The 144,179-nt window shown below is 44.8% G+C and overlaps 2 protein-coding genes across 2 annotated transcripts; one reads left to right on the top strand and one right to left on the bottom strand.

Annotated features, from left to right (window-relative positions):
* Nucleotides 1-66,255: 66,255 nt before the first annotated feature.
* Nucleotides 66,256-80,329, bottom strand: ZNF367 (zinc finger protein 367). The gene is made up of 5 exons (XM_063457183.1): nt 79,785-80,329; nt 72,836-72,986; nt 70,309-70,428; nt 70,085-70,223; nt 66,256-67,432 (listed from the first exon to the last, which is right to left on the bottom strand). The coding sequence occupies exons 1-5, from the start codon at nt 80,163-80,165 to the stop codon at nt 67,210-67,212; spliced, it is 1,014 nt and encodes a 337-aa protein (XP_063313253.1). The 5' UTR covers nt 80,166-80,329; the 3' UTR covers nt 66,256-67,209.
* Nucleotides 80,330-101,188: 20,859 nt separating this feature from the next.
* On the top strand, nt 101,189-138,090 carry HABP4 (hyaluronan binding protein 4). The gene is made up of 9 exons (XM_063457182.1): nt 101,189-101,248; nt 112,284-112,541; nt 126,809-126,944; nt 129,796-129,957; nt 130,309-130,380; nt 131,269-131,346; nt 134,361-134,526; nt 134,737-134,907; nt 137,612-138,090. The coding sequence occupies exons 1-9, from the start codon at nt 101,239-101,241 to the stop codon at nt 137,666-137,668; spliced, it is 1,110 nt and encodes a 369-aa protein (XP_063313252.1). The 5' UTR covers nt 101,189-101,238; the 3' UTR covers nt 137,669-138,090.
* The last annotated feature ends 6,089 nt before the right edge of the window (nt 138,091-144,179 follow it).

The raw sequence follows: 144,179 nt of genomic DNA, 5'->3' as shown, positions 1-144,179 counted from the left end.
TTGATATTCATTTGGTGATGAATCCTCGTTCCTACCCCACTGATAGAACCAAAATTGCTTTTTTAATTAACCACTTGTCTGGGAAAGCTTTAGCATGGGCTAATCCCATGTGGGAGAATACATCCCCAATGTCCTTTGCAGACTTTTTGACGGCTTTCAAACGCACATTTGATCAACCAGGTAGGGTTGCTTCTGCTGGCAAAGCTCTGCTTAGAGTACAACAAGGTAATAGATCAGTAGCGGATTATACTATTGAATTCCGCACTCTAGCAGCTGAAGTGGTTTGGAATAAAGATGCCCTCGTAACAGCCTTTCAGGAGGGTTTGGTCGCTTACATACTGGACGAGAAAGCATCCAGGGAATTGCCTGTTCTTCTGGATGATGTAATAGATTATATCATTCTTATCGACAACCGTATTAGAGAGAGGCGTAGTCAAAGACGGATGAATACACAGGGGCTACCTGCTTTACCCAGTACAGCATTATTAGCATTACCTCCTCCTAGCCAACCATCTCCCGAACCCATGCAGTTGGGTGCTATAGGGCCTTTATTGTGGGAGAGGCCTTTATTGTGGGAAGAGGGGGCATCTCCGAAGAACCTGCCCTAATCTGCATGGAAACTTCAGCACCTAAGGCCTTAGAGAGGCGTCGGCCTCGGGTGTTATGACCTTTTCCCCTCATGTGTCCATCTCTAGACCGTTTATTACGGTTACTCTTTTGGTCAATCAAACCACTATAACAACCAAAGCCTTGATCGATTCAGGTGCTGCAGACAACCTTATGGATGAGAATTTTGCTTAACCGCTTTCTGTTTCTGTCCCTTCTGTGTATGCAGACCTCGCATTGGTTTTTGAAAAAAGGGAGGCTGATCAGCTACCTCCACACCGTGATTATGATTGTGCCATAAACCTGTTACCAGGTACTATGCCCCCTAGGGGTAAGGTCTACCCGCTTTCTGAGAAAGAAAATCAGGTTATGGAGGAGTACATACGGGAATCCTTAAGTAAAGGTTTTATCAGAAGGTCCTCCTCTCCTGCTGGTGCTGGTTTCTTTTTCATTGCCAAGAAAGACGGCGATTTGAGGCCATGTATAGACTACAGGGGTCTGAACAATATAACGGTTAAAAACGCTTATCCTATCCCTCTCATCACTGAGTTGTTTGATCGTGTTAAAGGTTCAAGATATTATACTAAACTAGACCTCAGGGGGGCTTATAACCTGGTTCGTAAAAAAGAGAATGATGAATGGAACACAGCATTCAATACACGCAGTGGACATTACAAGTATTTAGTCATGCCTTTTGGACTGTGTAATGCTCCTGCTGTGTTTCAAGACCTCATAAATTATGTCCTTAGAGATCTACTGCATATCTGTGCCGTAGTCTATCTTGATGACATACTCGTATATTCCCCTGATTTGGAGTCACACCATAATCATGTGAGGATGGTGCTTAAGAGATTGTTGCAGAACGGTCTTTATTGCAAGTTAGAAAAATGTTTATTCGACCAAAAATCTGTACAGGGTATGTCATTTCTGAACAGGGATTCAGCATGGATCCTTCTAAGTTACAAGCAATACTGTCTTGGCCTCTTCCCCAAGGACTTAAGGCAATCCAACGGTTTATAGGGTTTGCCAATTACTATCGGAGGTTAATTAAAGAATTTTCATCAGTTATTTCTCCGATCACGAAACTGATAGGTTCTCTAAAATGACGCACTTTATTCCACTTAAAAAACTACCTTCTGGGGGCATGGCCAAGCGACGGATGAGAGAGGTCGCCTGAACCCGGAGCTCTCCCGCCAGCAAGTGCACACAGCGTGATTTTCAGCGATTTTCCTACCCTCAAGCCCGGTTGAAACGATATTTAAAAGCAGAACAGCGATGTCCACCAAGCAGCTTAAGAAATACAAGCAGAAAACGCTCCAGATGCAGCTAACATCGACGCTGAACAACGGAGCAGAAATCCAAGATGGCACCGACAGGCCGGAGTCCCCAGCCTCATGTGCTGACGCAGGTGAGCTTACCCTCACCACAGGCAATATGCAAACGCCTGTCACTAATGACACTCTGCACAATCTGCTTATACACCTCAAAAGCACATTCAAATCTGACCTTAAACAGATTGCCAATGATATCAGATCTGATATTAAAGCTTTGGGAGAAAGAACATCCCGTTTAGAAGAAAAAACAGACAAACTCACAGACTCCCACAATAGCATACTGGAGGCTCACTCAGCCCTACTTACAAGGCTGCAATCCTTAGAGGCAAAAATAGCAGAACACGAAGACCGTGACAGACGCAACAATATTAGGCCCCGGGGGATCCCGGAGTCGGTTGGTCCACAAGATCTGACCAGATGCGTCCAGGATATCCTTAAAGCCTATATCCCAACCCTGACAGAGGCCGAATTGCTTCTAGACCGCACACACCGTCTCCCGAAACCCAAGCACCTACCAGCGTCCATACCAAGAGACGTGATTACTCGGGTGCACTACTTCACAATAAAAGACCGAGTCATGCAGGCCTCGAGGAGCCAAGGTCAACTCACAGGCCAATTCTCACAAGTCAAATTATTTATAGACTTATCCTCTACTACAATGCTCAAACGGCGCACGTTTGCTCGCATAACAACAGCGCTAAGAGCAGCAGAAGTCCCATACAAGTGGGGCTTCCCAACCAAACTTGTGGTCAAACGCAATGGTGTGGACAACCAGATCTCTGACCCCAAAACTGGCAAGAGACTCCTGACAGAATGGAACATCCCGATACCAGAGGAAGCATTGCGGGACACTGGCAGCAATCCTCCCAGACCCCTGCAGAAAGATTGGGGAAAACAAACTCGCACCGCCATCGCGCAAGGGCGCACTTGAAACATTCAAGGACCTGACAACCCAAGTCTACAACACAATCCCATATAGGGACAGGTCGTATACATTGCATGTGCCTTATTTTTCACAACTATTCTATGCTCCCAGTTTCCACCCTACACGATGAACTACCGGACTCATAGCCTATTTGCACTGTGCTAAGGCGATACTGTGACCCTCTCCACTACATCTGGTAGTTAAATTGTTTACCTTGCTAATTGGCATCTATGCCTACCCCCAGAGTGGCTACTCCATCGAAGCCACGAATGAAACCATTATGCTCATCACTGCACTGAGAAATCGCGGTGAACGGAATGTTGTACATAGTTATTTACTGTTTTAGTTACTTTATTATTTCTTTATCCTTTGACAAGCAGGACTGTAACGGATCGCCTGGCACCCTGACCGGGTACCTCCGTTAATGGATGCTCCTAGTGCTTCCTGAGGACTCCAAGCACTCTGGCAGACACCACAATCACCGAATCCGAGAAACCTCTAAATTCTCCCAAGCATATGAATGCTGTAGACCATTGAATAGGAACCATACGAATAGGCTTGTACTCCTAGCAGTCAACTGGAACAGCATACAATAAATCCTTCCCCCAATAATGAGACGACACATCACTTTGAGGGTAAAACAGGAACTCTGGACTGGCTCATCCAGCCTGGCTTTTATTTCCAACTCACACATACAGGCCACACCCAGGGGGAGGCATAAAAGAACCAATGACATAGATGTTACCTCCCACACATCCCCTCCCCTTAGTGTGACACATAATCCCATTATTCATACAGTTTAAAATATACTTTTTACACAATATTTATAACTTCAAAACCATACATCACATTCACATAAAAATACATATTCACAATCAATCCATTCAGGGGAACAACATACTCAAAAATCATACGAATTGGACCAGGGGTTCAAAAGTTAGTACAAATGTGCATTTGACCTTCTGGAAGCATGGTTTTACAGGGCCCTCTATCCTGGAGACAATGGGGGGAAGTAATCCAATTATCTAGGACTAGAGGCAGACTCCATTAACCACATGGTTGCAAAACGACATAAAACACTTTAAAATACATAAAGTCACATTTTACACATAACACACAGACATTTCACCTATCCCCAGATAGCTGGGATCTGAGCGCACAAAACTACCGAATAGCACGCAGATCCTATTCACACAGTACAATTGCCATGGAGCTAAAGTCTTTCCCATAGTCTTTCATTATATGAATAGGCTCCATGGTATAGCTATCTGGGTTAACACATTCACACAAAGTCTGGTCCATAGTCCAAAGGCAAGAGGCGGGCAAGCAGCCCCCTCCAAGGACACGTGGCGAGGTCGGTTTCGCCACAAGTACATACATAACCTAAGTCCAATACTCATATTGCTCCACTATAACCCTAAGAAGCCTATGCTCTTCCCTCCCACTGAGAGTACGAGCAGTGGCATGTCATCACTGACCTCTAGCGGTCCTTTAGGTGTACCCAAACTTGCCCACAATCTCACCCAATACCGGGATGGCACTTAAAATTTGCTCGTTGAATGCCAAGGGACTAAACTCCCCAAACAAACACCGCTTGGCTTTACGTGAAGCGAAATCCCCACGTAATGTTTTTTCAAGAGACGCACTTCCAATGGGGCCATAAGCCTAAATTTAACTCCCCAGTTTTCCCCGTAGACTATCACTCCTGCTACTCCACTAAGAAAAGGGGAGTATCCACTCTGATCAGTAAGGACGTAGCATTTTCCCTGATACGGAAAATAGGGGATAAAAAAGGACGGTATCTCATATTACAATGCTACTTGAATAATAACGCATATACCCTGATCAATGTATATGGTCCTAACACTAATCAAGGTGAATTTGTTGATGTATTGTTGGGATTGCTGTCTGTGCATGCACTGGGGGAGGTAATTATTGGAGGAGATACAAATTTTCTTTTAGACAGTGACATAGATTCCTCTGGAGGCCCACATCTGAGGAACCAAACACTAAAGGCCAGGTCCAAATTAACCTCACGCATATGCGACAAACTAGCAGCACACAACCTTGTAGATCCCTGGCGCGTTACACATCCCACAGAAAGAGACTACACATATCACACTGCAGTACATAACAGCTACTCTAGAATAGACATATTCCTGATTCGCACCTCCTCTCTAGTAAAAATAGACCACACCGACATTGGCCTGATCTCGTGGTCAGACCACGCCCCTATCTCAATTTCAATTCGAGAACAATTCCCCAACAAAGGGAGAGGTAGCTGGAAACTTAATGAACAACTCCTATCTGACCCAGAAGTGACCAAACAGATAGAACAGGAATTGCACCACTACTTTAGAGAGAACAGGACCCCGGACTCACCCCTAAATCAAATATGGCTAGCACACAAAGCCTTCATACGAGGTTGCTTTATCAAACACGCTAGTTACGCAAAAAAGCAACGCCTACAGAAATACACCTCCGTACTATCGGAGTTAGCCTCATTAACTCATGCCAACAAACACACACCAACAGCATCAACTCATGCCAAATTGTTACACTTACAGTCTCAGTTAAGGGATATGGAACTAGCCAAAACCACATTCCTCACGCGCAGGCTTAATCATAAATACTTCGCTGCCGGTAACAGATGGGGAGCTTGTCTAGCTACACAATTAAAACAGAGAACAACTACCTCCAGAATTGCCTCCCTCAGGGGAGATAGGGGTAACAAGATACTTGACCCACAAGGGATTGTGGATGAGTTCGCACAATACTACGAAAAGCTATACAATCTTAAAGATGACTCACAAACAATATGCCCTACAGAGTCCGATATAGATGCTTTCCTCTCAGAGGTCAACCTTCCAACACTATCGCTAACCGATATAGATTACCTACGCAGCCCCATCATGGCAGAGGAGGTCATTTCAGTGATCTCATCACTCCCACAGCATAAATCCCCAGGTCCAGACGGGCTACCCAATAAATATTATCGCACATACTCTAACCTTTTGTCACAACCCCTCACGGACCTGTTTAACCATTGCATGAAAGAGGGTTCCCTACCAGCAGAAATGCTACTAGCTCATGTCTCCACCCTTCCTAAGCCAGGCAAATCTAAAGACCAATGTAAGAATTTCAGGCCCATTTCACTGCTAAATTGTGATGCAAAAATTTACGCAAAGCTTTTCAGTGAACGATTGGCCCCGCTCCTGCAAAAATTGGTGCATAATGATCAATCTGGGTTTGTGAGGGGCCGACAGGGCTCCGATAACTCTAGGAAAGTACTAAACATAATAGCGGGGATGGAGAGGGGGAAACTCGGAGGCCTTTTCCTGGCGCTGGACGCCGAAAAGGCCTTCGACAGGTTGAATTGGCGGTATATGACAAGGGTGCTTCACAAATTTAACTTCCCCGAGGAAACAATCAGGGGCATGCTGGCACTCTACGCACAACCCAGTGCTAAGGTATCCCATGGCGGGTTCCTCTCTAGACCCTTCCACATTACAAACGGCACACGTCAGGGTTGCCCGCTGTCCCCCCTGCTTTATATCCTTTCCCTAGAACCCCTACCCTGGAAGATACGAGAACACTCAGACATAACAGGCATCACCTTGAGAGAGACAGAGTACTGTTTAGCCTTATTCGCAGATGATATCTTTGTGGCATTATCGAACCCAGAGAGTTCATTACCCACCTTGCCAACACTACTAGCAGACTTTGGCAAAGTCTCATACTATCGCTTGAATAAAGAAAAAACACAAGCCCTACCCATAAATTTACCCAAGCTAACTGTGGCAACCCTAAAGGATACATTTGAGCTAGATTGGCGGACAAAATTTTTAACATATTTAGGTGTGAAGATCACCACCACTATTGACAACATAGTACAGCTTAACTATCAACCCCTTATTCACATGTGCAAAAATGAGACGCTTAAATGGAAGTCTGCACATCTTTCCTGGCTAGGACGTGTGAACGCGTACAAAATGATGCTACTACCGAGACTGCTGTACAAGTTCAGAATGCTTACTATAGCAGTACCGGCGTCAATTCATAGAGCGCTGCAAACCATATGCAGCACCTATATATGGGGGGGGGCAAAAAACCTAGGTTACCTCTACACCTCCTACAAAAAACGTACCAGACGGGTGGCATTGGATTACCCAACATTGGCCTATATTACAAGGCCTCCTTACTAGCCACAGGCATACTATTACACGCCCCAAGGGGTACAACACAGTGGGTAGATATGGAACATAAGCAACTTGCTTGCCCAACCCTGACAAACCATTTATGGACACCAAAGGCCCTGAGAGGACCTAACACACAACTTTATCCCACTACAACTGCGACAATCAAAGTATGGGACGAATTTATGGCATCCCTAGGCTGAAAGAAACACTTCCATCCTGAAGCCCCTCTTAAAGCACTACACGCAGTAAACCCCACAATTCCCCTCGCCAGGTGGACAAGACTGGGAATATCCCAGATCAAACAGATATGCAAAGACCAAACGATAATGGACTTTCCGGACATGAAGAGCAGATGGGGAGTACCAGAGAGAGACATCTTCCCATATTTACAACTAAAAAACACAATTAACTCACACGTAAAAACCTCTCACACCCCACCGATAACACAAACCATAGCTGCGAGACTAATACCCAGCAGATGCTGGACAGCCCCGCAGAAATCTAAAGCCCTCTCCATCTGTTACAGAGCCTGGTTAGAATTAGCCCCCCACAAAACAACACCAAGCAGACATCATTGGGAGACAGAAGGGGGGATAGAACTCACTGACGAAGTTTGGCTATCAGCATTAAATGGCCTCAGAAAGTGGACAAAATGCCATTCCCATATAGAGGCACACCGTAAGCTGCTCTATAGGTGGTACATGACCCCCGACAGGCTCCATAAGATTTACCCGGCGGTGCCGGCCACATGCTGGAGGTGTGCAACCGAAGTTGGCACGCTTTCACACATCTGGTGGCACTGCAGTGGCATTCAACCGCTATGGGGAGACATTAAACACATATTAGAGGCTTTGGGTATCAGAGGCTTCCCCCTGAATATCCAGACCTGCCTCCTCCTCCGGTTCCCCAAAGGGACTCACGAGAGCCATAAACAACTACTCTTGCTGATTTTTATGGCTGCACGTAACCTAATTGCGCTCAACTGGAAAAAGCACAGCTGTCCATCCACACAACAACTGAAGGACAAAATTCAGCAGTTTTACATTTACGAGAAAATGTCTGTAGACACTTCCACAGATACTGCAAAATTTAGGGACACCTGGAAAAATTGGGAAAACTGGCAGGGGAAAGGAGAGGTTAAGGATAACTAACATCATGGGGAGATTCGTTATAGCCCAGTGTTAGGCGAAAGAAAATATGTCGATTCAACAGAGAATGAGAGTTAAGAGTATTGTCAACTAATGTCACTAGACATGTATGACTACCTGTTGTCTTGTTTCTTTTTGTATATACCTTTGTTATGTTTTATACTGATATACTGATATGACACATGCATAGGGTGTACTCTCGGATGTTATCGGGGGACTTCATCTATACCACAGAACTGAGCTTGCTAAGTTGTAACTATGTACGGAATATGTAACTGTAAAACTTCAATAAAATACAATTGAAAAAAAAAAAAAAAAACTACCTTCTGTGGTTCAGTTGGTTCAGGTGTTTGCCAAAGAGGTGTTCCTGGTTGCTTATGGGTTCCAACCCTCTTTCCTTCCCGGTGTGCTCTCTGACAAAGGAATGCCCGCTCTGGACGAGCACCTCACCTCCTTACGGAGGATGTGGGATCAGGTCCATGCTGCTCTCTCTTGTGCGGCTGCTGCTCAGAAGAGATTTGCTGATCGTCGTAGATGTGCGGCTCCTTCTTATGCTCAGGGTTTGGTTGTCCTCTAAGAATCTCCGCCTCAGGGTTCCCTCGATGAAGTTCGCGTCCAGGTTCCTTGGCCCCTATAAGGTATTGCGTAGGGTAAATCCCATGTCCTACTCCCTGGCCTTGCCTCCTTCCATGCGTATACCTAACACCTTTCACACCTCCCTTTTGAAGCCCTTGCTCTGTAATCAGTTCTCTGGTCCTCTCAGGCGTCCCGTTTCCCTCCACGCGGTCTCCAGTGACGTGTACGAAGTAGCTGCTCTCCTTGATTCTCGTTTCTCTCGAGGTCGGTTGCAGTATCTGGTGGATTGGAAGGGTTAGGGCCCTGAGGAGCGGTCTTGGGTTTCTGTCTTTGATTTGAACGCGCCCTCTTTGATCCGCTCCTTTCATGTGCGGTTTTCTTTGAAGCCTTCGGCTTCCCGCCCTCTGGGCGGTCCTCGAGGGGGGATTATGTCAGGGCACCCCTTAACCTACCTGTCGGCGAGCGGCGTCCTGTCAGCTCCAGGTGCCGCTTGCATCCTTCTCCTCGCCTCCCAGCGGCAGCATGTATAACGCTGCACGCTGGGAGCCCTCACGTTTTTACGAACGCCAGGGTCAGTCACGTGACCCGGCGTTAAAGTCACAGTACCATAATCACAGTGGGAGGTGTAAATATCTCCCACGTGTGATTGTTAATTCTGATTGGAAGTTATCCAATCAGAATTAACCATAGGATTTATATACTTACCTTTCCTGTCTCTCAGTGCCCTGTTGTGGTCTTGTGATACCTGTATTGCAGTCTGCTCGTGCGTCTCTCTGGTCACTGATTATTTGGCTTGTTATTCTGATTCTCCTGTATTCTCTATTCCTTTGACCTCGGCTTGTTTCTCGTTCTCCTGTTTTCTGGCTTGTCTCCTGACTATTCTTAGTATGCTTAACCCGGCCATTCTAAGGACCGGTATTGCACCCTTTACTTTCTGTGACCTGTTAGCGTGTTAGGTTCCCGAATCATGACAACCCTGACATTTGAACAGGGGCGGGCTGGGCCGGGGGGCAGGGAGGCAATTGCCCCCCAGGCCGCCCTAAATCCCATTAAGACCGGCCGCGGCGGGCCGGCCCTTTAAATGCTGCAGCCGCCTGAGCGCTCTGTAAAGGCTGCATAACAGATTCTCCCCTCCCTCCCCTCCCCTGTAGCGTGGCCGAGCCGGTCCGCGGTCCCGGCCGGAGTGATGGGAAGGTGCACGCTCAGTGTGCACCTTCCTTTCAGTCCGGCCGGTTACAGGAAACAGAAACTCCTGTTCCGCGTGGAGTTTCTGTTTCCTGTAACCGGACGGACTGACAGGAAGTGCACACTGAGCGTGCACCTTCCCATCACTCCGGCCGGGACCGGAGAGCAGCTCGGCCACGCTACAGGGGAGGGGGTAAGAAGAAGAGGGGAGGGAGGGGGGAAGTAATAAGAGGGGAGGGAGGGGGGAAGTAATAAGAAGGGAGGGAGGGGGGAAGTAAGAAGAGGGGAGGGAGGGGGGGAAGTAAGAAGAGGGGAGGGAGGGGGGAAGTAAGAAGAGGGGAGGGAGGGGGGATGTAATAAGAGGGGAGGGAGGGGGGATGTAATAAGAGGGGAGGGAGGGGGGGATGTAATAAGAGGGGAGGGAGGGGGGATATAATAAGAGGGGAGGGAGGGGGGAAGTAAGAAGAGGGGAGGGAGGGGGGAAGTAAGAAGAGGGGAGGGGGGAAGTAAGAAGAGGGGAGGGGGGGAGTAAGAAGAGGGGAGGGGGGGAGTAAGAAGAGGGGAGGGGGGAGAGTAAGAAGAGGGGGGAGAGTAAGAAAAGGGGGGAGTAAGGGGAGGGGGGGAGTAAAAAGAGGGGAGGGGGGAGTAAGAAGAGGGGAGTGGGGGAGTAAGAAGAGGGGAGGGGGGGTAAGAAGAGGGGAGGGGGGAGTTAGAAGAGGGGAGGGGGGAGTAAGAAGAGGGGAGGGGGAGAGAGTAAGAAGAGGGGGGGAGAGAGTAAGGGGAGGGGGGAGTAAGAGGGGGGAGTGTAAGAGGAGGGGAGGGGGGGAGTAAGAAGCGGGGAGGGGGAGAGAGTAAGAAGAGGGGAGGGGGGGAGAGAGTAAGGGGAGGGGGGAGTAAGAGGGGGCGGGAGAGTAAGAGGAGGGGAGGGGGGAGTAAGAGGAGGGGAGGGGGGAGAGTAAGAAGAGGGGAGGGGGGAGTAGGAAGAAGGGAGGGTGGTATGAAGAGGGGAGGGGGAGTAAGAGGGGAGAGGGGAGTAAGAATAGGGGGGGGAGTAAGAGGGGAGAGGGGAGTAAGAAGAGGGGAGAGGGGAGTAAGAAGAGGAGGGGAGTAAGAAGAGGGTGGGAGTAAGAGGGGAGAGGGGAGTAAGAAGAGGGGGGAGTAAGAGGGGAGAGGGGAGTAAGAAGAGGGGGGAGTAAGAAGAGGGGGGAGTAAGAAGAGGGGGGAGTAAGAAGAGGGGAGGGGGGAGTAAGAAGAGGGGGGGAGTAAGAAGAGGGGAGGGGGGAGTAAGACGAGGGGAGGGGGGGAGTAAGACGAGGGGAGGGAGAGTAAGAAGAGGGGGGTAGTAAGAAGAGGGGGGTAAGAAGAGGGGAGGGGGGGAGAGTAAGAAGAGGGGAGGGGGGAGTAAGAGGGGAGAGGGGAGTAAGAAGAGGGGGGAGTAAGAGGGGAGGGGAGTAAGTGGAGGGGGGAGTAAGTGGAGGGGGGAGTAAGTGGAGGGGGGAGTAAGTGGAGGAGGGAGTAAGAAGAGGGGGGGAGTAAGAAGAGGCGAGGGGGAGAGTAAGAAGAAGGGGGGAGTAAGAAGAGGGGAGGGGGGATAATAAGAGGGGGGAGTAAGAGGGAAGGGGGGAGTAAGAGGGGAGGGGGGAGTAAGGGGAGGGGCGTAAGAAGAGGGGAGGGGGGAGTGTAAGAAGGAGGGGAGACAAGAAAAAGAGGGGGGAAGAAGAGGGGAGGGAGTAAGAAGAGGGGGAGGGGGGAGTAAGAAGGAGGGGAGATAAGAAAAAGAGGGGGGTAAGAAGAAGAAGGGGGGAGTAAGAAAAAGAGTGGGGAGTAAGAAGAACAAGAGTGGGAAGTAATTAGAAGAAAGGGGGGTATGAAGAAGAAGGGGGAGTAAGAAGAAGAGGGGGGAGTAAGAAGAAGTAGGAGGGTTAAGAAGAAGAAGGGGGGAGTAAGAAGAAGAAGAAGGGGGAGTAAGAAGAAGAAGAAGGGGGGAGTAAGAAGAAGAAGAAGGGGTGAGTAAGAAGAAGGGGGAGTAATAAGAAGAAGGGGGTAAGAAGAACAAGGGGGGAAGTAAGAAGAACACAGGGAGGAGGGGGGTAAGAAGAACACGGGGGGGGTGAGGAGAACACACAGAGGGAGGAGTGAGAAGAACACAGGGAGGGTGGAGGGGGGGATGAGAAGAGCACAGGGAGGGTGGGTGAGTGTGAGAAGAGACCACTAAGGGGCAGGGGAGAGCTCTAAGGGACAGAAGGGACAGCTCTATAGGACAGGGGGCAAGACAGGGAGCTCTTTCACACTACGAGCACACACACACACACACAATGCATCCCTATACATACACAGAAACACACAATACATCCCTATACATACACAGAAACACAACATGCTTCCCTTACACACAGAGAAACACACAATGCATCCATTACACACACACACACACACAATGCAACCCTTACACACAAAGACAATGCATCATTTGCACACATACACAGAAACATACAATGCAAACCCTTACACACACATGCAAACACACACACTGTTTTTCTTACATACACACAGAAACACAATGCATCTCTTACACTCAATGCACACACATACAGACACACACCTTGCATCCCTTATGCATACAAACACAGATTCACACAATGCATCCCTTACACACAACCAGAAACACATAATACATCCCTTATACACAAATACACGCTGCATCACCTGCACAAACTGGTATCCCTATACACTACATACCATAAGCACACATATTAGATCCTCTACAATAACACATAACACATCCCCTACACACTCCACTCCCTGTGAGCGAACTCATGGGTGGGTGGAACATATAAGTGGACTTATGAGTGGGCCTTATGGGCATACTCACCGTCAGGCACTGGGGCCCAGACCTTGAGCTGTGTAAGAGGCCCCCCAAAAATGGAGCTGCTTCCAATTCTCCCAGAACATTGAATTTTGTGACCACAGTTGCAAACAGCCTCCAGAGATCCTGTTCTACACCAGACCAGTGGAGCCAAACTGCAGCCCATCATCATCCTCATCTAATTGTAAGTAGGCAATCTAGTATATTATTAGTGACACTAATCTATAATTTACCTCACATTAAAGGGACACTATAGCTTAATGAAGTGGTTCTGGTGTCTATAGCTGGTCCCTGCAGGCTTTTTAATGTAAACACACACTGTGTGCAGCACAGGCGTTAGTTCATATGGCAGATCATATGGGTGGGGCATTGTGATGTCACATGGGGGGGCGGCAAATTTATATTTTGTCTAGGGCGGCAAAAACCTTGCACCGGCTCTGATCCTGGGCAGGTGCATCAGTGTACTGGTGACCCACAGGAGGGGAGTGCACTGATTGCACTGCACTCTCCTTCTGCCCAGACCCGTCTTGACCGCAGTGCAAGTGCCATCTGCCCCTAATTTACAGTGGCTCACACTCACAACAAGCAGTGCCTGGAGCCCTTTGCAGAGACGGAAACAAAGAGGTTCTGCGGCAGCTAGCCGTCCTGCAAGCATTACATTAAACAGCTGTTCCCCATGCAGCCACAGGTGGCGTTGTGCTGGGAGACTGTGATTACTCTTCACTTCCTCCCAGCCTACAGAGCAGCGCATGGGGGAGAGAGAGGAGGAGGCATGATTTAATCTTGAATAAATCCTCTAAGCAAACCTTTATAAATTTGGGGGGATCAGCTCTGTTTCCACAGTTTATTGGTGTTTACTCTGATGTCTGTATTAATATTGAGGGATGTCTAAGTAGTAACGTCAGTGTGTGTCAGCAGGGCCAGCCGTTGGGGTGGGCAAGCTGTGCGGTCACGCAGGGTGCCATGACAACAGAGGCACCCGGCGGCCAACACAGCTCACAAGTTGGGTACACCAGCATATTTAATTTAAACGATTCGCTGGTGGTCCACTGGTGCGCACCAGCAGTAGGTGCAGTCAGATCATATCCTCTCCCCCGTGGTTCCGGCGCTCAGTTAGTGAGTCAGAGCACAGGCTCAGAGATTCTCAGCCTGTGCTCTGACAACATTGAAAGTCAGAGCCGTGAAGGAGCGGGTATGGCAAAGAGCTACTGATTAGCATAACATCAATATCCGTTATAAAACCAGGAAAAGGTGGGCATGGATGGTGAACTGATTTGGTGGCGCAATGGGCCACTTGACTGGTTTTGCCCCCCAGGCCTAAGGCTGCCAGCCCTCCCCTGCATTTGAACTACTTATAGTGTGTCCCTGTGACTGGAGTAATATCAACATAATTTGTTGTATGTCACTATACTAAAAAAAAGAATGGCATCTGTGGCCGTTAATAGCAATCCATTTACAGCTATTTAAATAATCCAGGATTTCATTATTATTCTCTGACAAAGCAATACCAAGAATAAGGGCTTGATAATTGGAACCATCTAGCAGAATATGAAAACACGGAATACATGTACAACCCATTCAGAAAGGCATTTCTACTCTATATAAACTATTAATACTGCCTGCTCACCTGGTACCCTTCACATGTGTTGCTAACTGAGAATCGGAATTAGAAACTGTGTTTACAGATTACAATAATGTTTATTCTTAATCACCCAGGCCAGCATACAGATTCCAGGATATGAACAATAAATTACTCTCTACAATTGCTATGATAGCTGTTCAGTTCTATAGTGGATCTCCTCAGAGATTGTGGAAACTTGCTTAAGATACCAGGAATAGATTTTATGCCATACTGCATACTTGATGGTATCCCTCACTACCCCTGTTATTCTACACGAGTCGGCTATTGTTTATGATTATCCCCAAGTGGAAGAGGAAACCAGTTCCCACTTTCAACAATGTTGCTGTATTTTATCAGCTCACTGTTCATGTATAAAAAATAAAAAAAAAATCTCTCATGAAACAAATCTATAAATACAGCCAAGCTGTGGTCTCTACCCTTTGAAAGCGGAAGGGTGTCCATAGCTTAGTAGCCTCAGGCAGTGGGTTTCTAATATGGAGGAAATCCCATGCATTGAGATCATGGCTGAAAACATATACGATAGATTAGAAAACCGGGGTCAGCTATTGTCTCTAGTGGAGCAGGTGTTGATGGGCGTGTGTCAACTTTCATCTTGTAGAAAATGAAGACAAAAAAAAAAAAAACAACAAAGAAGGAATACTTGTTCAATCTTTATTAGATTCCCTGTTGTTTGTTTTTTTTTTTTTTCTCTGCACTGTACATTAAATTAGGGGTTATACCTCAATTTAAGTCCTGGAATTTTATGTAATTCCTAGCTTTGTCCATTGTATGAAAATCTTCACAACTCATGGACTAAGAATCCCTCACTTCCCCTGTGTTTTCTACTCCACTTTATTCCACTGTATCTTGTTTTTGTATCTTACTGGCTCAGAGGCAATATAACTGGACAAAAATATTATGGCATTCGCTACCAGAAGTACCTGGATCAAAACAGGGCCAGATTGACATGTCAGGTGCCTATAGGCACAGAATTCTAAGGCATAACCTGCTCCCCAAACCCAGAATAATGCTGGTAAAGTTAGTATAATTAATGTATTAATTTAATTTATTAACTAAAAAAGTAAATTTATTCTAATTGTGCAAACAAAGGATCAGAGAAGAAGCCAGACCAGTAGCCAAACTGGAGGATCAGAACATTCGAGTATTATGCAACACCAGTTATATACAGACTTTGATCTATTGAAGCCTTGGGCTTTAGCATTACTAATTGTCATGACTACTTGTTGGATTATTTGCAAAAGATCAGTTCTATTGCTTTTAACCTGCATGTTTGCCCACATAGTATTTTGCCATATGCTAAAAAAAATATGGGCATGCAAAGAACCTGTTATTGATTGACTCATCTAAAAACAATTCTTTGGTGCAACAGTGGCATTTTTATACATAATAAGGATATTGATCGATTGATTGATTAAATGATTGATTGCATTCATTCATATTCCATAAAGCAATACTGTATATTATGTTGCTATTAGAGAAGGCAGCATGACTGGTTGATTTTATGTGATGTGTTTTCTGATTGTTTCACTTCATCATGGGTCTTGGGCATTTTTATTTTGAAGTAATTTATGCAATCTTCAGGCTTCGACTAATGTATAAATCCATTATATTGCATTTTTATGAGAAGGCATTTAAAACATTTTTTTTCACAATCTTTATTTTGCTAAGATTTTCCAAATTATAAGACCAAACAAAGACAGTAATAGGACATGGGATATACAAAGCATAAACAGGGTAGCCATATGGCATAACCCCTGTAGGTATATTATCAAGCCTCAGCAAATCAAAAGCAACTTGAGGGATAACATGTGTAAAGCCACTCCAACTCTGAAAAAAATGGGGGATGGGGGAAAGGAAAGGGAATATAGTAGAATATAGAACAATTTGAGACAAGGGAAGACCAGCCACACACCCATTCTTGCACATCAGATCAGCTCAATGGAACTTCAACCCTGGACATGGTCCAATCCAGCCACCTCCTAACTTTACCAAATGAGTAGTGCCTAGCTTCCCTATGTTTGCCGGGGGTATCCTCTCAATGTACTGAAGCCAAGGTAACCACAATTTGGCAAAGCGATTGTGGCGGAACCCACCTCGCCACTGGACGTTGGAGGGGCCTGGCTGCCTGCCTCTTACCCGCTGACTATGGCCCCTGGAAAACTGGTACATTTAAAGATTTATATTTGGGCATATTGTACTGTATATTGCTGCTACTGGCCCTTTTAACAGCATCTATGGACACATTGGGACTTTTGGGACTACTGTCCCTTTAAGACTGTGAAGCATGTTCTAGTGTGCTGCCTGTAATATTGTATATGTATTCATGTGTTAAGTTTAACCTGGGTGATATGTATGCAGCATTCATCTGATTGTTCGGTAGAATCACTCCATTCATTATATTGAGTGAAACTACCGAACAACCAGACCACCCAGGAATAAGTGTGCCTCCAATTACAGTTTGCAACAATGTTGCAAACGGGTAATTGGCAATCATTGTAATATATTCTTTGTCCTCTGGGTGGCCGCCATTCGGGAAACAAACACGTGGCGGCGGCCATCTTAAACTACCGAACAGCGGTGTTTTGCCGTCGAGTGTCTGGAACTAAAATCGGACACTTGACTAGGCAAACACCGCTGAGACCTCCAGACTTCCAGGATTTCGTATAGAAACTACCGAATGGCCCGCCGTTCGGTAGAAAGAACCCCTCAAACAAGGGAATTCATTCAAACCCTCTCCAGGCTCTATAACACAGGCAATTCGCCTGTTTTCATTCCCTTGTTTGTGACCGACCGCAGGGCCAAAATGCATGGAACTGTTTTCGGATACTTTACCCATGCGGTCGGTCAAAACTTTGCCTGCTCATAACTCCCGAACCCCTGGTCCGATCTGGGTGATTTTTGAGTATGTTGCTCACCCAGATCAGGGCTATCAGGGGATACCTGTTTTAGGGGTGTATCATATGTATTTGGGGTACATCCAGGAATTGGGGAAAAGTGTGTACTATATAATTGGATTAAGTGTTAATCTAAGGGGAGGAAAGGTGTGGGAGGTACATCCATGTGATTGGTTAATTTCATCCTCCCCCTGGGAGTGTCCTGTATGTACCTGTTTGTGAATAAAAGCCGGGCTGGAGGAGCCAGTCCAGAGTTCCTGTTTTAACCTCAAAGTGATGTGTCGTCTCATTATTGGGGGAAGGATTGATTGTATGCTGTTCCAGTTGACTGCTAGGAGTACAGGCCTATTCGTATGGTTCCTATTCAATGGTCTACAGCATTCATACGCTTGGGAGAATTTAAAGGTTTCTCGGATTCGGTGATTATGGTGTCTGCCAGAGTGCTTGGAGTCCTCAGGAAGCACTAGGAGCATCCATTAACGGAGGTACCAAGTCGGGGTGCCAGGTAATCCGTTACAGCGATCATATAAAAAGTGATTCTATAAATCTCCTCAACTTAAGAAACCCACTGCTTGAGAGAGGATGGGCTGTCAAACCTACTATACAAAGGGATGAGGACCTTCACAGCATTCAGTAAGTGCTTTGTGAGGAATTTCTTGTATTGAGAAATCAACAGGGTGAACAGGTGGAGCAGCATGCAGCTTGCAATTGGTCTCCTGAATTCTAGAATAGAGAGAATGTTGGTTAGAAAAATCTTATTGTTCAGAGAGAGACCTACCAAGCTCCTTCTCCCATCAGGCAACAAATCATGGTGGAGGGTGAGGGGTAGAAGAAAGCAAAAGCTAATTCCCGGAGTGAGGGGGCAAGTTGTCTAGAGTTGGAAGTGCTGCAACCTGTGGAGACCTGATGGGGCTCTTCATGGCAACAATTCAGGCAGAGAGAGTAGGCCATTTATTAAATACACATTTTGGAGCCAAACATACGAGCCCTTATGCAGAAATCTAAAATAGGTTGGGTTCAAGCCCTCCAAAAACTCAGGGTTAAATGTGAGAGGGAACATAGGACTACACAACAAAGAAAGACATGCATTTAACACCAGATAGAGAATAGTTAGGTCAGATGTGGTAGGGAGCACATTTCATGAATCCAGCCTCAAGAAGGCTGGAAGGGCATCGCAAATTTGAATTTTCTTTTGAATAAGATTATTTTTAAAAAATCAGCAATAAATGTAAAAGAAAAACAATGTGATTATTTACTCTCAAAAGATAAAGTAATATCTCATGCATCATAACTACTTATGCTTCCGCCCATTGTACAGCACTACGGAATCTGATGGCGCTATTTAAATAATAAACTAATAATATTAATTGTTCAGTTTATGATACCATGAGATCCCTGTCTTTTTTTTTTTTTTATAATTCTTTATTTTTGTTGTGCTTGACATATCAAAGAGTACTTAATACACATTGGGTAGTCAAGAAGTAAGCTGTCACAGCATAGCATGTCAAGTGTACAGAAAAAACAGCACATTTTTTTGTAAAAGAAAGAAGCATGAAAAATGACAAGAGGAACTCAGTGCAAATTGATAAGATCAGTAGGGTAGTACGTATGCAGCTATATGCACTGGGAACAATCTTTATGGAGTAGACAGTGACTACCTGTATAGGTAGTCAAGCTTCAAGTAAAGGCCCCTCATAGGCCTCCCAAGCAGGCTATGAATGAGAGCCTAACAAAAGAAATGAAAATCGAATGAATAAAAATAAGCACAATAGCTGTTTTGTTGGCAAGATGCATTGCAAGGGTGTCCGGTTAGAAAGAGGTAGTCCCTGATCCAGACCTGGACTCACAGACCCTCCACAAAAGTCCCTGCGCAAGGCTTAGCGGTCCATTTGCGTGGTGATGTTGGGTTGCTGTGTGGCATTCAGGTAAGTCCCGTGTCTGTAGTGGGGATCCCCTCGATGGCCCCATGATCCAGCAGGCTTTGCATCTCGTGTTGAGTCTCAGCCTATTTCTTCGGTCCCCGATGTGGCAGGAGCCTCTCTCCTTACTGTTAACCTCAGTCTGCAGACTCATTGCGCTTGTCTGGCTCTTTGGAGCAGCAGGCCATGGGACCATTTGGGTTTTTCATTCACGTGGTGCCGGACATAGTTATAATTATGGCTTGAAGGAGCATGCTGCACCCGCCGTCTTGTGGTCGTGTGAGTGCCAGTTGCTTGTTCAGCAGGGAATCCGCGTGACTTTAGTGTTGCCATGTAGTCTATAGGGAGCAGACTAGGATAACCCCCACCGGTCCAAAGGGAGGGGGGGAGAAATGGGGCACCATTCGGCAGCACAGGTCCAGGGCGGATATCGGCCGCATCCCCACTCACCCAGATTCACTAGGCCGCCAAGCCAGCTCAGGCTTCCCCGGTAGCGTGGACACCCGGGGCATCAATGCACGTTCCAGTAACACCTTGATCAGTTCAGAAGCACCCCAGGAGCGTCCAGCATCGTCAATGAGGGTAAAAATTGCAGGAATATCTGATTTTGTAATTGCCGGAGCTCTCACTAGATGCCTCTGTCCAGCATGGTGGTCAGGTCAATAATAATATGTAACATGCGTGACAATAATCAGTGAATATTTAGTATAACATAGGTATACAAAAATTTCAATGGTTTAACACAATACAGCAGCTAAAACAATCAGCTGTCAAGAGATTTATGATAGGGTACTTCACTTAGAAACTAACTTCACACAGAACACAGAACTCACAGCGCAGCGAGAAGCAATAAAACCTTGGATAATAGTTAGATCAACTGAGTAACCCTTTCAATGCTGGCTGCAATCCTCCCAGGCATATAATATCCTATTCTGCTGCAATTTTTCAATTAAAGCAATGTTCATACCAGATCATTAACCATTCCTGGAACCATCCAATAAGAATAATCTACCAGATTTTACATTAGCCGAATTTAACTTCCCTAAATAGGATTCTCTATCTTATATCAGAGCAAATCATATGTATATCTGGATAAATGTGGCATGCTAACATCTGACAAATTTATCATTAATATATCGTTATCTTTATTCCACCTGCAGAAATGGAATTTTTATAACCATATATTCTTTAGTTAACTAAGATTTCTAATGATCGAAATCTGACCGATTTATCAAGGTATATTAGTATAAAAAATTGTATTAATTTAAATTAATTAAATAAAACCAGCTTAATTACCAGTTATGTTGTAGATGCTCTTATCAGATGAGTAGATAGTCACAGGAACTTGAATGCAAGTATGATTGATGGATATACGATTGTATGTAATAGAAAAGTGGTGTTGGTTAGAAAGTAATAGTAAAAATTTAGTCCAAGTCAGAATATGTTTCAAAGAGAGTGTGTGGTTCAAAAGTATGAGTCTTTGAATGTCGGATGTTGAATGTCTGAATGTCCAAATTGAGTGTCTGTCCCAGAGAGTTGAATGTCTGAATGTGTCCCCTCAATCTCCTTTGTCCTTACTTTTTAAAGGGCCAAACTCTCTGCACATCACTAGCTGATAAGGCCAATAGGGAACTGTAGGTGTGTCTACCTTACAGACTATCATCTAGATTTTGGTCAGTAGATGGCGCAATTACATCACCAAACTTTCTTGTCATGGGGTACATTTGCCATTATGCAGAATGGGTTAACTTAATTTGATGATGATTTTGACGTCATTTACTTATCTATTTTATGACTGTATAACTCACAAGACATGTCACTTCAAAGCTTTTCTTTCTCTCTTACCCAGACAGAGCATTGGCAATTCCAATCGTAATTTAGAATTGACACCTCCTAACCTTAATTTCACTCTTTTTTTTTACAATGGGACTTTATAAGATTTAGAAAGTAAAATGAATTACGAAGTATTATCTGTAACTGGTGTCTGTTTTTTTTTTGTGTGTGAAGCTTATTCTATTCCACTAACATTTATTAAATAATATGATATTTCTTCATGAATATTTATCCATGAATGGTCTATATCAGGGGTAGGCAACCTACGGCACTAGTGCCATGCACGGCACTCAAGGTGTCTTTGCACGGCACTCAAGGCTGCTAGAGCCAAACAGGCTCTGGCTTATCAGGAGTCCTAGTAAAACTTCAGATATCTGCTAATACGAAGAGGTTGTGAAGGACAATCCTCAATTTAAGCATTGTAGCACATGGAGGAAGTGATCTGAGATCACTTCCTCCCAGCACTTGTGAATGGTAATCCACATGTAGTAAAGCAGCCCGCAGCTGCTGTTGCAGCTCCTGTCCTTGACCTGTACCTGGCCAGCCTGGTCCCCACTGGACCCCAGGGAAGCCACCCACACTGCTAGATATACACAGAAATGCAGAATAACCCTCCCCTCATACAAATAATACAAACAGCCCACACACAAACATACACACAATCAGCACAAACGTAACCCGCTAACAATCGACATACATGCACACAACCCCACATGCAGCCTCTCACATGCAATACCCCAAACAGCCCCACATTACTAAACACACAATGTGACATATGCATCCACACACAATTCCACAAGCAGCCCCCATACACAGCCCACATTCATATGTATCATACACGATACCACAAACTACTAATGAACATATACAATATAATATATACAATATAATGCGCAAATACAGCGATCCAAAGCAATTACAGTACAAATAACACAAGCAGAATACGGCAGCATACATACCTCAATTTAAAAAAAAATAGGACCGGCACGCTACGGGACATCACAATCCTATATCGGCACAGTGCTGCTAAAAGGTTGCCTACCCCTGGTCTATATTATTAATATGATACTCTGCTGTGAGACATTATTCCTTATCACTTATCTTGTTTACATAACGCATTCCTTAGCTCAGACTTGAATGAATAGAGTTAAAGATAGACAGAAATTGTGTGTCTTTCTTAGCCTGGAAATTCCAATATGGAGTCACCTATGTTCTCAGTGTGACTAGCAATATACACTTTTAATTTCTGTCTTAGCACAACATGTCTGCCGATATAAATATACTGACAATCTCCATTTGTTCTGTCTATTATAGGTTCAGAAATTAAAAAAAAGTCTTCTCTCACTTTGTAACACTGGAGGCAGATGACACATTGTTGCACATTGTGGTCAATTGTCATGCTCTGTGCAAATTTGTATACATTTATCTAATGGGGTATTTCCAGTCTTTTGTAGTAGCCACTAAGTCACAAACGCTGGCCAAAGTTAGCATTTTTATTTGCTATTTTTATTTTTATTTTTTATTTTTGCATTTGTTTAACCCCTTAAGCACACATGCCATGTGTGACATGTCATGATTCCCTTTTATTCCAGAAGTTTGGTCCTTAAGGGGTTAAACAAAAACTGCACTTTTACTGGTGATATCATCGTGATAAGTTTTCCTTTTAAAACACTCATATTTCTGTTCAACAAAGTCTCCCGAGTATAACAATACCCCCATGTAAAACTTTTATGGTGTTTTGGAAAGTTACGGGGTTAAATATAAGGCTTGCCAATTAAATTCTCTGGACTGTCTGCCTGGGTTGTCAGGCAGGTCCCTCAAATTATAATTAATAAAATCAAATAATTATGTACTTGTATGTAATACCCCGAAAAATTCACGCTTCTGAATCTGTGGCTTCACAAATTCACATATTTTTTTCCCTTGGGTCCAGCAGATGTTTTCGTGGCCGCTGCGAGGAAGTGAGGTCACACGCTATGGCGTCGCTTCATCCCAGCACTCTTTGCAGATGTGCGTGCGGGAGGAAAGAGAGAGGAGCTCCCAGGACCAGGTAAGTGCATGAATGAGGGAGGAGGGTGAAATCTTTATCATGGACTCACTACTAGTGACTCCATGATAAAGATTTCACCCGCCTATTAATGTTATTTTCTCTCTTGGACAGTAATATTATTGTCCGTCCAAAATTTGCGCATTTTCAAAATTTGCGGGGGGTCTTGGAACGTATTGCAATTTTCAGGGGATTACTGTAGTTTATAGCAAAATATATATGTAGAATGTGTATATATATTGTGATAAGGTGAATGGGGTGGTCTGTGAGGGAGTCTATATTTCGACAGAATTGTTCAGAGAGGCATATTATTTTTAACCCCAGGGGGAGTGTATGTTTCTGTGTATATAAACAAAATGAATATTTAGTTATGGGCCCCTGGGGTGGAGCATTTGGAGAGCAGGGTGGGCCAGTGCTCCACTCCGCAGTTTAGCGGTTTTCTTGGAAGACATAGATCCAGGCCAGGGTTTTTGGACTGTCTCCAACCTACTGCTCAGCTGCAGGTAATCAGCTGCAGCAGTGGGAATAAACCCCTCCCTGCTAGGCAGGTAAGGGGAGAATGTTGTGTTTCTCTCTGAAAGGCTGGAAGCAGCAGGCTGGCTAAATACTGGAGTGCTGAGAGCGGACAAAGACTCTAGGTTGGTGAAACCAATAATTTTTGTTCTAGTTTTAACCCCTGAGAGATAGGGAACCTAATGTTAGGTAGTGCTCAGACGAGCTAGGTTTTTGTTTAAAGGGATTTGTGTTATATTTATGTTTTCATTTACTGCTGTCTCCTGTGTGGATTTACAAATAAAGTGCCTGGAATATATGCAATTAAAAGGACTGTGCCTGTTGTTTACCCTAGAGGACCGTGCTACCTGCAGACAAGGATCACAATATGGTGGAGAATGCGGGCATTGTAGCACTGTGAGTGTTCCAGTCATTCAGTAGTCTGCTTGAGGACTTTTATTTTTGCAGACTTGTTAAACAAATAAGTGGCACTGTACCTTTAAGAATGTTACCTGCTTGGTGCTATAATGGAGGAACTGGTGAAAGCTCTGGTACAGGCAACCGCTGTACAACAAGAAACAAATCGTCTACTGGTTACACAGGTTGAGAACCTGAAGGAAGCCCAGCAGATGGATAGAGCTGCCCTTACTGAGGTGTTGCAGAGAGTGAGATTGCCATCTGCAGGGAGCCCCCCTGGGGAAAGGGGATGCCGTATCCGTGCCACTGACTTCCTGCATAAGATGACAGAGATAGATGATGTGGAGGCTTATCTCACCACTTTCGAGAGGGTTGCTGCCTGGGAAAGATGGCCATTGGACCAGTGGGCGGGGCTTCTAGCACCATGACTGAGTGGGGAGTGCCAAAAAGCCTATGAAGACCTACCTTCTGACCAGACCCAGGATTACAAACAACTTAAAGCTGAAATTCTAAATCGCATTGGCGTAACACCAGCCATTAGAGCCCAAAGGTTTCATAATTGGGCATACGATGTGAGTAAACCTACCAGAGCCCAGATGTATGGATTGCTCAGGCTCGCTCAGAAGTGGCTGGAGCCAGAGTGCAACCCTGCTATGTGTGACATGTCATGATTCCCTTTTATTCCAAAAGTTTGGTCCTTAACTTTTATGGTGTTTTGGAAAGTTACGGGGTTAAATATAGGGCTTGCCAATTAAATTCTCTGGACTGTCTGCCTGGGTTGTCAGGCAGGTCCCTCAAATTATAATTAATAAAATCAAATAATTATGTACTTGTATGTAATACCCCGAAAAATTCACGCTTCTGAATCTGTGGCGTCACAAATTCACATATTTTTTTCCCTTGGGTCCAGCAGATGTTTTCGTGGCCGCTGCGAGGAAGTGAGGTCACACGCTATGGCGTCGCTTCCTCCCAGCGCTCTTTGCAGATGTGCGCGTGGGAGGAAAGAGAGAGGAGCTCCCAGGACCAGGTAAGTGCATGAATGAGGGAGGAGGGTGAAATCTTTATCATGGACTCACTACTAGTGATTCCATGATAAAGATTTCACCCCCTTATAAATGATAGTGGAAATGGTTGTGATGGACCGTTTTCTCAGACACCTGCCAACAGGACTGCGACAATGGCTCTGCCAAGGGGACCCTCAGGATCCAGAAGCAATGATGTGCCTGATTGAGAGGTATTTGGTTGCCAAGGAGCCATACAGTATTGATTCTCATCAGAAGTCCCGACTGGCTAACAACCAGATAAGCGGGAAAGTGGGAAACAAAAGACAAAACTTTGTACCGAACCTTGGACCATATGACCGGGGTGGCAGAAGGTCCCCAACCAGCTCCATTATGGCTACAAGACCAAGCTGAGGGACAACTCTGGTGCTTTAATTGCCATGCGCCTGGACATTTTGCACGTAACTGTCCAGAGAATGAAGAGCCCATGCAGTGTCATGTAGGAACAAGGGCTCTGCATAGGACTGTATTGACTTGCTCAAAGATGTGTGTGCTGACTAGTGCTATTAATACAACGCATTTAATAATGGTGAGGGTGGAAGGAAAGATTGTACAAGCTATGATTGATTCAGGGAGTGAGGTTACCTTGATAAAAAGTGTTCTGCTCCAGCCAGGGAAATTAGATACCAGACAAGTGATTGATATTGTGTGTATACATTGTGACACCCACACATACCCCATGGCAGAGGTTGAGTTTGGCTCCGAGGTAGGGCAGGTTAAATGCTCTGTAGGGGTAGTGCCCCTATTACCATATGATGTGGTATTAGGGAGGGACTTTCCCCATTTCTGCCACCTATGGGAAAAGTGCTCTGCTCATCCAAAAATGCGCTCTGAGGAGCTACCCAGGGTAGAGTGTATAGATAATATTTTTCCTTTCTCCGATTTAGAATGTGAATTGGGTAACGAGCAAGAGACACCCTTGGTGTGCCTGGGTAATGAGGTAGAACCTCCCCATACTGAAGACCCTATAGAAGAAGTGGAGTTTCAGGATCTCAGAGTCCCCCCTGGTAACTTCCGAGCAGCCCAATGGGAAGATATGTCCTTGACAGCTGCAAGAGAGAATGTGCAAATAGTGGAGGGTACAAGGATGGACACTGACAAGCCCTTAAGCTTTCCTTATTTCATGGTGAAAAATAATCTGCTGTATCGAGTAGAGAAGAAGGGGGAAGAGGAGGCAGAACAGTTGTTAGTTCCCCAATCTCACCGAAACACTGTTTTAAAGCTAGCCCATAGCCATGTGTTAGGTGGGCACCTTGGTTTTGAAAAAATGAGGGAACGAATTCTGACCCGATTCTATTGGCCAGGGGTATTTTCGGCAATAGAGAGGTTTTGTAAATCCTGCCCAGAATGCCAACTGAAAGCTCCGCATAAGGACTTTTGTAGTCCGTTGGTACCCCTTCCCATCATAGAGGTTCCATTCGAAAGAATAGCAATGGACCTGATAGGGCCATTGCGTAGGTCCGCTAGAGGACATCAGTACATTTTAGTTGTTGTTGATTATGCAACACGGTATCCAGAGGCAGTACCTCTACGGAATGCCACCTCTAAAAATGTTGCAAGCGAATTACTGATGATGTTTAGCAGGATGGGTATACCAAAGGAAATTTTCACAGATCAGGGAACCCCTTTTATGTCAAAAATCATGCGTGATTTGTGCAAATTGCTCAGAATCAAGCAGCTGAAAACCTCAGTATACCATCTGCAAACTGATGGATTAGTGGAGAGGTTTAATAAAACTCTAAAGGCTATGCTGCGGAAGGTGATAGACAAGGATGGAAAAAACAGGGATTATCTCATACTCTACCTGATGTTTTCTATTAGAGAAGTCCTGCAAGCTTCCACAGGGTTTTCACCTTTCGAGTTAATGTATGGTAGGCATCCAAGAGGCATACTGGATGTTGCCAAGGAAACATGGGAACAAGAGCATACCCCCCATCATAGTCTTATAGAGCATGTAGCGCAAATGAAAGAGTGAATCGAAGCAGTAATTCCCATAGTTAGGGAAAACATGGAAAAGGCCAACATGGAGAGCCCAACAAGCAAGCTATAACCAGAACGCAAGGCTACGGGTATTCAAACCAAGTGACAGGGTTCTAGTTCTCGTTCCCATGGTAGAAAGCAAATTCCTAGCCAGCTGGCAAGGGCCATATGAAATCACTGAGCGGATCAGTGACGTGAACTATAAAGTAAGACAGCCAGGCAGACGGAAGCCAGAACAGACATATCATATAAATTTATTGAAGCCATGGGTAGAACGAAAGGTTCTCATCATGACCAGAGATAAACCTACTCAAGTCACTCGTGAGCAGGGTCCGGAGGTGCATGTCGCTGATACTCTTGCCCCCCATCAGAAACAGGAAGTCAGGGAGTTTGTGTCTAAAAATAGGGATGTGTTTTCCCCAATACCAGGAAAAACACATATAATCAAGCATGATATCCTAACTGAACCTGGGAAGATCAATCTGAAGCCCTACAGGATACCTGAGGCTGGACGTAAAGCGGTTAGTGCAGAGGTTAAAAAGATGCTTGAGTTGGGGGTGATTGAAGTATCACAAAGTGAGTGGAACAACCCAATTGTGTTAGTGCCCAAACCAAATGGGGAAATCCGTTTCTGTAATGATTTCCGTTAGCTAAATGATATCTCTAAGTTTGATGCCTACCCGATGCCTCGTGTGGATGGGCTAATAGAGCGATTAGGTAAGGCCAGATATCTGAGCACCTTGGACCTCACCATGGGATACTGGCAGGTACCCCTGACAGAGAAAGCAAAAGAGAAAACCGCGTTTTCTTCCACTGATGGGTTGTTCCAAAACACTGATGGGTTGTTCCAATATAAAGTATTGCATGGTGCCCCAGCATGGGTTGCATGGTGCCCCAGCCACGTTTCAGCGTATGATGGATAAGATACTTCACCCCCACACAGGGGCGGACTGAGAACCCTCAGGGCCCCCGGGCAAAATAAATCAAGGGCCCCCTTACAGGCCCCACCCATACTCCGCAGCAAGCGCCACCCATGTCCCGCCTCCAGCCACACCCTACGCAATCTTTAGACACAAGGAACAAAAGTGCAATAATCACTTCAAGGCCCCAGTAGAGACTACAATTGAGGGCTAATGGGCCATGGAGGGGGGTCTTTCTAGCAGACGCTATCTCAGTGTCCTTTAGAGAGTGTGTTAGAAAGAATTTCCTCCAGGTCCCATTAGAGACTACAATGGAATCTAATGGGGCCTGGAGGGGGGTCTCTCCAACACTCTGGTTCCTATTCACAATATAGCAACACAACATAGCTCGCTGATACCTAGGCCAAGTTGGCTCCTCTTACTTTAATTACTGTTGCTGGCTGGCAGTCTGTAGGCTTGCTGGCAGGCTGTGGGCTTGCTGGCTACTGCCGGCAGGCTGTGGGCTTGCTGGCTGCGGCTGGCAGGCTGTGGGCTTGCTGGCTGCAGCTGACAGGCTGTTGGCTTGCTGGCTGCGGCTGGCAGGCTGTGGCTTGCTGGCTGCGGTTGGCAGACTGTGGGCTTGCTGGCTGTAAGCATAACTGGTGGCCTGTGGGCTGGCTGGCTGGCTACTGGCCAGCCTATGGGCTGGCTGGCTGGCCGTCCTGTGGGCTGGCTGGCTTGCAGGCTACTGGGGCACTTGTAGATTATTTAAAGAAATAATCCATGCACAATAACCACTACTGCTCTGTGTAGTCGTTATGGTGCCAGGAGGGCCGGGCCCCCCTCCCAGAGTAAGTAGTCAGACCGTTTAAGAACAGTTTGACAACTTACCTGGGGTCTCCTGGGATATGAGGCTGTAGTAGGGTATAGGAGGAGTGGTGCAATGTGTAAGGGGTGCAGTGTGTGTGAAAGGTTCAGTGTGTGTGAGGGGGTGTAGTGTGTGAATGTGTAGGGTGTGTGAGGCAATGTGTGTAAATGTGTATGGTGTGTGGGGGGGCAGTGTGTGTGTATGGGGGGCAGTGTGTGAATGTGTATGGTGTGTGGGGGCAGTGTGTTTATGGGGCTAGAGTTCACTCTCACCACTGCGACCACCAGGAATCCCTGGTGGTCACAGTGTTGAGAGTGAACTCTAGCCAGTAGCTTCAGGGCTAGAGTTTACTCTTGCAAGAGCCGTAACGTTGCCATGGTAACCGCGGCAACGATCTGTGCTCGCGCAAGAAGGACCCAGAGGAGCTGCAGGCTGAGCTCCCGGGTCCTCTCTTCCTCCCTCCCCTGCCGGCTGCCCGCACGGTGCCTGCGGACAGGGGAGGGGGCAATTGCCCTCCTCTTACTCCCCCCTCCCCCTCTTATTACCCCTCTTCTTACTCCCACCCTCTTCTTACTCCCCCCTCACTCTCTTCTTACCCCCTTCTTACTCCCCTATCCCCCTCTTCTTACTCCCACTTCTTACTCCCCCTCCCCCTCTTCTTACTCCTCCCTCTTCTTACTCCCCCCTCCCCTTACCCCCCTCTTCTTACTCCCCCTGCCCCTCTTCTTACCCCCTTCTTACAACCCCCCTCTCTTCTTACTCCCCCCTCTTCTTACTCTCCCCTCCCTCTCTTCTTACTCCCCCCTTTCTCTTTTTACTCCCCCTCCCCCTCTTCTTACCCCCCCTTTCTCTTTTTACTCCCGCTCCCCCTCTTCTTACCCCCTTCTTACTCCCCCTCTTCTTACCCCCTTCTTACCCCCCTCCCTTCTTACTCCCCCTCTTCTTACCCCCTTCTTACTCCCCCCTCCCCTTACCCCCTCTTCTTACTCCCCCCTGCCCCTCTTCTTACCCCCTCTCTTCTTACTCCCCCCTCTTCTTACTCTCCCCTCCCTCTCTTCTTACTCCCCCTTCCTCTTTTTACTCCCCCTCCCCCTCTTCTTACCCCCTTCTTACTCCCCCTCTTCTTACCCCCTTCTTACCCCCCTCCCTTCTTACTCCCCCTCTTCTTACCACCCTCCCCCTCTTCTTACCCCCTTCTTACCCACCCCCCTCCCTTCTTACCCCCCTCCTCTCTTCTTACCCCCTCCCTCTCTCTTCTTACCCCCTTCTTACCCACCTCCCTTCTTACTCCCCCTCCCCCTCTTCTTACCCCCTTCTTACCCCCCTCCCTTCTTACTCCCCCCTCCCCCTCTTCTTACCCCCTTCTTACCCCCTTCTTACCCCCCTCCCTTCTTACTCCCCCCTCCCCCTCTTCTTACCCCCTTCTTACCCCCCTCCTCTCTTCTTACCCCCTCCCTCTCCTTACCCCCCTCCCTTCTTACTCCCCCCCTCCCCCTCATCTTACCCCCTTCTTACCCCCCTCCCTTCTTACTCCCCCCCTCTTCTTACCCCCTCCTCTCTTCTTACCCCCCCTCCCTCTCTTCTTACCCCCATCCCTCTCTCTTCTTACCCCATCCTCTCTCTTTTTAACCCCCCTCCCCTCCCTCTTTTTAACCCCCCTTCCCTCCCTCTCTCTTTTTAATCCCCTCCCCTCCCTCTCTCTTTTTAACCCCCTTCCCCTCCCTCTCTCTTTTTAACCCCCCTCCCCTCCCTCTCTCTTTATAACCCCCCTCCCCTCCCTCTCTCTTTTTAACCCCCCTCCCCTCCCTCTCTCTTTTTAACCCCCCTTCTCTCCCTCTCTCTTTTTAACCCCTCTCCCCATCCTCTCTCTTTTTAACCCCTCCCCTGTAGCGTGGGCGAGCTGCTCGCCGGTCCGCGGTGGCCGGCCGGAGTGATAGGAAGGTGCACACTGAACCTTCCTATCACTCCGGCCGGGCAACGCAGACCGGCGAGCGCTACAGGGGAGGGGAGGTGAGAAGCTGCAGCCGCCTGAGGCTCTTAAGAGAGCGCTCAGGCGGCTGCAGCATTTAAAGGGGCGGGGGCGGGCGGGCGGGCCCCCTGATGGCGGGCCCCCCTCCCGGCCGGGCCCTCGGACCATGTCCGAAGTGCCCGACCGGTCAGTCCGCCCCTGCCCCCACAGACAGTATGCAGCCACCTACCTGGATGATGTGGTGATTCACAGTGCAGACTGGGAAACCCACTTGATGAATGTTCAGGCAGTTGTGGATAGTATAAGGGCTGCCGGTTTGACAGCTAACCCTTCTAAGTGTTCTTTAGGGCTAGAAGAAGCAAAATATCTGGGGTACACTATCGGACGGGGGCTCCTTAAACCACAAGAGAGCAAAGTAGCAGCCATCACCAGTTGGCTTACGTCCTGTAACTAAAAAGCAAGTCAGGGCTTTTTTGGGCTTAACCGGCTACTATCGCAGGTTCATCCCTGGGTACGCTACCATTGCCAACCCATTGACTGAACTTACTAAGGAAAAAGGCCCGGTTATGGTTAAGTGGATCCCGTAAGCGGAGCATGCCTTTCAAGTCTTGAAGGGAGCCTTGTGTGCTGACCCTGTTTTTGTGGCTCCGGATTTCACTAAACCATTTGTGGTACAGACCGATGCGTCTGATGTGGGCCTTGGCGCGGTTCTTTCCCAGGTACATGAAGGAGAGGAACACCCTGTCATGTATCTGAGCCGGTAAATGAATCCCCATGAACAGAGGTACTCCGTAGTGGAAAAGGAATGCCTGGCAATAAAATGGGCTTTAGAATCCCTGAGATATTACTTACTGGGGAGATGTTTTACACTGATCACGGACCATGCTCCTTTAACGTGGATGAGGCAAAACAAAGAAAGAATGCCAGGGTGACTAGATGGTTCCTAAGTCTTCAGCCTTACCAGTTTACTATTACTCACAGTGCCGGAACTGCCCAAGGTAATGCAGATGGCCTCTCCCGAGTTCACTGTTTATGGTCCCAGGCCGCTCGCCCCGATGGGTCTGAGCTGGGGAGGGGGATATGTGATAAGGTGAATGGGGTGGTCTGTGAGGGAGTCTATATTTTGACAGAATTGTTCAGAGAGGCATATGATTTTTAACCCCAGGGGGAGTGTATGTTTCTGTGTATATAAACAAAATGAATATTTAGTTATGGGCCCCTGGGGTGGAGCATTTGGAGAGCAGGGTGGGCCAGTGCTCCACTCCGCAGTTTAGCGGTTTTCTTGGAAGACATAGATCCAGGCCAGGGTTTTTGGACTGTCTCCAACCTACTGCTCAGCTGCAGGTAATCAGCTGCAGCAGTGGGAATAAACCCCTCCCTGCTAGGCAGGTAAGGGGAGAATGTTGTGTTTCTCTCTGAAAGGCTGGAAGCAGCAGGCTGGCTAAATACTGGAGTGCTGAGAGCGGACAAAGACTCTAGGTTGGTGAAACCAATAATTTTTGTTCTAGTTTTAACCCCTGAGAGATAGGGAACCTAATGTTAGGTAGTGCTCAGACGAGCTAGGTTTTTGTTTATAGGGATTTGTGTTATATTTATGTTTTCATTTACTGCTGTCTCCTGTGTGGATTTACAAATAAAGTGCCTGGAGTATATGCAATTAAAAGGACTGTGCCTGTTGTTTACCCTAGAGGACCGTGCTACCTGCAGACAAGGATCACAATATATATATATATATATATATATATATATAATGTGTGTGTGGTCAGGGCAATATTACCTTAGAGAGTGATATGAAAAGAGGGAGGGACAAATCAAGCATTTTAACATGGGGCCATAGTCACAGGGCAGGAGGCTGGCAATCAGTCTTCTCCAATGCCCAGTGGTGAGGCTGGTTCCGCCACAATATACGTTATACAATACCTCAAAATTACTTAAAATGTTTTAGTTTTTTTATAATATATATAAAGGAAAATGTATTCCTACTTACCGTAATTTTCTTTTCCTGGTCATAGACAGGACAGGAACCACCAGACAGGAACCTAATCAAAACAGAAGGTATAGGGGCGTGGCCTGACCACGAAGCCGAGCGGACGCATGTAAGCTAAGCTCCCGACGACATTGGGCCCCAAAGCACACAAAAGCTACCAAACGAGCAAAAAAAAAAACACCGAAAAACTCACACTTGGCACCGGCATGGATAGAAGGATCCAGCGGAAACTAAACAAGAAGCTGACAGAAACGGGTACGTCCGTGGCAGACAGGTTCGCGGCCTCCCGTGCGGCCCAGCCGGAGCAGCAAGATGGCGGCCGACACAGCCCTAAGACCCCGTCGGCACCGGTGCGACCGGAGTCCCCACGGAGCCCCAGCTCACCGAAAGGGGACACCTCCCAGATCATCACGCAACTGCTGGAGGTAAAATCTTTCCTGGCGGGCGAGATCAATAGGACCACGGCAGAAGTGAAGGCCGAGATCGCGGCACTGGGGCACCGCACGGCCATCTTGGAACAGAGGCAGGAGACCACCGTCAGAGCACATAACGAGGTTACCTGCCAGGTAAACTCCCTCACCACGAGGCTGCGGGCTGCAGAAGCCGCGCTGGAGGACCTAGCAAACCGCTCACGCCGAAATAACATTAGGCTGAGAGGCCTACCTGAAGGTGAGGGGGAGGGAAGCCTACAGGACATAGTGCTAGCAATCTTAAAACCCCTTGCACCTAACATCCCCGACCAACTATGGCATCTGGACCGGGTACATAGAGCCCTAGGCGCCAGGAAAACTGACACTAGACAGCCGAGAGATGTCATAATGCGCTTCCAAAACTTTCAAACAAAAGAAGCCATAATGAAGTGCAGCAGGGAAGGCCCAGTCTCTTATAAGGGGACTAAAATTCTCCTATTCCAGGACCTGGCCCCAGAGACCCTCCAGAGACGCAAGGAATGGTGGCCGATCACGGACTTACTCAGAAACCACAACATAAAATATGCATGGGGACACCCGTTTAAGCTCATGGCCTTCAAAAATGGAAGGCCGAAGACGTTGGTGCCTGATGGGGACGCAACAGCCTTCCTCCACGCACTAGACATACAGGCCCCGCAAAATCTACAATGGCAGACCACAATCCCGACGGACCTACAGCAGTTACCCAGGGAGTGGTATACAGCCGGGGAATGAAGAAGGCGACCCTCGGTACTGACCACTTATGATCTTGCTCCCTGCCATTGAGAATTACCCCGCATGGACATGCATCCTTGGAAGGGTGAGGTAAACAGAGACTCAATAGAAGATCATGCCCCCCCCCCCCCCCTAGATCACTCCCTTCTCTTCCCCCTAAAGCACCCCGAAATTGTCAGTATTATACAAAAATTACAGGTTAAAAAAAAAAAAAAAAAGGGACATTATTCTCTCAAAAAATGTAATTAAATAGACAATCCGAAGAAATTGGACAGTGGGAAAAGGGAACCTTTCTCCCCAGGGATACCTACCCTGAGACGGCAAGACATGACCCGTTGTACCCCCAGAAAAAACAAAACATAATAATAAAACATAAAAAATTAAAAAAATAAAATAAAAAACAAACAACAAAAAGAGAACAGAAAATATCTTGAAAATATATATAAAAAAAAGAAAAATAGCGAATATTGACAGTAATATAAAATTACGATCTAGTTCAAAATATTAAGATAGCCAACAAGTCTTTAACGGATACCGAATAATAACCTCCTCATTATTCACTAATCTTAAAAAAAAAAAAAAAAAAAAAAAAACAACACAAAAAAAGGAAAAAGAAAAAATAACAAAAACAAAAATAACACAAATAAACCAGTAAACGAGCGAAAATAAATTAAAAGTTGGTCATGAAGGAAGATGAGACTATTCAAGGTTCTGCCCACATCCACGAACTCACTTTTTGCAATAAAAACTACCGAACTGAGATAGAATACCCAGACAAATGGCAGAGGCGATCCACAGCTTTATTGTTAAAGACAGCAGGCCAACTGGACACTTGATCCCAGCCTAATTGGGGTGGGGAATGGGGGGTATGGAGGGGACAAAGGGAACTGTGATCGAGGACAGGGATTGCATTCACTTCAGGGCTGAGAGGCTCACCACCCCTCTTCCAGACACAAGGAGACTCTAGAGTGTTGAGATGCCCCGAAAGAACATTGCCCAGACATCTCAGAGGCGGAAAGCGGAAAGTCCACAAGAGCAACTCACGGACCGGCGGGCAGGTCTGCCAGAGCGATGAGACAGCCCAGCAGCCGCGCTCATGCATTCACCACAGGGCCTATTGGCCAAATTGGTACCAGTTCGGGACCTTGCTTTGGTGCTCTGGACCCATTTTCTTTTTTTGGGCCAGCAGCTCCGATGCAGACGCCCCACACGAGTCTGGCAAAGGATAAGACCAGACGGTTTATCTCTCTACTATGTTTATTTTACGTTACTTGTATTTGTATTTGTATTTGTTTATGTAAATATGTGCGCAGCAATTTAAATAACCTCTCTCTCTCCCTCCCCCCCCTCTCCCCCCTCATGGTGACCGGAGCGTCTCAGGCTAAGAGGTCAAGGCAACTAGGAGTTGGGACACCACAAAGACACGGCTGGAAGGCAACACCCGTAAGTCAGCTCACATACACGCAACCCACTCACCGACATGACTACACGACTTAACTCCCTAAACGTTAAAGGGTTGAACGCCCCTAAAAAACGCAGACTCCTATACAGGGAACTTAAACGACTAGGCCCGGACATAGCCTTCTTACAGGAAACTCACCTCCCAAAATCTCTAGGGTTTTCCCTCAAAGACCACATATACAACACGGGTTATGAGGCTAGAGCACACTCCAAACGCAACGGTGTTGCGATACTGATACACAAACGCTGCCCACTACGGGTCACAGGAGTCAATCTGGATTCAGACGGGAGATACATAATACTATCCGGGACATTGTATGCACACACCATACACCTGATAAATATATACGCACCTAACGAACCAACCAAAGAATTCTGGGACCAAATGTCTGACAAGTTACGGGCCCTACAACACGGCATGATCATCATGGGAGGAGACTTTAATGCTGCTCCGTGCCCAGCTACGGATAGGGGGACCATAAGGGGCCTACCACGCTCGCACGGTAGAGGGAGACAAGATAGACTGGTACACGACTTCATAAACTCATCAGGTCTGATAGACGCGTGGAGAGCCCAACACCCAGGGGAGGTTGACTATACTTTCTACTCAGCACCCCACGACTCTTACTCCCGAATAGACTTTTTTCTAGTTAATGGCCAAACCATCCAAAGAACCACTAAGACATCAATAGGATCTATAACCTGGTCTGACCATGCAGACATTTCCATAGAACTGGGCAGTCTGTGCGCGGGAACCCAATGGAACTGGAAACTAAACTCCTCCCTTCTACAGGACCCAGATATCAAAGAGACTATTCGCAAAGAAATAGTAGAATATTTCCAGTTAAACACCACTCAGGACCTGACTCCGGCCACCATATGGGCCGCTCATAAATCGGTCATCAGAGGTGTCATAATTAGAGAGGCGACCAGAAAAAAGTTAAGAAAAACGACGCGCTTAAAATCCTTATTACGCGACCTCCACACCCAAGAACAGAGACACAAAACTAACCCCTCCCCCGAAGGACTCACTGCCCTACAAATTACCAGGCGCCACATCAGGGAAACCCTACTAGATGACGTAGCTAAGGCAATGACCTGGTCCAAGAGAAATTTCTATGAACAAGCCAACAAGATGCACACGCTCTTAGCGCGCACTCTCCGCCCGCGGCCAAAACAAAATCATATCACGGCAATTAGAGACCGCGAAGGTCTGACAAAGACGGCACCCACAGACATAGCTCAAATATTCACAGAATTCTATAAAACTTTATACAACCACACACCCACAGACGCAGACAAGACCCCACATATGCAGGACGAGATTAGGCAATTTCTACATAAACTCAACCTTCCGAAACTGACCCCTGCACTCACAGAAACCCTAGGGGAAGAATTTACAGCAGACGAAATAGATAGAGCCATCACTAGACTTAAAGGACATAAAGCCCCGGGCCCAGACGGCTATGAGGGCAGCTACTACAAGACGTATAGGGAGGAACTAATACCCCACCTGCTAGAATGGTTTAACCACCTGATGCAGGGCGGACGCCCCGACCCAGATATGTCAACAGCCCACATAGTATTAATACCTAAACCGGGGAAGGACACGTCATACCCGGAACATTACAGGCCCATATCATTGATCAACCACGACGTAAAACTATTAGCTAAGATACTAGCAGACAGACTGGCCCCGCACATACATGGACTAGTACATCCCGACCAAGTAGGATTCATCCCCGACCGCCAACTGTTCGAAAATACCAGACGTAACATCAACCTTATTTGGACACAGACGACTGCACAAACCCCTACGCTCGTTCTCTCTCTTGACGCCGAAAAGGCGTTCGATAGAGTTAACTGGGTATATCTGTTTGAACTTTTACGACATCTCCAATTCCCAGATACATATATACAAACGATCCAAGCCATGTACACCGACGTCAAGGCACTCATACGGATCCCTGGCGCCAAGACATCCCCTATCACCCTGCATAACGGCACACGCCAAGGCTGCCCATTATCCCCTCTCCTATTCGTACTCACGTTAGAACCCTTGCTGCAAGCAATCAGAACGAACAAGGCCATAGAGGGAATAACAGTGGGCGACCAAACATATAAAGTTTCGGGATATGCAGACGACGTCCTTCTCACCCTTACAAACCCAAGAACTTCGATGACGGCTCTAGACAGGGACCTAACAGAATACGGAGCCCTCTCGGGATATAAAGTCAACTTATCGAAATCCACTGCCCTCCCAATAGCCATGACGGCAAACGATACGATGCACATTAGGAATCACCACCACATACCCATAACACATACCGCGATTAAATATTTAGGGATACATTTGACGGCTGATCCCCGAAAGCTGTACGGAGCTAACTACACCCCCCTTATCAGGACTCTGGACGCGGACCTTGACAAATGGACAGATAAGCCCATATCCTGGATAGGGAGAGTGCACACAATCAAAATGAATATACTCCCCAGGCTCCTCTTCCTCTTCCAAGCCCTCCCCATCCCCATCACTAAAAAAGACCTGGCCCCCTTACAGAGGGCTATCGGAGACTTTATATGGCAGCGCAAACGGCACAGAGTGGCCCGCAACGTTCTATACAGACCCAAAGATGGAGGGGGGTTAGGGTTACCCCATCTGTACAACTACTACCTAGCGGCTCAATTGACACAAGTGGCCTTGTGGCATTCAACGCCGGGAACCCGCAGATGGGCAGACCTTGAAGCTGGCTTCACGGGAGCCGACTTGCCCCAATTCTACATATGGGTACCCAGAGAACACAGGGCGATCCTACGCACAGGCTGCCCAGCCATACTAAACTCCCTACGGGTATGGGACTCCACGGCCATAAAATTCAAACTAACCACGGCCCCCTCCCCAATGATGCCCCTGTTTCGAAATAGAGCTTTCTTACCGGGTATGAGGGCCCAAGATTTTAAAAACATAGAGGAGGCAGGGATACAGAGGGCGCTACATTTATATGAAGGGAACCAATTGGTGACGTTCGACAAGCTGACAGAAAGGACCAGGCTGGGCCCCTCAGACTTCTTCAGATACATGCAAATACGAGATTTCGCACAACATAAATTAGCAAAAACGGCAGCAACTACCGCACTCACAGGCTTCGAGCGAATGTGCCTCAAAGAAAACCCCCCAAAGGGGTTGATATCCAACCTCTACGCGCACCTATGCACAAACAGCTCAGATTGGGGTAGCCTCCCCTACACCACACAGTGGGAAACTGACCTAAATGAGACACTAGAGGGCACAGATTGGAGGGAAATCTGTGAAGTGAACAAAACTATCTCGATATGCGTCACCCAACAAGAGCAGGCCTACAAGACCATGCTGAGATGGTATACGACCCCGACAAAACTATATCGCATGGGAAAAACCCCAGACGACCTGTGCTGGAGAGGGTGCGGGCATAAGGGGACCTACATCCATATGTGGTGGGAATGCCCTAAAGCACAGGCTTTCTGGCGAGATGTAGGGACCCTATTACAACAAGTATTCCACAGGCACATAACTATAGACCCATGGGTATTTTTACTTTCGAGAACTCTAGACGATTGGCCTAGGAAGCACCAAAAACTGCTTCATAAAATCACGTTAGTGGCCAGACTTACCATGGCACAGGCATGGCTTAAACCAGAAATCCCCCAGGTGACCGCAGTAATTCCTAAAATAAAGGACATACGGGTTATGGACGACCTCACAGCACGAGTGAGAGGTAATATAAAAACATACGAAAAAACCTGGGAAATGTGGATGGCTGGTGACTGGGGTTCATAAGTAGACCACACTAGGACCACCCCACTGATACACTGCCTTCCACCGCTACCACACTTGACTGGTAAAAAGTGAAACTCCTCCGGTACGGCGCTCCGATGCTCACCATGGGAATCCCCTCCCTCCCCCTCCCCCAGACTACCCAACCCCCCCCCCCCCCCCTCGGTTACTTCCTACCTGAGAGGATGAGGGACAACAGACTAAGTCCACTCATCAGCAGCAGCGGGAGGACTTACTCTTTGAGCATCCGGCCAATGAGCAGTGTTTGATGTTACAAGGGTGGATACCCCACGCTCAGAGCTCAGGTCTGGGCTACGTGGCTCGACCCTCCGGGCTGGATACTACATGGTGTAACCGATTATACTTAGATACCTCTATAGCGTGCACCTTTAATATGTTCTTTCTTTCTCTTTGTCGTTCTCCCTTTATGTTTATTATCGTTTCTCATTGTACTATTTCTATGTACAATGTATATAATGTATAAATGTGACACCAATTAGCTAACACTAACGACTCTGAGAAAATATACCTAAACCGCGGACGCGGTATGTTCCAGTGCTAATTGTACCCATACCATTGTCAACAAAGGAACTTGTATTGTAACTGATGATGTGTTATACGCAGAAATACCAATGTCACTCCAAAAATAAAGAATTTGAAAAAAAAAAAACAGAAGGTATAAGTAACCACTCCTACCCCTCCCACCCTCAGTCTTGTTTCCAGCAATATCCCAGGGCGAGATCTTTGTGCTGCCATGGCCTATGACTAGGAAAAGAAAATTACAGTAAGTAGGAATACATTTTCCTTTTTCCTGGCAATATTCATGGCAGCACAACAATGGGTAATACCCAAGCAATAACCAAGGGAGGAAAAAAAGTACACAAGACCAAAATATGAACGCAAATTGACAACACACACACCTCATAAGGACACTGGAAATGAAAAACTGATTGCCCACTATTGGCACATTATCAAATTGACCAACTCAAATGTACCAAAAAAAGAAAAATCCAGAAAGCGGATCTATAGAAAATTTAGAAATAGATCTTAAGACATCTATCTAGGACAGGAGGAGAAAGTTTTATTTCTGACTCTACATTCTAATCAATAGGCTTTAGATATATTGTGGAAGGCAGTAAAGGGTTCTATGCAAAATAGTGCTTAAGGATCAAATATCCTTCAGTCCATGCTAATGTCATCGATAGAACTAACTTAATATTAAGCAGTTGTGGAGAGATATACTCTCATAGTTGAAAGGGGTGAAGATTTCAGTGCCCTAAAAAAAAAAAAAAAAAAAGGGAAAAATTCCACAGGGAGTAATAGTTAACTGAGGAATCATATAAATACAGCCAACAGAAATTTAGATACTTCCATATCAAAGCCCTTTTATGAAAAGAGAGATCAGAGAGTGCAGAGACATATATCTCTGAGGTGATGTGGCTAATTCCAAGATGAGCCCTGGATTGAAGAACTTAGAACCTCCTTGGTAGAATGAATTTGAATGATCGCCTAATTAGAAACAGACCAGGAAAAAAGGATACATGGCAACAAGCATCCTGCAAATCTATAGACATCATCCAATGTACTAGGAATACTACCTTAACCCCTTAAGACCGCAGGACGTACTATGCCGTCCTTATTTTGGTGGCTCTAAAAGCCGCAGGACGGCATAGTACGCCCTGCGATCTTATGTACTTACCCGGTCGCCGGCGATCCCACGCCGGCGATCGCGGTATGGGGGACTTACCTGGGAGCCCAGGGAGTCCCCCTGCGTCCTCTTCAGCCACCCAGGGCCATGTGATCGCGAGGTCCTTGCGAGGACCCCGCGATCACATGGACGGCATAGCCGTCCAAGGCATTGCCAGCAGGGGGAGTGCCTGTAATGACAGGTACTCCCCCTGTTGTCTGAAAAAAAAATAAAAAATGTTAAAACAGTGTAAAAATAAATTATATATACTTAGATCATATATATATTTATTATATATATGATCTAAGTATATATATACACACACATACACATAAATATGCATACACTGTCTACGTGTATTTTAATATTAATATATACATAATTATATATATATATATTAATATCAAAATACACGTACAATGATATTGATTAAATATATATATAATTTTCATTATATATATATTTATATATAATAAAAAATAAATAAATATATAAATACGTTAAAAAAATAAATAAAAAAATAATAAATAAAAAATAGATAAAAAATATATAAACATGCGTAATTTCGTTCAAACAGTATTTTAAAATTAATATATATATATTGATATCAAAATACATGTAGAACGAAATAATATATATATCTATATACATAAGTATATACGTATATATCACTATGTATATACCTATATATAAATAAAAATAATTAAAAAAAATTATATACATATATATACACACATATATATATACACACATATATATATAATAATTCTACGCATATATTTATGTAATAATTTTACATAATTAGGTCATTTTATTAATTACAATTTGCAGGACCTGCCTGCCAACCCAGGCCAAAAGTTCAGGGAATTACATTGTCTAGCACTATATTTAACTCTGTAACTTTCCAAGACACCATGAAACCTGTACATGGGGGGTACTGTTTTACTCGGAAGACTTCGCTGAACACAAATATTAGTGTTTCAAAACAGTAAAATATATTACAACGACGATATCGTCAGTGACAGTGACATTTTTTGCATTTTTCACACACAAATGGCACTTACACTGACGATATAATTGTTGTGATACGTTTTACTGTTTTGAAACACTAATATTTGTGTTCAGCGAAGTCTCCTGAGTATAACAGTACCCCTCATGTACAGGTTTTATGGTGTTTTCAAAAGTTACAGAGTCAAATATAAGGTTTGCGTTTCAGTTTTTTCACATTAAAATTCGCCAGGTTGCCTTTGAGACCGTATGGTAGCCCAGGAATGAAAATTATCCCAATGATGGCATACCATTTGCAATAGTAGACAACCCAGGGTATTGCAAATAGGGTATGTTCAGTTTTTTTAGTAGCCACTTAGTCACAAACACTGGCCAAAATTTGCGTTCAAATTAGTTTTTTGCATTTTCAAATATTAACACTAACTTTGGCCAGTGTTTGTGACCAAGTGGCTACTAAAAAAGACTGGACATACTCAATTTGCAATACCTTAGGTTGTCTACTTTTGCAAATGGTATGCCATCATGGGGGTAATTCTTATTTCTGGGCTACCATATGGTCTCAAAGGCAACGTAACCAATCTGGCGAATTTCAATGTAAAAAAACTGAAATATGTAACACGCTATATTTGACCCTGTAACTTCCCAAAACACCATAAAACCTGTACATAAGGGGTACTGTTTTACACGCGAGACATCGCTGAATACAAATATGTGTATTGTATTGCAGTAAAAGCAAACAGTATTATGACATTCACAGTTAGAATTATGTTCCATACCTAAATATTTGATGTTAAACGAAAGCCCCGTTTCCCCTGAATAAAATGATATATAATAATGGGGGGTGCATTTAATATGAAAGAGGTGAATTATGGTTGGACAGACATATAGCGCAAATGCCAGGTTTTGTTTACGTTTTTTTGGATCACAACTTGTACATTTGGCTGCGGTCTTAAGGGGTTAATAAAGAAGAATGTTAAATAATCCTGTAAACTAGAATGGATCTCCAACACCTGTTAGAAACAGATTCTTTGTGTTCTAGTTGCTTTAAAAAAATTCTCACAATAGCTTCCTTTAATTGAAGGCATGAGATTTACAAAGCATCTCTTTTAACCTTTTCTCTTCCTCTGGTAGAATAATGACCACTTACATCAAGGTTGAGATCTACCATACTCACTTCCTGGTGTGAACTACCTTGGTCCGAGAAGGAAGTTAATGAGAGTCTTTCGATCGAAAGGAGCTCCTGAACCTTAGGTCTTGAAGTAGACAAGCTTTCCTGCCCTCTGCCGTTCTCTTGATCCATTAATATAGGAGGATGCATCTGTGGACCAGGTACTAAGCCAAAGAGCCGAGCTAATAGATACAAAGTCATATTTCTGGTTAGAATATAATGCAACCTACTTAGGCTTCTTAACTGAAGACTATTTCCGGATTAATGACTTGTAAATTGTCAACAGACAAAGGAAATTTATCTTTGATATGATCCTCTAAATTATCCATACCAATCTTAGATCCTTAGAGATTTAGGTAAGACCTTACAGTAAGATAAATGCCTGTGCCAGCTGCCACATAGGCTTCAGAGAGGAGCAGGACCATGTATACTTCATGGAGTTTCAGAGAGATCCCGCATTGTTTACAGACAGAGAGGAACATTTAGCCAGTCTGCATCATCTACTTAGGAGCAGAGTCCCAGGTACTAGTGTCTTAAATTCCAATGGATGAAGACTGATATACTCCCTTGTGTTGAAAACTTATCTCAGTATAAAACCATTCCTCCATTAAGGATCTTAAGGGGACCGGGAACTGGAAAAGATATATTGTTCACCCTCTGACATCCGAAAAGAAAGGCTAGAGGTAAAAGGACTCTGGAACTACTGAAATAGGCTGAATATCCTCCTCCGATGATTCCATATCTCTGAATGTATCCATCTCTAAAGATTCCTAAGAGTATTCACCCTGGGAATTATCCAGAGGATCCAAGTTTTAACAGCTTCTATTACGTCTTGAGATACCTCCTGTTTAATATTGCATAATACACGGGACATGGGTAGATGGGCCTGTAGCCACTTTCAGACAGTCTGTGCAGAGACTCTACTTTTACAAGGCTCCCTTATCAGTGGTGTATCTTGGTTTTGTGCTGCCCTAGGCAGGACAAAACTCAGACACCCCCCCGGCGCGCGCGCGCCACCCCCACCCATCCCTTCCCCCCTGCCCCGCCTTCTAAATACACACACATTCACTGACAGATACGCATACACTAGCTAACAGACACACACAGTCAGACACACACACACACACACAGTCTGACACACACACACTAACAGACACACACAGTGAGACACACACTAACAGACACACACAGTGAGACACACACTAACAGACACACACAGTCGGACACACACACTAACAAACACACACAGTCGGACACACACACTAACAGACACACACAGTGAGACACACACACTAACAAACACACACAGTCGGACACACACACACTAACAGACACACACAGTGAGACACACACTAACAAACACACACAGTCGGACACACACACTAACAAACACACACACAGTCGGACACACACACAGTGAGACACACACACTAACAGACACACACAGTGAGACACACACTAACAAACACACACAGTCTGACACACACACTAACAAACACACACAGTCGGACACACACTTACAAACAGACACAGTCGGACACACACACAGTGAGACACACACACTAACAGACACACACAGTGAGACACACACACTAACAAACACACACACAGTCTGACACACACACTAACAAACACACACAGTCGGACACACACTTACAAACAGACACAGTCGGACACACACACAGTGAGACACACACACTAACAGACACACACAGTGAGACACACACACTAACAAACACACACACAGTCTGACACACACACTAACAAACACACACAGTCGGACACACACTAACAGACACACACACTAACAGACACACACACACACAGTCACAGACACACAGTCACACTAACAGACACACACACACTAACAGACACACACAGTCAGAGACACACACACACACTCACATTAACACATTTTTTTTTTTTTATTTACTCCCCCCCCCCCCCTACCTTTGGGAATGCTGGGGGTGGGGGGGTTCTCCCATTCCCTGGCGGTCCAGTGGCTGCAGGACGGCACTGGCGGGCAGGCTGGGCGGCCGGCGAGGGAGCTCTTCCCCTGAGCTCTCTGCGCAGCTCCCTCGCGCGCCGCCCGCAGAGTGAGGCTGGGAGGCGGAGCCGGAATATGACGTCATATTCCGGCTCCCAGTCTCACTCTGCGGGCGGCGCGCGAGGGAGCTGAGCAGAGAGCTCAGGGGAAGAGCTCCCTCGCCGGCCGCCCAGCAACCAGCCCAGCATGTCTGTTAGCCGCAAGGCTAACAAGACATTTGCCTTGGGCATTTGGGGGCGGCGTTTTTTGCCGCCCCCTGGAAAATGCCGCCCAAGGCAAATGCCTTGTTTGCCTCGCGGCTAATACGCCCCTGTCCCTTATCATATGCCTCACAAACCATTCTTTAGTGTGACTTCCCTTGTATGATCAGGATTATTTTCTTCCCGTAGAGCGATCATCATATGGAATTCCAATTATTAATAGGCACTCTTTTGTTTAGTAAGGACAGAAAAAATAGAATGGCTTACCTATGTCTCTTAGAGTGTGATCTTTTTTCCGGGAGCAAAGGGATCTGAATCCATAACTGTATAAGATTCCTTTTTATCCTTAACAAAGCAAATCTCTGCTAAACAAGTAGAGATTGATAGATACAGAAAAATATGTAAAATACCTTCAATAAAGGAAAAACTTACCAAAACCAGAAAGGAGAATTCAAATTAAGATGAAACCTGCACACAAATCCACTTACTTTTTTTTTTTATTATTATTTATTTTTGTAGTGCATAATGAGGTAACATACTTGCGCGAGGTACCCCAACGCCAATCCTCTTGCATTGTCAAAGAATTTATAACAGTGGGGTTATCAATAATACATGCACAATTTTTATATTTATAAATGAACAACTGCTTAGTAGGAACATTCGGTTGAATTACGTTGAATGTGCTTGCGCTTGGGTCATGAGCTTACATTTTAATACTATTGTCAGTCGCTTCAATACTTTTTACAGTCGCATCAATACTACGATCAGTCGCTTTAATGCTATTATCTGTTGCTTCTAAACTATTGTCAGTCGCTTCAATACTATTTATCTGTCGCTTCTAACATTAGGTACATAAGGATCTATGAGAATTAACGGTAAATTATATAGTATACTGCAGATGCCAATATATAGACACGTTAATAATAAATTATAATTAACGAGTAGTACAATAGTGGTATTTCACCCTGGCTGGTCTAGAGTTCTTATGGTGGTTTACATCCCAGGGGCCTGTGGCTTAGTGGGCCCCAGGCCTTGTTAATAGTCGCGGGCCTATGCTTAGCCAATGCCCAATCTGCCGCTTCTGGGGTGTCTTGGTGGTCTTTGTGGGTGTCCCATGGGCTGTCTCCCCAAACAGCAGAGAGTGCTTCCTTTGGACGTCCGGAGGGGAGTGTCTATTAGGGAGAATGTTTGGAGGCTATTTGATACGTCTGTGTGCTGGTGGGCCCTGTGGTTTCCCTTTCTGGGCCGTTGTGCTGCGTGATGCGTGCAGGGTAGGTTTGTGGTGGGCCCAGTTGTGGGAGTACCTTCTGTTGTGAGGACTACAGTCACTGGCATGGGTGGGTAGTGGGCGCTGTGAGTCAGTGTAGCAGCCGTTATGAGTCTGGATAGGCCTCCGCCGTTGTTTGCCTGTGATACGGCCCGTGGGGTGGGCGGGTGAATGGTTACTCGCGGGGCTGCGGTGCTTTGTACGGTGTGCTTGGGCTCTTTCTGCCCCCTGGACTCGTTTCTGGTGTCCTTGTCAGTCGCTCTGTTCTCCACGAAGGAGCAGTCCCGTCCGCCGGTCTCGGCACACATGGCATCCGCCATCTTGGGTGGTGCGTTCATGCCCTCGAGCGGGATGGCCCCGTCTTCGGGCCCTGGGTGCGTAGCCTCTGGGTGAGGACCGGGATCACCCCCGCCGGTCCGTATTGGGGGGAACGGAGCTGGGTCCACCCGGGTCTCAGCTTCCAGTTCGGCGCCATGAGGCAGGATAGAGGGGCAGCAGCCGTCCGCCCCTCTCATCTCCGGCTTAGGCCTCCACTCGGTCGGCGAGGGCTTCGCCTTCAGGGGACTGTAGCTCCAGGAGCCAGCCTCTCCCTGTATCTGGTGTCTCCTTGGCACCGAGTATCCGTGCTGTTGGCTTATTTTTAGGTCGTATGCCATTTTTAGGTGCATAATTGTGGATGCTTAGCAGGAGCTGGACTCCAGCTCGGCGGTTCGGCCCCGCCCCCTACAAATCTACTTACTTAACCCCGGCAGGACGGAGTCAATAGTACACGTTCTAATCAAAACAAAATGTAAACAAAAACTGGAATTTGCGCTACATGTCTGTTCAACCGTAATTCACCTCTTTCATATTCAGTGCACCCGCACTTATTATATATTCATATTTGAAACATAATTTATTATGAATACATTTTTTTTAAAAACTGAGAAATTAGGGGGGGGGTGGAGCCAGCTGAGGAACAGAGCGGACACGTTTTCCCCGAGCTCCGAGCACAATCAGCCTCAAAACTGACAAACCTCAGTGAAAAAGGCGATTTTTTCCGGCAAAACCAGTCATCGGAGGTGCAGTAAGGAATATGGGTCGGAAGAATAAAAAACCCAAGGGTGATCGATCCCCAACAAGCCGAGACATCGGCGAACTACTGCGGGGTGCCCAGAAGGCCGCATGGGACAAGATGGCGCTGGAGGGAGACGAGACCTCTTACTCATCGGGAGATAACCCGTTCGATATGGGAGAGGAGATACCCCACAATGCGCCCAAGAGACCCACGATCCCTCAACAAGCCTCAACCGAGCCGGTAACTGCCGCCCAGCTAAAGGACATGCTCGCCGAGCTGCGAACAAACATTGCAGCGGACATGGCGGACTTTAAAACGGCGGTTGAAAAGGCCACCTCGCGGATCACACTCCTAGAGGCCACAACAAGCACACAGGACTCCAGACTCACAGTGGTAGAGAACCAAATAGCTGAAATCTCCAAACTACAATTACTTACCACAGATAGAATGGATGCCATGGAAGACCAAAAACGGCGATACAACCTCAAACTCCGCGGCGTTCCAGGCTCGATCGACCTGGCGGACTTACCACATTACATCCGCAGGCTGTTCAGCACATTGCTGCCACCCAAGCAAGCAAAAACGGTGAGATTAGATGGCCTGTTCCGTCTACCGAAACTTCCCACAGCGCCCATGTCCGCAACCGCAGACCTTATCATCCGTTTTCAATCCATGTCGGATAAGGCCCTCCTGCTCCAAGCCATAAAGGGAAAGACCCCATTACGTTTTGAAGGCTCATCTTTGACGACATTCCCAGACCTCACCCGGAACACCATTGCATGGCGCAGGTCCCTGAGGCCGCTTCTACAACTCCTTCAATCGCAGAATATTCCATACCGCTGGGGTACACCTAGACAACTGATGTTCACACACCTAAACACTGCCTATAAGGCACGGAGCTATGCAGAACTGGACGCTTTCATGGGCAAGCTTGGTATCACAGGAACGAAGAGTGTGGCAGGTACGGGACTGACTCACTTAGACCCCTCTGCCATCAAGGAATTCATACCCCGCACGACAAGACGCCCAGGGCCGGAGAAACTGACCTGAGAATAAAAGCCCATCTGGCTGCCCTTCCTTAAAGGACTATCGGGTCACTTCCAACCCCAACACCGATAGACGCTCAGACACCTGCCCTGCCAGGCACACATGAAAGTACTCTGTTCCTTGGCTGAACAAGTTCAACATGTTGCTTACTCATTTTATTTAAGTTTAATGTGTTACCTTTGTTTTTAATGGTCAATATGCTAAGACCGACATAACTATTACCTGCAGCAAGTTGGCACATACTAACACCCACACCCTCTGCTCTGCTAAACATGACCGCACCATGCGCGAAGCAACCCTCCCTCCCCCACCTCCCACACACTACCCTAGCGACATGCTTCAGAACAGTAAGCAACTGCATACGGGAAACAGGAGGGAGGTTACCCCTGACAGGGAACTAATCGACCCACATCAGAGACGACGCATAAGTACCCTAGGGTCCTAATAAATGACACCATAAATGACACCCGTTCTGACACCATTTTGTTTCGTTTTTTTATTTGTTTTCATTAAACTGCCCACATAGATGGCCTTAAACTCATTGACGTGTCACTCACTCTCTCTCACGCCTAGCTGACGCATAGGGAGCCTAGCTGCCTCAATCTCAGACCCATCCACTCACTGCACACGACTATGACCCCCAAACGCTGTCATGCTGGCTGAGACCCTCACACGTTTGTCCTATACTATGTTCTTCTTGACTTATTTAAAAAAAAAAAAAACAGTGCAGTATGAATAACTCTCTACCTTACTTGAATGTATGTCTAGTAATATATATATTCATGCCTTTTGAAATGTGTATACATCTCACTGCACTGTCAAAAATAAAGAATTTAAAAAAAAAAAAAAAAAAAAAAACTCAGAAATTAAGATTTTTCTATTTTTTTTTAGTTCCGCCTGACATTTTAGCTGTAAATGTCATGATACTGTTAGCTTTAACTGCAAAAATTGGATTCAGCAAAGTCTCACGAGTACAACAGTACCCCCCATTAACAGTTTTTACAGTGTTTTGGAAAGTTACAGGGTCAAATATAGCACATTCCATTTTTCTGTTTTTTCACATTGAAATTTGCCAGATTAGTAATGTTACCTTTGTGGTAACCCAGGAATGAGAATTACCCCCATGATGGCATACCATTTGCAAAAGTAGAAAACCCATGGTATTGCAAGTGGGGTATGTCCAGTCTTTTTTAGTAGCCATTTAGTCACCAACACTGGCCAAAGTTAGCCTTCATATTTGTTTTTGTGTGAAAAAAAGCAAAAAACAAATATCTGACCAGTGTTTCTGACTATAAGTACCTCCTCCTATCCCCTCCTCCCTCAGTCTTTTTGTTCCTGTCCTATCCCTACAGGACATGTGTTTATTCCTTGGAACTATTATTATTATTATTTTTTTTATGGCTTACCTGGGGATTTGTTCCCCTGGCCCCTTGGGAGTTCAGCCTCTCTCCCTTGGGAAGATGGCCCTGCGCAAAGGTGACCCCCTGGAGAGTACTCCTTTAGTGACCAGGGGTCTGGTACTTGCTGTAACCCATGGGGTAGCAAGCTGTTATGCCTGGTTCCCTAATGCTGCAGTGACCCTAGGGGTAGCAGTGGGCAGGTGAATATGGACCTGGACGTGTACCTAGCTGGTCTGGACGTCTCCCTGTTTCCGACTTCCCTCTGCCTTTTCCGCCGTCCTCCTGAAGGGCTAAGTCCCTGTGGTTACTTTCATTTTTAACCTGGCATTCGTTTTTTCGAATGCGCATGCGTTCATATGGTTTGCTGATTGGTTATGTGTTCGTGCTTTTAGCCGTTCACCTGAAATTTTAGCTGTTCACATGAATTTTAGCCTTTTGCATGAATTCTGGCGAACGCTCATTTGTTCACACAAATGAGTAATTCGTCTGTTCGTTCGTCTGATTCACACAGGAGCTCTGTGTGTGACGTCAGATGCCTATTTAGCAGCCCCTGGTTCACACACTCATGGGAATCATTCTGGCGAATGCTGCATTGCTTCCTCCTATAATCTGCAGGATTTTCATTTTGTCTGCTTTTCATTAAGGTAAATGTATTTTTATTTTTTAAAGTGGTATCCTTCAATTAGTTCTGAATTTTAATTTGAAATTCTTTCTTGAATTTGGTTCTGCAGATGGATATGGAACTCTCATATTCCTCTGATTCTGATTCTTCCCCACATCACAAAAGGTCACAACCTAAGTCTTATAGGTAAGCCATGTTTTTTCTGGTTTGTTTTATCTGGCATTTAAAAGAGTGCGGATCACTGATACACTGTTCTGTCCCTATTTCTGCAGTTCTAAGGGGACTAGAGCTTCAGTGTCGTCCAAAGGGAAGTAGCCCAAAAGGACACAATGTGAATCCTGTGATAACAGAGCCCTGGAGGGGAAATGTCTCTGTTTTTCTTGCCTATCTGTGGCTGCAGGCCCATCTCAAAGGCAGTCCTCCATCCAATCTGCGCCTGACATAATGCAGTATATTTCACAAGCGGTCGCTCTGGGCATTCAGGAAGCTGGGAAGTCCCGCAAGTGACCAAGGTGTTTGGAACCTTCGGAATGTTCTCCAGACGTCTCTGATGTGGAGTGCATGACTATGGAATCCATGAGAGATCTGGGTTCTTCTTCTGAGGATGAGGTGCTTCCAGCTCCAGATTTCCTGGAACCTGCTGAAATTTACCATTTGATATCCAGGGTCTGCAAGACTCTCAGTTTGAAGGAATCTTCTAAGGATGAGCCTTCCACATCCAGTCGCGACTTCTCTGACCTCAGGAGGAAGAGGGCGACTTTCCCAATCCATGTGACTATAAAAACCTCATCAAGTAGGAATGGTCCAGATCATACAGAAAATCCTCCGCAAAAGGAAGATTTTCCAGACTGAATCTTTCTGAGGACGCTGAAGCGTGGTATTCCGCTCCCAAGATGGATGCGGCCGTGGTTAGATTGGCCAAATGTACCACTTTGCCTGTTGATGCGGGTTCTTGAAAGACCCTATGTACAGAAAGATGGACTTCAGTCTTTCCAAAGCATATGTGGCTTCAGGTACTGGCCTGCACCCAGCAGTGGCCCTTATGTCAGTATCCAGGGCGCTTAAGGTTTGGATGGAGAATTTCTGCCTCAAGACAACAGGCCCAAAGGTTCCTTTCGTGCAAAAAGGGACTATTACCCATTTCATAATAGCAGATCCTACAGACCGGGTAAGGAATATGGGAGAAATCAATCCTGGAGGAGTGGTCAACATGGTGCTAGAGGCAGCAAGTCCCGTGGTTCTGCATTCTCCAAGAACCCCAGGAATCTGTGACGGGCTCATCTACCTGCCAGGCGGTGTTGGAGCTCGCTTGCTCCAATTCTGTGTGGCATGGGAGGAATCCGTAAGCGACAATTTGGTTCTGGATATCATCAGAAGGGGATATCTTCTAGAATTTTGCAAACACCCTCCTTCCAGTTCCTTCCAAATCACAAAGTGGCTGGGAGACAAAGTAAAAAGGCTTGCTCTCCAGGTCTTCTTCTCTACAAAAAGGAGTCCCATAGTCAGAAAGGACTCACGGCTTCTATTCACACCTATTTCTGACCGAAAAGTCCTCGGGAGGGTGGCGACCCATCCTAAATTTACACAGACTAAATCGATACTTGCATATCCGCAGATTCAAGATGGAGTCCCTTCAATCTATAGTGAAGGCTGTCTTTCTCAATCAGTGGATGTTATCAATAGACTAGTTGGATGCCCTTTTTCCACATCCCTATAGCCCTGGTGCATCAGAAATACCTGAGGTTCGCAGTAGGGGAGGCTCATTTCCAATTCAGGGCCTTGCTCTTTGGTCTCAGCACGGCTCCAAAGACCTTCACAAAAGTGCTTGTTCTTATTGCAAAACTGAGAAAACAGGGTATATCCATCTTCCATTACCTGGACGACATCCTGATTGTGGCGGACGACGAGGATAGTTTGTCCTCCCATGCAACGGTTTGCCTTCAGTTCCTACAACGTTACGGTTGGAGGATCAATGTCAAAAAGAGCCATCTCTGCCCGAGTCAGTCCATGACATACCTGGGTGCTCTGTTCAGTTCAACTCCACGGGGGACGGTTCAACTCTCCCCAGAGAAGATCCTGAGAATACAGAAACAGGTTGTGGAGATGTTGGCATGCAAGGTGACTTCAGCGAAGAAGGCGATGAGTCTCCTGGGTTTCATGCCCTCCATGATAGGACTGACAAGGTGGGCACAATGGAGAATGAGGAGCTTTCAGGCGAACTTCCTCCTCCAATTCTCCTAAAAAAAAGTCTACTCCAGCCCGTCAAGATTCCGTTGTCAGTTCACAATTCCCTGGTTTGGTGGCTAAACAGTGTCTCCTTAGCCAAGGGCTTCCCTCTGGGAGACGTTCCGTGGATAGTAATAACGACGGATGCCAGCCTTTAGAGTTGGGGAGCCCATTGCCAACGCAACTTTGCGCAGGAGTAATGGAAGTTCCCTGCGGACAACTTGACTTCCAATCTCCTGGAACTCTTTGCTGTTCTCGAAGCCCTGAAACATTTCTCTCCACTGATTCGTCACCGTTGGGTGAAGATTCGGTGAGACAATGCTGCGGTGGTAGCCTACATCAACCATCAGGGTGGCACCTGGAGCCATAGGATGATGGTGTTTATGCATCAGTTGATGTCATGGTCTCAACGACACCTGGCAGGCCTCACAGCAGTTAATCTCCCGGGAAACAGAATCAGATCGCGGATTTCCTCAGCAGATCCAGAATCGATCCGGGAGAGGGGACTTTGTTGCATGACGTGTTCCAAATGATAGTGGACAGATGGGGCCTTCCTCAAGTGGACTTGTTCGCGACATGACAGAACAGGAAGGTGGAATGTTTCTTCACAAAGGACTATGATCCTCTAGCCATGGGGAGGGACACCCTTTCCAGCAACTGGCGATTTCGAGAGGGGTATGTATTTTCCCCTGATTTTTCCCATTCTAAGGAGAATGAGGATGCTTCACATCTCCCACATAGTCATAGCCCTGTTTTGGCCGCGCAGACCCTGGTTTCCTCTCCTGCAGAGCCTTTGTGTAAAGCCACCTTGGAGTCTTCCGAGAGTCCCAGACCATCTGTGTCAAGGACCTGTTCTCCACCCAGACCCGTCCTCCCTCAACCTGATGGCATGGAGGTTGAAAGGGAAAGGCTGTTGAATAAGGTTTTCTCTTATGTGGTGGTAGATACCCTGCTCAGGGCTAGGAAGCGTTCCACTTTTAACGCATACTACAGAATCTGGGACGTTTTCTATTACTGAGCTTCCTCGAGTTTCCTGCACCGCATATATTTGTGAAAATAGATACTTTTTTTCATCACTTAGTCCTCCTTAGTTTGATACAATTATCTCCTTCTGCTAGTTAAGCAGCTAGATAAGAGTTTTTTTGTGCTGGTTCAGCAAGTAACTATTTAGGGGTTATCCCCCATTTTAACACTATCTGCCAGTACTTTTTTGGCTCTATTTTTCTTTTTCTTTTTACCTATTAACTACGTAGGCCCTGCTAGTTGCCAAGTGGCGGTGAGAGGCTCTACCTATGATTTGGGCCGTGTGGGCTAGTGGCTACAATGCGTTGTAGCGGGTTGTTGTCCTCTCGGTGGCTGTAAAAGGGTCAATACGAGTGGCCATGACATGTGAGGCCCTGACCTTAACCCTTTAGAAGAGTATGCGAGGCACTAACTATGAGTTGGGCCTTTGGACAAACCTCTGTGTAGAGGTGGGAAGCTGGCCTCGTAGAATGGTTGTAAAGGTAATCATGTGTGGGTGAACCACCTGGATAGAATTGGAGAGAGAAGGACTGGAAAAGGTACCTGATGACACTACCGATTGTGCTCTGGCCCGAAAGAATTTAAAAGGGAAATGCAGTTATCATCAGATGAGAAAATGTGCACTTTATGAGCTGAAAGTGAAGAGGATTGTCCCATTTTTGTTCGACAGATTGTATGAGTCGGTATGATAAAACGTTATAAATGTTATGCTTTGGATCGCAAATATAACGTGTCCTAAGATGCCTACAGGTGTAACACTTCTAAACCAAAACAGAATAACAGTCAATATTCTGATGGATAGCTTGTCACGTAAAGTAACTTGTTATAACTATGTCAGTAAAAATTGTGTTACGTATGATTGAATTCTCATGGAGGACCATGTGAGGTTCCGGCGTGTAGCGGTAAGTCCTTAGCAATTGACTTTTGGTTTGAATTAGTATGTGGCGGTCGTAGTGTTGGTGCAGTTAGTAGACATGTTAATGGCTTGCCCTGACTGGCATTTGTATTGATTACGTAGACGTGTTTGATTGGTAGTCATTGTAATTAGAACTTACCTAATGTGAGTTTGACATCGCCTGACGTTTGAAACATAATATTACTGTGACAGAAGGATGATCAGTACTACTGCTTGTATTGCACCTGTAATTAAAGAGTTCACCTGAACGGTTTGAGCTGGAAGATGCAATATTTGAGCTGGTAAATCTCACTGCATGGTTTAAGTAGCACTGAGTACTTCTTCCAATGTCAACTAACTTTATGTAACTTGTATATATAGTCGGTACCCCCCCTACTGGCGTAGAATTAGTGGTTGGTAAATTGTAAGACATAAATGTGTTCAGTTCTCTGTGATGACTGGACTTGTAAGCATTCAGAATTCCGTATGTATGTGCATGTCCCAGGGCGAGGTTAAATAGATATGATCCCGCAGCATGATCATACAACCTGAAAAATTGGGGACTAAGGAGATACCACTTAAGGAAATTAGCCAGAGTAGTTTAGCTAGAGTAATTAACGGCCTATTATAAGTTATATAGGGAATTAATATTATTGAAGTAAACTACATAACTGGCTTGTAGCTACGAAATTGAATTATGGTGTGAAAAATATGAGACCCATCGTGCCATTGAATTGCCGTTATCAAGGCTGACTACGGTTGTTGGGAGTGTGGGCCCAGTCACGTTGAGGTATGATGGTTTTTAACTGAGCGAGTGCCATAGTCTTGTCTGTCTTTAACAAGTCCCCCTGCGCCGTACCAGATCGAGGAGTTATTCCCCATGAATTTAGGCAGACGCGAGCGTGCTGGTTTGAATAGGTACTGAAAAATAAACTAGAATTGTATCATAACATTTTCACAATGACAAGAAGTAATACAGAGGAGTATTGTTCTGTATTGTGTAATACATAATGCTGTGTAAGCATAGTTTTGGAAAATGCATTGAATTTCTGCACGTTACCCCAGAATCCTCCCAGTAACAGAACAACTTGGTTAATCCTACTACTCTGTTACAGTGTGTAGGGAGTATCACTGACAGACTAAGTACATCCTGCTTATAACTACTTTTTAGCAATTTTATAAGTATAATTTGTAAACACGTATAACCAGCGACTCTTTAATATATAGGAACACCAAATGGGGGAATCCAGTATTATTATCCTGTGTACAGAACATTTAAACCTGTAAATTTGAGCTGTCCATATGAGAAAAAAAAAATTGGTGATGCCAGGTAGCAATATATTATATATATTATATATAATATATATAATATATTATAAAATATACAGTTGCAAGAAAAAGTATGTGAACCCTTTCTGCACAAATTGGTCATAAAATGTGATCTGATCATCTTCTAAGTCACAACAATAGACAATCACAGTCTGCTTAAACTAATAACACACAAAGAATGAAATGTTGGCAACCTGCTTTCCCATCTCGCTCCTGAACCTGGATTACAAGATACAGGCATTTCTCACTTTATGAACTCCCGCCTTTGTGAACTTTTTCCTGGATGCGCCGCCATTTTGTTTCACCGCCATTTTGAGTCAGTGGTCCACAGATCAGGACCAAGGAGAGTGCTTTGGAGCACAAACAAGAAGAGAAGAAGAATTTGTGGTCAGGAGTAGAAAAGAAGAGATATGAGGATCAGGAACACAGTTCCTGAAGATAAAGGGAAGTCTAAAAAACAGGTTTAGATTGTACTGTATTTTTTTGTGCGTTCATGGGCATACCTGTAATATTATTGCACTGCGTGCTACTGAGTAGAGATTTGACTGTGTTTGTCTGACATAGCTGTCTGTGTGTATGTGTGTTTGCCTTTGTACCATGTTTTGGCAGGCAGCAATAGTAAGGAGCAGGAGGAGGGCTGAAAAGCCTGAAAAAGGGGAGAAGGAAGAAAGTTTGAGAGCTGTAAAAATAAAAGGAGTAAAAGAAAAGAGCTAAAAAAGAGATGCAAGCTTGAAAGTAAGAGGAGAAGGAGGAGAGTTTGAAAGCTGTAAAAATAAAAGGAGTACAAAAACAGAGTGATAAAGGAGAGGGGGAAGCTGATAATGAAGAAAATGAATAAGTAGGAGGGCTTAAGAGAGGTGCCCCCATTCAGCAAGTGCAGCATGTCTCTTCATTGAAGAGTATGAGGATTGATGATAATTTGATGAAGATTTCAATATGTATGCATGCCTTTAACGTTCCTACAACATACATGTATTTGCTATGCTTTCATTTTGTATTTGTACTTAATAATTTAGGTTTTCAATGTAAAAATTTGTCGGTCAGGAACGGAACCCGTGTTTATTACATTGTGTCTATGGGAAATTAGGTCTCACTTTATGAACTAGGCTTCAGAACCAATAAGTTTGTAAGTCGGGAACTACCTGTATATGCCAAAATACTGGCATCACGATTATCCCTGATCTGGTAAAATATGACCAGATAGGCTGTATCAGGGGGCGTCAGGCTTCAGATCACTGGTGGAACTACCGCATTCCCATGGGTCGCAGCTGCAACCGGGTCCGTCACTCCAGGGGGGCCTGGCCACCCTGCAGGACCCAGTAACTGGGTGCCTGCCGCCATGTATTGCGGTCCCAGCCCACGTGGTGTAACTCTGACTCCCATCAGCCTTAGCCACCACTGATCCCTAGGGAAAGTCACCCTCCTGCATCTAAAAGGAAGGAAACAGGAGGGTGACAAACATTTTGCATGTGTGTGTGTGTGTATGTGTCTCTGTGTGTGTGGGGGGTGGACATTTGGGGGGAGGGGAGAAGTAGGCGAGAACTGCCCAGGGCAGTTTTCAAACCGGGGCCCTGTGGTTTGTAGTTACGCCTCTGATTTAGATTCTACCCCCAGAATAATACACATGCTGACAGTGGTGAGAGACACTAAGGACAGATGCATTCTCCTGTCCCTGGATGTGGAGTAGGCTGCACTGGGCATATCTTGCTCAGGTCCAGGCAAGATACAATAAGGTTGTAGCAGCAATCATGTATATGTATTCTAATCCCACAGCAGCAGTCCTTCTCTCTGGTTATGTTGAAATACTTTAACATCAGCACTGGGTGAAGTCAGAGATGTCTCTTATCCCCTTTGCTTTACATCCTGGCCCTAGAACCCCTGGCGTGCACTATCCAAAGGGATTCAAACATTTTGGGAGTAACTACACATCCTATCCACCCTAGGCACTGAAGATTGCACTTTTCTTTTCTTTCTTTTTTTCCCCGCAGTTTATCAGGTACAAACAGTCGGTATACAATGATGTTTTATGCAGTTATTACTTTACAACTTAGACATTGACATTTAACAGTATATACACTTCTGTCTATTGTGGTGAGCGTACATCTTTGTTATAATATGCGAAGATGGTTTGAGCCTCGGTATATTTTTGACTATACAGGTTCACTTTTCACGTATGGCCTGAATATACAAATACAAAGGAAAGACACAACATACGCAAGATACACCAAAGGCAACTTCAGACAATGACGAGAAAGCAAATATTCTTCTCCTCCCCCCCCCCCACCCCTGCTTACCACCAGCTAACCCTTCCCTTCCCCCATGTTAATTGTTAACCGTTGGGTACAGACAGGAGGTTGCGAGAGGCTAGTTAGTCCCTACCTACCAAAAGTAGTCCGAGATGATGCACAAAGTTAAACAATGGACAATTGTTAAATTGGAATACTATGTTTACAGCAATCACGATATTAATGATGTGACATATAGATTCACCACTTCATTACGCTGATAAGAAGGCAAATAGCAGTGTAGTACAACAAATAGGGTTTATAAATAATGATAGACTGACAGCATGTAAATGAAATATGGATGGATGATGGGAAGATTGCACTTTTAGCGGTTCTACCATAAAGTAAATACCCTCAAATCTGAAGCCATAACCATTACCTTAACAGAATCCCAGACAGCCTGTCTTAAAGGGACATTGTAGGCACTCAGATCACTTTATCTAACGGAAGTGGTCTGAGTTCAATGTCCCTATTGCACTTAGTGCTGTCTACTAGAGGGCTTCCAGAATCGTAACGGACATTTGGTCCAGTTAATGACACTGGACATCTTCACGCTCTGCATGAGGACATTCAGCTTCAGATTTTCCCCATAGGAAAGCATTGAATCAATGTTTTCCTATGAGGAGGTCTAATGCGCCTGCGGTATTTGTGCCCACTTGTCGCAGGACGTTGGAGGGGGCAGAGCCAGGACTCAGCGCTGAAGGACATGGGCACTGGGAAAAGGTAAGTAAATAAAGGGCAGAGGGAGCAATAGTGCCACGAATACAGCTTTGTATTCCTGGAACTATAGTATCCTTTTGAAGTCGAATACAAATTTGACTGGAGCCCATCCTATATAAAATATTTGGGCATTAGACTATATAAGGATATGCAGTCATTAACAACCTTAAATGTAAGAAATATTTGGGACAAGGTGTGATGGGCACTGGAGAGATGGGGAGGGTTTGATATTTCCTAGCTGGGGCACTACACCTAAATATGATGGTGTTTTTTTCCTGGCAAACTGCCTCCTCATTGGCACAGTTTATATTGATTTGTACAGTATTAGGTCCTTTATCTTGGGTAGACAGAGAGTTGTGGAAAGGAGGTTTTAGTAATACGCTTGATTTGTAGGTTTGGAGAAAGAGGCAAAAATACAAAATAGTTTGTAACTGCAAAAGTCTTGATTCAAGCAAACTCTAATTGTGATATGTACAATATACAAGGCCCTGGCGTGAGTGATAGAGTGGTCGTGAAACTGTGTGAAGCGTGCACACCTGTACGTGGTGAAATTGTGTGCTTAGTCCAAGATTAGCTCATGGAATGGTATGTAGTGGATCGTAGGGAGTGCCTGAAAGAAAACCTTAAATTGAGAGCGTGCAAAGTGTCAGCAGTTGTGTAGTGGACACCAGGAATAAAAATGTAGACTTGAAAGAACTGAGGGGTTGCTATCTGCCGAATCAGCCACAGTGGCGACGAGTATGATCGCCCTTGCTATTGAAATCGCAGGCTCCGGAGTTGTCAGAGCAGCATTTAACTGCCTTGCCGGTCCAAAGATGACCCCATGTGAGGGTGGCCGCCACGTTGGAGTAGATCTCTGACAAAGTAGAAGTCTCTCTAAAGGCCGGCAAGGCATCCGTCACAGTGGGCTAGGCATCCCTAACCCGAGGTTGCCTGGTGACAGAGGGACCCTGAGTGTTGTGAAAAGGAGGCTGTGGTGGTGTGAACACTGTTAGGTGTTTGTGAACCTGCTAAATCAACAAAAAATTAATCCAGATAGTGGATGACCCGAATATTTTTAGGAGCGTCCAGCAGAGGGTTTGTGCGAAGATGTTGAGTACTTAGGGCTGCTGTTAGAGCCAAACGTAGACAAGGTGCCATTGTGGAGGGTGAATAGGTAGTAGATTAACCCGTTAAGGGCCAAACTTCTGGAATAAAAGGGGATCATGGCATAACACATGACATGTGTCCTTAAGGGGTTAAAGGCGTTGGATAACTCTGACTTGCTCAATCAAGCTTTACTACTTGCTAAAGTGATAGCTTGTATGGCATGGTCAATTTGCGTAGTGCAGTGAGAACTCCTTAACGGGAATGAGGAGTTTTGATGCTGGGAATGGAAGTAGAGTGCGGTGCGGAAGGGGACTATGATCAGACGTATAAAAGGGTATCGTGAATGGCTACCTCGATGGGAATGGTACACCAGCGTATTATTGCTGTGGACAGAAGGTGGTCCACCGTAAGAGGTTCAATGGATGTAGATAATAGGTTGGGGCATATGAGTGTACCTGTGGGAATGGCGATAAGACCCATGTGATTGGAACAGAGTGGGCCGGTGAGACGTATGGAGTAGTGATAGTGGATGGTGGGGGACGGGGAGGGAAATGAGGGGTAAGTCAGACTGGATGACCGAGATCGCGAGGTGAGGGCCTGCCGGGCTTAATGAGACACCTGGTGTGGCTATAGCCGATTCCACTTATCAACCTGTTTATCGTTTGGAGGCTGGCCGGGATCGCGACCGGGGTCTCCTGATTGGAATCTGAGGAGTAAGATCATGGCCCTTGTGAACTAGCCTGGGTACGTGGCCTGAGCAGTCATGAGCCTGTGTAGTCCTGCCTTACTGGTAGTGGCTGAAGAGGGGATACCCCTGTGACTGAGCTCTGCTGACATTTTTGGAATGTACCAGTATCCCAGGTAACTGAGGGTAGAAGGGGTGAGGGATTCCTTTGGAGACCCAGGCCTGACTGGCGTGCTGGGTATTTCGTCCAACAGCAGACCGATTATTGGGATGGATTTTCTTGACATTCTGAAAAAGAAATAATGATTTGGATAAGTAATGTGTCTTAGAGGTGTGGATGACACCTTCGGAGAACTGGCCTGCTAGCTAGTGCTGAAGCGAAAAAAAATTCTAGAACCAAGTGACAGGTGAGGCCCTGCTAGTGCCAAGTGGCGGAGAGAGGCTCTACCTATGATTTGGGCCAAGGGAATTTTGTGGCCACGTTAACGTGGTGGCAGGGTGTCGGCCTCTCAGTGACCGTAAGATTCAAAACGTGTGGCCGTGACTTGGGAAGCCCTAACTGTAGACCTAAAGAAGGGCGAGCGAGGTAGCTAACTATGATATGGTCGTGGGGCTGAACCTCAGTGTATGAGGTGGGGGTGTAGACCTCGCGGGACCGTAGTGTTACCTAGGATAGCCAAGGCCAGCGCCTAACCATCAATGACAGTTATCTAGCCTGATGGGGCTTGTCTCTTAGAATAGTGTGATATAACGTATGTAGATACTTAACCTTGAGTGTTTGTCCTTTCTTTGGGCAATGCACAGGAAGATTACAATATAGTCTTGCTTCTGCAGGGAACGGACCCGGTCCGGGAAACCTTAGGGGAAAAAGATGTTAGTGGGCCTGAGGCGTACTAGCCTCCGTAAAATGTTGAACATATGGGTAGATGTGTATCAGAGATACTGTAACGTAAGAACTTGGGTAAGCTGAGGGACCTGAACGTGGGTCCGTAAATTAGAGACAAGCCCCTGGGTTCCCACAAATGTGAATATTTTTCAATGAAATGAAGGCAAAGTGAAGATTACCAATACTGTAATGCAGGGAACCAGGTAGCCTGTATGTTGTCGATGGCGTAGGAGCTGCGGTAATGACGCAGGTCTAAGTAATGATATGTAAAATTGAATGACAAAAAAACATGTACCGTGTACCATGTAAATATGGTAGTAATACGGTGGATTATGATAATGAGATTGTTGTTGACATTTGTGAGGAATCTTAGACAGGTACGTTTTGAAGTTTAGAACCCACTTTGGGAGGTGGGGGGGGGCTGTATGAGACCGTGGAGGCTGAATGAGGCCTCAAGGGAAAACTTAAAATGGTAAACCTTCTTACCTTTTACAGAAATGCGGGATACTAGGAACCTCTTCTTGGAGCTTTGCTTGAAGAAACGTATAAGTAGAAGCAAGGAGGTGTAGGTTTGTGTGATTGATGAAATAATTGCAGTGAGGAGAAAAAAGATCTGGCCCGTTTGAAGTTTAGAACCCACTTTGGGAGGTGGGGAGGCTGAATGAGGCCGTGGAGGCTGAATGAGACCTCAAGGGAAAAGAGAACTGGTAAACCTTCTTACCTGATACAGTAAAAAAAACACTAAAAACATGCAGACCAAGTGTAAGGAAGGTTTTTTTAAAATCTTGCTAATGGTCTGTAATGAGCCAGGTGAAAAAGAACCGTAAGGCTTAACCTCTGAGCGGAGACCTTAGTTGCGTAGAAAACTACTACATAAGGGAAAGTACAATAGACCAAGTCTCAGCAGGGTATGATAATGCCTGGAGGTGTACTTTAAACCTTAACTTATAAGAGAAAGTGGACAAACTGTGCCTTTAAGAAGATTTACCCTGTAAAAGATAGGTGTCCCATAATTATGTGACCATAGCGGAAAATTTGAAACATTTAACCAGTGGTGACTTTAAGAGCCATATAATAAAAAACACAAATACATATAGGATAAATAATGCGAGTGCTTAGATACGTGAAAGCATAACTACACTATTACAGTAGATTAGTGAATTAAAACACTGTAGCCTCTTGTGTTCGGTAAACAAATGAACATGAGAACTGTAACGAGAAAGAACTCCTGCGTTCGGCTAAATGTAGCATACAAAACAGATTTTTTTAAACAAAAGCAAATTGTACCTGTGGTCGGATGAACGAACAAAAGAATGAACGGATGAAATAGTCGAACGTAAGTTCGTTTAGTGTGGTCGGTAGTTCGCTTATACGAAAATAAACGAGAGGAGTGTGTACTCTGCGGTCGACTGTTAGCCGCACAAACGCAGAAGTACACGAATGGTGTAAAATCACGAATGGGTAAGTAATAAAGGGAGCCTATCCCCACGTTTTTAGGCCCAAACGTGGGAAATAGCTGAAGCCATTTCCCATGTTTATGCTTACGTGGACGTGCCGGTCTCGTGACCAGAAGCTGAGTTGACCAGAAGCTGAGCGGAGTTGGGTAGAAGCCGGTGGATGGGCACGGAAGACGGAGGCAGGAGCTGCTGGCGACGGACTGCTTGCTGGAGACAGGACTTGGCGGGAACGACGAGCCGGAAGTGCAGGTAACTATGGAGACGACAAACAGCTTGCACGACAAAGCTAAGGTGGGGGGTAGGGTTTATATAGGATCATAACTCCACCCATAAATTGAGGCCAAATGGCCTTCCAACATATACAATTTACAAAAAAGATTCTGAATGTCCTTTTAATGCAGGTTTTTTATAGTCCTTTTTGCAGACTTAAAATGAACAGTTTGGTTTTTGAATTTTTTTTTTTTTTTTAAATGTATCCAATATTTGTGCTGGTTTCTTCACAGACATCTTAAAAATAGACCAAGTTATGGACACGTATGATAGTTTACCACAAAATGCCTGAAAGCAGCAACCGGTGATGCAGATTTGTACAGTTTAGTTCCACACTTAGGGAGGAAAAAAAAAAAAAGTAAACTATTAGGAGACTGTTAATAAGAATTCTGTAAAAATTCTAAATGTGTAAAATGTCAAGTTAAAATCTTACCAAAGTGTGATTAGAGATTTTTAACAGCTCTGCTATTTTGTAATTAGGTTTTCTATTCACCCTATAGTAAATAAACATAAGAATTCCACAATGCATTTAATTTCCAGTGGAAAGAATCAAAACAAGGATAGGCATATCAGCTGCTTGACAAAAAAAAACAAAAAAAACCCCAAAAACAACGTGAATAGGAACAAGTTATAAAGAACAATTCAGAACACTGTACTGTTTAAATTAAAGTTTTATTTAAAGCACCAAATACACTTTTATGCTAGTAAATCATGCCAAACTACAAACTTAGCCTTAAGCAGAATAACACTTTTAAAAAAAAAACCACATTTTTAGAACAAAAGGCAGTCTTAAAACATTTAAAATTTACTTAAATTTTTCTCCCTTTTTGGAAATAAGTGCGTAACAAAGTTCTTGTCTAACTTTGCCAATAGTTTTAAAAAAATGTTTTTTAAAAAAATCCATTTGTGCAAAATGTGGAGCAAGAAAACCTAGTCAGCAAATAATTTAAGACCCCAGACAAGTAAAAGCAGAGTTGGGAAATTAGGAAAGAGGACATTTTATAGAAACAAAGAAACAATAATGCTTCTTAAGTGCTTTACATTAAAACTCCAGATTTGTAGTTGTGTATGCTTGAAGTAGTAAGTGTGAAGATGAAGTTAAGGTCACATACTTCCCAGTTTTATTTTTTTTCTTCCTAGCCATTGCAAACACAAAGAATGAAAGTCAATTAAAATAAATGGAAATGAACTGTCATCCTCCCCTGTTGGATCCTCAATGGACCTAAACACTGTACTCTCGTGCATGTGCGAGGATACAGCAGTTAGGCTAGTTCCTGGCGCTGAAATACCGCTGATCCCCTCGCAGAAGATGGAGGTGCCTGTGAGGGACATGTTACAGTAAGTAGACTCACCCATGCCTGCCACCAGCATTGTCACTGTCGGAGTTTTTGCAAATTATGCAAATTCCCCAGGTGGAGACAGTGCTGCCTAAATAGAATGCTCTTTTATTAGCAAAAATAGAAGATTACAAGCAGCCTCATTATGTAATGTCTACATTTACAAAGAGTTTTTAGTGCATCATCTGGTTTACCATTGCTCTTTTGGAGCAGCCAACTTTATCCCTCTTTGGACAGAAGCATCATTTAAAGGATCACTATCGCTTTGGAAATACAAACCTATTTAGTACCTCCCTTCAGCCCTTACTACACTTGTTTCCACAATCATGCTCAGCCTCTTTGACTGATATTATCAGTGCAGATGATTTCAGCCCACAGGGAAACATTTGGGAGGCTAGTGTGCATACACAGCAAAATGCCACAAATAAATGGTCACCATGAGACCAACTGATTGAATAGCCAAGTTTAACTATAGCGGGCAGAATCTATCAGGAAGACCGCCATCAGAGGAATGCTAACCCTGCAATGTAAACATTGCTGTTCCTACAAAACAATGTTTACAGTTGCAGGGTTAAACAGACAGGGACATGGCATCATTGAGTGGAAGTGGCCTGGGTACCTATGCTGTCCCATTAACAGCCCATACAACGTTTATTTATAAAAATGTATAAAAACAAAGTAAAAATTTGTGACTACACACTAGCTCTTTACACCAGTAAAGTTTTTAATCAGAAAATCTGTGCTTCTAAACAAATAAGTTTTAAAGATGGCTGTCCCCATACAACAAGGCTAAGCCATAAGATGCACTGAAAATAGGTATTTGCTTACATATATGCAGTATACAGAGGCTGAATACATGTTATAAAAATAAAAATAGAAGATTAGTCCAAGATTACGCAGAAAATAAGCACTGGTTTATACTTAATTTAGGGTTTACCTGCAATTTTGCAGGCTAGAAAGATAAATAAGACAGAACAATAGATGCATGTCATTCTTAGCTTCTATATTGGACAAATAGTGTTTTGTCCCAAGTATTAAAAATAAAAATAAACTATTTTAAAGCTTAGTTAGAGCTACGGACAAGACATTTTCATAAGTTTATAATCGAGACATTTAGCACAAACTTGGCATGTTAAAGCTATAAAGTGGCCTTAAGGCAATTTGCAAAAAAAAAAAAAATATATATAAAATAAAATATATATATTCTAAAAGCAGAATATTAAAAACATTTAGTGTTTGCTGGTAATCTAGAATAGTTTACTACATCAATACCTCCATGTAAAATACCGCCTTATAAAATGCAAGTGCCTTACTACACCATACAACCCATTTTATGGGTAACTCTTTCGATAAAGGTTTGATATTTTGCAAGCTTAACTGCAGAATCTCCAAAATAGTTTATTGGGATCTACTACATTATGAATGTATTGCAGAAGAAGATTAACTAGTGTGCTTACACATAGAAGCTTTATACCGAGGTGACAGAATTTATCACCACTGGTATTCAGCAACACTTCTTGAACCAAATATAAAGGGTAATTTCAGTAGGAGGACTTGGTACCTGGTTCCCTACAATCAGAGCTGGGATTCATTCCACATCAACTTTCTTGCAGGTTCTCATCATTCTAAACATGCCACAAGCTTGCAGCAAAGTTGGATCAGGATGGAGATAGATGAACCTTAAATATGTCAACTCTGCATTATGAAACATTTGGGAGACGCCAAACATATCAGTTTATGATACAGTTTTCGTGTTTTCTACCAAAAAAGAGGGTCAGGGGAAATTCAAATGATTTCCTGCATACATAAATCTGGAATTGTAAGATTCTGAAAAGGAACACTTAAGCTTGTAAAATCCAGCATTTCCACATAGATAGTCTTCCCTGCTTCTGTACTGTTTCATATTTACAAAATATATATATAAAAACACACAACACTTTACAACTATCTTTTACCATAAAAAGTGCAATTCTCTCTTGCCCCTCTATGTGAGAGGGCAACAACATTCTTCATAAAAATTCTACAGGATAGCAGCCTATGTCAAAGCAAATAAGGTGCTTAGCTTGTTACCCAAGAACACTATTTTGTTGCCTCTTTCTGTCTAACTGAGTACACAATGGAAAGCATGATCCAGCAGCAGAAAAAGGAGCAGAAATATTGCTAGGGCAAGACATTTCGTACGTCTGGATTCAGTAAGGTTACTGGCGCAGCTGTGCACTAGCCAGGTTGGCAAGCTCAATCAAGGCTAGCGCGCCATGCATACGCTCTCGTTGCTCCTGTAGACGATGGCGAGCAGATGTGTGAGGCCCATTCTTCTCGTCCTCCTCATCTTCAGATTGAAGATATTCTAAAGGGTCCTGCTGCTCCTGGTCTGCTTTTTGGAGGGATTTGACTTTAAATGCATCTTGTGTTTCCCAGTGCCTGGGGGAGAAAGGGTAGAACTTATTAGCAATCAAGCTTATACAGTCATATTAATTGCAAGAATAATAATAAAAAAAAAAAATATATATATATATATATATATATATATATATATATATATATATATATATATATATATATATAAAAAATTAAAACTACTTAAATTCCAACCACATTGGCAATGCACAGATTTACTACCAGATTCTGTAACATTGGTTCAGATGAGATCAGAAAATCTGATTTCTGCAATCCGAACAAATTAACTGCACCAAAAATTGCAGATTTAAGATCGCATGCCAGTCGGTGACAAACCAAATCCATCCGACAGGTTTTTAGTTCGCAAATGTTCATTTGCAATTTGCAAGTAAATGATAATTTGACATTTTTGACAATTTGGACTGACAGCAGGCAAATAGTGAATGACCCTTAGCAGCATGATGATTAATTATGTGGCAACTAGCCAGCATTTGTTACCAGACGTTGCATGAAAACAGAAAAAAAAAAAAAAAAGGAAAAAAAAAATCCTATTTCCTAGCCACATGGGTGGGGGCCCAGGAAGGGGACTCTAGGTCCCATCCTCCTTATTACACGATAGGGTCCCCATCTGCCGACATGGATGTGAGCCAGAGGAGTAAAAACAAGGTGTCCTCCCTTTATTACAAATCGAGCCACCACCAGCATAAATAAGCAGGGGGGAGGGGAGGGTTTATAGGGGAGGGGACACTAGCCCCCCTCCCACTTTGGGCAACGGCTGCCCAATCACTAGTTTTAATGTTTAGTAGACAAGGAGGTTAAATACCTCCATTTTAACAATATGGGTTCTTATTTACCCCCATAGAATTTTCATTTACTATTATATATTTATTTTTACATATACTTCATGAATAATAATAATAAAAAAAAAAAACCACACACACTTCTGGTGACTCTTAACTGCTATATCCTAATGTTACAGTGGTAGAAAGCCACGTGTTCAAATGTTCCTATCCAAATTAAAGCAGCACTGTCAACCTCCCCCCAAAAATGATAGAATCTTTAGGAAATACTCATTTTCACTCTGCTGGAATTTCACTGAAATGTCAGCCCAGTCAAGTTGGTTCTGTATTTCTCCAACACCTGAACCCAGGGCGGAGTCTAACAGTCAATATAGACAGTCGTCACCGCTGACAGCTCCAGGTAACTGGCCGTGTCTGGAGTATACAGCGATCTCCTTGATAGACCTCAATGCTGTACTCTCGAAAGGACAATGCCGCTTGAAAACGGTTTAGCAAAAAGTCCTTTGATTTTAAACTGGTTTATTAAAAATGCAAGGAGCAGTTAATCTGCCAATGTAAACTTTTAAAGTAAGACGAAAAGGTGGTAAGTGAAGTTTCTACTGTCTGTTCTGGGTCAACTTCTCTTCAACCAGTCTATGAATGATCTTGCAATAGACATTGATGGCCAGGTGTGAGTGTTAACAGACAACACAAACCAAGGGTAAGTTATAAACATGTGAGCTGGACGTTACTTTCCTGTGTAAGGACATGAAAAAAGGACTGGGCTGCCAAATGACAGATGACAATTACCATACATAATTGCAAAGTTATTATATTATATTTCTGGGTGAGAGCTGCAAAAGCAACTCAGAAAAATGGTACTAAGTTAGGAAAAACATGAGAGGAATGTGGAAATAGTTATAGACAATAGGCTAAACAACAACATGCAATGTCAGATAGCACTTGCTAAGGCCGGTAAGTAATGGTCATGCATAAAGAGGTTTCAAATCACATGACAAAAATATAATCCTGCCTCTATTAATCATTGGTAACACCACTCTGAACACATGGTGCAATCTTGGGCACATATATAAAGAAGGATGTCATGAAACCAGAAAGAGTGCAGAGGCACACTACAAAATTAGAGGAAAAGAAGATTTCAGTAACAAAGGCTGGAAGACATGACAGTGTTTACTTTAAATAAAATCTGCACAGAATATTTAACGAATATTAGTAGGACTAGTACAGCTCTTATAATCTGTTCACTAATAGAATTTTATAAAAGGACAAGGAGTAGCCCGTGAGGATATGGACCTGGCGTCCCTGGCCTTGAAGGTGGACCAGTTCACCCGTGGGATTCTTTGCCTTAGCCTGTACTTTTCCCACCAGCAAACAGCATCTCTCCTAGCTGGCGATTCAGTTGGGAGTGATAATGTCCTGACGTCTGTCACTGAAGGCGTAACAGTTCAGACTTCATATCACAATAACTTCTGCTAGCTCACCTGGCGAGCTTCTAGGACTCTGGTACTTGAGTCGCTTATTCCCTGGCAAAGCAGGATACACTGCAGAGTTGCCCGGGTAGTACAGTACATGCTATTCAACTAAAAACTGCCAATGATTCTTGAATGAACAATCGTACTATAGTAGACCGTTGATAGTTACAACACAGAAAGACAAGGAAACTTCTTGATGTAAAAGGGGACTCCAACATTTACAAGCATAACACTTGTTTGCATAATACGTTTTAATGCCTGTGGTTATAACGGAACAGAGACTAGAACACTGAATCTCCATATTTATGGTAACTGCATACATCATAGTATTAAATAAAAGTTCACTGTAGCTAGCAGAAGTATAATTAACAATAGTCACGTTGGTGTCCTGAAACCATACTCACTTTGCCAGCCATTCTGCCGTATCCTTGTTTTCAACTCCTTCGAGTTTGCCCGTTTTATTGCTTAGTTCCTCCCTCTTTAGTCTTGCATATGGATGCTTGGAGCAGTGCCGATTTGCATGAGTAAACCGACTAATACATCCTAAAGTAGACAATGAAATGTTATTTTCGCTCCCCCCCCAAGGAAATAGAAAATATCTGAACACAAGAACTGCTAGAGTTTTTACCATTTTCCGAGCATACGAAAGGTTTCTCTCCTGTGTGAAGGCGTTGATGTGTTTTCAGTTGACCACTTTGAACAAAAGCTTTTCCACATTCAGGGTAGTCACAAAGGTAAGGTCTTTCACCTGTTACAAAAAAAAAAAAAAAAAAAAAATTAGTGTTTTTTACCTTCTTTATTTTGAAAAGACAAGACATCATACATAACAACCAGTAATAAACAGAAATAGGCATTGCCCAAAACTACAAAACAGCACAAGAACAAGTGCAAAACAGAACAATTAAGTCATAATGGAAAAACAAAATATTTAAAAGTAGCAACTGAAGGTATGATATACCCAAGCATACAGATAATACTTTGTCAGTAATTTATATAAATGGCCTTATGAAAAAAAAAAATAAGGAGACAAGATAGGTGGAAGATAAGAGGGGCAGCAATCAGTGATAAACAGAGCCGATAACCAAAAGGCAGCTGAGTAGAAATGAAGATTCCTTAGTTGCAGGGATGGAAATTAAATTGGGCCATAAAGCTGCCGTGTTCAAATTTATCTTAACGCATTGTACGGAGCACAACCTGAAAAGTTAGTGTTTACATTAAATGGCCTTCAAGGCTGTAGATACCAGAACTACTACAATAAGCTGTAGTAGTTCTTGTGACTTTTCCGTTTAATTCCTCATTATCAATAAAGTTGTGGAGGGGGTTTCCGTGTGCAAGGAAGAGCCCTGGTTTATATCAAACTTTTCTTACTGCACCATAGGGTTTGCTGTCACCACCATAGCCATGCCTTCCTCTTTCACCAAATATGTTCCCAACTGGAAGGTAAGCTGTATAATCTCCGATAATGAGAGCTGCTGTCTTAATTCTGCCCAACAACTAATCAGTCTTAATCATTTGTATAGTGTTTCAAAGTGGTGTCAAGTGTACGAGGACAGTAATTGGCTACACATGGGGGACTGATGTCTGCAGTTCAGTCCATACAGATTTCACATTAGCTAAGCATATACACTTTGCACTCCCAATGATGAAGATGTCTTTTGAAGAGAAAACATGTGGGGGTTATGCTGCTGAAAACAAGTAATCTTTTTCTAAATGAGCGTTTTCATGCTTTTCCTGTGAGTGAATTATGTGAGAATTATTCTGCATGGAGGGAGCGTTCCCTCCAAATCTCTACATTTGCTAGTAATTCTGCCATCACGGTATATAGATAAAATGTTCAATACATGCATGTAAAAGGACATATACACTCTACATTCCCTCCAAGCTTATATTTGCATGACCCTGAGCCCTTCTGTATACATATAGTAGACATTATGGGTTTATGCACATGCACATGCACATAGATGGCTATTTTTTTCTTCTTTTGCACAAGTTAACCCAAAGGGTTAAACATGCCCTTGGAGAGAATGTGGACATTACAATGTACATTCTATCCTTTTAAATTTAAATAGAATAGACCTAAAATGCCCACAACTAACTTGACGAGTAGTACATTTTAGATTTAAAAACAGCAGTTTTTCCTATAAATGACGAAAAGGTTTAACATGTTCAGCCATGTAGAACAGTTAACAACATTACAAAATCTGCTTGTATTTATGCAGTGTTTATCTATTACGGTGTCAGTGATTCTAAGAGTGTGGAATGGAAGGACGTGAAGTCATGTGCCCTGGATGACCTCACTGAAGAGGTGAATAAAATACAAATAAAATAAAAAAGGTAGACCTGAGAATTTAGACATTTTAGTTACTGACAGGGTTATTCAGTCAAGTGTGACTATTTAGTTTTAGGCCAACATGGCCAAACCGCAAAGTTGTTCAAAGTCCAGGGTGTTTCCAGTGGCTCTTTAGGACTAAAGAGTTCACACTTTAAGGGACACTATGATCACCAGAACTACTACAGCTTAATGTAGTAATTCTGGTGTCTATAGCCTGTCAATGCATGCCAAGCACTGTGAAACTCTGACTTTTCAGAGAAAAGGCAGTGTTCACATTGCTGCCTAGGAACACCTCTAGTGGCAGTAACTCAGATGCCCACTAGAGGTGCTTCCTAGCCCAGTGCTGCATGGAGGTGCTGAACATTCCCCATAGAGATGCTTTGAATCAATGCTTCTCCATGAAAAGATGTGGATTAGTGCAGCACGGCGTTTTGACATACATGCAAAATAGCTTCAAAATGCTTTTCTATGGGAAATCATTGGGTTGGCTGAGACCATCAAGCTTGATGGAGCTGCAGAGAGACGGCATGGCAATGGAGAAAGGGGGTAAGCAAAATCAATATTCCCATGCATCTAAGGGGGCCTGGGACCTAATAGTTAAACACTAGTGTTCCTTTGAGTGAATAACCTTGTCAGTTTGTGAAGCTGACTGAATGGAAGAGCATTGAAATATATGCAAAAAACAAACAAAAACACAGCTATTATTAATGGTATTTCTTTTCAGTGCACCTGTAGGTGTGGGGAGACTCATGTGCCAAGGTTATGTTAACATTTTATACAGCTTGTGCCAAACAATTCAGAAATGTTTAAAATATTTACTCACCTGTATGTGTCCTTTTATGCGCTTGCAAAGACTTCTCACGAGGAAACACCCTATTGCAGATACTGCATCGAATCCTGCTTGAAGAATGTTCACCTTCACTTATTAGGTCTCTAACCGTTTCTGCCCTTGGACGACCACGTCGAATCACATCCTATACCATAAAAAATATATATGACAGCATAAGTCACTCTTCACACATACAAAAAAATATTTATAAAAAAAAACAAAACCATACATTCATACATCCCTCAGAAATACACTGAAGAGGCATGTAGTTAGCACAAATTGTGTTCAGATATTCAGAGTAAAGGCAGTGTTTGCATTGCAGCCTAGAAACACCTCCAGTGGTCACTCCTCAGATAGCCACTAGAGGTGCTTCTTGGGTCAGTGCAGAGTGGATGTTCAGATGCCGATTGGCCAGGGTGACATTTGGCTCCCCCCACACCACCTAGCTGAGATCAATTCTGATGATGTAAGCCAAAGAGGTGGATTGGGGCGGCGCTGGGGAAAGTGAAGTAAAATCACCTTTCTAACCAAAGGTAGAGAGAGGCGACCACCTAAATGGTGGTTTTAGACCAAGTGTCAGGAATACACATTGGTGTTCCTGACACTGTAGTGCCCCATAATGCATTTGGCATGCTCATAACATTGTAGCCTTTACAAACAAAATGTTTTGAGGAATTCTGTACATAGGTGCGCTTTTTGCGCTCATCCGAAAACAAAAATAAATAAATAGACTAGTTGTCACACCGTACTAAAAACTATGTGCCTACACTTCACGCACCACAACCACTACAGCTAAAAAGGGTTTGTTTTTTTTATATCAAAAGAAAGTTCATATTTTGGCAAAAGTCACACATGTGACCTGCATGGACATCAATATATACTCTGCATGGAAAAAAAACACACAAGGACACTTTAGTGAATAATGCACTTGCAGCCAGACATTGACTGTTCAAGAAAGGTGCATAGAGATGCAATCTCCCTAGACAAAGGATTTGTGCCTGCCTCAGCAAAAGACCAACTAAGTTATGCCTTAAAGGAACACCCACGGGCCATGCTAGTCTCCCCTCGACTAGCTCTCCCTCTATGGCTGAGATCATCAAGGTTGATGATCTCAGCCAATGTTGTCTCATAGGATTGGCTGCAAAACACTGCACCAATCAGCATCTCCTCATAGAGATGCATTGAATCAATGCTTCTCTATGGAGAACAATTGCGCCTCCACGCAGAGCGTTGAGATGCTGAATGTAGGTGCTGCACACTGTGCAGCATTGACACCAGAAGCATCTCTAGTGACCATCTGGCACACTTTGCAGATATCCAGCGGCGAAACATGCCAGTGAGGCGCTTTATTTGCAACAGCCCGACACGTTGGAATTCAACACTCCTAATGTTCGACAGCCTGCTCCAACAAGAAAAAGCCGTTAATGAATATTTGTATGACCGGGGTGCTAGGACAGCCTCTGGGTAGCTGGGAATTTTTATGCCACGTTACTGGACGCTCATGCGCAATGCCTGTAGGCTCATACGTCCTTTTGAGGAGGTGACAAACCTAGTCAGTCGCACCGAAGGCACCATCAGTGACATCATACCATTGGTTTTCTTCCTGGAGCGTGCCCTGTGAAGAGTGCTGGATCAGGCCGTAGATGAGCGTGAAGAGGAAGAGTTGTGGTCAACATCACCACCAAAAACAACCTTATCAGCATCGCTTGCTGGACCTGCGGCAACGCTGGAAGAGGATTGTGAGGAAGAGGATTGTGAGGAAGAGGATTGTGAGGAAGAGGATTGTGAGGAAGAGTATTGTGAGGAAGAGGATTGTGAGGAAGAGGAGTCAGGAGGAATGTGGCTGTGAGGAGGAGGAGGAAGACCAACCACAACAGGCATCCCAGGGTGCTCGTTGTCACCTATCTGGTACCCGTGGTGTTGTACGTGGCTGGGGGGGGGGAGAACATACCTTCATTGACATCAGTGAGGTGGAGGAACGGGAAATGAGTAGCTCGGCATCCAACCTTGTGCAAATGGGGTCTTTCATGCTGTCGTGCCTGTTGAGGGACCCTCGTATAAAAAGGCTGAAGGAGAACGACCTGTACTGGGTGTCCACGCTACTAGACCCCAGGTATAAGCAGAAAGTGGCAGAAATGTTACCAAATTACAAGTCGGAAAGGATGCAGCATTTGCAAAATAAATTAAAAAGCATGCTTTACACAGCGTATAAGGGTGATGTCACAGCACAACGGGAATCTAACAGGGGAAGAGGTGGAAGTGATCCTCCTCCTCCCACGACCACGCCGGCAAGAACAGGACGCTTTACTGACGTGTTGTTGATGGAGGACATGCGGAGCTTTTTAAGTCCTACGCATCGCCACAGCCCTTCGGGATCCACCCTCAGAGAACGACTGGACCGACAGGTAGCAGACTACCTCGCCTTAACTGCAGATATCGACACTCTGAGGAGCGATGAACCCCTTGACTACTGGGTGTGCAGGCTTGACCTGTGGCCTGAGCTATCCCAATTTGCGATAGAACTTCTGGCCTGCCCCGCTTCAAGTGTCCTGTCAGAAAGGACCTTCAGTGCAGCAGGAGGTATTGTCACTGAGAAGAGAAGTCGCCTAGGTCAAAAAAGTCTAGATTACCTCACCTTTATTAAGATGAATGAGGGATGGATCCCAAAGGGACTGACAGTGGGCGATACATTCTACTAAAAAAGGCCTGATGAGATGAGCTGCCTTGGGCTAAAAATGGTCCACGCTGCTGTATTTTAGCTCTGAATGCCAGTTGACTTGCGTGACTTATCCGCCAACTAGGGTTCAAGCCGCAATGTTTTATGGCACTTTCTGCCTGGGAAACAAACATCATTTTTTCTGGCCGTTGCGGCTGCAACAACACCTAATTTTTCAGGCATGTGTACATGCCTAATTTTTCGGGCCTCTGGTGCTGCACTGTGGCTTCAAAAACCAAAAAAAAAAAAAAGGCACATAACAGGGATTAAACTGATAGCAATAGTACTACTTAACACACCACTCCTATCTGGTGGCACATTAGATTGCACGCGCAGTGCCCCAAATTTGAAGTAGGAGGACCGACCAAGCATCTTTTTCCCATCCCCCGGTTCCTAAAATCGATGCTATATACACGTCCCCTAATAGGGCGCCAGCTCGTTATTCTCTTTTTCACTTCACTAGGGACACTTTACTGCACTATGGGCACTTAGACCCACTCTTTGTCTTGCACAGTGTTATTCCTAGCCAGCATCTGTGATGGGAAATCAGGCAGTCATCTAAACGTTTAGATTGAGCTTTAGCTTAGAACACCCTTGAAGGTGTTTAAGGAGATTAGGGCTAGTTTAGAGGATTCTTCTTAGACCTCTCTGAGTCTTTATAGCCCTTCTACCTATCCAGCATTTCTGGAAACTAGCTAAGAGAAAGGGTGGCTGTGTGTCTGTGATACATTTAACTTTATATCACCTTATTGACACTTTATCACTCCGGTCTCCATACTCTCTGCCTATACCCATCTATTTAGAGGGAATTTCCTTGCCCCTGCCAATATTATATAATAGGTAATAGTATTACCATTATTACACAATTAGCCACTATAGGGGAATGAGTATAGTATCCCTTTGTTATTTATAAATGATACAATAAAGACTTTTGTCCATTACTCAATTTACTTTAACAAAGGGTACTAACCATGGTATTAGGAAGCATTACTCTGCTTTCCCTTTCTCCCTTTATTATACACCTATGCTCACTAGGATTTGTAAGTATCACTTTATTATAGTTGTCTAACCTTTTCCTATGCCAGTTTTAGATCTCCTTCTTGGGAGATTTCTTTTTTCAGTTTATTAGCATACCTGGGTACAATCCCTCGGTGGGGCTGTCAGCACCACTTGACCACATTTCCTCGTTTCTTCCACTCATACCGCTTTTTCCATCTTTGAAGGGGTTTGGCGAAACAAGGAAATAGTCCTCTACTCGTAACAAGGATTAAACTGATAAGAATAGTACTACTTAACACACCTTATAATAACGCAGAGATAGGCAACGCAGAGAGAGGAGTCTGTATAACAATGTTTGTCATTTAGTGAATATTCCCTATTCTGCTCTGTGTCAGTGTGTATCAGTGTGAGTCTCTGAGGACAGGTGTCAATCCATATGTCAAGGTGTCAATGTCATATGTCAGGTGTCAATCCATATCCATTGTGATTTAGGAATGTTAGGTGATTTATGCCCTTTATGGATTCAAACCAGACTCTGCATCAACTGTGTAATTTTCCATGGGAGTTTTGCCATGGATCCCTCTCCGGCATGCCACAGTCCAGGTGTTAGTCCCCTTCAAACAACTTTTCCATCACTATTGTGGCCAGAAAGAGTCCCTGTGGGTTTTAAAATTCGCCTGCCCATTGAAGTCTATGGCGGTTCGCGAACATTTGCGGAAGTTCACGTACCGAAAATTTTATGTTTGCGACATCACTAGTGTAGGAGTGACACTGGTAGACTGCATGATATGAAATAGACACTGTAGGTTCTATAACCATTTAATCTCATTGAATTATTTCTAGTGCTGGCACTGTCCCTTATTTCAGTATTAAAGATTTCCAAGCAGTTTACTACGACATTAGGCTTCCTGGTTGCCCACAGTTGGACCCACAGAAGTGGTATGGTTAAGACAAGGATTATACTATTCCTATCAGCCATACCAATTCATACCAGCAGAGGCAGTTGTGATGGTCTGAAAGCAGTTGGTTGATGCTCTCAGTCAATAATGGACCACTTGCTGTTCTGGCTAATGCTGCCTCACTAGCCCAGAGAACACAGAGTACTCATTTGGCATAAAAAAATGGTTCAACAATAAATGGAAGAAAGACACCAGGGGGTTACATACAGTGTAACAACTTAATGAGATTAACACTGTAGGCACTATAACTGCCTCGTTTAAAGGGACACTATAGGCACCCAATGAAATGGTCTAAGTACCATGTGCCTGTCAGCTAAACCCTGCAATGTAAAACATTGCCGTTCTGCATGAATGGAAAAGTATAAATACCTCTAGTGGCTGTCATTCTGAGTCACCAAGGGTGCTTCCTCCGAAACCGCTATTTATATCAGATGACCTCAGATGGCACAGCAGCATTTTGCCACACATGCACCCTAGCCTCCCAATGGGAAAGTATTGGATTGCAAAAATCATTTACAGTTTTGTATTATGTCCAGATCCCCATTGCAAAGATTACACTGAGTGTGATCTTTGCAATTCAAGTTATGCATGGTTTTTACAAAACATACAAAGGTCGGTGTCTCTTTCCACATTTTGGAGCTCAAAGAGTTCAGTTTCCTCAACTTTAGTCTTCAAAAATAAAGTAAAACACTATAGGGGTGATGTGTAAGTAATTCCATTTGCAAACGAGGCAAGGTTCATTTGGTTTTATTCTTGTGCTTATGTCTTTGAGAAATGTACAAAAATCTCTAAGTGGAGATTTAACAAATGTTGCTAACTGAAACATGGTAAAGCTTTAGAAGTGATACGATCATTATGGAAACCAGTTAAATGTGTAGATACATAATTATAGACTACATTATATTAGAATGTAAAAACAAATTAAGTTACATTCATATATACAAATTCAAATTACTTTTCTATTTTGCCAAAGCTGGCATATGGATGCATTCCAGGTGGGAAGAGAAAAAAAAAATATATATATTAAAATAGGTTGAGAGGTGCACTTGTAGGTCTTAATCAAAGTGATTTTCTTATTCAATAATATTCATCAACGTATAATGTCCCGATCAACGTTTTGAACCCCTTGTGGTCTTTTTCGAGAATATATTTTTGTCTCAAATTCACTTAGCATGGTGACACTTTGATACTTAACCCCAAATATATTTAAGTGTGTTGGAATACAACCAGTACTTTAAAAATAAAATAACAGATCTTCGTGCTCATAGTATACCAAGCTGCAATTTAGCTAGCTATAACGGTGTACCGATTAAGGCATAAACAACATTGAACCCCTTAAACAAACCCAGAGCTCACAAATTCCACTTGCCAGTAGCAAGTGAAAAATTTAGCACTGGGGAGAAGAAAATTCAGCCTTTGAGCGTATACTAAGGCTTGTGGTGGCCAATAACTTAAGGCCTGGCTAGTAACATGAGTCTAAATATTTTAAGCCCTGCAGATGTTACTTTGCTATACCATACAGAAAACAAAAGCAGCATTTACTAAAAAGAATGACAGATCACATCATAAATGAGAGGGAAAAATTAAAGTGGAAAGGAGACAAAAATCAGGAAGATCACAAATAGTACTCCGCAAGCACAGCATAATATCTATAAGAGATTTTAGTTGTGTTCTAGAGATAATAAACAGAAGGAACGCCTACAAATTTCAATGGGAAATGTGGGAGCTCATAGCCCTAAAACAGCTTATTTTGTATGTAAAGCTACACGAGAGAATTTTAGTATGGGACTATAATCATAAAAGTTACATTACTAGGATATTATGTGAATTACTGCCCACTATGTTGCTCGCACAGGATTAACACCCCCTATCTTTTTATCAAACGTGGAGAAAGTCATCCAACTTTACAAACTCTCTCCTGCCCTATTTATTTAGGGTTGTGATTCTCTATCAGAGTAGACCATGTTAGCGCATGTTCAATTTCTAGCCATGTGTCTAAAGAAGAAATCTTCACCTAAAAACTGAGTTTCCCCTACAGTGTGCAGAGTAATGCTGGGTGTCTGGCCCATGCTGTGTGGGTAGAGGGGGTGTGCCGGAGCAGGCATGGCAGCTCTCGGTGTGAGCATGTTTAAAGTCCTCCCACATGGGCTGAATAGCTGCACTGTTGGCCTGCCTGTCACCGGCCATGTCTGACAGTTATCTGTCTGTACCCCGTACAGTGAGAGCCAGTTACCCAGACTGCCCGCCCCCCCAGCCCCCGCTCACTCACCCTCAGGCTGCCGGCGTTGTCCTGGCTCCCTCTGCCCGCTCCTCCTCCGCCGGCCGCTCCGCTCCCGATGCCGTCCCCGATGCGGGCCCTGTCCCGGGCGGGGTGCAGGTGGTCGTCGGGGGGCGGTTGGTGGCGGGCGGGGGGGCCCGGGCTGAGCGTGACATTGTGCGCGTTCTCCCCCCAGCGCCACGGGTACACCATGAAATCACTGAAGCCGGGGGAGGTGGGCACCGGGCTAGGCCGAGCCCCCGGGTGGATCCCGCCGCCGGCGGAGCAGGGAGGGCGGCGTGGCTTGAGCGGAGTGTGGGCGCCGGAGGAGACCGCCTTAATAACCGACACCAGCACCGGGCGGGGGGGAGAGGGGCACACGTCGGACATCATGCTGCGGGGAGATGGGAAGGCCGCTCTGGATGGAGCTCGGTCCCCCAGCCGGCATAGCCCCCGCGGCGGGCTCGCACAGGACGATGGAAAGCCCGATAAAGGGATGCAGGCAGCGGCAGCGCAATCCCTCTCACTTCTATTTTTCCCGCGTTACATTTCGCGCCTGCATGGAGCCAATCACCTGCCTAGCTCCGGGCGCGAGCCGCGGTGACAGACGACGGGCGGTCTGAACGACCAATCACCACACGGGAAACAACGGACTGACACATCACCTGTCAAAGCGATTGGAGCGCCTTTGCCCTTTCTCTTTTAGTGTTGTGATGAATGCAGGACTCTGATTGGTCCGAATAGCTTTACCTTTTTTTTTTTTTTTTTCCTAACATATTTGTGCATTGAATGAATGGCCCAGGCCCCGCCCTCTCTCCCCTACCTGTGACGTTCTCCTATAAAATGATAGGCCGGCGGACTGGGCGTGCCTGGCAGCCGCTCTCTCTCACTGTGTGATGAGCTCTGTGTTTGGAACGCTGAATAGTGAGCTCATGACTAGAGAATCGGCGCGAAACATCCCAGAGCGGGTACCCGCGCTTTAACTCTGTACTGCATCACTCAGTGAGAAGCAGAGAGCATGGCCATGTGCTGCCAATACCGCCTTAAACAACACTACTGCTTTTATAGTATTCATGGAAACATGGGTATACTGTAGTCATTTAACTGAGCATTGAGGCGAAAATGCAACGTCCCACCCTATCCACTTCACCCCTATGAAAAAGGAGTGGTTACATGAATTTTCCTCCTCATACAAATTTATACAGGTTACAGGGTGCATCTCTGGCACTGCCACCACACTTCCATTACCTTACTACCTGGTTCCCCCTCCCCAACCCCTTTGTCCGCCTTTCTAGACTCGCCACCAAATTGTTGCACAATGCATTAGACATGTTGTCACCTAGGCACACTTAACTCAGGTTTGCATACAAGAAGGGACATTTTCAGTTCAGAGCCCTTTCTTTTGGCCTAAGTACCACACCTAGAACATTCTCCAAAGTCCTAGTAGTACTTATTGCAAAACTAAGGAAAGAGGGTATAGCCATTTTTTATTTTCTGGACGATATCTTCATTCTGGCAGACAGCAAAAAATCCCTTTTAGAACACAGGAGTATCTCCATGAAGTTCCCACTACAACACTGGAAAATAGATTCATCTATCTCCTGTGGTGGACAGACTGGGTACCTCCGCCAACCACGCTCCCTAGCTATCACCAGGACACTAGCAGTTCTACAGTCCCTAGCGGCCGCAGCCATGCCGGGGTCTTACCATCGCTTCCCACCCTTAAACAGGGTCCTGGGTGGAAAGCGACCCAGGAGCGAGTGATTAAGCTCTCCTGCAGAGAGTAAAGCTGTATAGCTGGTCCACCCAAACACTAGCGAAGGGTGAAAAGGAACTGATTTATTCAGGCCAAGTTGCCTGCTTATATACATGACCTCCAGCAGAGAGTTTCCATTCATACCTACAGTAACCCCGCCCAGGAGACTCTGTGTCTGGGAGATAAGTGTGTTTGCCTTTGCTTAAACTTTGTATCTTCCAGACACACATGAAAACACCCCAAAACATATATAAAACAGATAGGAACCCCACAAGTCCTACAGCCTTGCTCTGAGCACCCAGGTTGTCCAAATGGTGCTCAGATCCAGCAGTATAGAGGAAACGCCACTGAAGGTAAAGTTCTGACCGGCCGCACATGTGGTCCTATGCCCAAAATAGTTCCAGAGCCATGTGTGATTTTGGCCGGTCAACTTTCGGGAGCTCCTGCATCTCTCAAGGAGCATTTGTTCCTTTTAGTCTTAGGCACCTTCCCTCCAAAAACTGCTCTCCTGGTGGGTTGGCAAGTTGGTCAAAACCCCAAACCAAACAACCAAGAACCGGAAAGTCATCATGCCAAAATTAGTTCCGTAGTGGTCACGGCCAAGTCCCGCTGAGGACAGTTTGTGCGTTTGTTCATGCAAACGATGGCCAGGGAGCAAGCGTTCGGTTCAATTCAGTAGAGGGAAAGTGCCGAACCAGGGGCACCAAGGAAAACCCGCTGGGGGAGGCCGGACAAGTTAACTCCCGAATGGGGTCTTTGGATGCGGCTCACAGTCCTTGGGCAAGAGGCTAGCTAGCATGCTCCATTAGTCAAATGGACACTATAGTCACCTAAACAAATTTAGCTTAATGAAGCAGTTTTGGTGCATAGATCATGCCCTTGCAGTCTCACTGCTCAATTCTCTGCCATTTAGGAGTTAAATAACTTTGTTTCTGTTTATGCAGCCCTTGTCACACCTCCCCTGACTCTGATTGACACAGCCTGCATGAAAGAAAAAACAGGTTTCACTTTCAATCAGATGTAATTTACCTTAAACAATTTTATCTCTTGCTCTGTGTGGCAAAACTAGCCACTTCTGAACTACATACAGTACCGGTTGTCCGTAGGCTGAAAATATAATGTATAACGTTAAATGTATGTGTATTGCTCTATGGCCGTTCGCATGCTGGCAGCCGTATGCTGCCAGCATACAAAGCATTCATACGACGAAACACGGCTATCCTGGCCGTTCGCCGTACGAATGTGGACTCCCCAGGTAGACCACACATTCACAGGTCGTGTGGCACCAATTAACCGATTGCAACATTGTTGCAATCGGTAATTAAGGGCTCTCCTAGGTGGCCGTCGTTCGACTACCGACCATGCGGCGGTCGGCCATCTTGGATCCCTTGTCTCTGCAGCGGTGTTCGGTCGTCGAGAGCCTGGAATGGAAAACGGCTACTCAATGATTTGAACACCGCTGGACTTCCAGGGCGTTCGGGAGTCCCGCGTTCGGTACATTATATGTCCCGTACTTATTCGGTACTTTTAAACCCTCTTTAATGTTTTACTGTATTATGTGCGGCGTTCGGTCAATTCAGCTGGGATCAGAGCGGTATTCTCCCAAAGTGTGCGCTCCGACCCCAGCTATCTACCGAACGTTCAATTATTATAAAGTACCGAATATTGTGTGAATTGTGTATTTTAATGTCAATTGTCGGTTTTGCTGCACGAGGAGATAATCCACTTAAGCGTCCATTTTAGTGGGAGTATCTTTCTCGTGCAGCAAGGCCTGTTGGGAAAGTCACAGTGCATGTTGGGAGAAATCCCCTGGAATTACTGTCTGGAAACCCCTTGCATGGGGAACTGTATAAATATGCTGCCTGTGAATAAACCGAGTTAGTTGACTCCCAAACTGTGTTTCGTCCGGTTATTGGGAGGATTGGGAACATTGCCTTGCTTTCTACTCTGACTGTGGATTTCCTAGATGTACCAACGGATATCGTATGCTGTTACACTGCATTCCGTTACAATTGGTGGCAAGCGACGGGATCCGAACCTTACAGCCGAAAAAGCAGCGTTCGTGTAAACTGGAACTACCGAACAAGGAAAGCAAGGGCAATTCGTATGGAGATTGATTATACCATACTAAAACGACAAACTTTAAAAGAGCTACTGGAAGCCAGGGGTAAGATAGCCAGCAACAAATCTAAGGCTGTGCTGATCGCTGAACTGATGGAGGAAGACAGAGCCCGCAGCGCTACACCCCCACCAGCCAAGGAAGAGACCCCATTCCAAAAAGAGCTACGAACCAGGTTGGAGTTCTTACCGCAACCAGTACCGCTGGAAATACTGACCGTGATGGTATCGGATGTACAGGATTATCTGATGGCGACCAGCACACCAGCGACCCCGCCTAGGGCAGAGTCTGTTACTGCCTCCACATACGGACAGGTAAAACCCAAAGTCCCACATCACGCATTTAAAGCGTTTTGTGAAGAAAAGGACGAAATCGATGGGTATTTGCAGGACTTTGAGCGGCTGTGCGATTTGCACGATTTGGAACCCGCAACATGGGTGCCGCTGCTGGCAGGCAAATTATCGGGTAGGGCGGCGGAAGCCTACCGTGCTGTACCCCGAGAGGACAGTAAGGATTACCCTAAAGTAAAGAGGGCGATCTTAGAGAGGTATGCTATTACCCCAGAGGCATACCGGCGGAAATTCCGGGGCCTGCGCAAGCCTGAGAAAGATTCTCATGCAGAATGGGCGCACAAGCTGGACCAAGCATCACTAGGCTGGATACAGGCCAGCAACGCTACTAACATGGAGGAGTTGAGGCAGTTAATGCTGCTGGAACAGTTTTTTAATGGTTTGTCCCCAGAAGCACAAGAATGGGTGAGAGATCGAAAACCACTCACCCTACCCGAAGCCGCTAAATTGGCGGATCAGCATTTTGATGCCAGGAGGCATCACGGTGCCCAAAATAAGACTCTCCCTCGGATTACCGGGCCACCCAATAATTTTATCCCTACCGGCCCCACCGCACCCCTGCACAGGCCGGCCCTGAATACTCCACCAACCCCCTCCCGATACAACGGCCGGGCTAACATTCAGTGTCACACCTGCAAGCAGTGGGGGCACATTTCTCGTGAGTGCACCCAAAACCGGAGCCGACAAGCTTGGAACCAGGTGCGACAAAATTTGGCACCCAGGGCTGCTGCGCACCATTACCAGGTAGCACCCGCCACCCAAGAATTGCTGAGCGCTCAAATTGAGGAGCCTCTTGGGGTGCTGCACGAGGTAATGTCAGTCCGAGCCACCGACAACCGACAACATCATCGGCAGCTAGTGACCCTGGAGGGGAAGGAGGTGCAAGGGCTCCGGGATTCGGGAGCCACTTTAACTTTGGTTGCACCCCATTTGGTAACAGGCGCAACCCACACTGGCGGCTCCGTGGCAGTACGGGTGGCCGGGGGAGCAGTATACCGGTTACCTACTGCCAAAGTTCATTTGGATTGGGGTGTGGGAGAGGGGACCGTAGAAGTGGGGCTGATGCAGAATTTACCTGCCGATGTTGTACTGGGGAATGACTTGGGCCAAATGACTTCCGCTTTTATTCCCCAGGCTCCGTACCAGGAAGCCCTTCCCGTAACCACCCGGCAACAGGCTCGCACCACGGCTACACCGATGCACTCTGAGGCTCAGGTAAGAGACCAGGTTCCCCAACTGACCCCCATGTCCTGGGATACCCCGACTACCTTTGCGACCGAAGTCCAGACCGATCCCACTCTCCAAGTATATAGGGACCGGGCACAAACCGACCAAGCAGGGTTAGAGGGGGAGCGGTTCATCTGGGAAAGAGAGTTGCTATACCGTGTCACGGCAAAAGATGTGGGGGGGTCTGTCACCTTAACTAATAAACAGCTAGTGGTACCCCAGAAGTATAGACAGGAGCTGCTGCGAATTTCTCATGACATCCCCTTGTCAGGACACCTAGGGATGACCCGTACCCGATACCGTTTGACCCATGCCTTCTTCTGGCCCGGGATCTCTCAGGATGTGCGCCAATATTGCACCTCCTGCGACGTCTGCCAACGTGTAGGTAAACGAGGGGATCGCCACAAAGCCAGGTTATGCCCCCTGCCCATCATAGCAGAACCCTTCAGCCGAGTAGCAGTGGATATCGTAGGTCCCCTGCCAAAACCCAGTCCCTCTGGCAAAAGATATATCCTAACTATAGTGGACTACGCCACCCGATACCCCGAAGCCGTGGCCCTCTCTAATATCCACGCGGAGACCGTAGCAGAAGCATTAATGAAGGTATTTTCCCGAGTAGGGTTTCCCCAAGAGATAATCTCGGATCGAGGTACCCAGTTTACGGCCGAAGTTACCCAACATATGTGGAAGGTGTGTGGCATTAAGCCAATAGTTAATTCCGCCTACCACCCCCAGTCCAACGGGCTATGTGAGAGGTTCAACGGGACGCTGAAGCAGATGCTTCGGACGTTCGGGGAGACCCACAAAGACTGGGAGAGGTTTCTACCTCACCTACTCTTTGCCTATAGAGAGGTCCCCCAGGAGTCGACAGGATTCTCCCCGTTTGAGCTACTGTTTGGGAGGAGGGTGCGAGGACCCTTAAACTTGATTAGGGAACACTGGGAGGGAGAGAGTACCCCTAACGAAACCCCTATCGTGTCATACGTCCTGGAGTTCAGGGACCGTCTGGAGGCGCTGACTCAAGCTGTACACACCAACCTCCAGGCGGCCCAGCAACGCCAACGCCGCTGGTACGATAGAGGAGCCAGGGACCGCAGCTTTCAGGTGGGACAGAAGGTTTTGATCTTAAAGCCCGTCCGCACAGATAAGCTGCAGGCCATCTGGCAAGGCCCATACCAGGTAGTGGAGCAACGATGCGACACTACCTATGTGATCGGCCCCTGCTCAGGGGTAGGGAAGAGACGCATGCTCCACGTGAACATGCTCAAGCCCTACCATGAGAGGATAGAGGATGTGACGGCAATATGTGCCTCCTCCGTAGAGGATCAGGAAAATCTACCCTTACCCGACCTACTAGAACCCGAGGAACAGATAGAGCCCTCCCGGGGAGTTCAGCTGGGGGAGCGGCTAAGCCCCCAGGAGCGTGCCCAGGTACAGGCGCTGATTGTAGCAAAGGGGACTACCTTCTCCAATTTACCTGGGTACACTCCGCTAGCCACCCACCGAGTGGAGACCCCGGGGCAGCTACCTATGCGCCAGGCTCCATATAGGGTTCCGGAATCCGTCCGTACCCATATGAAAGCCGAACTAGACGAAATGTTGCAGCTAGGGGTTATCGAACCCTCCGATAGCCCCTGGGCATCGCCGGTAGTCCTGGTACCTAAAAAGGATGGAACTTTAATCACATACAGGAGGCGCTTGCAGGGTCTAGCAAGCTACTAACATAGCAGGGGATAAGAAAATCTAAATTAAACAGAACTTGCAATAAAGAAAGCATAAACTTTAGATGACTCTTTACAGGAAGTGTTTAGGAAGGCTGTGCAAGTCACATGCAGTGAGGTGTGACTAGGGTTCATAAGCAAAGTGATTAAACTCCTAAATGGCAGATAATTGAGCAGTGAGGCTGCAGGGGTATGTTCTATAAACCAAAACTGCTTCTTTAAGCTAAAGTTGTTTTGGTGACTATAGTGTCCCTTTAACCCCTTAAGGACACATCACATGTGTGACATGTCATGATTCCCTTTGATTCCAGAAGTTTGGTCCTTAAGGGGTTAATTATATATCTGTGAGTCCAGTTCGATACAGCAGAGCTATGGTTAATCTATCTCAAGAAAGAGAGGCTTTTATCAAAAGTAAAAGAAACATTGGCACTCAATGTAACAGCAGAGAAAGTTATGTGCCTTCTGGGATCTCTGTCTTCCACCATAGGACTGACAATTAAAGGACCACTATAGTGCCAGGAAAACATACTCGTTTTCCTGGCACTATAGTGCCCTGAGGGTGCCCCCAGCCTCAGGGTCCCCCTCCCGCCGGGCTCTAGGGTAATGAAGGGGTTAAACTTACCTCTTTCTCCAGCGCCAGGCGGGAAGCTCTGCTCCTCCTCTCCGCCTCCTCGGCTAAATGCGCATGCGCGGCAAGAGCCACGCGCGCATTCAGCCAGTCTCATAGGAAAGCATTCACAATGCTTTCCTATGGACGCTGGTGTCTTCTCACTGTGATTTTCACAGTGAGAAGCACGCAAGCGCCTCTAGCGGCTGTCAATTAGACAGCCACTAGAGGCTGGATTAACCCTAATATAAACATAGCAGTTTATAGGAAAAAGGGTTAACCCTAGCTGGACCTGGCACCCAGACCACTTCATTAAGCTGAAGTGGTCTGGGTGCCTATAGTGGTCCTTTAAATATCTCGCTTACACAGGAATTCATAACTTATCATTTATTAAATTACACGTGATATTCTGTTGCTTATTACAGTAAAGTCCTGCAAATTGGAAGACTTTGGGATAACAATAAGGCTTATCCTGTTACATTCTCGGCTACTGTACCCTATTGCTGGAGAGCATTAAGCCCTGTACAGCATTACGGTAGTGTTAACTCTTTTTGGGGAACAGAGTCACAGAGGAAGAGGGGTAAAACAGGGATAGAGGGAGAGAGTGGCAAAAGACTAGAGGAACAGACTGACACATGCCTGGAGGAATAGGGGTTTAGGGAGGCAGTGACACAGGGCTAGTAAGACAGGGGATAAACTGATAAGCTGGACAGAGTGACACAGGGCTGGGGTTATCAGAGGGACATAGTGACAGGGGATTAACCCCTTAAGGAGACATGACATGTGTGACATGTCATGATTCCCTTTTATTCCAGAAGTTTGGTCCTTAAAGGCTCTAAAACCCTGTCACTATCTCTACTCTCTTTCCCTAAATACCTGTCAGAGAGTTAGGGGGGCAGAATGACACATGGCTAGAGGCATCAGAGATGGGAGTGTTTATTTTAAATGTTTAAAATGCCCCTCTCCTTACCCACTGAACGTCCCAAAATATTTGTGTCTGTGTCCTGTCCAGGCGCAGTAGCGATCACCAAGTCAGGCTGCACATTGGACTTGGACTCAGTAGGCTGTCACCTAGTATGACTAGGACCGCTTGGGAGTTTAGTGCAGAGAGGAGGAAGTCGCACTCTTCTGACTTCATGGAAGACCGTCAGCCTTTGTCATTATTTTGGAGCCAGGGAAAGGGGGCCCATAATTCAGATTTTTGAGCACCCCATACGCTGGCCCTAGCGATGTACATGATATGAATTCACCACCTGCCCCCACTCATGGTTAATGGTGTGTATAAATCCGAAATGAGGAGTAGACATGCCAATTGTCTACCCCCTTAGCCTCTACCCAATTTTTTTTTTATATCTATTGACTTAGTGATGGACACTGTCGTGGGACTGTAGTGTGGGAGACACTACAGTCCCACAAAAGCCCGAATAACTTATCCAACACACATTAAAGGATTACTCAAACCACCATGACAATGCCAGTAATTTGAAGTGTTCATGGAGGTAGGTGTATCTATGTGCAGTGTTTCAGCTGGAACCACTGCACATCCAGAGATGTTTGTGATTGTGTGAAACAGGTTAGTTGCACCCCTAGGACACCTGACATTGGCAGCACAGAACTTTGACTGCTTAATGTCAATTGTGTACATATTGTACGCCTATTGTAAAAAAAAAAAAAAATCCTCCCCTTGCAGGCCCAGAGCATGCGCATGGACTCTGAGCCTGTGACGTGAGGAATATAGCTTGGCAGCTGCTTCTAAGTGCTGCAACAAAGTGTATTTGGAGATATTCTGGAGATAAACTGGAGGTAGTCTGAGGTACACAGAAGTTTGAAGAAAAAAAAAGAAATAAAGTAAGATTTGTTTGATTTAAACTCCTCATCTCATTAAAATGGCAGACTTAGTTCAGTGTAATAGTTGTTGTGCATTTGTTTCACGTTCCACTTTTTGGAGGTTTGGTTGTTGTCTAATCTGTAGACAGTTCTCTATATTGCAGCAGGAGATTGCATTTTTGAAGTCGGAGATTTGTAAATTATCTGTTAAACAATCTCAGGCTGGGACTGTTGCAAATCCACTGTCGCAGAGATGTCCTAGGAATGGCAGATGGATTACTGTAGGATCTGGTAGACTTAGAAATGTGGACAAAAGGCATACTGCACAGTCTGTGTCTTTACATAATTCATTTTCTGCACTTTCAGATTTTAGTGGTGTTACAGAGAAAGGCTCAGGCACCGAGTTTGTGGAACCACCATCCTCTATGCCTAAGGTGAGCAAGAGTGCACCCAAGGAGAAAAAGGACAAGGTGAGGCCTGATAGAAAGCAGTTGTTGTTGAGGGATTCTATCTTAATTTCCGTCATGTGTCCTTAAGGGGTTAAGAGGTGTAGAGTTAAACAATGGTAGCTTTGTGAGATGGCTTCCTGGAGCTACTGCTCACAGAGAAGGGGAATTAGATGTACTTGTCCATCTAAGGACAAATGACTTAGCTTGTAATGAGGTTTCTGAGGTAAAGGAAGGGTTTTGTGTTCTTGCCAATGATATACGGCAGGTTGCTTCCACACTGTCATTCTCTGAAGTTCTGCCTGTGCATAACACTCAGAACGACAGGCGGATGGGTATTAGGGACTTTAACTTGTGGCTTGGTGAAAGGTGTAGGGAGCAAGGATTTGGCTTTGTTTCTCATGGTAGCTCTATTTCGAATAAAAATAACTTGTACAAAAAAGATGGTTTGCATCTTTCTCAAAAGGGAACAAATGTTCTCAGCGAGCAGTTCAGAGGTTTTGCTAGGAAGTATTTGTAACGGACCGTTTCAGCAGACAAGGGGTTAAAATCCGTTTAGGCGATATGCCCCTTTCTGAGAGACAGGCACAGCTACTGTAAAATCACCAAACCTCACGAATTGGATATAGGTGAATGCATCAAACTCCCGAACTGCATACAAGGGAATAAGGTAGCACTCCAAACTGGAACCTCACGAATAGCTGCTAGCAGACGAACAGGAAAAGCATATATCAGCTTACACTCCTAGCAATCAATCTCCAACAGCATACAGTGAATCCCCCCAAGAACGAGACAAGGCTCCGTGTTGAGGGTCAAGCTGTGGTCTGTTTATTCAGGGCTACCTGCCCCTGTATTTATGCAGGTCTCCCACCTGGCGGACACTCCCCTAGGGGACCAGATGGAAGACTGTAACAGCAGACAGACATGTATCATTTTCGTACACACAGCCACAATACTTTCCCACAATGCATCCTGGTTTCCTCCTCTCTGTCCTGGAGATAATTAATGAAGTAATTCAATTATCTCCCAGGACAAAGGCAAGACTCCATTATGCACGTGGTGATACAGAAACAGACTATCACTTTAAAATACATAAAGACACATTTTATACACAAAACACAGACATGTAACATATCCCCAGATAGCTCAGGTCTGGGTGCACATTATTAGGTGAATGGCACCCAGACCACCCGAATACAGTTTAAGTGCCATGGAGCTAAAGTCTTTAATTATACGAACAGGCTCCATGGCATTGCTATCTGGGTTAAAGGATTCACATAAAACATAAAATACCGAATTTCCCTGCATTCACCAAATCCATACGAATTAGAACCAGGGGCTGGAGGTTCAGCGGTGCCTGCACGTAAAAGTGTCCGATTTTGGTGCATGAAAGCCATGCAGAAAAGTGCTGGCTGCCCGGGGAGCTCCAGAACACCGCCACCTAGCGGCCGCAAAGTGTAACAGCAGGCACAAAGTTAACAAGCAATTAAGCTGCGGTTAACCGCAGCTTCAGGGAGCTAAATAGGAGGCACACTCCAGCTCCTGGGTGGCCAATTAACAACGCCGGCCGGCTTCCCACGGCTCTGGGAAGGTTGGTGAACGGCTGTTTGTTCGGTATATGAAATCTACCGAACTGCTGTGCAGAAAGGGAGAAATAAATCCTTCTGCACAGTAAAATTAACCCTTTAGCTGCCGGTCCATAATCCAAAGGCAGCAGGCGGGCAACCAGGCTCCTCCAATACAATGTGGCGAGATTGGTTTCGTCACAGTATTTAAACTAGGAGGGGAGGGGGACAAAAGTTTGATAAAACTTCAATCCTATTGCCCCCCAAAACAAAAACAGAAAGTAACTGTAACAAGTGTGTTAAAAAATGATAAGCTTAGAGTCATGTCTACAAATGCTCGCAGTTTAGGGAATAAGATCCATGAACTTGTGGCAATAATGGCAACTGAGAATGTAGATTTAGTGGCTGTTACTGAGACATGGTATAATGAGAAAAATGACTGGGATATAGCAATACCAGGGTACTCTTTATATAGACAAGACAGAGAAGGCAAGAAAGGGGGAGGGGTGGTCCTGTATGTGAAGGATAGCATAAAATCTAGCCTAATAAAAGTTAGTGAGGTGAACATAGTGTCCATTTGGGTTACATTAGAATTTTGTAATCACACAGTAACTTGTGTAGGTGTGATTTACAGCCCCCCTGGACAAATAAAAGAGTTAGCTACTAGTTGAGGAAATAGCTAAAATGACAATAAAGGGGGAAGTTATCACAATGGGTGATTTTAATCTTCCTGATGTTAACTGGAAATCCAAAATATCTGCTTGTGCCAGGAGCACACATATTCTAAACTCCGTACTGGGATTGTCTCTAAAACAACTCGTTGAGGAACCAACTCGTAAGGAGGCAATACTAGATTTAGTGTTTGCAAATGGAGATTTGGTATCAGATATTACTGTAGGTGAAAGTTTAGGATCCAGTGATCATCAGTCAGTGTGGTTTAATATAAGAACAGTGACTGAGTCACACCACACAAAAACAAAAGTTTTAGACTTTAAAAAAACAGACTTTTCTAAATTTAGAATATGCGTAAAGGAGTCCTTGTCAGACTGGAGCAGTTTAAATGGAGTCCAGGAGAAATGGGATTATTTAAAAGTTGCACTGCTGAAGGCAACAGAAAATTGCATTAGGCTTGTCAGTAAAAGCAAAACATGTAAGAAACCCCTGTGGTACTCCGCAGATGTGGCCAAAATAGTAAAAAACAAAAAGTTAGCATTTAGTAATTATAAAAAAACCCAGAGTAAGGAAGACAGACAGATCTATAAGATTAGGCAGAAAGAGGCTAAGCAAGTTATACAAGCCTCCAAAGCACACACAGAAGAGAAAATAGCACAGTCAGTAAAAAAGGGGGATATAACATTTTTTAGGTACATAAATGAGAAAAGGAAAGTAAAACAAGGATTAGTTAGATTAAAACAAAAGAAGGAATGTATGTAGAAGAGGATAAAGCTGATTGCCTCAATTAATATATTTTTTCAGTATTTACAGATGAAAATGAAGGAAAGGGGTCTCAGTTAGGAAAAAGTACAAATTAGTAATTTGTTACATGTGAGTTTACAGAGGAAGAGGTTCTATTTCAACTGTCAAAAGTAAAGACAAAAAAGTCGATGGGGCCTGATGCGTTACACCCAAAGTTATTAAAAGAAAGTGGTGTACTAGCAAAACCATTAACACATTTTTTTAACCAATCATTGTTAACAGGAGTAGTCCCAGAAGATTGGAAATTTGCAAATGTTGTACCCATTCACAAGAAAGGTAGTAGGGAGGAGTCAGGCAACTATAGGCCAGTAAGCCTTACTTCAGTAGTTGGGAAAGTGATGGAAACCATGTTAAAGGATAGGATTGTTGAATATCTAAAATCACATAGATTTCAAGATCAGAGACAACATGGGTTTACTCCAGGGAGATCATGCCAAACTAATCTAATTGATTTTTTTGATTGGGTAACTAAAATAATAGATCAGGGTGGTGCAGTAGACATTACTTACCTTAATTACAGTAAGGCTTTTGACACTGTTCCACATAGAAGTCTCATCAATAAACTGAAATCTTTAAGTTTGGATTCCAATATTGTTGAATTGGTTAGGCAGTGGCTAAATGACAGGCAACAGAGGGTTGTAGTCAACGGAGTATATTCGAAGCAAGGGCTAGTTACCAGTGGGGTACCTCAGGGATCTGTACTTGGACCCATTCTCTTTAAATATTTTTATTAGTGATATTGCAGAAGGCCTTGATGGTAAGGTATGTCTTTTTGCTGATGATACTAAAATTTGCAACAGGGTTGGTGTTCCAGGAGGGTTAAGCCAAATAGCAAATGATTTAGAAAAATTAGAAAAATGGTCAGAGCTGTGGCAACTGACATTTAATGTGGATACGTGCAAGATAATGCACCTTGGACATAAAAACCCAAGGGCAGAGTATAGGATATTTGATATACTCCTAAACTCAACATCTGAGGAAAGAGATTTAGGAGTAATTATTTCAGATGACTTAACGGTAGGAAGACAATGTAATAGAGCAGCTGGAAATGCTAGCAGAATGCTTGGTTGTATAGGGAGAGGTATTAGCAGTAGAAAGAGGGAAGTGCTCATGCCATTGTACAGAACATTGGTGAGACCTCACTTGGAGTATTGTACGCAGTACTGGAGACCGTATCTTCAGAAGGATATTGATACTTTAGAGAGAGTTCAGAGAAGGGCTACTAAACTGGTTCATGGATTGCAGGATAAAACGTACCAGGAAAGGTTAAAGGAACTTAACATGTATAGCTTGGAGGAAAGACGAGACGGGGGGATATGATAGAAACATTTAAATACATAAAGGGAATCAACACAGTAAAGAAGGAGACTATATTTAAAAGAAGAACTACCACAACAAGATAACATAGTCTTAAATTAGAGGGGCAAAGGTTTAAAAATAATTTCAGGAAGTATTACTTTACTGAGAGGGTAGTGGATGCATGGAATAGCCTTCCAGCTTAAGTGGTAGAGGTTAATACAGTGAGGGAGTTTAAGCATGCGTGGGATAGGCATAAGGCTATCCTAGACTTAAGATAAGGCCAGGGACTAATTAAAAGTATTTTGAAATATTGGGCAGACTAGATGGGCCGAATGGTTCTTATCTGCTGTCACATTCTATGTTTCTATGAATGGACATGAAAGGCAGCATCGGAATCTATGCCCAGTGTTGGATTCAAGGTAGGAAAACTGGTTTTATTGCAATTGGAATGGGGGACCTTATGCATAGTGGACAAATGGGCATTTTTACACAGAGAAGTAACTATTTAACCCCTTAAGGACGCAGCTTCAAAAACTGGACTTACCCTTAAGGACACAAGCCATTTTTGCATCTTTTGCTGTTTGTGTTCAAACGCAATTTGCATCTCTGTCATTTATTGCACCAACATAAATTATATACTGTTTTTTTAGAGGGCACAAAGGGCTTTAATTTGATGTGGCATATATATAGATACATTCTCATCATGGGGAAAAAACTAAAAAAAACTTTTTTTTCACAGGTTTGGCAATAATAGCTTGTACATAATATGTCCAGCTTAGAAAAACTAATTCAAAATAAATTCATTTATGTGTCTTGATTTGTAGAGTACATAATATCTATATGATTTCAATGATTTCAGCTTATTTTAAACATTACAGGTCACAAAATCAAAGGACTAAAATACAATTTCAATGTGAAGCAATTTTAGATGTTAGCATGTTTGTCTTGTAGGTTTAATAGCCATCACAAAAAAACAAAATTGCCACACAAAAGTATATATTTATATAAAGTAGACATCACAGGCTATTTACCTAAGGTTATTTTGACACTTTTTATGTAGCCATTTCATCGTCAATCTCTGCTAAATATTGGAGTAAAATTGTGTTTTTTCTCTATTTTGGCATGTACACATATAACAAGGTTTTTGTAATGTGTATTTCCTAAAGCTGGTGTGTGCTATTCCTGCACAGAACCCCATATTGTGTTCAGCTACATCTGCTGAGTATAACGATACCTCCATTGTATGCCTTTGGCACTATTCTGTGAAGCTACAATGCCATATAAGAGACAAGGCTTTTTCAGTTTCTATAGTTAGAATTATATCAGTGTGCAGGGGAGGGCTGGCAGCCTTAGGTCTGGGGGGCAAATCCAGTCAAGTGGCCCATTGCACCAAGAGGAGAGTAAAAACACCTTTCCCATGTGATTGAAAGTGTGTGTGTGGGGGAGGGGGGGTGGGGGGGGAAGCAGTCACCTAAACAGACAATCAATGACAGGCACACACACTTGCTGATTTGGCACACACTAAAAAACACACACTCACTGACAGGCACACGCACACACTCACTGACAGGCACACAGACACACAAAGAAAGACACATTGTTACAGGCATACTGACTCAGACAGACAGACATACTGACACACACAGGCATACTGGCTGACACAGACAAATTGGCACACACACAGAGATATACTTGCACACAGACATACTGACACACACACAGAGATACATACTGGTACTCACACAGACACACACAGAAAGACACACTGTTACAGGCATACCGACTCAGACAGACAGACATACTGACACACACACACACACAGGCATACTGGCTGACACACACACATACAAACTGGCACACACACAGAGACATACTTGTACACACATAGACAGACATACTTGCACACACATAGACAGACATACTGACACACACACAGACATCCTGGCACACACATAGACAGACATACTGATGCACACACACAGACATACTGATGCGCACACACATAGACATACTGACATACTAACGCACACACAGACATACTGACATACTGACTGACACAGACATTCTGACTGACACATACATACTGACACACACAGACATACTGACACACACAGACATACTCATACACACCCAAACTTTACACTTTTAAAACCAGTGGACAGGGGCTGAATAAGGGGACAGGGCTGTAGTGGGGGACAGGGGGTGGTAGTGGAGGGTATAAGCTGTAATTGGGGGTTTAGTAAATGTACGGGGGGATAGGGGCTGAAGCAAGTTGATGGCTACAATTTGGGAAAGGGGCTGTGGTGTGGGTAATATGGGTTGCAATTGGGGGAGAGGAGCTGTAGTGGGGATGTTATGGGGCTGTGGTGGAGGCATGGGGCTGAGGAAGGGGGCAGGAGCTGAGAGGGGGTAAAGGAGCAGGGAAAGGGTGGGACAGGGGCTGACCAAGGGGACAGGGGCTGACCAATGGGGACCAGGTTCGCCCCTAGTTATGCCAACATCTATATGCGCAGATGGGAGGACCTATTTGTTTGGTGCGGGCATGACTGGCGGGCGAGCCTGGTCCTATGGCGGAGATTTATCGATGACGTGATTGTCATCTGGAAGGGTACTCAAGAGGATTTTTTATTGTTTGTACAGTATTTAAATTCTAATTATTTTAATTTGAAATTTACACCGGAGTGGCACAAAGACACTATAAATTTTTTGGACTTAAGTTTATATTGGGAAGGAGATAAAATTAGGTCCAGATGTTTCTTTAAGAAAACCGATGGGAACAGTTATGTCCACAAGTCAAGCTGTCACCATCAACCTTGGCTGAGAGGCATTGCCAAAAGTCAACTGACAAGGGTACGTAGAAATTGTTCTAACGCTCAAGATTTTGAAGCTCAGACGAAACATATAAAAAATAAATTGGTGAATAAAGGTTACGATAAAAACACGATCGAAAAAGAAATTAGAATACTAAGGAATAAAGATAGAAGTGATTTACTGACTAAACATCCAAAAAATAATTCAAATGAACACTTTAGACATTCATTCATAACGAAATATAACACAGACCATTGGAAAATTAATAGGTGCCTTAAAAAACATTGGCCCATATTACTCCAAGATCCAGTTCTTGGAAGTATTCTTCCAGACCGTCCGTCTATTATTTATAAGAAGGGTCAAAATCTTAAAGATCTAGTTGCTTCCAGTTTCCCTAGAAAGGATATCCCTACAAAGAAAGTTATCTCATATACAAAGGGATCTAAGGGATGCCAAATGTGCCGGGCTTGCTCAAGAATGAACCTAGGCCTAACTCTTCAGTTTACAAGCTATATCTCTGGAATTACTTTTCCAGTGAAGTCGAGTATTGGATGCCACACGGATTTGTGATTTATTTATTGCAATGTCCGTGTGGCAAACAGTACGTGGGAAAAACAAAAAGACCCCTGAAAGTACGCCTCATGGACATATTAATAATATAAGGAAAGGCATAACAACTCATTCAGTGCCAGTACACTGCAATACATGCCAGGCCTTTAATTGGAGAGATTTTAAGGGTTGTGGTATAGAACATGTACCCTCCCACTGGAGAGGAGGAAATAGGGAATTGAAATTAGCACAACGGGAGACCTATTGGATATACCAATTGGATACCTTAATACCCAAGGGTTTAAATATGGATGTGGATTTGGCCATTTTCATGGTATAATGGTATTATCCTTCGTTTTTTCTAAAGATGTTCTTTGATCCAAGGGGGGATTTCCACCTTCTGCCATATAGTTTTTTCTTTAGATTGATATATTATTTTTATTTATATTACCATTATTTATTATTTTTTTCATTTATTATTATTTTTATTTTTATTTTTATATATTTTCTTTTTAAATTTAATATTATTTTTTCATTTTCATTTTTATATTTATATTTATTTATATTACATTTTTTATTTCTTTAATTTATTTTATTTTTCATCTATTTATTTCTTTAATTTTATATTTATATTTATTTTTATTTTTATTTCATATTCACTTTTTTATATATATTGCATTTATATACATTTTTTATATGTATTTTCATTTTTATTTTATTTTATTTTTTGCAATTTTTCCCATTTATATATATTTTTTCGTAGTTCATGTATATATTTATACTATAGTGGTTAGCAATTGGCAGAAGATGAAAGTCCTACAGTTCTATTGGATGATGATATATTTCTTTGGTGTTTATAAGTCCTTACTTTTAATGTGGAAGTCTGATGACTGATTACTGTTATTACTTTGAGATTATTTTCAGTTATTCAGCCACTTGAGTGGCTGTTTCATGCTTGGAACGCATATGCCGTATTTGGAACGCAACGTTAGTGTCATGACGTACGTTTCCGTCCGCAACCGGAAATATGCGCATGGAACGCAACCGGAAACGGACATTTGGAACGCAAACCAAGATGACACAGACGGACGGACAACGGCTAAGTTTTTTGCCGCGAATTTACAGAATGAGAGCCATCTGGAGGCAATATACCCTGATGGGAGAAGTGGTTCCAGGAGAGAATTCTCCAATCAACACACGGACTGGTTGTATTTAAGAGACTCTGTTGGGGGTGGGATTATGCATGCTTTGTATTTTATGTGATTGTTTAAACTGCAGAATTTTCTCTGATGAAGTCCAAGTTGTATGGACGAAACGCGTTAGATTGCAGTTATTTTTAAATTTTATCGATTGATTCTTCAAGGCTATTTACTGCCTTTTGAATAAAGGAATTTTTTTTACATTTCAATTGGCATTCCTCCATTCCTGTGAAAGACAGAGCAACCTACCCGTGGAAGGCAAATACCATTTCAGCCCATTGTGGGCTTAAAGGCGCATTACCCTACACTATCTCGTGAGTGCAATCTTTGTGGGTTAAATCCAATTATTGTTAATGTACTTCACTATGTGCTATGTATTCTTTTTTTTTTCTAGTTATTCAGCTGTATCCCATTTTTGTCCATACACACATGAAGGGGAGGTGGGGACAGGGGCTGAGGTGTGGACAGGGGCTGAGGTGTGGACAGGGGCTGAGGTGGGGACAGGGGCTGACTAAGGTTGAGGTGGGGACAGGGGCTGACTAAGGCTGAGGTGGGGACAGGGGCTGACTAAGGGGACAGGGATGAGGAAGGGTGACAGGAGGAGAGGACAGGGGCTGAGGAGAGGACAGGGGCTGAGGAGGGGGCAGGGGCTGACTAAGGGGACAGGGCTGAGGAGGGGAATAAAAAAAAAACACTAAAGTGTATTTCCCCCTTCCCTGAGTCTTACCTTAGGCCAGGGAGGGGTGGACAGCAGCCAACAGGAGCAGCAACCAGCAGCAGCCAGTGAAGTTGTCCTCTCCTCATGATGTCAGGAGGAGGGGCCGTGACTTCCTCTGCTCTTCTCCCAGACTCCCCAGCGGTCCTGTGAGAAGAGCAGTGGAAGTCACGCCCCCTCCTCCTGACATCATCAGGAGAGGCCGGCCGACTCCACTGACTGCAGACTGCAGGAAGAGTGAGGTAAGTTGAAAAATCTGACTCCTCAGCCAGAAGCAGGGGATTCAGATTTTTCCTTTTTTTGCTGGGTGTGGGCGGCCCTGGATTTAGGGCGGCCTGGGGGGCAATTGCCTCCCTGCCCCCCTTCCCAGCCCGCCCCTGTCAGTGTGAGTATTCAAATAACCCCACAAAATGCTTCCATTTGATAAAGTAGACACCCAGGGGTATCTTATATGGTGTATATTGTGCCTTAACTTGTCACCAATTTTTCACCAATTTATGTCAATGTTTGTGGTGAGTGGTAAAAAAATGGCAATTTTACATACATGTATTTTTGCGGAGTATTTCTTACACTTGATATGTACCACTGTCATTAAATCCCCCAAATTATGCTCAGTTACATCTTCTGAGTAAAACAATATGCCCTATGTATGACCTACGAAAGAAGAAAGGACCACAGGCACTCCAAATTGAAACCGTATGCAGATTTATTAGGAAAAAATGCAACGCCAAGCTTGGCGTTGCATTTTTTCCTAATAAATCTGCATACGGTTTCAATTTGGAGTGCCTGTGGTCCTTTCTTCTTTCGTGTATAATTCTGGGATTGCTGGTCCTGATCCGGAGCACCCTTGGCCGCTGGGATTGAGTGCGGTTCCCACCATCTACTTTGCGTAATACTATGTATGACCTAGACACTATTTTGCGAAGTTACAGTGCTGTAAAAGAGACGTGACAAGTATGGGCTGTAATTGGATTGCACATGGTTCTTGTGGTGTGAAGAGGGGACATGGAAGGCACACTACAGTCCCAGTTTCCTAAACTCCCCATTATTAATTATTATTCTGAGAGACATGAAATTGCTGTTTAGTGAATAAGCGAGTGCGCTGGATTTTGTATGTTATATATCTAAATACATATATATATATATATATATATATATATATATATATATATATATATATATACCTATATACACACACAGACTTATGACTTATTATACATTTATTTATAAAGTATTTTACCAGAAAGGTTACCTTTTGTTTTCAAGTATGTACTTGGCCCACAAACATTGATTTGTTGTAATAGGGTACAATATAATATTAAAAATATTAAATAATATTAAAATACACGTATATAAATGTAACCACCGAACAGGTAAGAAATATAATCAAATGCATCTGTTTATAAAAAATAAAAACACAAATAAAATGTCCCTATGAAGAGATATCATTATGCTTTAGGGCCTACACAATATTTACATTTGCCAGTAGGTGTCTTGTGAGTATTTACCGGTATACAGTGCTTTACTCACTCTGATACGCCGAGACCATCTCCCGTATTTATCTATCTCCCATTACTATATTGGGGCATACTACAAGGTTGCCAAGAGGAGGGCATGTTTTTAACACATTGGGCGTGGTCTTCTGTAAGTGACAGCAGGAATAGCCAATCAGGTAGGTGATGTGCAGCACTGGGCCGTGATTGGCAGGTGGAGGAGTTTAGGTAAAGGGGCGGTGGGAGAGGTGACGCTCCTCAGTGTGTGTTGCTGCGTGCGGACCGCTAGGACACCGACAGGAAGTGATGTTGCTGGGTAAGGTGGACTGTGAGCTGGAGTCTCTTATTACTCCGGTTTATAATGTTTGTGAATGGGATATTTCAGCTCATTGCCCCTGGTTTATAGTGTGTGTGTGTATGGGATATTTCGGCTCATTACCCCCGGTTTATAATGGGTGTGTGTATGGGATATTTCAGCTCATTACCCCCGGTTTATAATGGGTGTGTGTATGGGATATTTCAGCTCATTGCCCCCGGTTTATAATGGGTGTGTATGGGATATTTCAGCTCACTGCCCCTGGTTTATAATGTGTGTATGGGATATTTCAGCTCATTGCCCCTGGTTTATAATGTGTGTATGGGATATTTCAGCTCATTGTCCCTGGTTTATAATGGGTGTGTATGGGATATTTCAGCTCACTGCCCCTGGTTTATAATGGGTGTATGGGATATTTCAGCTCATTGCCCCTGGTTTATAATGTGTGTATGGGATATTTCAGCTCATTGCCCCTGGTTTATAATGTGTGTATGGGATATTTCAGCTCATTGCCCCTGGTTTATAATGTGTGTATGGGATATTTCAGCTCATTGCCCCTGGTTTATAATGGGTGTGTATGGGATATTTCAGCTCATTGCCCCTGGTTTATAATGGGTGTATGGGATATTTCAGCTCATTGCCCCTGGTTTATAATGTGTGTATGGGATATTTCAGCTCATTGCCCCTGGTTTATAATGTGTGTATGGGATATTTCAGCTCATTGCCCCTGGTTTATAATGGGTGTGTATGGGATATTTCAGCTCATTGCCCCCGGTTTATAATGGGTGTGTGTATGGGATATTTCAGCTCATTGCCCCTGGTTTATAATGGGTGTATGGGATATTTCAGCTCATTGCCCCTGGTTTATAATGTGTGTATGGGATATTTCAGCTCATTGCCCCTGGTTTATAATGGGTGTATGGGATTTTTCAGCTCATTGCCCCTGGTTTATAATGTGTGTATGGGATATTTCAGCTCATTGCCCCTGGTTTATAATGTGTGTATGGGATATTTCAGCTCATTGCCCCTGGTTTATAATGTGTGTATGGGATATTTCAGCTCATTGCCCCTGGTTTATAATGGGTGTGTATGGGTTATTTCAGCTCATTGCCCCTGGTTTATAATGTGTGTATGGGATATTTCAGCTCATTGCCCCTGGTTTATAATGTGTGTATGGGTTATTTCAGCTCATTGCCCCTGGTTTATAATGGGTGTATGGGTTATTTCAGCTCATTGCCCCTGGTTTATAATGGGTGTATGGGTTATTTCAGCTCATTGCCCCTGGTTTATAATGGGTGTATGGGTTATTTCAGCTCATTGCCCCTGGTTTATAGTGTGTGTATGGGAAATTTGAGCTCATTACCCCTGGTTTATAGTGTGTGTGAATGGGATATTTCAGCTCATTGCCCCTGGTTTATAGTGTGTGTATGGGAAATTTGAGCTCATTGCCCCTGGTTTATAGTGTGTGTGAATGGGATATTTCAGCTCATTGCCCCTGGTTTATAGTGTGTGTGAATGGGATATTTCAGCTCATTGCCCCTGGTTTATAGTGTATATGTGTGTGAATGGGATATTTCAGCTCATTGCACTTGGTTTATAGTGTATGTGTGTGTGAATGGGATATTTCAGCTCATTGCTCCTGGTTTATTGTGTGTGTGTGTCTCTCATTGCCCCTGGTTTATAGTGTGTGTCTCTCTCATTGCCCCTGGTTTATAGTGTGTGTCTCTCTCATTGCCCCTGGTTTATAGTGTGTGTCTCTCTCATTGCCCCTGGTTTATAGTGTGTGTCTCTCATTGCCCCTGGTTTATAGTGTGTGTGTGTATGGGATATTTCAGCTCATTGCCCCTGGTTTATAGTGTGTATGGGATATTTCAGCTCATTGCCCCTGGTTTATAGTGTGTAGTTGTTCTTGGGGGACATGCCGTAATCAGACTGTTAATGCCATTTATTAGTGAAGGTCACCATGTGGCATGCACTCTTTGTATATTGCCTGTTAACAGTGTATCTTAGTGTGCACTCAGTATATACACTGCCTGTTTTCAGTGTGTATTGGTATGCACTGTGTTTATATACTGCATGTTATCAGTGTGGACTCTGTATGTCCCGCCTGTTAGTGTGTATTGGTGTCTAGGAAAAATGGTGGGTCTGGTTGCCCTCAGTGTACCAAGCATGGCTAGGATAAGTGTGTACAAATTATTATTCTTGACCTGAAATAGGGTGTATGTGCTTACTCTAAGTGTGATGACTTGACAGTTACTTGAAACGTTTGATATCTAAAGTGGAGTTGTCCTTATTTTCTGTTTGTGATTGTTATGCATTAACTATGTTCAAATAAGGTGGAGTAGTGGTAGTAATTTACCAGTAAACTATTTCAGTTGATAGGAACTGAAGCCATCTCCTATAGTTTAATCCACTTAAAGGAACACGAACTTTAGGAATAAACTGTTTAATGTTACTGTCCCAAATACTACCAGGTCTCATATCTCCTCCAGCAGTGAAAGGGTTAAAAACCCTTCTTTACTCCCTTATTGCCAAGGCTGGGGTGTGCTCTCCTCCCCAGTGCAGTCATGAAGAATGCAAGGCAGGGCCTATTCTGCTGATGTTCAATCCAGTGCTCCTTTCTTTTTGAGGATTTTGACCTAATTCACATGCACAGTCTGTGCAGTGAAACAGCCTATAGTGGCTGCCAGAGGACGATTTAACCCTGCAATGTCAACATTGCATTTTCTCAAACTGCAGGGTTAAGGGAACAGGGCCATTGCAGACCATTTCATTGAGATGAAGTGGCCACCGCATGTGTATATGATTAGTAGTTATATTACAACTATGTAATCTGCTGTCTTGTACTGGTGTCTGTACATGTAGATATTCTGTGCTCACTTCAGTGTCGTTTATATGCGGCGGTGGAATGCTTTGCTTTCAGGACAGTCTAGACGAGGTTGTGGATGAGGCCAATCACTGGCCTTGTTAGGTAGGACATGCAGGGGAGATAAGACCTAAGCTGCATTACAAAGTGATTGAACGTCTAAAAGGCAGAGAATTGATCAAGACTGCTGGTACATAATCTATACACCAAAACCACTCCACACGCTCTCATTAGGATTTCCACGTAGGAAAGCATTATTCAATGCTTTCCTATGGGGAAAATTCTGACGCTGGAGTTCCTCCTGCGTAGGGTGAGGATGTCCGGCGTCACTTTTTGTAAAATTAGTGGCCGATAATCACCAGCAATATCGATAATGAATGAGTGGGCCCACGTGTCCATAAGGCCCGGGGGATGCTAGATCGGCGTGACCGTCAAGAGGTGGGTGCACTGTGCTCCCTCCTGCCAGGCACTCTGTGTAGCATGGCCGAGCGGAACAGTGCGCACCGAGGTATAGCTACTTATGTGTCCTGTACCTGGACGGACTGAAAGGAAGTGCTCCCTGAAAGAGCACTTCTCATCAGTCCGGCTGGGTACAGGAGATTGAATCTCCTGTACTGCTGTCCCCACTGCTCCGCTCAGCCACCCTACCAGGAGACAAACCAAAGATGGGAGAGAGGGCCACTAAGGGACAGGGGGGACAACTATGGGGAGGGGGTGGTAAAATATGTGCTGGGGTGAAGAACACTATCGATATCGAGGCATCGTGGAATACCACCTCACTGCCAGGCACTCGAATGATCGCTCCCCCCGGAGAGATCCCTTCCGGGCTACCGCATGTGGTGCCCATTTGTGTAGTGCAGATCAGGGGTCGACCGACTATCGGTTTGGCCGATATTCTTTATTTTCAGCAATATTGATATCGGCCGATGCCGATATTGCCGATAATGCAGACCTTGCAGACCTTGCTTGCCTCCCAGCAGCTCCCTTCCATTTACCCTGTGTAAATCTCGCGAGTCCCGCGGGCGTCAGTGCGTTGCCACAGGTTACACAAACATTCAGGGCACACACACACTGAATTCACTAAACACACACTATACAAACACACTGTGCAGTTTTTTGTGTAGTGTTTGTTTGTGCAGTGTGTGCATATAATGAATGCAAACACACACTACATATACACACTCTTAATTCATTATATACACACACTTGCAGCACAACCACACTCTGCATCCACTATACACACACACTCTGCATCCACTATACACACACACTCTGCATCCACTATACACACACACTCTGCATCCACTATACACACACACTCTGCATCCACTATACACACACACTCTGCATCCACTATACACACACACTCTGCATCCACTATACACACACACTCTGCATCCACTATACACACACACTCTGCATCCACTATACACACACACTCTGCATCCACTATACACACACACACTCTGCATCCACTATACACACACACACACTCTGCATCCACTATACACACACACACACTCTGCATCCACTATACACACACACACACTCTGCATCCACTATACACACACACACACTCTGCATCCACTATACACACACACACACTCTGCATCCACTATACACACACACACACTCTGCATCCACTATACACACACACACACTCTGCATCCACTATACACACACACACACACTCTGCATCCACTATACACACACACACACTCTGCATCCACTATACACACACACACACTCTGCATCCACTATACACACACACACACTCTGCATCCACTATACACACACACACACTCTGCATCCACTATACACACACACACACTCTGCATCCACTATACACACACACACACTCTGCATCCACTATACACACACACACACTCTGCATCCACTATACACACACACACACTCTGCATCCACTATACACACACACACACTCTGCATCCACTATACACACACACACACTCTGCATCCACTATACACACACACACACTCTGCATCCACTATACACACACACACACTCTGCATCCACTATACACACACACTCTGCATCCACTATACACACACACACTCTGCATCCACTATACACACACACACTCTGCATCCACTATACACACACACACTCTGCATCCACTATACACACACACACTCTGCATCCACTATACACACACACACTCTGCATCCACTATACACACACACACTCTGCATCCACTATACACACACACACTCTGCATCCACTATACACACACACACACTCTGCATCCACTATACACACACACACACTCTGCATCCACTATACACACACACACTCTGCATCCACTATACACACACACACTCTGCATCCACTATACACACACACACTCTGCATCCACTATACACACACACACTCTGCATCCACTATACACACACACACTCTGCATCCACTATGCGCACACACTCTGCATCCACTATGCGCACACACTCTGCATCCACTATGCGCACACACACACTCTGCATCCACTATGCGCACACACACACTCTGCAGCCACTATGCGCGCGCACACACTCTGCAGCCACTATGCGCGCGCACACACTCTGCAGCCACTATGCGCGCGCACACACTCTGCAGCCACTATGCGCGCGCACACACTCTGCAGCCACTATGCGCGCGCACACACTCTGCAGCCACTATGCGCGCGCACACACTCTGCAGCCACTATGCGCGCGCACACACTCTGCAGCCACTATGCGCGCGCACACACTCTGCAGCCACTATGCGCGCGCACACACTCTGCAGCCACTATGCGCGCGCACACACTCTGCAGCCACTATGCGCGCGCACACACTCTGCAGCCACTATGCGCGCGCACACACTCTGCAGCCACTATGCGCGCGCACACACTCTGCAGCCACTATGCGCGCACACACTCTGCAGCCACTATGCGCGCGCACACACTCTGCAGCCACTATGCGCTCGCACACACTCTGCAGCCACTATGCGCGCGCACACACACTCTGCAGCCACTATGCGCGCGCACACACACTCTGCAGCCACTATGCGCGCGCACACACACTCTGCGTCCTATACGCACGCGCACACACTCTGCGTCCTATACGCACGCGCACACACTCTGCGTCCTATACGCACGCGCACACACTCTGCGTCCTATACGCACGCGCACACACTCTGCGTCCTATACGCACGCGCACACACTCTGCGTCCTATACGCACGCGCACACACTCTGCGTCCTATACGCACGCGCACACACTCTGCGTCCTATACGCACGCGCACACACTCTGCGTCCTATACGCACGCGCACACACTCTGCGTCCTATACGCACGCGCACACACTCTGCGTCCTATACGCACGCGCACACACTCTGCGTCCTATACGCACGCGCACACACTCTGCGTCCTATACGCACGCGCACACACTCTGCGTCCTATACGCACGCGCACACACTCTGCGTCCTATACGCACGCGCACACACTCTGCGTCCTATACGCACGCGCACACACTCTGCGTCCTATACGCACGCGCACACACTCTGCGTCCTATACGCACGCGCACACACTCTGCGTCCTATACGCACGCGCACACACTCTGCGTCCTATACGCACGCGCACACACTCTGCGTCCTATACGCGCGCGCACACACTCTGCGTCCTATACGCGCGCGCACACACTCTGCGTCCTATACGCGCGCGCACACACTCTGCGTCCTATACGCGCGCGCACACACTCTGCGTCCTATACGCGCGCGCACACACTCTGCGTCCTATACGCGCGCGCACACACTCTGCGTCCTATACGCGCGTCCTATACGCACGCGCACACACTCTGCGTCCTATACGCGCGTCCTATACGCACGCGCACACTCTGCGTCCTATACGCGCGCACTCTGCGTGCACTATACGCGCGCACTCTGCGTCCTATACGCGCGCACTCTGCGTGCACTATACGCGCGCACTCTGCGTGCACTATACGCGCGCACTCTGCGTGCACTATACGCGCGCACTCTGCGTGCACTATACGCGCGCACTCTGCGTGCACTATACGCGCGCACTCTGCGTGCACTATACGCGCGCACTCTGCGTGCACTATACGCGCGCACTCTGCGTGCACTATACGCGCGCACTCTGCGTGCACTATACGCGCGCACTCTGCGTGCACTATACGCGCGCACTCTGCGTGCACTATACGCGCGCACTCTGCGTGCACTATACGCGCGCACTCTGCGTGCACTATACGCGCGCACTCTGCGTGCACTATACGCGCGCACTCTGCGTGCACTATACGCGCGCACTCTGCGTGCACTATACGCGCGCACTCTGCGTGCACTATACGCGCGCACTCTGCGTGCACTATACGCGCGCACTCTGCGTGCACTATACGCGCGCACTCTGCGTGCACTATACGCGCGCACTCTGCGTGCACTATACGCGCGCACTCTGCGTGCACTATACGCGCGCACTCTGCGTGCACTATACGCGCGCACTCTGCGTGCACTATACGCGCGCACTCTGCGTGCACTATACGCGCGCACTCTGCGTGCACTATACGCGCGCACTCTGCGTGCACTATACGCGCGCACTCTGCGTGCACTATACGCGCGCACTCTGCGTGCACTATACGCGCGCACTCTGCGTGCACTATACGCGCGCACTCTGCGTGCACTATACGCGCGCACTCTGCGTGCACTATACGCGCGCACTCTGCGTGCACTATACGCGCGCACTCTGCGTGCACTATACGCGCGCACTCTGCGTGCACTATACGCGCGCACTCTGCGTGCACTATACGCGCGCACTCTGCGTGCACTATACGCGCGCACTCTGCGTGCACTATACGCGCGCACTCTGCGTGCACTATACGCGCGCACTCTGCGTGCACTATACGCGCGCACTCTGCGTGCACTATACGCGCGCACTCTGCGTGCACTATACGCGCGCACTCTGCGTGCACTATACGCGCGCACTCTGCGTGCACTATACGCGCGCACTCTGCGTGCACTATACGCGCGCACTCTGCGTGCACTATACGCGCGCACTCTGCGTGCACTATACGCGCGCACTCTGCGTGCACTATACGCGCGCACTCTGCGTGCACTATACGCGCGCACTCTGCGTGCACTATACGCGCGCACTCTGCGTGCACTATACGCGCGCACTCTGCGTGCACTATACGCGCGCACTCTGCGTGCACTATACGCGCGCACTCTGCGTGCACTATACGCGCGCACTCTGCGTGCACTATACGCGCGCACTCTGCGTGCACTATACGCGCGCACTCTGCGTGCACTATACGCGCGCACTCTGCGTGCACTATACGCGCGCACTCTGCGTGCACTATACGCGCGCACTCTGCGTGCACTATACGCGCGCACTCTGCGTGCACTATACGCGCGCACTCTGCGTGCACTATACGCGCGCACTCTGCGTGCACTATACGCGCGCACTCTGCGCGCACTATACGCGCGCACTCTACGCGCACTATACGCGCGCACTATACGCGCGCACTCTGCGCGCACTATACGCGCGCACTCTGCGCGCACTATACGCGCGCACTATACGCGCGCACTATACGCGCGCACTATACGCGCGCACTCTGCGCGCACTATACGCGCGCACTATACGCGCGCACTCTGCGCGCACTATACGCGCGCACTCTGCGCGCACTATACGCGCGCACTCTGCGCGCACTATACGCGCGCACTCTGCGCGCACTATACGCGCGCACTCTGCGCGCACTATACGCGCGCACTCTGCGCGCACTATACGCGCGCACTCTGCGCGCACTATACGCGCGCACTATACGCGCGCACTCTGCGCGCACTATACGCGCGCACTCTGCGCGCACTATACGCGCGCACTCTGCGCGCACTATACGCGCGCACTCTGCGTGCACTATACGCGCGCACGCGCACTCTGCATGCACTATACGCGCGCACGCGCACTCTGCATGCACTATACACACCACACATTCTTGAAAATATACAAAAAATCACACTGACATGTATATTTTGTGTATTTACCTTAAAAATAAATTTTAAAAAAATGTTCAGTTAACAGATGTGTAGAAATATATATATATATTTTTTAAATGTATATGTACAGAACATTGGTAAGTTGTCAGCCTGAAAGTTCACCGATTATCTTCTTTAAAAAATTTTTTTTAAAAATCTATCGGTTGATCCCTACCTGTTATGAATAGAAATGTGTCCCTGTCACCAATGATATTTAATAATGACTGACCTAATTTAGTACGTGTCTTGATGTGGGTGCTATGGTAACACAACGCTGTAAATACTGTGCTAGACCAAAGTGACTGAATAAGATGTTGGGACAAAACTTTTAAGATGAGCGGTTTTGATTACTCTAGGAGGTTTTGTTTTTTTGCTTACACTGTGCAGCACTGCCCCAGGAAGCACCACTAGCAGCCATCTGAGGTACTGCTTTTTCTCTGAAAAGTGTTTGCTGGTTTCCCTTCATGAATCAGTCTGTTCTGTTGAAAATTGGGAGCATAAGACCATATCTCACATTACCGATATGGTTGCATTTCCAGGTGGAAATCCTCCATGTATAGATTGACAAAATTACCTACAAAATGCATGCTTTATGGCAGTGATGGCAAACCTATGGCACGCTGAGCCCTCTGTGGGCACGTGCCCATAGGATGCGAGCGGCATTGGCACCAGTCGGCAGCAATGCAGAGTGGGCACCTGCCTGCCCAAAACAGCAGGCGTCTGCTTTGCTTTCGTATTGGGAGGACCTGGAGGCAGAGGGAGGGATCTGGAAAGCAGCTCTCCTGTCCTCCCGCGAGCAGGCTGTGTGGAGTGTTGCTGTGTTACCATGACAACGCTCCAAAGAGCATTGCGTCGGCGAACAGGAGAGCTGCAGCTAGACGCATACCACCACTAGGGCTGGCTGTGTCCCCTCCCTCAAAAGTAGGGGGATAAAGATTTTATATATAGGTCAGGATTATTTAAAAAAAAAAAAAAATACATATTTGCTACCTGCAGCACCCCTCCACAGGGCCTGGACTGGCCCACCAGGATACCTGGGAAAATTCCCGGTGGGCCGGCATACTAGCAGACTGGTGTGCGGCCACCTAGTGCGCAATTACAGGGTCACCAGCAGGAGTGGATGCGCTCCCCTCCTTCCGCTCACAGAATGTAGCATGGCTGAGCAGGCAAACCACGGTAGAGGAGCTTCTGTTACCCTACCTCGTCTGACAGGAAGTGCTCACAGAGCACAGAACTGCTTCCTGTCAGACCAGGTACAGTAAGCAGGAACTTCTCCACCACTGCCTGCTTGGCCATGCTACTGCAAGGTACTAATGGGACACAGGGAGAGCTAGGAGGGAGGGAACTAATGAGACATGGGGAGAGCTGTAGGGGGGTATAGGGACACATGGGGGGTGCTGAGACACATACAGGGCTGGGAGGGGGCATAGGGACTCATGGAGGGCTGGGAGGGAGCACTAGTTGGACACATGGAGGGCTGGGGGAGCTATATGGATGGAGGGTTGGCTGGTAGGACACATGGAGGGCAGGGGGTGCTAATTGGACACGTGGGGGCTACTGAGACACATCGAAGACTGGAGAGGGTGGAATGAGACACATGGAGGGCTGTGAGGTAATGAGACATGGAGGGGCTGGGGAGTAAAGACACACGAGGGGTTATCCGAGCGCTGGCCTATGCAGGGCTGGCACTATCCGAGCGCTGGCCTATGCAGGGCTGGCACTATCCGAGCGCTGGCCTATGCAGCATTCCATGACAGGCCAGGGGCGGAGATCAAAGGTTTCCATGTCAGTGTGCTACTTTTGACAGTTATTAAGTTTAAGACCTTGTTTTTTAACCCCTTAAGGACACATGACGTGTGTGACACGTCATGATTCCCTTTTATTCCAGAAGTTTGGTCCTTAAGGGGTTAAAGGGCATCTTGGGTTAAAAGAAATTATATTTTTCTTCAGTCTTGTGCCAGCTTAGCTTATGAGGTTTGTTAAAATGGTGTAAAATGTATATATTTGAAAAATTGCTGGATAAAGCTACAACTTTTTTTTTTTCTCCCATTTCCTTTAAAAGAACATGTTGAGCTGTCTTTAATAAACTTGTTAATAGATTAATGAAGACTAGATCTTGTAATGTGGTTACTGATTTTGTGATATTATCTTATAGGACAGATGAAGCAGATACACATTGAACCTGATGCCTCCCGTATGGAGGAGGCTTTTGGCTGTGCTGTGGAAAACCGCTTCAACCGCCTTCTGGATGATGAAACAGACCCGCTAGAGTTCCTTCAGAAAGCTGCAGAGGAGAAGAGTCGCCGCAAAAAGAAACAAACTGTTGCAAAAAATGATGGCAAGAAGGAATCTCAGAGAGACCGGAAGGCTCAATTTGCTGGAACGAACACAGAGGTCCAGAATAAACAAACGGGTTTGTACAATGATTATGCAATTACAGTGCCTATATGGAATTTACCCTCTGTATTTATAATCTCACTGAAAAGGTTTTGTCCTGGCATTAATGGACAAATTTGGTAGTCTTGAAGTGGTCAGCTGATGCCCTCTGCCAATCACAGCCACCATTGTGGCTATGTATTGATAAAGCTAGAAGGAAGTTGCAATCTTTGCCTTTGCCATACCACCTATTTGGGGTGGACTGTGGGTGGTCAAGGACCCTTATTGCGTGTTAAGCTGCTTTAAAAATGGTTTAACACTGAATGGGTGAACTTCAGGCACTAAAACCAATTCAATGATATTAAATGGTTATAACGCCTACAGTGTTCATTTAAGAAATCAACAGTTTGCTTATAAACCTACTGTGATACACATAAATGTGTAAGCATGGCAGATTGAGAATACATTGAAAATATTGCCATCATAAGAAGCATGGGTATCTGTGCTTGCCGTCTGTAGGTAATGGCATTGCTATTCCTATCCAATATATTCATACACTAGACTAGATGGTAGCTAATCGCATCATTAACAAGAAAAACATACATTTTTTAATACATTTTATGGTTACATTGCAAGGTATGTAATGTACAGTGGTTGAAACATACCGTAATTAAGAACATTGCACAATAAAATACTTGATATGATTGAACAAGGTTTGTACATGACTATTGGTTATCAGTATTTACAGGTTATAGAAGCAGTAATTTCAAGCTGTCATTTCCTCAATCACCCGAATTGATTCCACCATTTGCAGCCATTCCTTTATTGAAGGGGCGTGGGTGGCTTTCCAGTGAACAGGGATGATGAGGTTGGCCACTGTTGGCAAGTGGGATCGGGGAATAACAGGAATAGCATAGTTTCAGGGGTGTGCCAAGTCCCCCCTGTTATGGCATTGATCTTTCTGCTCCAATATTGTATGGCCAAGCATTGCCACTGTGTGCTGTTGTCCCCCCCCTGTTTACTGAGGATCTGTGTATGCCGTGGAATATAGCAACCCAATCCCCCTGAGTGATATTACTGTTAAGTTCCCTATTCCAGGATGAAGTGTATTGGGATATTTGTCCCTTGAGCTCTTCTTGTAACATCTTGTAAAATATTGATGAAGTGTTAACGTCTTAAGGTTTGGGATTCCGAAGTTTGTGGAGCGTATGTAGTGGGCCAGTTGTGTGTATCTAAATGCCTGCATTGCCATGGGGTGTTCTGTCCCAGTAAGAGTCAAGTTGTTCAACTGAACAGGGTGTAGTCTTGGATAGGGTGCCTTCTGGGGTACCTGTATGAAGTCGAATGAGTTGGTCTGCAGCCCTGGCTGGAACATTGGGTATCAGGTCAGTGGATATAGGGGAGATGGGTATGGGGATATGAGGACATGTCTTGTGAGCTTTCAGATGCGGAGTGGGGGGGCAATGATGGGATGATGAGACTGTTGAGGGGGATAGGAATGTGTGTCCGGTTTTATGCCAGGGGAGCATGTGGATTGGGGTTTGAAGGTTTTCCAATTCTATCCATTGGGTGTGGGTTGACCATTCATATATCCTAGTGAGCATGATTGCGTCATGGTAAAGGCCTATGTGTGGCATTTCCAGTCCACCTTGGCATTTGGGTTTCGTGAGTGTATTAAAAGCGGTCCTAGGGTGCTTGTTTGCCCATGTAAATTTGGTGAATATGTGAGTTTGGCAAATAATAATTTGGGGATCTGAATTGGAAGTGTCTGTATGAGGTACAGCAGTTTTGGGAGAGTGTTCATTTTTAAAATGTTGATGCGACACAGCCATCCAAATTGGCGCTTGTGGTGGAGCGGGATGAAATTCATGGTATAAGTGTCAGCGAGGTTACGTGGTAGGTGTATTCCCAAGTACGTGATGTCTTTCGCTGCCCATGTGAAGGGATATTTCCCCTTCATTGTCTGTGATCGTTGGTTTATTGCTAGGGGTAGGATCTCACTTTTGGTAAAATTGACATGGAAGTTTGAAACATCATTATATGTAGCTAATTCCTCTAAAAGGGGGTCATGAATGTGATAGATGTTAGCGTAAAAAGCAGATCGGCAAATACTAATATTTTGTATTCCTGGTTTATCTGGAAACCTGCAATGTCCCTGTTGTCCCGATTTTTCCTTAAAGGAAGGGTTCCATCGTTGGGATGAAAAAAAGAGGGAATAGGGGGCACCCCTGTCTCGTGCCATTCTGAATTTTCACTGAGTCTGACAGTTGTCCATTAATCTTAAGTTTGGCTGTGGGGGTGGAGTAAATGGCATTAAGCCAGTTTGCCCAGTTGGGTCCGAAGCCCATTGCTTGTAATGTGGTTTTCAGTAGGGACTAGTCTACTCGGTCGAATGCTTTTTCAGCATTGTCCGAAAGGAAGACTAGGTAAGGGATATGAATGTGATCGGTGGATGAGATTAGGAAGCTTTGTCGTGTTTTGCTTAGCTTCGCATTCTGGGACGAAGCCTACTTGGTCTGTGTATTAGGTTTGACAGCAGGGGGTGTTAGACAGTTTGCAAGTATTTTAGTGAAGATCTTGAGGTCTACGTTAATCAAGGAAATGGGGTGGTAGCTGCCACAATTGGTGGGATCTTTCCCAGGTTTTGGTAGTAATCTGATGTGGGCTTCGGGAGCGGAGGTCGGTTGGACTGGGGTGTCAGTAAGGGAGTTAAAGGCCTTTAGAAAGGGGTCTTCTAGTGCTTTCATAAAGGTTTTATAATATTTGGCTGTAAAACAATCTGGACATGGGCTTTTTCGCAGGGGTAGAGAGCCTACAACTTGTGAAGAGAGCCCAAAAGGAAGACCTGTAAAGCGCCAAGTGTCTCCCTTCCAAAGGAAACGCAATAAGTCTTTGGACGTATCTGCCACAGACCGTCAAGTATGCGTCCTTCAGATCCAGTTTAGCAATCACGTCGTCGCGAAGTAGTAGGTCCCGCAGAAGGTGGTTGCCCTCCATCTTGAAGTGGCAGTAGCGCACAAAGGCATTGCGGGGACGGATTGATAATGGGGCATGTAACGGCACCCCCAGGCATAAAAGTGGTTAAAAGCCGTTTAGTAGATCTTCCCCTTCCAGAGATACAGGCACAGCTACTGCAGAACACCAAACTCCCGAACTGGATACAAAATAGCACCCCAACTCCCGAACTGGAACCTCACTAATAGCTGCTAGCAGACGAACAGGAAAAGCAGACAATCGGCTTACACTCCTGGCAATCAGTCTCTAACAGCATACAGTAAATCCCCCCCACCCAAGGACGAGACAAGGCTCCATGTTGAGGGTCAAGCAGTGGTCTGTTTTAATTAACACTCAGACTTTTATGCAAGGGGACATCCCACAGGGAGCGACAAACTGTAACCAATCCCGTACAGTAAAGCATAAAACACACCCAGCACAAACATATAAAATCCTCCCCTCTGCCTGTGATATAATTATTGAACACAATGGGTTAATGTAATTTATCACAGGCAGGAAAAATAGTTTTTACAGCATATTCATAACTTCTAAAATATACATCACATTCACAAACAAATTATATATTCACAATCAATCCATTCAGGGGAACATATCAAAAAATGGCATGAATCAGACCAGGGGTTCAGAAGTTGGTAAAGTATCTTTTGGGGCCTGGCTGGCAGCATGGCTATCTGGCCCAAACCGGTTTTAGAGTCCTCTATCCTGGAGACAATGGGGAAAATAATCCAATTATATCCAGGGATAGAGGCAGACTCCATTGAGCATATGTTACCAGTAAAACACAAAAGGATACAAAAATACATAACTCCTATCATACTGAATTGAACGGGCCAAATCTCCCAGGGTCCATAGTCACATGGCAAGAGGCGGGCAACCAGGCTCCTCCAATGCAATGTGGCGAGATTGGTCTCGTCACAGGGCACATCTGCCCGCCTCTTTTCCAACAATAAAAAGTTGCCGAGGACCCTGGCAGGGAACATGGGTGTTACTTCTATTGCCCCTTTCTCAAAGGGTCAACAATTCTGTCTATCAACTCGCGATCATGTAGGGCGAATTACATCGAGCGATGTGGAGGGATATGGCAAGGAGTACCAACCAACTCTATGTGGAAACCCTGAACGGTGGCCAGAACCAAAGCATCGGGAACCCAAGCTGGGAAAAAAATTGTCTGCTTCCGACACAAACATGAGGCAGATGTAAGCTTACCGTAAAGGCGTCTAGAACCGGAGTTCCCTCTGGACCGCCATGGGAAGAGGGTGGACCGGCCTTTCGCCTCCTGATAAGGGGATCGCTGGATATAGGAGCTTCATCCCAAGCCACGGGAGCTGTACTATTTACGGCCGGACAACCCCTGAATCTGCTGGCCCTGGTAGAGACCCGCCCTGAAAAACCCTCTTCATGGAGGATTGAGCTTTATCAAGGGCAGTAAAAGCCCCAACAAAACGCCCCAGGTCTTTTTATAAAGGAGTCCCCAAACAAGAGGCCTTGAGCATCCTTGCCCACCTTGGTGAGGGTGAGATTGGACAGTTTTGGCTCTTCTAAAGAGTGGCTTTACACCGTTCTATAGACAGGGAGGTATTAACACTGCCCGCAATGCAGATGGCCCTCTGCACCCAGCCACGGAGCTCTTCCGGGTCAACCTGTCTGTCCTCAGCTCTGGCGTCTTCTGGTAGGTCAAAGAGCTTCGCCAAGGGACCAAACAGTCCAAATGTTTATCTTGGCACAACTTTAGTGCCGAATTCAAACTCTTACAAGGTTCCATCCCAATTTGGTAAGGAATTGGGTTATTTTAGGCTCCACAACCAGGGTCTCACTTTATTGGGCAACAAAGGCCATGGGAATTCAGCCATAAGCTTACTCTGGGCCGTCTAGCTGAGGGGGCGCCGTACCCAGTTCAGGTAACGTGCAACATGGTCCACTGGGAGCCAGTTAGCCGACCTTGGGTGATATCATTTGGGTCGAACATAGGTTTACAAGACGGATCCTGGAGAGTGAAACCTGCTGTAACGGGGGAGTGAATTCTTGAACCACTCTGCCACCTCTGACGGAGAGGTCAAAAGGTCCATGCCCTGCCCAAAGGATTAATAATCAATATTTCTTGGAATATTTCACTAGTGGTTTATGTAAGTTTTTTTATTTTTTTTAATTTAGGTTATATTTGGAAATAAACTGTTAATTTTTCACCTAACTTGATTTATTTTCGGTTTCCTTGTCGGAGTATGTGTGTATTTAAAGCTACAGGATTGGTAATTTTTTTGCATGCTTATCTAGCACCCTCTAGTGTAGCTTTGTGATATCTACGTTTACACTTTTTAAAATAAAAATGTGCAGCATACTGATTTAATCGATACTTTATATCACTATCCGAACAACCCTATTTTGCACATATTGGAGCGAACTTTCTCTTTTGACATCTAATTTTTAGAAGTAAATTTGTCCTGTTATATCAATAGATATTTGTGGAGTAATTTGTGCATGTATATTGCAAATTGTGAAACTGCATGACAAAAATAAGTGCATGTATATATGCTTTTAGAATATTCAGGGTTTGGTTTTTTTTGCTTAGTTTTTTTTTTTTTTTAAATTCTTTATTTTTGCACACGATAGGTAAGGCAAGCATAATACAACCTTTTGGCTTACGCAGAAGCCTCAATATAAAACATCAAACTTATAATCAGAAGAATTGGCATCAGCCCATAAGATAAATCGTTTTATACATTCTGAACAACTTGCCTCCCATCGAGGATTTTATGTTTTTGTACAGCTATATTATCGAATTACCGTATGCTCATAGAAAATAGGCATAGCAAAAGTAACATGACCGCGTGGCTTGCGCAGAAGCCACCGTGCAAAAGATCAGAGTTGAGTATATAACATTCGATATCAGCCCATATTCCCAGCCTCAGCATGTAGGTCGTTCAACTTGCCTCCCCTCTAGGATTCGTAAGGAATAATCAGGCTGCTTATCTTATAGAGGAGCCCTGTCTCTATCTACGTGAGGCCGTACTGTAGGCATCTTCAATGCCCAATCACTATACTCATGCCTGGGTGATGAAATTCGATATTGACAACATAGCCTATAACATAAGAGACGAAAGAATATAGAACAAGAATAGCACCCTTGTCAATCAAGGGTATAACAAGAATAATGAAAGAAAAAAAACTTAAAGAAGAGAGAAAAGGTTAAAGAAGAGAAGGTGAAGTAGAAGGAAGAGAAGGATACGAGGACAGGAGTAGGGAGGGTAGGGGGGGGGGGTGCGTGAGGCTAAAGCGACTCAGTCCTGCAATGGCCCCATGGGGCCAAATCCCGAATCAAACTGGAGACCTCCCACGTCACTCGTTACTGGAGCCCATAACACTATTGTCCCAGGGTGCCCATGTCCTCTGGAAGGCCATGGTTGTACCTCTCAATCTAGCGGTCAGATCTTCCATGATTCTGCTTTCCTTTATCTTAGAGATCACCCCCCCAAACTCCGGGCCTTCAGGTGAGAGCCATGCCGTTGCTACCGTTCTGCGTGCACTTAAAGTTATCGCCCGTACTAGTTTCTGCTCTCCTCTCGTCCATCCCGCAATAGTTCTATTTAACAAGTAGATCCACGGGTCTAAGGCCAGGGGTCTGCCAAAGGTCTGACGCAACAGGTCCTCGACCGCCTTCCAGAAACCACGGAGTTTCGGGCATTCCCACCACATGTGGAGATACGTGCCTCGGAGTCCGCACCCCCTCCAGCACTCGTCCGTATCTATCTTGCGCATTTTGTGCAAGGTGATTGGAGTAGTATACCACCTAAGCATGGTTTTCCATGCCTGCTCCTGTTGCGTGACGCACACAGAAGCGCTCTTGGTAGCTTCCCAGATCTCCTGCCATTCTATTCCCTCCAGCACCTCCCCCAGGTCCGACTCCCATCTATCAGTATACTTCAGGCTACCCCATTCTTTTGTTTCCGTGCTAAGATGAGCGTACAAGAGTGTGATCATTCCCTTAGGGTTATAACCCTCTCTACACAGTCTCTCATAAAAAGTGAGCTGTCTCTGGGCTGCTGCTTTTATATGGGATTTTCTAGCGAAGTCTCTAATCTGGAGATACCTAAAAAAGTCTGCTGGAGTCAGGTGGGCATCCTGTTGGAGGTCTGTAAAGGGTATGACATCCCCTTCCCTATATAGTTGGTAAAGGCGTTGTAACCCAGTCTGTTCTATGTTTCGAAAGTTCCTGGGGGCCATTCCCGGTGGAAATTCCCTATTTCGGAGTATCGGAGTCATAGGGGAAGGGTAGGAGGCGAGTTTAAATTTAACGCTATTTGCATCCCATACTCGGAGAGAGTTAAGGATGGCCGGGCAGGTCACCCGTATCATGGGCCTGTGTTCTTTAGGGACCCACAACGTAAATTGGGGAATATCTATGCCCACCATCAGCGATTCAAGGTCTACCCACCTCCGTTCCCCGACAGGGGAGTGCCACATGGCTACTTGAGACAGTTGAGCCGATAAATAATAGTAATACAAGTTCGGGAGTCCCAAGCCCCCTCTGTCCTTTCGCCTATACAAAATTTGTCTGGCTATTCTGTGTCTCTTATTGTGCCACACAAAATCACATATCGCCCTCTGCAAGGGTATCAGTTGGGATTTGGAGACACGAGTAGGGAGAGCCTGGAAAAGAAACAGTATTCGCGGGAGGATATTCATCTTCAGAGTGGATGCGCCCTAGCCAAGAAATAGGCTTGTCCGCCCATTTTTCTAAATCACCCATCAAAGTCCGAAACATAGGATCGTAGTTGCTAGCATATAGACGGGTTGGATCCGCCGTCAAGTATACCCCTAAATATTTTAGTGAGTTCGGTTCCATCCTCAGATGGTGCGTTTCCGTTATATATGCTTCATCCGCCAATGGTAAGCCTATAGACATCGCGCTGGATTTCTGCATATTCGCCTTGTAACCCGACAGGGCCCCATATTCTTGGATGACACCCTGTAGTGCAGAAATCGACTCAATTGGGTTTGTGACAGTGAGGAGGACATCGTCTGCGTAAGCAGAGACAGTGTATTCCTCCCCCCCAACCGTGACCCCACTAATGTTTGGGTGCATGCGTATCGCCTGAAGCAGAGGCTCCAAGGCCAGCACGAATAGGAGGGGGGACAGGGGGCACCCCTGTCTGGTCCCGTTATGTAGGCTAAAAGGATTCAGTGGTGCCCCTGCTATCTGTATCTGTGCCCTCACATCGTAATACATTGCTCTTGTAACTTGCACGAATTCCTCCGGAAATCCAAGGTGTTTCAGTACCGCAAATAGGAACTCCCACCTAACCCTATCGAAGGCTTTCTCCGCGTCGATAGAGATTACCAGAGAAGGCGTTCCAGTTGCTACTTGTTTCCAGATTAGGTCGACTGTCCGCCTGGTATTTTCAAACAACTGCCGACCTTGTATGAATCCCACCTGGTCAGCATGGATAAGTGAGGTCAAGAGGGGGTTTAGTCTATCCGCCTGTATCTTGGCTAAGATTTTTAAGTCGTGATTTATCAAAGATATCGGCCGGTAATGTTCGGGTAGGAGCAAGTCCTTCTCTGGTTTGGGTAAGAGGACAATCGTGGCCAACGCCATCTCCGGGCCCAATCGTCCCCCTTGCCTTAGGTAATTGAAGAGCATCACTAGGTGAGGTGCGAGCTCCTCTCTGAAGACCTTGTAGTATGTCCCATCGAACCCGTCCGGACCAGGGGCCTTGTTTCCTTTCAGACTCGAGATTGCTTTGTCAACCTCCTCTATACCGATCTCCGCAGCCAGGGTTTCTGCTGCCTCCCGCGTAATTTTGGTCATACCCAATCCGTCCAGGTAATGCAAGATGTCGTTTTCCCCTCGTCCCTCCTGGGCGTGTCCGTCCGGGGTATGGTTATACAGGTGTTTATAAAAATCTTCGAAGACCTGTGCAATATCCGTCGGTTTCGTTTTGATCGTGCCATCCGGGTGCCTGATGGCCGTGATATGAGGTCTGGTTTGCCTGGGCCGCAACGTCCTAGCCAGGAGCGTATCCATCTTATTAGCCTTATCAAAATACGTACGTTTGGACCACGTCATGGCCCGAGCCGTGTCATCAAGTAGAAGGGAACGGATGTCCCTCCTAACAGCTTCCAGTCTTCGGAATAGTTCCCTATCCGGGGCAGCTTGGTGTTTCTGCTCGAGGTTCCGTAATTGTTTGAGCAAGGCCTCCAGGTGTTGATGCTTCAGTTTCTTCCTCCTCGTGGCCAGTTTGATCAAGTGCCCCCTTATCACCGCCTTATGCGCCGCCCATACTGTGCTAATGCTCACGTCCGGGGTGGTATTTTCCGCAAAGTAATCCGTCAGAGCCGTACGAGTGTTCTCCGTGATCGACTGGTCCCTCAACAACGATGTATTCAGTCGCCATGACCAGGGATTTGCGGTACAAAGATTGCCAAGGGTGATAGAGACGTCAGCATGATCAGACCAGGAGATATTTCCGACTTCAGATCTCAAGAGCCTAGCCATACCCGCCGCGTTGACCAAAAAGAGGTCGATTCTAGAGTAGGTTCCATGAGGGGCCGAATAGAACGTATAATCCCTGTCCAGCGGGTGTTGCGCCCTCCATACGTCTACCAGACCCGTATCTGCAATAAAAGCCTTAAGCAGACGGTCCTGCCTCCCCCTACCATGCGACCTCGGGCCCCCGTCTCTCGAGCTTCTATCTATCGCTGGGCACGGGGTAGCATTGAAGTCACCTCCCATGAGGATCATGCCATGCGGCAACGCTGCAACCTTCCCTCGGATCATAGCCCAGAATTCAGCGTCCGGTTGATTCGGGGCATAAATATTTACTAAATGAGTGGTGTGGGAATGTAAGGTTCCGGAAACGATTATGTATCGTCCCTCCGGGTCAACATCTTGGGCCACCATCTGGAAGGGGCAAGTGCGTTTAATTACAATGGCCACCCCGTTCCTTTTACGGTGAGATCTAGCTTCAAAGGAACCCGTATATACATGGTCACTTAGTCTAAAAGTTGCCTGTCTAGGGAGGTGAGTCTCCTGTAAGTAAGCAATATCTGAGTTCATCCGTTTTAACACCCTGAACATAAGCCGTCTCTTGTTTGGGGCATTGAGGCCCTTAACGTTCAGAGATGTAAGTTTAATCGTCATCCAGAGACATGGTGACCCCTGCTAAGACAATATCTCCCTTGCATAGATCAGTAAACATCAATCGGACATTAGGGTTACACCAAGGGGCCAGCCCCCTGCACACCCCCCCCGGGGTCAAAGGAAGGAAGGGGACAAAGGGGAAAGGAAAAGAGAGACAAAGAAAAGGGAAAGGAAAGAACAACAAAAAAAACATCTGGACCACGTCCGATGTAAGAGAAATTCTGGTCTTACCAATTGCCAGAAAACAGTGGGTAGTGTGCTCCCACCTCCCCCTCACGATCTACGTGCAGAGGGAACCGAGAATCCCTAAAGCCCCGACCCCTACGCGCCCCACACGATCTACTGAGACCCTTGCATGTCCCTGCTAGTCAACCCCTTGGCCGTCCTCAATTCTCCCAAAGATGGGGAGTACAGTGGTGACCTCCTCATAGCGTCTTGGGTATCCAGAATTGGAATCCCTTCCCTCTACATTCCCCTGTCATACGGACAGGAAGCAGACCCTGTCTCCCGCCACCCCTCCCCCCCCTCTGGAGTCTGTGGAAGGAGGCTCCTGCTCTACCCCGCCTCTCTGGGGTCCCATCCATCAACTTTCACTCTCTATTATTACCCAAACGGACAGGGGAGTTATCACCTGTCGGCAGCACGCTTCCCGACCAATATCCCAATTGGCCTAATGACCTAAGGTGTACAGTAAGCGAGGGAGGTCCCTCTATAGTTTGATGCTACCATAGGGCACTCGGGACACAGGAGGAGTGATAAGGAACCCCCCTCCTCCCACCACCTGATCTCGTTATATGATGCAGCCGCCCCAATTCCTAAGGCTCCCCTCTCTCCCCTTCGAGGCAGGCAAAAGCTACTGAAGCATAGGCAGTACACCTTCCAGTATATAGTCACATGGCGCATACCGGCGACCACCTGTGCCCTAGAAGCTTCGTAAAAATTATATAAGCTTGGGAGCAATTGTAGAGGAGCACAAGCAAGAATGCAGCCAACAATATGTAGGACCGTAATCACGGCAATAATAAGTACGACAATTAAAGTACCATCCCAGAAACCCGCCCGTCTTAGGATAAACCAGGATCAAACATGGCCCGAAAAATACAACATAACATGAACCATAGTTTTATAATTATATGTTTTTTCCATTATTTTTTTTTTTTTTTTTTTTTTTTTTTTTGGGGGATCATCGTGTTTGAGCTTTGTTTCACCTCCTTTTGTTGTTTAATGCTTTGTACGTTATTTACGTGTTAATTATTAGCGTTTTTATTTCTATTGTTATTTTTATTATTTTTTTTTTTTTTTTTTTTTTTTTTTTTTTTTAATTAAAACATTTTCTTTTTTGTGCAACATTGTTATTTGAATCCAGCTTTATCGGACCCTTGAAAGCAAGACACTTTGTACCTGCGCAGTTTCGAATCTTAATCTGTGTACATAATCCCATTGGTGCAGTAAGATCCGCGTCTACGCTAACCCATCCTCTACGTGATGATAGCTCTATTGTTTGGGTGTCGTGATAGGCATGCCGTGGTAACCCCCCAGGGAGAAGAAAACTGTATCTTCAACATGGGCACTACCGAAACTAATATGTCCCCCGTCGTTCCCGTCACCCCCCCTCCCTCCTGCCGAAGAGTCTAGACATGAGATGCCGTAAACTGCCCCCCCACCCCCAAAACGCAGAGAAAAGTAACAGTATATATTGCCATATGTATAGTAGGTTACAGTAGGTTGAACGCCCGGCATTTGCTATCATTGCTTAGTGTGCTTGTAATGTGCTTACTCTCTCATGTCTTATTGTGTACTTCAATGTTCAACTAACAGGGTTTTGAAGTTATTAAGATGTTCCAGTTAATTTGCTATGGTCAGCTTTTATCTCTATCTATTCTCCCCCTCTTACTGGATGGTCACTGTAATAATAATTCTATCGATTGTTAACACTTTTTATCATTTTTTTTTTTTTTTTTTTTTTTTTTTTTTTTTCATAACATTTTGAAATGAAAGCCTTGTTTTCAGACACGACCACTAGACTCCTCTCCCCCGTGGGCGCCGTCATCCCCGGCCACCGAACGGAGGGGCCAACACTGCGGGGATGCGACTACAAGAGGAGAAGCAAGGGCCCACCGGGGCCCCCCGCAGCCGCGGCCAGGGACAAGGGCGCCCCCCAGGGGAGAGCAGAGACATCAAACACAAAACAATCAACACTGCATTGGTAAATTCAAGTAGATCCCAAGCGGAAGACCAAACCCCTCACTCGCTGAAAGTACTTCACCAGGGGAGTCCCATAGGAAACCAGGCCAGAAGCATGCCGCTACCGAGAGCAGGCGAGTACTGTACCCCTTCCCCCTCCCAAGCCATGCAAAATGCGGCCAAAAATAGGCCTCACGTCCCGGTAAACCTCCCCACTCTGGCGGTGCGGTATCGGTGTTCCCCGCAGCCCCGGCGTAACGGGAGGCGAGCATCCCCCAAAATCTCAAGCTGTAGGCAGAAAGGCGAGTAGGGGAGGGGGGGGACGTTCCAGAAGACCCACGGTGGAAAAAAAAAACAAACCCAACCTCTCAAAGTGGAACCTCTCCCCGTCACCCACCCCAAGTAAAACAGAAAAGATCCGGAGAACAGCCTCCCTCGGGCCCCATGTCATCAGGGGAGAGAGAGTGAAGGGACACCAGCAGCCATTTCATACGATACCATCAGTAGTTATCGGCGTCTTCCCGCTCCCGCTCCCTGCCACTCCGAGGACATCCGAGGAAGGTCCTCCGGGTACAGAGCCACGCTGGGAAGGTCAGTGGGCGGCTGAATTCCAAGGCCGCTCAGTAGGCGACAGGGATCCCCTCCCGGCGTAAGGATGTGAGCCCGGTCGCCACGAAACACCATTAACTTGAAGGGGAATCCCCATGCGTATTTTATGCCAGCAGTCCGTAGTGCTTCAGTAATAGGCCGCCAGTCCCGCCTTCGTTGTAATGTGGACGGAGCCAGGTCGTGAAAGAGGGACACCACCCTGCCATCATACCGTATGGGTACCTCGCGGCTCTTCTTCATAAGTGCTTCCTTGGTGCGGTAGTACAGGAATCGGATGATGACATCCCGTGGGGTATTTGGATCGTTCCTCTGGCCCCTCAGGGCTCTGTGAGCCCGCTCCATGTGCCAGTGTTCTTCCGGAACTTGCGGGAGCAGAGGCTTCAGGATGGTGAGTATGATCCCCTGTAGGTCCTCGTCCGCTCCCTCTGGCAGGCCCCTCAGGCGAATATTGTTTCTCCTGGACCGGTTTGCCATGTCTTCGTAGGCAAGGTTCATGTCCACCATCTGTGCCGAGATGCTGTTCACCCTCTCCACGACAGCGTTGTGGGCCTGCGTTGAGGCCTCCACTCGGTCCTCGAGTTTGGCGGTACGTTCACCCAGGGCCCCGATCTCAGCCTGCAGGACTGCGGTAGACTTAGCGATTTCGCCCGCAAGGAAAGCCCTTACCTCCGCTAATTTTGCGAGGACTGTGTCCTGATCATCCGGGGAAGCCTCCCTGTCAGTACGGGGCGAAGCCTGCGGGGTCGAGCCAGCGCCATCTTGGGTCCCCACGCGGCCCTGTTTTTGCGCCGACATGAGGTCGAGAACTGTGCCTCCGGAGTCGGTGCCCCTCTTCTGCAGCTTCTTAGTATGCTTCCTATCCATCTCAGGAACCTCCTCAGGGTAAATATTCAGGCAAAAGGTCGCTTTTGTAAGCTATAAGGGCGCGTTTCGCCGGGAGCTCTAGTGAGACACGTCTAGTCTCATCGACGGTCAGACCACGCCTTTTGCTTAGTTTTTTAACTAGGTTTTATTCCATTGCCAATCCTCCTGTGACGAGATCATTCTGGATTATCTGTGGTTCAAACCAGTATTTCCCATAGAGGCATTGTGGATATTCTGCACACTGCTGTGCTTTGCCAGTTAGATTTTTCTAGAAGAAGCCATGTTGGGTGTAATGTTATATGCAATGACATTGACCATTAAGGGCTTTGAAACTTTGTTCTCTTAAGGAGCAAGTTCCTCTAGTGGCCGTCCCTTACACTGACATTTGTCTGAATAAAGTGAGTACAAAAAAATTGTGTACTAACCTGTAATAACTACCTTACCATAGTGCATTTGGTAAATTGTAGAATTAATTTTAATTTTTTTTTGTCTAGGCCAGAAACAACCCCCCAAACCACAGCAAAGCGGAAATCCTGCTGTGAAAACTTACAAACCAAAAACTGAGCAAAAGCCTTTTGAAGATATGTATCATTGTGTTGTAGAGAACCCAACAGAGCATGACATGGAATAGTAAGTAAGCAGATGTTGTATAAACGTTAAGTTCCCTGGCAGGTTTTGAAAGAAGCTGTTCATGTTTGTACTAGCACCTCACTGCTGGCTCCGGTGTTATGCCTCTTCTGCTTTCTCAAATCACATATCAAGGACAACTTCACTAGACTGCAGAATTGTCTTCGTACTTGTAGTTCACTCACAGTACCTATAGCCATGTTTTGTTTTGTGTGATTTTTTTTTTTGTCATAATGCCTATACATTGTTGTGGGAAGGCCAAAATGTTTTGGTTTTTTTTATCTCCAAACGATCCTTAATGTCTGCACACTCCTTAGTAGTACATCACACTGCACGCCAATCTTCTTAAAAAAGATACATTTGCAAAAAAGGAAAAATAAAACCTTGAAAGGGAAGAAGTTGCCTATAACAGTTCTCATATGCACTAGTCCAATATTGTGTAGTATGTGAAGGTTGATTGCAACCTGCTCTGTGATCCTAACCGGTCAGAATATGTAGGGATGCACCGAAGTGAAAATTCTTGGCCAAAACGAAAAATTCATGATGCTGTTGGCCGAAAACCGAAACTGAATTTTTTTTTTTTCCAAAATGATTTTAAAATAGTTTTCTATAATTTTATTGATAAAATAACTGCACATATGGAAATTGAAAGTTTACACTTGTAATTGGGGAATGTGGCAAACCCATACAGGAGGAAGAAGTCCCCAACTGTCCCCCATTCCCATCTCCCCACAAACCAAACCTATATTTAGGCCAAGGCCCATAGTCTGTTATTAGGAGGCTTAAATCAGAAGTCAAAGTACTAAAAACCTTTTCCCTGATTACAACAGGTTGGCACCAGGGCTGATCTAGCCGCATAACCACTACAGTGTTATGGTAGTGTTGCTTTAGGGGAGACTCTAGGCACCATAACCAGTACAGCACGCCGCAGTGGTAATGAAGCTAAGAGTCCCAGGGCATCAACCGCAGGTAACCTGTCAAACAATTTAGTAATGGACAGTGCCATTTGAACACATACCTGTAGTGGTTAAGGTGCCTACTTTCCCTTTAATAAAATAATTTAGTGCACCAAATATATTCCCTACTTTGGCTATCTCTTGGAGATCATTCACTAAATGGCAACCTGAATTAAACTGAAAACCAGATTTGCAAAATTTAGGCTAAACTAGCCAAGATGTGACTGTTCAAATTAAATATTACAATTTGGTTTTAAATACACTACAATTCATTGTTTAATGAATAAGCTCCTTGTAAAATTGCAGATGAAGCAAAATCGACCTGAAATTTAGGTCTGTCCCTTTAAGAGTGTAAAGGGCCATGATTTAAAGGAATGGGAATGAACCTTCCATTGCCATGGAAACAGAAGTCAGCCACCTATTAGTCATTTATATGTCAACCTAGCCTGCACTGTAGGACAGGGAGAGAAACCCAAGTACAGTAGTTTCTTCCTGTCATGAATCACCTTTTCTCCCCTAGCCATCTCCGATTGGTCAGATCCGGAGTGGTACTTTCCCGCTATAGGATCGACGAGTGGGTGGGCAAGCAGCAAAAAGGGTTCGTGCCTAGGTTCGGACTGGGGCCTGCCTGGATTTGTGACTTTCTTTGTCTTGCTGTGCAGGGGAGAACGGTGGAGCAGGAAGCCGATTGTAGGATCGGTAACAAGCCAATGAAAGACAGTCAGAGAAGAGACATGGACAGCCAGGTATTAAAAAGGAAAGGCAGGCACTTTAGGTATAATTACAGACACTGGGTCTCAGGGAATCCAAGAGTAGGTTTGAGTAAGGCTCAAATTTTCAGCCATTTTGGCAGCCAAAATTTCGGTGCATCCCTAATATGCAGTAAATCCCACCAGGAAAAAAAATGGATGTCCAAGGTATAACAAACTATGAAAAATTATAAAAGAAGGAATGCCCTTCAGCCGGTTTCTCAGAATGTGTTGAGAGCGTCATGCGAGGCATAAAACACGTTCAGGGCATTCCTTCTTACAGATGCGTTTTTTATCATTTATTATTATTATTTTGTAATTTTTTTTATAGATTCGGTTATACTTTTTTTTTTTTTTGTGGTGGGGGGGATTTATTGCATATTATGAGAGGCTAGGATTACATTTTTCTAAGATTGGTGTGTAGTGGAATGTACTACTAAGGCTTGAGTGTGCGTACATTCGCGATCGTTTGGGGTTAAGTTTTTCTATTGGAGTTTGACGAAGTCCAGCATCGAATAACTAGCAGAGATTCCATGATATCGTAGCTGCGGCAATCTGTTTATTTGTTGGCAAAATGGGCGGTATCAGATTCAATAGTTTTTCTCTTGCAGCAAAGTAACAGCCACACATGTCTTGGTTATTTTAATAGCAGGAACCAGGTAAGCGCCAAATTATTGTAAAGCAAACTGGTTATGAAGCTTAGAGGGTCACTCAAGACCTCTAAGCAATTGTAGCTTGATGAAAAGCATTGTTTGAAGTTTGTTCTCTTGCCCAGAGCATCTGACTTATACAAACTTCATTACACTGTATTGGGAAGTTGGGTCTGTGTGGGTTAGGAGAGGGCTTGCAAAGGAAGCAGACAAGCGACATTTTGGTTTTCCAAGCTGATTTTGATATATCCCCAATGAAAAAATACATAACTAAATGCATGCAAGTCTTCATTTGGGGTAGATCTACTAAACAGTGATTTTTTATTTTTGTATTTGGGCAGTGGAGTGTCACTTTAAACATTTCGCAATTAATTTGCTCTTTCAAAATGCATGCAAAAACATACATAGCCCCTTTTCTTTTTCCTAACTCAAGGATTTACTTACAAATGGTAGATACAAATTTATGTACAGATGGTTTTTGTCTTTATTTATTTTGTAGCAGACGCATGGAGACTGTAGACAAAGAAAAACTTGTGAAAAGCTGGCTTTCTAACAGGGGAGGAACAAGAGGAAAAGGCAGAGGTGGCTTCTCAAGAATCACAGAACAGGATACTCAAAGAGGGAAAAGAGAATTTGATAGGCACAGTGGTAGTGGCCGCGGGTCTGTATCAAACTACTGTGTTCAGTATTTATGTGAATCTTTTCTTCGCATATAAAAGCTATTTTCTATTAATGTGCCATAGCTGGAAGACAAGAACTGTGTGAGCATTAGATGGTCATAAAGCTGTTTTTTTTGTTTTTTTGTATTGCCTAGTTTGCTATTCCACCCCCATAACGGGGGAGTGTTGTTGCTTCCATACTTTATTTTATTTTTACCAGTTTATCTTCATCTTCCAATATGTACCTATCACTAGGGCATGACAGTCCCTTACAGGTGCAAATTACTTTGTACATTATGTAAAAATGCCTAGAAAATAAACTGTAGACTTAATACCAGATGTCTTGTCTGCAGAGGTTTAAGAGCTGAAGACAAACGAGGTGGCAGTGGAAGTCATAACTGGGGTTCAATTCAAGATGAATGCAGGTAAACCTATTTAAGACTAAGTAAATATGGAAGTATCCTAGAAAAATATGGAAATCAATGGACTTGGTCCATTTACAGACATATGTAGATTGTAGCATGGTCTGTTTTGGTTCTGGAACATGCTCTAAATGGCTTCACTAAAAACTAGAATTTCAAATTTAGGGCCAGAGTTGCTTATCTGAAGCTTTGCTGACTTACAAAATGTTGTGCCCTTGCATTTTAGGTTGCAATTAACTTTTCATAACTGGCTTGTAACTCAACCTACATATTGCATCGCCTATGCACTGTATGTGACTGTGCCAGTGAAGTAATTGGTAAACTATATCATGCAGTTAAGGCTGCTTTTAAACAAGATCTCAATCTTTTAAAACTGCACTGTCACTTCCCCCTCCCTTCCCTCAAAGCTTGTTTCATAAAGGTCTATATAAAGTAACCGAAATTGACTGCTTTGGAATTTTATTGAAATTACAACTCATGTTAGAGCAAAGTAGTCCCTACTTTGTCTTAAGTATTTTTTCTCCACTTGACAAAAGTCAAGTCTTCTGACAGCTGAAGGGAAAAAGTGCATTGTCTTATGGAGGATCTCACGGGATTCTCCATAGATATCATTGTACGTTCACTCATGCACGAGTACAATGCGGACGTGGGCTCCTGGCATTTGAAGTGACCGGAACAGAAGAGGACCGTCAAGAAAAATATGGTATATTTAGTACTAGATACATGATTTCCTTGGGAAATCAATTAGATTTTTTTTTTTTTTGTAGGCTACTGTATATTGCGCCCCCACTTCTTGATGTCATATCTGGGGATGGTTTGAATACAGTTCAAGTGAATGAAAATTGTTTAGAATGGCAAGTTCTGCAATGTAACTGTGAACCTTGTTATTAGTGCTGTAGAATCTGCTCCAGTGGAAGAATACTCTGAAAACCACAAGCCTCTTGAACTCTTGGAGGAAGAAAATGTCAAGTAAGTGAAATGAAAGCTTGTGACTGTCATTGACAGACATAAACAAGACTGTGTATATGGGTGTTTGTATGTAAACTTCTATAGGCTTGTGATGTATAAAGTTTAACATGATTTCAATAGGAAATGGTAAACAAAATATAACCGCCTGATCCAATGTGGGTGTGCAGCCTGAAGAAAAATATTTTATTTTTATGATGGATATTTTTTAAACTGTATCTGATTAACTATTTTTGTTTGCATTTTAAGAGCTAGAACAGCTGGTAAATTAAGTTTAGTCAGGTTCATTAGCAGCGCTTTAAACACATCCTGTTGCCATTTAACTTTTTTAAAGGGCATTATACCATGGATGGTATAGATACCAATACTGTGTGCCACAGGTGAGTCATATAAAAGTATGGAATAAACATAATAACAATAACAATAAACGGTTTTGTTTTGTGACAAGCATCAATAATGCAAGACTTAAGATCGAGTAAAGTAATGACTTAAGCATAAATGCACAAAAGCTGCACAGAAAATGTAAGAGGGGGGCCGGACCAGACAATCGAGCTGAAAGGAAGCCATCTCATGCAGCTCCGGTCCTGAGCCCGAATAAACACTGATTTACCACTCACAAACCGACTATTTACCTTTCAAAATACTATCTCTGAATAGAGCAGCCAGCATTACAAAGAGACCAGTCGGCGGCTGCAGACCCCACAAATGTGAGGAATCTGAAGGCTCGGGCCTACTTGATGGCGTGAACCTGTGGCTTATTGCTGAGCCTGGAAACACTCTGCACATGTTCTGTGAACAATCACGATATGGAAGCGCCTGTCTTTCCCAAGGTGCAAAAGCGACCACACTTTGGCCCCCCCCCCGGTCACTTTTTTCCTGATTTAAACTGCAAGTTTCCACGTATAAGTCTATGGTTATCAGCCTGTAACTGCGGGACGTTGAATGCAGCTCTACCTGTATGTACCCAGCCACTACATGGGAAGCAATACTTACACTTTGAAACCCCCTACTTGCCTTATCAAGGAGCGGATACGCCCAGGAGACTGCCCATGCATCACTCAGGTGCATCGAGAGCATTGCTGACAGGCAGTGGGCATCATGGTAACCAGACTGTCTTGGGTCAGACAGCAGTGACCTCTACCTCTAGGAGATCCGGAGACCTGGAGGGTGTAGCTCCCCGTTGCTGTGAACCCGGCCGTGCTGGTCTGTGGGGGGGCTGCGGCGGACCAGTTGGCGAAGGGCCGTATGGACTATGCTTAGAAGTGGCCAGCCATAGAGGGGATCCACGGAGGCACCATGTCTGATTTACTGAGACTATACCAGGACAGTGGAGGTGCAGAGGCCGTCTGGTTGGTGGACTCTAGGAGAGGGGTCTTATGGACTGGGGGTACCCAGAGTGCCCGCTGTACAGAGAAGCTCATGGTGGGGGGGCCTTTAGCCGGAATCAGGTGTTGGCTCATATGTTGGCACCCACGGGTGCCTGATGTTGGTGCATTGGGTATGGCCCTACAGAGTCTTCACATTACTCCTCATTCTCACACGGGAACAGGGCCATGAGGGAAGGCATGAGACACATTCTCAGACAGGGATGGCTCTCACCTAAGGCACAGTTATTTTTATTTTATTTCCTTAATCACGTACTTATTTTTTCTTCTTTTAATATGTAACCTGGCCGCACGTTCTTGGACCAAGATCTCTTGGGTTCACAAGAGGACCTAACTAGGGATCTTCACGTTGGGCCCTATCCCACAGGCCCCTGAACACTATCTGGGCTGTGGATCCATAACCCCAGTAGCAGAATGGGGTGGACCATACAGTCTAGTTAATGACACGGTTTTTGTCACACGACAGTCAGTAACCATGGGCTCCCACCTGGCGACTAACATACGAGCTGCCTATGCGCTGTATCCTTCTTGCACATTAAGGCACAATGTTCACAGCTGTAACCCTGTATATTGTTTTTAGTTCTTCATATTACACCCTTTTGATTTTTAGGAAAAACACACACATGAAATAGGATAGAGCAAAGTAAAATTAACAACCAGACATACATAAGCGATGCACTGTGTACTGATAATCTCCTTTATGGCTAACTTGAAATCACACATATGTGACCTATTACGCCGCATTGAGCGCTCGCAATAGGATCTTTTTTTCTTAAGTCCATATAATTTAGATAGCAGATGGGCCTGAAGCACAGTTGCAACCATGAGATTTTCTACATACTAAATCCCACATGATTCTGTACCGATTATTAGTTAAATTTATACGGTATGCGTTTATAATTTTGATGTACTTATACTAGTATTAATGCATGTACCTGAAGTTACCACTGATAGTCCTACATATTTAATTTGTTATTTTTGAGTTCAATGAGCACATCTTTATAAATGTGTCCATTCATTATGCAATATTCTTCTGCATTGTTATCAAATGTCATATTGTACTGCAATACGTTCACACTCCTAACTACAAACGCCTACAAATAGATACAATCCCTGTAGTGTACTATAGTGATGCGTTGTTCTTAAGTTCTGTAATTACACTATTGCTACGATGACTAACTATACTGCAATATTGTACACCGCTTATACTGAACATGTCCACATTTACTACTGTTAATGTATGCAAACTGATGTGAATAAAACATTTCTTGAATGAAAAAAAATAAAATGTAAGAATGTGAGGTGCTAGAGTATGATCAGGAATAATTGTCTGGTAATTTAAGTGATATGACAGGCCTACACGCTCATATTACCTCTACAATCCATAACCTTTATCATGGGAACGTAAAGTATGATGTGATGCTTAAAGAGAAACTGGGACTCTTGTGGAATATAAAACTAAATCCAAACTTGTCTAGCTGAATTGGGCAGGGGACATCTCAATACGAAGATTGTATGGTTTTGTTAACATCTCCATTTGTAATTTGCATTTCCATGTCTTTTTGTAGGTGTTGCATAGCCCATGTGTAACAAAATACTTGTGTAACTTTTTTTTCTCTTTGCGTTATGCAGGGTCACAGATGAACTTGCAGCTGAAGAACTTGCAGAAGAAATGACACTAGATGAATGGAAGTGTAGGCAAGAGCAAAACAGAGCTAAGCCAGAGTTCAACTTGCGTAAGCCTGCATCCTCTGTACCTTCAAAAGCTGTGGTGATCCACAAGTCTAAATATAGAAATGTAAGCCTATTCATTTAAAAACAAAAATGTCTATCTTGGTACTATATACTCCTGTATGGAAGGCCATTCAACTTACAGAAGATTTAAAGTGCTAACCCTTGCATCCAAAAGCTGATATACCCACACAATTTACTGTTTTATGTTCTTGTTTGCGCATGTGCTCTACTACTAAACATTTATTTAAAAAATAAATATTTTTTTGTTCTGTAGAATATGGAAAATGAAGAGGATCTACAGTATGTCTGTCGCAGGCCTATCAATGATATCACTGCTCAGTTGGATATTAATTTTGGAAGTCTGTCCCGACCTGGCCGTGGGGGAAGAGGTGGAGGACGTGGGCGTGTACGAAGAGAAGAACCATTTTCTCATGCCATGGATGATGTATGTGCTCAAAATTCTAAATGCATTTATTATATAAAAGTGAAACTATCACTTGACTGTTTTTGAGATGATTTTTATAGAATTTTTAATAGTATAATCAAAAATGTTTGTCTTGAGGGAATTGTATTTTTGCCTGCAACAGCATTATACACATGGTTAAATTGAATCTATGAAATTAGTGCAGATATTTGAGAAAATGACACCAAACCACAAAGTTTTTAGTGCACTGATTGAATGTTGCACTGTATGGCTTGCATTTAGGCAAATACATCATTCATTTGTACTTACGGAAATAGTCCCAGGGAGCCTTGCACCTGTTGCAGCCCTTGTGACACCACACCCACCAGGCAAGAGTGTGCACGGTGTAATGTAGCAATGACACGGTTTAGAGCAAATGGTGGTTTGATCACCTTAATGATGCATATGTCCATGCAAGGAACACCAGGCTATCTAAATCTGTTAAAGTATAAGTTAGCTTAATGAATAAAAAAGTAACCTGTGTTAGGATATCTGTCATAGTACACACAACTTTGTCTCAAACTGCATTAATGTAATTTCTATTTTTCCATACAGATAGCAGCAGTACCCATGTCAGATTTTCTGTCTCCTCCTAAGGACAGGCAGCACAGTAACATTTTCATTTTTTTATTGAATTATTAGGCCCACCCCCTTTAAGATATAAGCAAGGATAACCCCCAATAATACCAGTTTTCTTACGGTCTCCTAAAGGACCAGTTGTAGTCTATCCCCTTTATTTTGTCTTTTCATATCTGCTGTGGAGCAGTCTGGGTCCCAAGCACACTGTGAAGTTGCTCTACTCGGGAACTTATCTGCAACAGAATTTACACTAGCTAAGCCTTGTCTCCTGGAAACTTAGAAAGACCCGGCTGCAAACCAGAACGGGCTGAATAGGTAGAACTCACACTGGTACAGAATGAAGTTCCACCGGTGATGTCATTGTGTAAATGTGCAAGGAAAGTGCGGCTTCTTTGGGCCATATTCTAGCTAATCCAGGTTGGAAAAAAAATTCTGTGACAGCATGTAAGCCACGTGGTACGGTCTTTAAGCAACAAGTTTAGCCATGGGCACTTAAAGGACCACTATAGGCACCCAGACCACTTCAGCTCAGTGAAGTGGTCTGGGTGCCAGGTCCCTCTAGTTTTAACCCTGCAGCTGAAAACATAGCAGTTTCAGAGAAACTATGTTTACATTGCAGGGTTAATCCAGCCTCTAGTGGCTCTCACTGACGCCACTAGAGGCTGCTTCCGCGATTCTCAATGTGAAAATCACTGAGAAGACTCGGACGTCCATAGGAAAGCATTGAGTAATGTGCTGATGTCGGCAGGAGGAGTGCCTGTCACTGGAGAAAGGGAAGTGGCTGATGAAATGGAAATCACTGGTGAAAAGATCTACCGCAGAATAAATGAGGAAATATTTTATTTCAAGAAGACCCTGGTGTTTGTTTGTTTTTTCTTCAAAGAATTCAGGTAACACCAGGCATTAGCACTTTTCTATTCCTTGCATTAATGGTACTCTGAGAATGCAGTTATAGAAGAGATTTCGGATCAAGAAACACTTATGGGTTTTACTAAAGACTTTTTCTACTGAAGAAACCATTTGAGTCTTTCTGACCACTTAGATTTGGAAAAAGTGAACAAGTTGGTAACAAACTCCAGAATGGAGACCATTGTCAGCAAGCCAACTTGTCAATTGTTTTCCTTGCATCTCAGGATTTAAAAGTTGGCATAAGCAAATAATAAAATCCTGAACTAGCCGTTCAAAGGTCTGCCTTTCTGCCTTACATTATCTCCAAGAGTCTTCATGAAAATCATAGTCCCAACAGCAGATTCAATAGAGAAATAATTTCATATTGTCTCTTACCTGGGCAACTAGCTAATTCTGACAGGAACAGAAAATATTTTAAGAGAACATGCCTGTCCTTAAAAGGTGGGGAGAAATCCCTAACGCAGGTACGATTGCTAATCCTATGGAAAAAGTAATTTGCTGAGTAAAAAAATTAATCTATATATGCCAGCACAATGCAATTTTTTCCCCCCCCTTACATAATGGTGGAACAAACGCATTGCAATAATTCTGGGTTTTGTTTTGGTTTAGAATTTGTACAGTTGCTTCCCCCCGAAGGGGTTAAGCATGCAGGTAGCATAGGAAATATTGTCACTGTCCTAATCATTGTCAGTGTGATGGAAGTAAAGCCAGTATGTTCTAATCAGTGGAACGATTGCCATGTAACCTCCATGGACCACTGACAATGGTGATTCTGGGGTGAGGTGGTGGATGGTAAGCAATAAAAGCAGCTTCTAAGATCTGTAAATGTGTTTAGAAAAACCCTATGAATGGAATAACTATATTTAGCATTCATTGAGGTTTTCAGTATGCCTGGGTGTTGGGAGCTTACTGGGTTGGTAACGGTTTTATAATTGTTGGAGGATATCTTGGTCACAAAATGGGAGCCATTTACAAATTGGTAATTTCAAACTAAGTTGGCTTGTGTTTGTCTAGATTTACTTAGAGTGATTCAATACAATGAGAATTCTAAGCAAATTTCAAATAAAATAAGCCAAATTGGAAACTCTCTAAGTTAGATGCTTCAACTTTAGCTACTTAGGGCCTTAAATTTGAAATTCACCTTGAATTCACTTTGAAATCTCACTTTAGTGAATAAGCTCATTTCTTCTCCTTTCAGGTTTACACAATTGCTCCTGATCCTGATGACTTTGTGGACTTTCCTGCTTTGTCATAACGGAACATCTTCCAGTCTAGTGCACGGTGTGAGCTGCTTTTTTTCCACAAGCATTAATCAATAGTCGGTGAATGTAAAATTTCAATGCCTACATTAAGAAGTTTCTTGTGAGCTTATTGCCCTTTCATGTTAGTGTTTTTGAAATGGGTTTGTAATGGGATCTACAAAGAAGTTGGTAGAAACTACACTGCATATTTTATGCTCAGGTCTGGGGTTTAGATTGAATTGGGGTGTTAAGAGCTGGAGCTTTATGTTGAACTAGACATGGCTAGACTCCAGTACACTGTGAGGAATATTTTCTAAATAAAAGTATTAAAAGAGCTAAGCACAAAAACTCTCAATATAGAGGATGCAAATAGTGCAAAACATCTCAATCCCTGTAAATATGTCTTGCCAGTTTTCTTTACCACAATATAAAATGTTAAACTTTTTATGCTCTCATGTTGGGGAAATTGAATGTTTTCATTAAATTTACTGAATATGCAAGATCTCTGCTGATCTACTGGTTTCCTTTTTGAATAATTACTTTTTGTCAGATAACCAAAGCAAATTATTTTCAGAATCCCAATTAGAAAAGGTTATTTACAGTAAGAGCATTAAAGATGTGGGTGCCTCTACCGATAATTATGGGGAAGGCTTGTTGGTCCAATTAGACATCTGATTGTCTGTCATGGCGGATCATAAAATAAATGCCACCTACCTGAATATATAATGGATCTGTGATGTATTCCGTGTATATTTAATACATATTTATTTATTACTGGCATTTATAAAGCACCAACATATTCTGCAGCGCTGTAAGATTGGGGAAGAAAACACAACAGACCGATACAACGGGTAGAGAGCCCCGTCTGTGAGCTTACAAACTAAATGTTAAACTGGGACAAGGAGACAAGAGGTAGCAGAGGAAATTGTATGTGATGTCAGAGTTAATGATACAACTAAGCAGATGATAACGTGATGGGATTGAGGAGGTGATTAACTGTGGTTCCAAACGGGTAGAAGAGCATGCTATATAGTTAGAAGAAACCAGGGTGGGTAGAGCTGAGAAATTAAAGTGCCTTGTTGCAAGGGTGGATGTAGATTTGGGGCTAAGGAAGAGAGAGAACCGTTACTTAAAAGGAATTTACAGCTGGGATATGAATTAGTACTGCCTTATCCTCCCTTTCATGGGTGCTCTTCTTATGTAACGTCCACCTGTGATTTACCTGATTTTCTGCTGCTGGGGGACACTTTCAACCTAAGTCACAAGAGCATATCCAGTGATTTAGGTTGTACAGGTGATACTCAAAAAACTAGAATATCGTGCAAAAGTTCATATATTTCAGTAAGGCAACGTAAAAGGGGAAACTAATGAGACTCATTACATGCAAAGAAAGATAGTTCAAGCTGTGATAAGTGCGATGATTATGGCTTACAGCTGATGAAAACCCCAAATCCACAATCTCCGTAAATTAGAATATTACATGCAATCAGTAAAACAAGGAGTGTACGTAGAACAATATCAGACCTCTGAAACGTAAAAGTATGCATATGGACGCAGTACTTGGTTTGGGCCCCTTTTGCAGCAATTACTACCTCAATGCGGCGTGGCACTGCTGAGGCGTTATGGAAGACCAGGATGCTTCAATTCATTGTTCGGTCTCATGTCTCAGCCCTGCTGGAAAATGAAGTCCGCTAAGGTTCAAAATATGCATTTTGAAATAACCCAGGTGTCTTCTTTAAGGAATGGTATGTTTTTATGGCGTAGTTTGCATAACCAACCAGCTAAACTACTCCAAAATGGGACATGGACACAATGCAAAAAATTCAGTTTGGGGGAAAAATGTAAATGCTGTCTCAAATGTGCCCCTTCAACGTCAACATGTACCTGGCAAGGGTACATATGGTGGTATTGTTGTACTCAGACAGCTGAGCAACATATGAAATATTATACAGCCGTAGCACACAAGGTTTGCAAAATATACTGTGCAAACTCACTTTGTGTGTCAAAGGCAGAAAATATGCTTATTACCACACATGGTACAAGCTAGCGGAAAAACTATCCCATTCCAAGGTTCATGATATGCTTTTTGAAATACCCTGGGATGTCTCCTTTAAGAAATGGTATGCCTTTATGGTAACGTTAGAATATGTAGTATGCTAAAGTTCTCCAAAATGGAACACTGATCCATCAAAACAATCTATGAACATTCACTCTTAAAAACCTGAACTTGTGACCGTCTCTTTTACAGCACTGTTATTTTACAAAAGCGTGTCTAGGTCATACATTGGGCCTATTGCTTTACTCAGAGGTAACTAAACATAAGTTTGGGGAATTTATGACAGTGGCACTTATTAAATGTATGAAATACCCAGCAAAAATGCAACATGTATGGGGAGAAAAATTCCATTTTCTTTTTCCTCACCACAAAAATTGACGAACTGGTGAAAATATGGCAGCAAGTTAGGGTACAATATATGCCATATAAAATGAGTAGGTGCGTCACCTATAAATGTGACATAGGTTAAGTGCCACCTTAGGGATGTTAGAGGCCTGTATGTGTTTTACCAATGTAGAACACCCCTAACCTTGGGCACATATCGGTACTACCAAAGTTAGGCAAACCACTTACAAGTTGCTCCCATTTCTTTACTAAATAGCAATGTTTAGCTTCATGCTAACATTTTAGCAAACAGACTAGAATTTTAGCAAGAATTCTATATAGATACTAGGAAGATTTTGAATATACTTTCCTATGTCTAAATTGGAGGGCCCTCTCTTAGCACTTGATTTTGAGAAGGCCTTCGACAGATTGAATTCAATCAGCTTTTGTAAATGGCGTTAGGGCTCTCTAACAACCTTCAGTACAAGTATTAAATTCAGGCTTAATTTTCTCCTCCTTTGATATCACGAATGTTACAAGACAGGTGTACCCCTCTCCCCACTTTTGTTTGTCTTCAGAACCTCTATCCCACAATCATACTTAAATAAAGTGTAAAGGGCATAGAGATGGAAGGCAAAGATTGTCTTCTCAAACCACCTGTGTGCCCAATTTGCTTGACATCTTAACTGAAAATGGCAATCTGTCATAAGTGGAATAGAAAAAACACAAGCCTTACTGATTAGATACTTTGAAAATACAACATTTACAGAAATTTGTTATGTTCTATGTTGAGTGATCACTATTGAGCAAAATAAACTCTTATAGATAGTTAAGATGGCACTGATAAGCGCGCACACACAGGTAGTACCACTAGATGCAGGCCTGGATGTCACAGCTATTAATACACCGCATTAAAACAGTTTGAAGACTCCTGCGTACCATCATGAGAATAGTAGAGATAAGAGCTAATTAACCGCACAAACCTGATATGGTGTTGGTAGTCCTGAACAGCCTGGCCTGCTGCCAGTCCCATCCAGCTGCTTGTGCAAGGTCTTTGCTGGCCTGCACTGATGAGGAACCTTGGTGGAAGTACAGACTGTACATAAAAAAAGGTGTGGGTGTGTGTCTGTGTATATAAGACTGAGAATCTGGCACTCCCTTGAAGAGCTACCCACCGGTAATACGGACACGTGTTGCTGGTCTCTGCTGTTCCCAGAAGAGAGGGTCCTTCCAAGTTTGACTGCCTGAGTTCCCCCAGTCGTGTGCAGCGAGGAGACAACTAAACCCCTCTGATGGTCATGTATACTTAAGCTGATATATCTAGATACTGAGCTGTTTTGAAGTAAATGCATGCAACAACTTAAATGAGCGTAAAACTTACTTTGCATTGGGTCCCTTTTGTGGACAATAAAGTGTGGTGTGAATTCTTATATTCAACTTAGTCTGTGATTTCTCTTTCCTATTCAAGATACTCATATAGTTTTAAACCTAATTAGGTATTGATTCTTTTTGCGTTTTGGCGTTCATGAATTTTTTTTTAATTTGACAATGGCGTTCATGAATTTAATGGTTAGGCACAACAAAGTAGTATGACTTTGACTGGAGAAATACGTATATCACTTGTTTGGCTTTCTTTTGATAAAAAAAATTTACTGAAATTACTCGAATAGTACAGAATAGTACAGAAAAGTAGAATTAATCCAGCTAAATGGAAATCAATTAAATTAGCTTGGTTGGGTAAAATCAATGCACTAAAGGTGGTGCTACTCCTTAAGACATTGGAACGTTAGGGACTAGTTAGGCAATTGAACATGAGCAGATAGAGGTCCACAGTGAATATTGACAAGATCATGGTTGTATAAAGCATTATGTTGGAGTATTGGTATCATTAGTATTATCGATATTACTACTATGGTTATATTTTATTTACAATAGGCACCCAAATTATTTTAGGTTTTGTTTTGTGGGTTTCCCTTTGTGTCCTTTCTTTTGTACCCTAATCAATAACAAAGTATAAACTTAAAAAAAAAAAAAAAATTCCACAAATATACAGAACTTAGATATTTCTCCACCAATAAAGTCCATGAAATGTAAGCAGGTACTTGCTTGTCTATGCACTAATATCATATAGTGCCTCTGATACCCTTGTGGTCTACAATATATAGGTATGACCACTAGGAGCTTTAAGAAAACAGTAGCCGGACATGTAGGCAATATGCAGAGGGGATATATGAAACAATCTCATCATATTTTGCAAATAGACTTGGCAACTATCCTTCCTTCTGGGATATATGATGATTTTTAAAAGGTGTAAAAATTGGAGAGGTGTGATTGGCATACTTTGATATCTGGGCACACTGGCTACTTACCACACAAGTGCCCAACTTCCAATCGCTTATACGGTAAACCCCACACACTCCTAATCAGGACTGAACTTGGCCTAATAGAAATACCCACAAACCCTCCACAGGGCAAGAGGCAGCCTGGTTGTAGGCGGTGGGGGATGATGGGGAATACCCCCCTCCCCCCATTACTATATTTCTGCTTTCTTTTCTCTCTTCATTCCTCCTTCCCTCCTCCTCCCCCCATCTTTTGCTGTGGGAACGAGCTAAAGCCCAGGAAAATTTACCATGGAAAGATATTGATACACAAGTTCAGGGACTAACCATATATGCAATCCCTAAAACAGACACACTGGATATGCTACCACAATATATTACCTGAATGATTAAATACCTTGATACCTCAATTGCACTGGATCTCTAGTTCCACCTGAGAATCCCTATTATTATGGTTGCTTACTCTATGATTTGGTACCTTACTGTTTGAGATACTTGCAAGTCTCCACTTCTTGCAATGACATATTACCTTATGACAAAACAATAAAAAATATTTAATTGGGGAAAAAAAAAAATAGGAAAGGTCATGATAACTTTAAGGCATTGACCATGATAGAGAGTGGATTATTTTTTTTATATATATATATATATACTTTTTGAAAATAGTCTTAATTTTGCTTTCAAATTTGTTAATATTGAATAAGATTACGTTTACATATTTATCACACACACACGTTTTATCAGCCGGAGTATCTACTGAATATGCAGATCACTGAAATTCACCCAGCAGGAGGTGAATGCTATCTTATGGGACGAGACCAGTCTGAAATTGGCAAGTAATTTTACAAAAAAAGCAATTGATTTAGACCTGCGTGGCCTATTTCTTTCAGACTACTATAAAGCGAAACATATACCCTGTGGCTTTAGGTTCTTAAACATCCCCACAATTGGTAGGATTAAACCTTGTCTGCAGGGATTGGACCTCTGTCTTGATCAAAGCATTGCTCTATCTAATGATAATTAATTTTAAAGACGTCAAGACTTAGTAGATGTACGCCATAACTTCCTGGAACTTGAAACTCCTGCATTGCTACTCAATTAATCTGAGGGCATTAGACTGCAATAAAAAAATAAAAGAGCAATTGGCAAAATATAAAAACTACCTTCTCAAGTTCAAAAACCAAATTCGAACGTGTTACCTTAGGGCAGTGATGGCGAACCTATGGCACGCCGGGCCCTCTCTGTGGGCATGTGGCCATAGGTTTGCCATCACTGCAGAGTAGGCACCTGCCTGCCCGAAATGGCAGGCGCCTACTCTGCTTCCGGGTCGGGAGGCAGGGGGAGGGATCTTTGAAGCAGCTCCCCTGCCCTCCCGCGAGTACCCCTCCTCCCCCCACAAACACACAGCACCCCTACCCCCCCACACAGCACTCCTACCCCCTCACACACAGCACCCCTACCCCCCAGCAGTACCCCTACCCTCACACACACAGCACCCCTACCCCCAGCAGTGCCCCTACCCCCCACACAGCACCCCTACCCCCCCACACACAGCACCCCTGCCCCCCTCCCACACACCACCCCTCACACACACACACACACACACACACACAGCACCCCTCACACACAGACACTACACCCCTCAATGCAGTATGTGTGTGTATTCAGCAGTCTGTGTGTGTGCGTGTATGTGTATTCAGCAGTGGGTGTATGTATTCAGCAGTCTCTGTGTGTACTCAGCAGACTGTCTGTATGTGTATTCATCAGTCTCTATATTCAGAAGTCTTGTGTGTGTGTATTCAGCAG

This window comes from Pelobates fuscus, chromosome 5 (assembly GCF_036172605.1).
Source record: "Pelobates fuscus isolate aPelFus1 chromosome 5, aPelFus1.pri, whole genome shotgun sequence".
NCBI classification, from domain to species: Eukaryota; Metazoa; Chordata; class Amphibia; order Anura; family Pelobatidae; genus Pelobates; species Pelobates fuscus.
This window is presented reverse-complemented; position numbering and strand designations above follow the sequence as displayed.

Bases quoted from the DNA above. Each gene is read 5' to 3' on its own strand.
- ZNF367 (XM_063457183.1), bottom strand. From the start codon at position 80,165: ATGATGTCCGACGTGTGCCCCTCTCCCCCCCGCCCGGTGCTGGTGTCG. The intron at 72,987-79,784 runs GTGAGTGAGCGG...TTTATGGTATAG, and splicing joins ACAACGCCGGCAGCCTGAGG to GATGTGATTCGACGTGGTCG. The intron at 70,224-70,308 runs GTAAAAACTCTA...TGTCTACTTTAG, and splicing joins TTTCGTATGCTCGGAAAATG to GATGTATTAGTCGGTTTACT.
- HABP4 (XM_063457182.1), top strand. The intron at 126,945-129,795 runs GTAAGTAAGCAG...TTTATTTTGTAG, and splicing joins ACAGAGCATGACATGGAATA to CAGACGCATGGAGACTGTAG. The intron at 134,908-137,611 runs GTATGTGCTCAA...TTCTCCTTTCAG, and splicing joins TTTCTCATGCCATGGATGAT to GTTTACACAATTGCTCCTGA.